The sequence below is a fragment of the Galleria mellonella genome, unplaced genomic scaffold (assembly GCF_026898425.1).
Source record: "Galleria mellonella isolate WM207_F2 unplaced genomic scaffold, CSIRO_AGI_GalMel_v1 utg28, whole genome shotgun sequence".
NCBI classification, from domain to species: domain Eukaryota; kingdom Metazoa; phylum Arthropoda; class Insecta; order Lepidoptera; family Pyralidae; genus Galleria; species Galleria mellonella.
Window position 1 is genome coordinate 3,242,490 of NW_026442064.1, and position 144,179 is coordinate 3,386,668.

At 34.0% G+C, this 144,179-nt stretch overlaps 9 protein-coding genes and 3 long non-coding RNA genes across 20 annotated transcripts in view; 5 read left to right on the top strand and 7 right to left on the bottom strand.

Moving 5' to 3' along the window:
- Nucleotides 1-4,302: 4,302 nt before the first annotated feature.
- On the bottom strand, nt 4,303-33,813 carry LOC113509235 (protein RCC2 homolog). Of its 2 annotated transcripts, none has more exons than XM_052895425.1 (12): nt 33,682-33,813; nt 27,044-27,225; nt 24,388-24,534; nt 23,095-23,170; nt 21,891-22,022; nt 17,486-17,585; nt 15,491-15,594; nt 14,182-14,348; nt 13,914-14,094; nt 13,439-13,516; nt 12,805-12,905; nt 4,303-12,061 (listed from the first exon to the last, which is right to left on the bottom strand). In XM_052895425.1, exons 2-12 carry the CDS (start codon nt 27,215-27,217, stop codon nt 11,891-11,893), a joined length of 1,431 nt encoding a protein of 476 aa, XP_052751385.1. In that variant the 5' UTR covers nt 27,218-27,225; nt 33,682-33,813; the 3' UTR covers nt 4,303-11,890. The 2 variants fall into 2 exon arrangements, with proteins under 2 accessions (XP_052751385.1, XP_052751386.1); XM_052895426.1 differs by lacking the exon at nt 33,682-33,813 and adding an exon at nt 33,425-33,591.
- Nucleotides 33,814-43,407: 9,594 nt separating this feature from the next.
- Nucleotides 43,408-54,770, bottom strand: LOC128200813 (uncharacterized). Its single transcript, XM_052895466.1, has 10 exons — nt 54,685-54,770; nt 53,455-53,684; nt 52,220-52,543; nt 50,985-51,308; nt 48,366-50,073; nt 47,787-48,111; nt 47,207-47,532; nt 46,628-46,952; nt 45,677-46,373; nt 43,408-44,805 (listed from the first exon to the last, which is right to left on the bottom strand). The coding sequence occupies exons 1-5, from the start codon at nt 54,768-54,770 to the stop codon at nt 49,955-49,957; spliced, it is 1,083 nt and encodes a 360-aa protein (XP_052751426.1). The 3' UTR covers nt 43,408-44,805; nt 45,677-46,373; nt 46,628-46,952; nt 47,207-47,532; nt 47,787-48,111; nt 48,366-49,954.
- LOC128200812 (asparagine-rich protein-like) lies at nt 45,379-49,344 on the bottom strand. Its single transcript, XM_052895465.1, has 12 exons — nt 49,340-49,344; nt 48,791-48,987; nt 48,564-48,691; nt 47,787-48,036; nt 47,405-47,532; nt 47,207-47,366; nt 46,826-46,952; nt 46,624-46,767; nt 46,102-46,298; nt 45,915-46,002; nt 45,677-45,843; nt 45,379-45,422 (listed from the first exon to the last, which is right to left on the bottom strand). The coding sequence occupies exons 1-12, from the start codon at nt 49,342-49,344 to the stop codon at nt 45,379-45,381; spliced, it is 1,635 nt and encodes a 544-aa protein (XP_052751425.1).
- LOC128200818 (uncharacterized) lies at nt 54,507-65,094 on the bottom strand. The gene is made up of 5 exons (XM_052895473.1): nt 65,062-65,094; nt 63,628-63,800; nt 57,158-57,481; nt 55,923-56,246; nt 54,507-55,011 (listed from the first exon to the last, which is right to left on the bottom strand). The coding sequence occupies exons 1-5, from the start codon at nt 65,067-65,069 to the stop codon at nt 54,866-54,868; spliced, it is 975 nt and encodes a 324-aa protein (XP_052751433.1). The 5' UTR covers nt 65,070-65,094; the 3' UTR covers nt 54,507-54,865.
- A 1,744-nt stretch (nt 65,095-66,838) lies between these two features.
- On the top strand, nt 66,839-70,833 carry LOC128200804 (uncharacterized). 5 transcript variants are annotated; one of them, XR_008252888.1, is made up of 5 exons: nt 67,286-67,435; nt 67,518-67,651; nt 67,883-67,979; nt 68,069-68,259; nt 68,374-70,833. It is a non-coding gene; the product is annotated as an uncharacterized LOC128200804 (long non-coding RNA). The 5 variants fall into 5 exon arrangements; XR_008252891.1 differs by lacking the exons at nt 67,286-67,435; nt 67,883-67,979 and adding an exon at nt 66,839-66,928; XR_008252889.1 differs by lacking the exons at nt 67,286-67,435; nt 67,883-67,979 and adding an exon at nt 67,150-67,279 and having other exon boundaries at nt 67,485-67,651.
- A 2,587-nt stretch (nt 70,834-73,420) lies between these two features.
- LOC113521662 (cysteine--tRNA ligase, cytoplasmic) lies at nt 73,421-87,751 on the bottom strand. 2 transcript variants are annotated; one of them, XM_026907285.3, is made up of 11 exons: nt 87,474-87,751; nt 85,963-86,229; nt 85,196-85,412; nt 84,716-84,926; nt 81,287-81,519; nt 78,163-78,396; nt 77,706-77,841; nt 77,124-77,335; nt 75,790-75,952; nt 74,792-74,914; nt 73,421-73,661 (listed from the first exon to the last, which is right to left on the bottom strand). In XM_026907285.3, exons 1-11 carry the CDS (start codon nt 87,653-87,655, stop codon nt 73,630-73,632), a joined length of 2,010 nt encoding a protein of 669 aa, XP_026763086.2. In that variant the 5' UTR covers nt 87,656-87,751; the 3' UTR covers nt 73,421-73,629. The 2 variants fall into 2 exon arrangements, with proteins under 2 accessions (XP_026763086.2, XP_026763077.2); XM_026907276.3 differs by having other exon boundaries at nt 74,718-74,914; nt 87,474-87,749.
- Nucleotides 87,752-90,939: 3,188 nt separating this feature from the next.
- Nucleotides 90,940-92,988, top strand: LOC113519397 (uncharacterized). Its single transcript, XM_026904489.3, has one exon. It carries the CDS (start codon nt 91,133-91,135, stop codon nt 92,366-92,368), a length of 1,236 nt encoding a protein of 411 aa, XP_026760290.2. The 5' UTR covers nt 90,940-91,132; the 3' UTR covers nt 92,369-92,988.
- A 13,739-nt stretch (nt 92,989-106,727) lies between these two features.
- Nucleotides 106,728-108,544, top strand: LOC128200817 (uncharacterized). Its single transcript, XR_008252894.1, has 2 exons — nt 106,728-107,476; nt 107,789-108,544. It is a non-coding gene; the product is annotated as an uncharacterized LOC128200817 (long non-coding RNA).
- On the bottom strand, nt 108,187-113,771 carry LOC113520892 (uncharacterized). The gene is made up of 2 exons (XR_003402358.3): nt 113,676-113,771; nt 108,187-108,888 (listed from the first exon to the last, which is right to left on the bottom strand). It is a non-coding gene; the product is annotated as an uncharacterized LOC113520892 (long non-coding RNA).
- Nucleotides 113,772-114,063: 292 nt separating this feature from the next.
- On the top strand, nt 114,064-119,418 carry LOC113519335 (uncharacterized protein CG1161-like). The gene is made up of 5 exons (XM_026904396.3): nt 114,064-114,223; nt 115,213-115,331; nt 115,752-115,866; nt 116,786-116,911; nt 117,807-119,418. The coding sequence occupies exons 1-5, from the start codon at nt 114,173-114,175 to the stop codon at nt 117,951-117,953; spliced, it is 558 nt and encodes a 185-aa protein (XP_026760197.1). The 5' UTR covers nt 114,064-114,172; the 3' UTR covers nt 117,954-119,418.
- Nucleotides 119,419-123,037: 3,619 nt separating this feature from the next.
- Nucleotides 123,038-130,601, bottom strand: LOC113521197 (uncharacterized protein CG1161-like). The gene is made up of 5 exons (XM_026906662.3): nt 130,297-130,601; nt 130,092-130,210; nt 127,696-127,810; nt 126,692-126,823; nt 123,038-126,088 (listed from the first exon to the last, which is right to left on the bottom strand). The coding sequence occupies exons 1-5, from the start codon at nt 130,339-130,341 to the stop codon at nt 126,047-126,049; spliced, it is 453 nt and encodes a 150-aa protein (XP_026762463.1). The 5' UTR covers nt 130,342-130,601; the 3' UTR covers nt 123,038-126,046.
- A 2,049-nt stretch (nt 130,602-132,650) lies between these two features.
- LOC113517012 (roquin-1) overlaps nt 132,651-144,179 on the top strand; it is a 32,420-nt gene continuing 20,891 nt past the window's right edge. For 2 of the 3 annotated variants that reach the window (XM_026901538.3, XM_026901530.3), the window contains exons 1-4: nt 132,651-132,749; nt 135,735-135,897; nt 141,304-141,496; nt 143,881-144,041. In XM_026901538.3, the coding sequence (XP_026757339.2) occupies nt 135,736-135,897; nt 141,304-141,496; nt 143,881-144,041 (516 nt within the window). In that variant the 5' untranslated portion in view covers nt 132,651-132,749; nt 135,735. Of the gene's footprint in view, nt 132,750-132,773; nt 132,886-135,734; nt 135,898-141,303; nt 141,497-143,880; nt 144,042-144,179 lie in introns of those variants that run through there. The other variant, XM_031911614.2, reaches the window with a different exon arrangement.

The window sequence follows — 144,179 nt, forward strand, 5'->3', positions numbered from 1 at the left end:
TCGACCTCCACGTGGTTGCCCCTGGAAACCATCGTGTTGAATCCAGATGTATTCATCACGATGGGCTAATTGACCTGCCTTTTCATTATCCCTCACTGGTGCCCCGCGAGCGTATACCGTTAGTGTAGGGTACCGTTACTGTACTATTCCATTATCATCCAATAAAAAAAAAATTAAAAAAAAATTCTTATATTTCTTAAAACCCCTTAATCAGGGTTTTTGAATGATTTATTCCTGGCGAGTACATTACAAATCTAAGTATTACAAAATACTATCATGTTAGTAATATCTATGTATTTTCATTTTACTAATTATTATGTATCTAGGGGGGTAAGGGATTGTTAGTAATGAGGTCTAATAGACCCGTTGCTAGCAATTTACCCTCTCAGGTCGACCTCCACGCGGTTCCCCCTGGAGACCATCATGTTTATTTCTTGTCGAATTCATCATGGTGGGCCAACTGACCTGCATTCATTCTCACCTATCATCTGTCACTGGTGCCTCGTCGGTGTATACCGATAGCGCGGGCGCGGTTACCATTCCATTTTCATCTATGAAAAAAAAAAATCTTATGTATCTTTTGCCTTGTTGCATATATCTTGCCGTGTGGTCCCGCCATACAATATGCCACCCCTTCCTATCCCGTGGGTATCCTATGACACAACTAAGGAAGGGCGAGGGATCGGCAGTAACGTCACTCTTAGAACATCCCCAAAGCATAACTGCGGTTACCATTCCACTTGCCAAGCGTGGCAACTACTGGCAAAACCCTCCAAGGGGGGGAGAGACTTATGTTCAGCAGTGGACAGTTAAAGGCTGATATGATATGATCTTTTATACAACTTAGAATAGTACAGAAGTTCGTGGCTTACCTCGTGGAGAGCGGTAACCGTCATTTATACAACATCGTAATGCTATTATCGAAAACAGTATAACTATTAAGGTATATTTTTATTTTTGCGTCTGTGGTCATTCAAAAAATATTTTAATTTTTTTTATACAACTTAGAATGGCAAACAAGCTGACGGCCCACTTGATGGAAAGTGGTAATCGTCGCCTATAGACATGAGCAGTATTTTTTTTATTATTATTATTGTTTTAATTTTTGTAATAAATTTATATACAATTATTATAGCTGCATATGCTGTTGTCTTTGTCAATTTTTTGAATCGATACATGCGATAAAATGTCGTTGACTCTTATTGGCAATCTCTAAGCATATGAAGTTGAAATTTGTAAATATTCACGTATGTTATTATTTTAATTTAAATACTTGAGCCTTCAGATTATTGATTAGTTTACAAGTAATAATTTTCTCTGTCGTTTCATAAACATTATATTTGTTATGATTCAAAATACTGTATTTAAATGAATGAAATGTTTCAAGCATTAAACACATACACGTATTTTACACGTAAAACATAAAATTGTATAAGTGTTTTTTTCCTATGGGTGAGATTATATTTAGGTAAAGACATTTAATTATATTACATTTAATTCTAACTAACTATATTCACTTAAAACTAATTCCACATTTATTAATACATAAAAATAATCAGAAATTATTTTGTACATACTCCCGCCAAAACAGCTTAGAGTATATATTATGTAAATTACTGTCCTATTATCTCTCTCGCTCTAACATACAGATTATTTTTTTTTTCTTTTAAATATAATTTTAAATAATACTTCATAGTCTAAGGTATTAATACTGAAGATTTCGACGCCGTCTGCGCTGCGAATTTGTATATCGTGAACTAATTATCGTACGATAGTAAATAAGATCTTATTTTATCGGTGAACGCAACAAGATTGATTCGTCATTCGGATTTTTTATCACAACCATTCTTCAGGTGAGAAGGGTTTGATCAAAAGTCCTGAGCCAAGAAAGGTGTCTGTTGCTTCGATGTTCTCCATCAATCTAGAATTCCTCGTCTGCTGCGGTTAGGTTCCATCTAATGATGCAATAACGTTTACTGTTAAGTTATACAGATAGTCTCCATACAAATGCTTCGAAAAAGCGGAACGACTTTTTCATATATTTTTTTTATGAGTACATTCAATGTTCCTATACTTTTTCATATAATTGTGTACGTGTCAGGGTTACCAGATTAAAAATTATTACTTAGATTAAAGTAAATAGATGAAAGTCGTAATTCAAAATATTAGGACTAAACAATCCTTTACAATATTTAGCTTTATTTACGTATTTAATTATATTATTTATTTATTTATTAAGAATAATGTGTAGATAAAGAATAAGAAAGACAAACTTCAAAATTCTTTCATTTTGCTTTAAAATTAGTAAAATTTTTAATTCAAGGTTGAAAATCCTTAAAGCCGTTTTGATAATTCTTATCCAAATAGATAGTTTTATAAACAAAAATGACAGCCATTTTGATTAATTATGACTGCTGATTTATATTTGGGGTGTACACGGTGTGTACTCAGATATTGGTTTTGAAAGCAATCGGTGACATAACATATAAAATGGTGGTCATTTTTATTAATTACTAGTTCTATTTTTTGTCGTATAACTTTTGCTCCTTTTTAGTGCGAAAAACTAATTTTATTTATTAAATAATTAAATATAGATATATTATGAGTGTAAGTATATAGATTGATAATAAAAAACGAGTAGGTTAATTTGACAAATATCTGGCAAAAAGTTGACCCGTTTTGAGTCTCGAGACTCAATTTATCTGTTTAACTCTTTATAGCACCAGAAACATAAAAATGACAATTAAACAATTCAATCTATCTATATAATATAAGCGTTTACTGTTGTCTATTCGTAAGGTATTGTAAAAATTATAAGTTATTATGCTGTATAATTTTCAGCAGGCGCTTTGATAGAAACACCACTCGGTGCCATCTACATAGCTCCAAAAAAGGGGTGAGGGGAGGATTGGCAGTAATGCAGTATAACGGCTCTATTGCTAAATGTACACCCTGTCAGGTCGACCTTTATATGATCCCCTCTGCAAACCATCGCGACGAATTCCAATTGACCTCACTTTATTATTACCGAGGGGAAAGGGATTGTTAGTAATTGTGTCTACCAGTCCCAATACTAGCCAATTTATCCTGAAAGGTCGACCTCCCTGCGGTTCCCCTCCAGAAACCATCGTGATTGATGAATTTGTCACAATGGGTCAAAGGACCTGCTTTCATCCACACCTATCATCTCTCATCGATACCGCACTAGCGTATACCATTCCATTCTCACCTATTAAGAAAAAGACTTTATTCGGGCATCCTTACCAATCAACTACTGTACTAGTCTCAAGCGCTTTCACAATGCGTTAACTGACAAAAGTAGCCGTGTCGTTCCGCATATAATAGGCCACCCCTTCCTTTCCCGTGGTTGTAATAAGAGGCGACTAAGGTAACTTAGTGGTCAATAAATGGACAGCAGGGTCCCTCTTGAAACAAATTCAAAGCCTAACTGCGGTTGCCGACTCACCTGCCAAGCGTGGCAACTACTGACAAAACACACCCAAGAGGCTTACAGCAGTGGACAATTAACAGCTGATATCATGATGATGACGATGATGATAAGGAAAAGGGATTGTAACTTTTAATCTTCTCCTCTCATCTCTCACTGCTGCCACACCAGCTAGCTACGTGCTACCTGCAGCGCAGGCCCCGCCTGAATCTCCGCGTGGTTCCTCTTGAAAACCATCCATCAACCAAGCTAGACTTTACTAATCCCCTGTACTCCCCCCCCCCATCCCTCACCATCGTGGTTAATTCTTGTAGAATTCGCCACAATTCGCATACTAACCCGTTCTCATCCTCATCTATCACCTCTCACTTGTGTTCCACCAGTGTTTATTAATAGCGCAGACGGGGTCACCATTCCATTCTCTCCCATTAAAGAAATCCATTCTTATCCACCATCACATATCATGCTCTAAAAGTTTGTACGATGGATACTAAATAACTGATTTGATAATACGGGGAAAGGGATTGCTAGTAATGGGGTGGAACCGCTCCATTATTGACTATATATCCCCTCAAGTCGATCTCCAACCGGTCCCTCCTCGAAACCATCGTACTTAATTCCTGGTGAATTTATCACGATAGGCCAGCTGACCTGCTTCATCCTCATCCATTCCATTTTCATCCATTAAAAAAGAACGGACAAATCTATACCAATTACTATAATGAGGAAACATTTCATTGTTACATATGAATCCAAATGCTTGTCTGTTTACTAGATCGAACCTGCAACTATAGGAAGATGCAGCAGTATGTTAAGCCGCTCCACCGCTAGGTGAAAGAAATTAATAAGACCAATAAGTGAAAATCAGTTTATTTATCAAATCACCAAAATAATATCGTTGGCAAGGAGTCGTTAACATCATATTTGTACCAGTTCAGTTCTTCATTGGGCTCAAATCCGAAGGGCCATTCCTCTAAACCTCTCTCTTGGCATCATATTATAATTAGATAGTTTTAGGACAAATTTAGTTTATATTGTTCCTTTGAATAAGAATTTCGATGTGATATCAAAGTGGAATGTTAACGCCAGGTTCAGAGCATGGTGCTTTAGAGTCGAGCCCACCGTCTCGAGCGGTGAGAGTTTCCCCTCTGAGACTTACAACTAGTTACGTGTATTTTACAGTGTTCATTGATAATTTTGAGGTTACATCAATTCACAAGGCTATTGTCTGTTCCTTTATTAGAAAAAATCAGTCTCAGCTACGATTCAATGTGGGAATGTAAACGAATTACACAAAATGCTCCTTATCTAAGCCAGAGACTGTACATTTTACTGACGTAGAACGCTGGAGCCTATACGTGACAATGAAGCATTCACGCCTAAATTTCACAACAGATGGCTCTAATGTAAACCAAGTGAAAAATCTAATTTGAGCTGCGAATAATATTTCACATCAATGCGGTCGACTCTTATGCGTCGTTTCTCTAAACCCATTTCTTAACCTAATATTTTGATCTGATAGTTTCCCGAAGTCATTGGTTCATGGATCATCATGAATTAGACTTATAATAATTTTGGCTTAAGTCTATTACAAGTTTAGCTCATATTGGACCTCAGAACCGGACTTTGATTGATATATTAATTTTAAAGATGGATTTCGAGAGACACCGCTTCTGAACCAGTCTTATCGTCAATGCTTAGTAGTCACAGCGGATAATGGTAGATGGAAACAGAAACAAGTTACATGCAAACATTACGATAGTAAAATATTCAGTCTCTGTCTAAACTAAACGTATTCTAAGTAAGTAAGTACATGATATTCCTTAGACATAACATGAAACTCTTATAATCACAAATTAATTAATATTAGTCTATGTAGAAATGTTAATCTAAATTCGTATACTAGACATCGAACGGAGGTGGGTCGCGGAGCGCGTGGCCATTTCTCCACCGCCAGCGCCCTTTATACATCGACTTTTAAATACAACACACATATAGTAGTTACATTAAATACTTGCATCATAGAATTCCGCAGGCTGATCACCTATCAATTAGTAATCCACAATCACGCCAACGATGGTCAATTGTCAAAGATTGGACGTCTTCCAATAGACAGATGCACTATTACTGGCGAGCGATCAATAGGCGAAACAAACATTCAAAATAAAATAGGCCCCATATAGACGATCAATTACAACAAAAGTACACAGTGACGGGAATTAATATAAAGGAAAAAGAATATAAAATGAACATATAACCGTTACACAAATTAATAAACCAATACATAATAGTAAAATTTATATTGTTAGCAATTATTGAGCAATTTCCAGCTAACACTAAGTGATCGCTGGATAGGTAATCAGCCTGCCGATGTGAGAACAGAGTTGCTCGTGAAGGTACACCTGGGATAGTACCGGGGCAATCCCGGATAGTAATGGCAGGTATTAGGGCGCGTCTACATGTGAACATTTCGTCGTGTCGTAACATTGTAATGTATGTGTTACAAAATTATTATTACTACCGTTCATGCTTTCGCTTTTCCAAATTTACTGTCAATTAAAAAAAAAATAACCACTTTTAATATTTCTGACTGATATTGAAAAGTCCTCTGCTAGCGAATTTAATGACGTCAATCATGAAACAAGTTCCATATAAACCTGCTACTGAAAACAGTGATGGATCAACAGGAATATTATTGCATGAACAAAACGTTTTGCTTCGCTATCAGAGCACGATTTAAATAAACAATCGAAAATATTGGAAATGATTATACTATCGTCGGTCATTCAATCGGTGGGCTAAAATGCTAAAACTCTTAGAAGCGTCCATGACAGAGGGTGGTGACGTCGCAGTTATCTGTTAATTTTCAAAAACAATTGAACATTCTTCAGTGTATCTGATTGATGGTTTAAAAACGCTCCGCTAGTGAAATTAAAAATAAACAAAAAAACAATCAAGGACTTTGATTATAATTAAATTATTTTTGAAAATTGACAGCCGATTGCGACGTGTGGACACACTGTCACTCACTAGAGTGTGGGGACACTAGTGAGTGACAGTGTGAACTCTCCTAATCTAAACCGCTCCATTCATAACATGTGATGTAAACAAATCAATTATTCTAATTTATCTAATTCTAATTATGTGATCATTCCGCCATTACATTCTTATTCATTCATTACAAAAATACCGTATAAATCCATCCATGCGTCCACAGTTGTAGCGAATATGCATTCAAAGGCAGAATGATACAATTTTTGTGACATTGCACCGGGCTCAGAATTAAAGTTATTCATTCATTCTCTCACACATTTATGCATTCATTCATTCATAAAAACACAGTTCAGAGAACGAGCTCTCCGCCGCCACTTATTATTTTATTATCCTATTCTCTAAACTAATGTTGTAAAAACTAAAGATTCGATGTTGAGTATGTTTGTTTGTTTGTTTGTTTATAACGGATAAACTCAAACCGATTTTAAAACTTCTTTCTCGTGTGAAAAGCTACATTATCAGTGGCTTGGGGTAAAATTTATTTTAAATAAAGTCATTTACAAATAAATTTAGAAATATGTTGCTGTCTAAAATACAGACAGAACCGAAAGGTGATGGCATTCGTATTGCGGTCTTAATCCTCAACCAATTAAATTTTGTATGTTTATTTGTAATAAATGAAACTATGGGATGAATTCGCCATGATACTCGTTCTATTCTTAAGAACTCTGTATTCTATCTATAATTTAAGATTTACTGAACAACAAAATGTTACAAACAAACAAACTACTTAACAGATGTTTAAAATATTTAACCTACGAGTACATAAAGTACATTGCGATCAATTCCGAGGTGACGTCTTTATAGAACTATCTCTTAACCAAATATTTTAACTCAATTTTGACTTAAATATACTAGAAATTCAGTTTATATTAATCCATAGAACAAAGATATTGAAGTTTTCATTTTATCGCCTCAGAATCGACCTCAACAACAGCGACACAGGCTACGTTTAATAAAAAACGTGCGAGTTCGCTGCTTAATAATAAACTAATGATACTAAAATAAAATTCATTTTTGTGACGTAGTGGATGCATCTCACATTTAAAGCCGAAATATCTCGATAGATGGCTCTATATGGTAAACAGCGGCTCTGTTAGACAAGTGACGAGCGAATATGCCGGTGTACTCCTGTGTAAGGCAGCAATACAAAATGTATCCACTGTGTAAGGCAGCAGTATCCACTGCAGAGGGGGGATATAAAGGGGACTATCACGTATGGGCGAACAGGTCCGGATCCCTCCCGAGTGGCGCTAGAGTAGCAACGGGGTGTGAAATTAATTTAGCAGTTTTTGATGACGTGAAATTAGTACAGTTGAATACTTTCATATGTATTAGTTTAGCAGTGATATTTGACATAACATGAATTATACTTCATGCCCCTGTTTATTTATTTCAGGTTTGTTTTTTGGAAAATTGCACCATTAGAAAGCGGAAGTTCTGCTTTCCTGTCTTTAAAATGTACCCATCTGCTACTGCAGCGCCACCTGAACGTCTGCTGCTATAAAGTGTTTAGACGGACCCTTGTTCGTGCACAGCGACGGTCCTCCCCCGCCACTGCCCTCCACAGTGTCTACAGACCGATTCGTCGGCCACTTCTCTAAGAGCGCCGAGCAGCGTCCTGAGATGAGAACGCTCAAACATAGTGACGTCACACGCACATTACAACCTATGACACGACGAAATGATCGTACTAGCCGCGGGCGATATACAGCGTGTTCATTAACGTAAACCATTCTTTAAAACCGGTGTTAGTATTAATTAAAATTAAATTTAAATAAAAATTCTCGAAAAAAAAGCTTGTATCTGTACCAACAGAATTACATAATAATAGGTATATGCATACCTTGTACTATGTATTGCCATTGGTACATATATACAGATTGTTTTTTTATCAAAAATATTTTTTTTTAGTTTTTGGTAATATATGATTTGTTTGTAGGAGAAAAAGATATTCTTTGGAAACTCTGTAATTGAATACTAATACTGCTTTTAAGAAACAGATTACATTAATATACTGTGTAACAATATGTATATATTGGCTCCATGACGGATATCAGGTACGATATTTTAATATATGTATATATTGAACATCAGTATCCAATATATAATATCGAAATAAAGAGCCAAATCGAAATGTTCAAAGTTATCCGGCTGGTACGAAATGAGTGATGGCCCTTTTCCCGCCATCAATGTCCAGAGAAACCCCATATACCTATAGATATATCAGCCACGCCTAGTTCATATCTGGACGCGCCCTCATATCACTCAAACTGTACTATTGCGGTGTAATGCTTATTAAGTAGTATTCAAAAGAAGAGCAGATCGGATAGAAGCAGCACTCTCGAATATTCATTGAAACAGTTGTAAATATGAACAGAGTCGCTTGCGCGGCTGTAGGCTCTGGCGAAATATCGACTGAAGCAAGTTGAGCAACTCATGACGAATTCAAGCGGAGAGGAATGGTCAAGACGTAGATAATTTGGTCGATTCTGACGTGCCATTGCTCATTATAGTTTTAATTTGGTACTTTAGCAAAACAGTTGCTGATCACCGAGAGGTAAATATAAACAAGTTACAAAATTCTATTATTAATTTACTTCTAGAGATTGGAGCGGATGGCGCTTCAAAATAGACCCCATTGTCTGATCACACAGGTCGGGTCACTGTACACACAGGAGAGATGCATTCTAGGAGATATACATTTTTAAACATTTATTCTCTTTTGCATATTATCAGTTACTAATCAAGAAAAAACTCTTTGACACGAGTACACTATTAAAAATAATATAAAGTATGACAGATTCTCAATAACAGAACTGCACTGATCATAATGCGGATGCTAAAACCCATCAGAGAGTTGCAGCCAATGAAATTGTTCTAAGGTTGCGGTTACACTTGAAACTATCGAACTGTAATTATATAGACACCATAAAAATATACAAGATTTGTTCATAGTCCCACTTCTACCGTCGCCTCCGCATGGGTCGTGTCATTTGAAATATTATAGCGTAAACATAATATTAAACATTACAAATTTGCTAATCTAACATTACAATTAGGGCGCTTACACACTGCGACGAGACAGACATAACACGAGATTAGAGGAATACAAAATAAAGAAAAGAATAGATTGTTAATTAATGCGGATAATGTACTAAAATCTAAATCATTAGGCAGTCCTCAGACGCCAGTCACCACACCACACGCCTCATATTTCAGGACATTAGTTGGACAAACATGAAATATTTACACGTGGGGCGCAGCGTGACTCGAGTGCATATACAGATGATCATATTGCGACGTTCCACAATGATAGTGACGGATTTACTTCGACACAGATAATTTATTTGTTTATTTGTTAAACACAAAGAATTTTAAAGTTAGGACATAATGGTACGCAACCCCGGCCTTCCTAGCTACTTCAGTTAAAGAATTTAAATTTGAGAGTCGTAGACTCCTTTAGATACGACTGAATCTTGGTTTGACCCGTGTTTTTGTTCAAGCCACCCAAGATCAGAGAGAAGTTCTGGGATAGTGTAAGGAGATTTATAGTGTAGTGTAAGGGTGAAGGGCACAAGAGGCTTTTCCTACCATAATAGGTAGGAACGTCGGAACCGATCACTTTTTAGTAGTTTCGAGAAATGGCTTATTCAATAAATGGCGACATCGTCCACGTGGCCATATTTCAAAAATAGAGTAAATGTAGAGAATTTTATAGAAGAATAAATTGGAAATTAGTATAGTGAACGCTCTATATAAGCAACATTCTTTATATTTTATTTATTCTACTCAGCTTAATTAGTAAAAGAAATAAGTAAAAATATTTTCCAGATGGTAAGTATTTTTATACTCCTTTTTTTCCTATAAGTAACTTTTTCCAATAAGAAATGTTTTCATTGAAATTGATTCAAATGAGTTGCTTATATAGAGCGTTCACTGTATTAGGAAAGATTTAATGAGAGATTTCGAAAACTACAGAAGAAAGATTACTGTGAGATACTACAATTTTGAAACCTTTCAAAAACATCAAATGTACGGATCAAATCTTTTCCTTGAGGTGCATGGAAGCAAAAAAACTTTAGTTCAACATCAGAAGGTTTTCTGCGCCTTTACTGACCTTGAAAAAGCTGATAGAGTAGAGAAATCACATTTTTCATAAGCTGTCTATTGAGAGAACGCATCCACATACCCATTACGATATGAGCAGTTGACTATAGATGATAGAAATTTCATGTTTGATCGATGTTCTAGACTATGAGACGAGTGGTGTGGTGACTGGCGCCTGGTGTCTGCCTAAATATTTAGCTTCCAATACACTATCCGCATCATTATTGTGCCCCTTTACAATGAAACCGTTTAACTAAATTTTTTTTACACTTATTTTATAAAAAATAAGCAAAGTCAAAGCAAATAAAAATAGAGTGTCTTTTAATATCGCCAATAGTGCGTAAGCGCTCTTGTCAATCGACTGAGAAATCGAATACCTATCTATTATAATAAAAAATATATAACTAAAAAAAAAGCATAACTTGCAAATGCATGTTATGGTGGTATATTACACTATGAAATACAAAGAACCACATGTTGTTTACAACAATAAAAACATAGTGGAGTCGCTCGATTATTACTAAATTATTATATACTATGTTAGTAAAAAAAAAATCTCAAGATGAAGTGTCAAATGGCAAGAAACAAATTGACCTAACTATTGACCCCAATTATATTTTTCTATTTATGCTCAAATTAATGAATTAAGTATATGAGAGATGGTTTTGTTTGATATTTAGAGTGGCAGACTATCGGCCCACCTGATGTAAGTGGTAACTGTGGTCTATAGGCACGAACAGTACCATAGACATTACAGAATAAACTGTTATGACAATGGTGCCCCTCCTGCGTCGCCATTACTGATATATACGATGTTATGTATCTATACTCTGTAATTTCACTGCTATATTAAACCCTTTTAAGATAGTGGTGTGCCCATGCAGGCGGCTTTTATACAAAGTCTCTCTCGGGGGGTAAAATTCACTCGACGAGAATATAAAGTTGTCTGTTCTGGTGACACGTTGCCAGACAGACACTCCATCCTGACACATTTATAATATACCTATCTAAATGATATTTTAATTATATTATGAACTTATTAAATGGACAAACCCACTTACACACGACCTTATATATTTGATAGTGTAATATACACAAACACTGGTAAGTATACGAAATGTTTAACACACTGTAGAAGAAACAGTCTTACAATGAGCGTTCAGCCTTACCTTCTCCCGTTCAGGCCAGTTCGGGCCGACGGCCGCGGCGGCCGACCTCAGGCTGGCTCGGCCCAGTGCCACCGCAACGACCGTCCGGCGGCGCACAACCGCTGCCTGTTTACGGCTCAAACGCTGGCATAGCGGCCAGTTTCTGCTTCACCTCCTCGGTGGAGTCGTCGCACAGTAGTAACGTGTGGGAGAAGCCCATAGTGACTTGAGTAATGTTCATGCCCTCCATTTTAGTTACTTCCTTGGGCCGCGCAGTCGACTTGGCGATCTCACCGGTACCCTAATAAAAACAAAACCGCAGTTATAAACTTTTGATGTAATTTATTAACCGTTTCATAATTTTAATTAACCCATATGATCCCGGAGATGTTTAAACTTATTGTGTTGATAAAGATCATATCAGCCGTTACCTGTCCACTGCTGAACATACCCCCCCCCCCCCCGCGCCTTGCCCTCGGGAGGTGTAACGGATAAAATAATGTATGCACACTATTTATCACAAAATCAGGAAATTATTATACAGATAGTAAACAAGAATGAAGCGAATCTGAAAAAATATACTCCTGTGATAGTGAAAAACGTAGCATACTAGGTGAAAGAAAAATTACTAGATATATTTAGAAATCCAAATATATTTAGAAGAACCAGAGGGAGACGTTGTACAAAAGTCGTTTGCTTGTGTACCTCTGTCCCATTCGTGTTTCAACCGTGTTGCGTTGTGTTTGCATGGCTGTGTTTCGGTTTGAAGGGTGGGATATGGCGTGAATTTACAGGGTACAGAGGAATAACATCTGAGTTCTCAGGAATAGCAACGCATGGGGGGTATCATGGGCGAAACAGTATACTCTATTATGTCCATGGTACTGCTCATGTCTATAGGCGACGGTTACCACTTTCCATCAGGTGGGTCGTCAGCTTGTTTGCCATTCTAAGTTGTATAAAAAAAAAAGGATCATGCAACAACTATCCCAACAAAATACACTGGGAGGATATGGTAAGTCCAAAGAATGTGCCTGTACTGACCAGTTCTCCGTAGGTGGGCGAGACGCCCCACGCTATCACGGAGTCGTCCGCCGTCAGCACTATTGAAGTGTTACTCGTGCCCACACTGCGAATGTTCCAGCCTGAAAAAGACAAATGACAAATTTATTTCCCCAGCACCACCTTCAACTAGTCTAAACTGATTCTAGTTTGACACAACAGTAATTTTTTTGTGACTTCCTTGTTCACAAATAACTCGTTTCACATAGCCAGTTAAGTTAGATTTTTTCTTTTTAATTTGAACAAGTACACATTACAGAGAATTTTTTTATTAAAAATATTTCATTTCAATTAACTATATTACATTAACTTTTAACACTAACTTTTAACTTAACTAGTGAACCAAGTTTGGTAAAATTTCTATAGCATCAACCTGTAAGTAATTTGATATATTAATTTAAAATAATTAAATATAATTTAAGCAATGAACTGAAAGATAAAAAAATATTTTTAAAAAAGAATTTTTAAAAATACTTTTAATTTTAATATTCAGTTAAAAAAAGAATTTTTCTAATTGGCTTACAAATGACAGAGTTATGAGGTAACAAACATATAGAAATCCAATCCATGCGAGAACCTCCTTCTGCTGACAAAATATTTACCATGCAATACTCACCAGAAAGATCTTGCACTGGTTTGGGGTACATGTTCGCTTCACCGGTTCTCTTTGTCTGGCCAAACAGGAACAGGGCACCTGAGTGACAATAAAGGGACATAAATAGTACATACAGCAGTATTCAATTTATATATTACTGAATTGTGATTCTCATATTTTCATAATATTTCTATAATAATTTACATTCATAAATATGTCTTATTAATATATTATAGTTAACATTGTGTTTCTTAAAAACACATTGATTTCGATTTAGACAAAACCATTTTATTTTGATTTCAAAACTAAACTATTGAATCGATATTGATTAATTGATACACGCCATATCCCACCCTTCAAACCGAAACACAGCCATGCAAACACAACTGCTTCACGGTTGAAACACGAATGGGACAGCAACCCAAGCAATCGCCTTTAAACGTAAACGTGGCAGTAAACGTGGGCATGCGGGTGTGAGTGAGCGAGTGGCAGTCACCATTCTCGTTGACGGCGAGGCTGTAGGTGGAACCGCAGTGCACGGAACGCACGCCTCGTGACTGCGAGTCGAAGAACTTGATCAGCCGCGGCACACTCTCGTCCCGCTGTTCCGCGTGCCCGAGCCGACCGAAGCCGCCGAAGCCCCAGCTGTACGCGCGCTTCTTCGAGTCTATCGCCACCTGCGCCCACCGAAACCCACGTTAGACGGCCATTAGTGCCTTCCATTCAAGTAATAACATAGACGAAAACAACACCGGGTCACTGACCGTGTGGTTGTTGCCGCACGAGAAGTCCACGATGTCCACATCCTTGACGGGGCTCACGTGGCCGTCCTTGGACTTCTCGAAGAACAGCGCGACGTGTTTGGGTACCGTCTCGAAGTGGAACGACAGCTTCGTCGACGTCACGAAGTACCGGCCGTCCGTATTATGACCTGGCCGGGGACAGTTGCAAAGGTTATTTATTTGCGACTAGCGTACTACTAGTTCGATTTCTATTGCTTTGATAAAGACCACTCATATAATTTAGATACACCATGTACAGACCTCGTCTAGTTACAATCTTATTAGTCGAGTAAGATAATAGAAATACCAAGGCTCGTTCAAACAAAAATAGGACAAGATAATAGTATCGATACAAGATTTCACAATACTCACTGCGGACCTATAACCCTGAGGATCTAGGGCTATATGTCTAAGGCGCCCGCACGCAATGTGGCAATCACACTTATCTTATCACATTGTATTAACGAACTTAAATAATTTAATTAGTAAAATAAATAAATATTAATAAAATTTAATTTATATTTTTTTTTTTATAAATAATAATATTTTAATCACAAAACTGTGTGCTGGTGAATTTTACACTTTTACATTTTATATTTAAAAATTTAATAACCACACATTCTAATACACAATTGATTGACGTGGACACCTGTCTGTAACGTTCGACTAGTATCGCTCTGTTCAATGAGTTGGCATGCCACGACACGTGAGCCAATGCGTTTACTCGCGTCAGCAAAAACGACTGCCGTAGTTAACTGCACATTTATAAAGTGTATTATTCCTAAAAATAGAGCAATATGTTTACGAATGAGTATTATCGAAGATCGCTGTATGATACCGGGATAGAATGGGCCACCCCTCCCTATCCCGTGATTGTCGTGGAGCCTCTTACAACACCGTGGTTGTCTAAGAGGGGGGCCACTTATGACACCGTGGATGTCGTAAGAGGCGATTAAGAGAACTAAGAAGTCGAGGTATGGGCAGCAGCGTCGCTCTCGAAACATCACCAAAGTCTAACTGCGGTTGCCAATCCGCTTGCCAAGCGTTGCCGAGCTTGGTTATGGGCATCATCCAATCTATGTCAAAGTGTATGTAAAACCTAAAAGGCAGGACTGAAAGTCTTAGAATGTTACAAATCTTTACTAATATCATAAATGTGTAAGTGAGTTTGTCTGTTGCCTTTAAGGACCTTAAGGGTTGAACCAATCACAATGAAATTTGCTACATACATACTATATGGGATGGGGAAGGACATAGCATAGTTTAAAATTACAATAATTATGTACAATACCTAGCTGTCCATACTCGGGCAGTCCGAAAGAGTGCAGGGCACCGTTGCAGTCCAGGATCATGGAGAACTCCGCCCCACAGCCAACCTTCACTATCGGCGCGCCGCTGAAACAATTAATTATGAATTAATTTTATTACTTCGAATAGTTTTTGGCACGATTTAGCTGTCTGATCCCGTTATAGAATAGGCCACGCCTTCCTTTCTCGTAGATGTCGTAAGAGGCGACTAAAGGAGGGCAAGGGAAAGGCAGCAACATCTCCCTTAAAACAACTCCAAAAACCTAACTGCGGTTGCCAATCCACCTGCCAAGTGTGGCAACTACTGGCAAAAACTAGTATATTATATATTGTGATATATAGCAGTGGTTAATTAAAGGCTGATATGACAATGGTTTAAGCGAAATAATGCACCAATTTCAGTCTACAATCAAAATTTCTTTTTTTTATACAACTTAGAATGCCAAACAAGCTGACGGCCCACCTGATGTAAAGTGGTAACCGTCGCCTATAGACATGAGCAGTACCATGGACATAATATAGTATACTGTTTCGCCCATGATACCCCCATGCATTGCCATTCCTGAGGACTCAGGTGTTATTCCTCTGTGCCCAGTAAATTCATGCCATATCCCCACCCTTCAAACCGAAACACAACCATGCAAACACAACTGCTTCACGGTTGAAACACAATGTAACATGGTAGACCCACAGGCAATCTGTAGTGGAATTTGGACCTATAAATGAAAAGTGATATTACAGAGCACCCGACTAATACAAACGACTAGAAATGTACCATTTAGACAGAGTCTTTTCTTGATCAAATTTGGTCCAAGTGTCACAGTGCGCCAGCTGGATTCGGATACAAATCCCATTTGGATATAAATAAATGTAAAATATCATCATTTCCTTTTATCGTTTCAGCCATTATCCGTCCACTGGTGGACCACTGGTGGATAAGCCTCAACCATAGACTGCCATAAAGAACGGTCCTGAGCCACCCGCATCCACTGACTCCCTGCAATGTATTTCAGGTCGTCACTCTATCTAGTGGGGGTCGTCCTACACTGCGTTTACCCATACGCGGTCGCCACTCTTAACCTTTCTTCCCCATCTATGTAAAATGACAATTGCTCTAATATTCTGCCAGGAAATGACTACGCATGAAACATACCACAATTTACAGATTCAAACTATTCATTGTTGGGGGAAAGGGATTGTTAGTAATGGAGACTGAAAATCCCATTGCTAGCAATAAACCCAACCAGGTCGACCTCCTCGCGGTTCCTCCTGGAAACTATCATGGTTAATTCCTGATGAATTCCATGGTAGCCCATCATGACGAATTCGAACGAACTGGCCCGTTTTCATTCTCATCGATCAACCTTCACTGGTGCTCCGCCAGCGTATCCCGTTAGCACAGGCGGGGATAGCTACCATACCATTTTCACCCATCAAAAAAAAACTACCATTGTTTATTTGATTTGAATGCGCCGATAATATGAGCCCTGTTGCGACAGTACGAACCAAACAAAGAATCGTGATAAGAGACCCTTGAATACGTATACTAAGGACAAACTATTTGGGACACAAAAACAGGGCGTCAATTAAAAATAATCTATTGCAATTATCTATTAGTCGTTTCGAAACCGTCTCGATATTTCTTGTACCTGTTGAACTGTACCGTGTCTGGTTGAACTACACATAAACTATACTGGTGGAGACTTTATACAAATGCTGTCTGCATGGGTACTGCAGTCCCACCTGTGTCTCTGTCATCAGCTATACTGGCATGGCTGTTTCGGTTTGAAGGGTGGGATATGGCTGCGAAGCTACAGGGTACGGAGACATAACACCGCAGCCCTCAGGAATTGCGACGCGTGAGGAGCAACATGGGTGTCGTCGTGTATTTGTGAAGTCCGTGATGAACAGCACGTTCGTGTCGACAGTCACTACTGTCCATCGGGCGGGCCGTCAGCTAGTCTTACTGTATACTCACCTGTATTTAATACGCGTCGGTTTCAGTATCTGGGCCGTGGTGTTCCCGACGCCGCATTGTCCACTCTTGTTGTCGCCGCATGCGTACACAGCGCCGGTGTCTGTTGGAGACAATAAAGTCGGTTAAAACTTACTGCACAGTTATTACTTATTAGAATGTACAGAAACAAACAAGCAGGGGACCAACAGCTTTCCAGGAACCGAAACCAAATGAATGCACCCTGCATTGTTAATATTTTTTTTTTAATACTAATGGTATGGTAACCCCGTCTGCGCTATTGGTATACACTGACGGGGCAGCAGTGATAGATGACTTATGAGGATGAAAGCAGGTCAGTTAACCCGTCCTGACAAATTCAACTAGAATTAGCCACGATGATTTCCAGGGGGAACCACGTGGAGGTCGACCTGACAGGGATCATTGCTAGTAATTGGACTGTTAAACCCCATTACTAACAATCCCTTTCGCCCTTGAAAAACTATTCAGATGGATACAATAGTAATATTGTTAATGATTCCACACTGACACTGCATTGTTTCTACATGGCACGCGTGCGACGCCGGGGCGGATCGCTAGTATTATTAAAGACCTATTTTTATTTAATAATAACTATCGTTATAAATCGAAGTAAAACCTCCTTCCCGCGTCTAGGTCACATGCGCAGGCGCATCGACAACAGGTGTCGACTTACATTCTTGATAATAAGTCCTAATGGCGGCGGCACACGTTACATTCGACACCTCTAGCTATGAAAGTGTAAAATAAGATGGCCAATCTGTGCATGAATCACCAATAAATTTAATTCTAGCATTCCATAAATAAACATCAGATATTATCAAAGTTATAGCTATGAATAACAGAAATACATTCAATAATCTTTACACACTAAAAGACATAACAGAGGGAGACTGTACAAAAGTCGATTGCTTGGGTACCTCTGTCCCATTTGTGTTTCTACCGTGAAACAGTTGTGTTTGCATGGCTGTGTTTCGGTTTGAAGGGTGGGATATGGCAGTGAATTTACTTGAACTACTAAGGTTCTTAACCTTTTTCTTTTTAAAGTCTATTAAAAAATAATAAATAAGAAAATTAATTAATTTCTAAATCAGTAAAACATTATAAAGCCAAGCATCCCTATCGTAACGAACTCGAGCTGACAGTCTGAGGAGGAGTTAGTTAATTTATATGATAAATAAATAAATAAAAATATATAAATAAACAAAAATATATAAATAAAAATATATAAATAAACAAAAATATATAAATAAATAAAAATATATAAATTAATAAAAATATATAAATAAATACAAACATATAAACAAATAAAAATATTTTGTTCCATTACAAAAAAGAAATAAAAACCGACTTCAATCGTGGCAAAACGGATTAATTTGTTTAACAAAAAAAAAAAACAAATTACCGGACCGAGTTTGATAAAATTTCCACATTATTACATTACAACATTGATACAAGAGCAAAAAAGAAAAAAAAAACAAAATCAAATAACTTACATACATACCATATACACGTATTCCTTAAGACAACGGGACACAGGTACTAACGCGTGTACAGCAGCGACAGAAAAGACTGTCCATGGGAAAATTAACGAATACATGCAACTGTCTCGTTTCCCGTTATGCACTCGCAACAGAATTTGATACCGACACGTATAAAGAAAAAATAGGGGACCTAGGTTAGTGGCGTAATGTAATGATTAATAAATCCACTTTACCATCGCTCACCAGTGTTACGGATATACGGACATGACTACAGAATAACAATATTATTTATTTATTTATTCATTAGTAGATACATGTGCACATAAATGGCGGACTTAATGCTAAAAGCATTCCCTCCCAGTCAACCATAGGGAAGTGTCGGAATACTCGAGTGCGGTACTAGTAATTATTGATATACATACATACTAAAATTACATATATAAACGAATAAATATATATGAATAACAAATATACTTACACATATATGATATATACTATATTATACACGAAATTGAGAATAATATAAAGTACTTACTGCTCGGATAAAGTAAAAAAGTGAGCTTGAACGTTAATATTTTTTTTATGAATAATAATGGAATATATATCTATACCTCCGCTTGCGCTAACGATATACGATGGCGGGGCACCAGTGACATGTGATAAGTTTTTTTTTTTTGTGTGTGATAGGTTGTGTTTCAACCGTGAAGCAGTTGTGTTTGCATGGCTGTGTTTCGGTTTGAAGGGTGGGATATGGCGTGAATTTACTGGGTACGGAGGAATAACACCCGAGTCCCCAGGAATGGCAATGCATGGGGGTATCATGGACGAAACAGTATACTCTGTTATGTCCATGGTACTGTTCATGTCTATAGGCGACGGTTACCACTTTACATCAGGGGGGCCGTCAGCTTGTTTGCCATTCTAAGTTTTATAAAAAAAAAATGAAATTGGTGTTTTTTTTTGTGGAGTAAAATGTTAAAATTTATGTTCGTTTCAATACTACCGATTAGCCCCGGCCTTGCATAGATAGATAAATAGAAAGATAAGTTAGTATTTTATAATAATTAGCTTTATTAAACAAATTTATGACACTTCGTGTTACATAATTGGTATATTCGTAACTTAATTATAAATCATCCGTTTATCTGTCCACTGCTGAACGTAAGCCTTCCCCCTTAGACTACCATAAGGAACGCTCCTGAGTCATCTACATACATTGTGTCCTCGCTCCATCTAGTGCGGGGGTCGTCCTACACTGCATTTGCCTATACGCGGCTGCCACTCAAGAAACTTTCTTACACGTCGGTTGTCGTTTCTTTGAGCTACGTAACCAGTCCATTGACACTTCAGCTTACTTTTTTTTTTTTTTTTATTTTTTACTTATTTTGATATGGTTTTTTTTTTTGTAGATATCCTAATTTCGGATTCTATCACGCAAAGAAACTTCGAACATAGCCCTTTTCATAGCTCGCTGAGTAACTTGAAGCATTTGCATACATCCAAGGACCATGTTTCGGTTAAGTAGGTCGTCACTGGCAACACGCACTGGATTTTGGATTTGAAATGCATCTCACGTAGGTGGCACCTGCAGTATCAAATACCTGAAATTTAATAAAATAATAAGATTTTTGAAAAAACATCTGTCATTGAACCATTAACGTCCATATATTCCAAACGTCTTTAATTAATGTTTAATCGTTTAAATGGCATACCTTAAAATTGGCTTCATCCAAACCGACCAAACGATATTCCCCCAATCTTCCTCGGTGTAATTTTGATGTTCTCAACACCACTGTAAACGTAAATTCTTGTTCTTCTCTGATAACCATGGCTTCCTAATTGCCTTGCTTGCCTTGTGCCCAGCATCCTGGAGCCTTCTTCTAGCAGTTGTAGAAGAAATATTTTTCTCAATCTCTCCTTTTGTTCAACAGCCAATTCAGAAGATGTTTTCTTAAGATTTTTTAATTTCTTTTCTTCTACTTCATTTTAAGTTTCCGTATCTTGTGATCACTTTGTACCAATTTAAGGTAACCTTACAGTACTATGAGGACATTTTATAATCTCAACAATTTCTCTTTTATTTTTACCTTCTTTAGACAACAACTGGATTTTTAATCGTTCCTCGTTACTTAATTCACAGCGTTTAGGCATTTTTCTAGGTATTTTTCTTTTTTTTTTTTTTCTTATGAACTGACTCACGTAAATCAACAACCAATTTAGGTACAATAATTTGTTGACAGTTCTCCACACTATGATGAATTGTAGTAACCAAAAAATGTCCCTAAAATGCAACTTACGTGTAAATGTCACCTCTATTGTGTTTATAGTTTTATGACATGGTGCTTTGTTTTGATTGACTCGTTTTAACCTTTAGACGTGTACTATACGACAATAGATCCAGTACAGGTCAGTAGATAAGAAATTTGTAAGGATTTTTAGGGTGGAAAATACTATTAGCCAAGGCTATCTAAGAATTCATATGCGACTTTTATAAGGGGCCAACATTCCCCACAAGAGGATAAAGTTATTGTTAGTAATGGGGTCTAACTGCTGCATTACTGCTAGATACACCCTCCCTTTCAGATCGACCTTCACACGGTTCTACCTTGAAACCATCCTCACTTATCACCGCTCATTGGTGGTCATAAGGGGGGAAGAAGAGATTGTTAGTTATTGAGATAAGCATTCCCCTTGCTAGCAATATACCCAACTAGGTTGACCTCCTCGTGGTTCCCCCTGGAAACTATCATGGTTTATTCCTGATTCATCATGATGGGTTAACTGGCCTGTTTTCATTCTCATCTATCACCCCTCACTGGTGCTCCGCCAGCGTATCCAATTAGCGCAGGCGGGGTTACCATTCCATTTTCACCCATCAAATAAAAATATAGAGTTATACTACCTACCTGTGACGAACAGCGAGTGATTCCGCCCAACGGCGGCGTGTATTATATTCAGCCCCTTGAGAGTGGGCACCGCCTCCGGTATGTCACGAGTGGTCGTGTCGCCGAAGCCGAGCTGACCGCACGCGTTCCGACCTTAGACATCATAAAAAAAATATTATATCCAAAAAAAAGGATGCACAGTCGAGCAGTAATAAATGAAATAAAATGTTTTTAAAGGATTTCCATTGGATTTTTTTTAAACATTTACATTGGAAAACAAGCTGACAGCCCACCATATGGAAGGTTTTTTTTTTATACAACTTAGAATGGCAAACCATCTGACGGCCCACCTGATGGAAAGTGGTAACCGTCGCCTATAGACATGAACAGTACCATGGACATAACAGAGTATACTGTTTCGCCCATGATAACCCCCATGCGTTGCCATTCCTGAGGACTCAGGAGTTATTCCTCTGTGCCCTGTAAATTCACGCCATATCCCACCCTTCAAACCGAAACACAGCCATGCAAACACAACTGCTTTACGGTAACAGTCAGCTACACACATGAACACTTCGATGGGCATCATAGAATACACGAATGGTAAAAAATAATACATGGAGCGAAGATTGTTAATAATTGGGGCTTGCGGCTTCACTACTATCAATAAAGCAAAGCAGATGACTATTCCATCTTCACCGATTAAAAAATACCCCAATGGGGGGTGGGACCGTTAGATATTGTTAGGAATGGGAACTAACAAGCTCATTGCTAACAATATACCCTATCAAGCCGACTCCACGCAGTTCCCCCTGGAAGTAATCATGACTTATCGTTGCTATTTGGTCTCGGCATAGAATAAGCCACACCTTCCTTTTCCATGGATATTGTTCGAGGCGACTAAGGGGAGGACGAAGGATAGATATATATATATATATATATATATATATATATATATATATATATATATATATATATATATATATATATATATATATATATATATATATATATATATATATATATATATATATGTATATATAAATTTGTAGGTTTTGGCCGTGCGATCCCGGTATATAATAGGCCCTTCCCATAGGCAGCAGCGTATCTCTTAATATATCTCTAAAGCCTAACTGCGGTGCCCCCCCCCCCCCTTAAGGGGAAGACTTACGTTCAGCAGTGGACAGTTAAAGACCTATACGATGATGATGTAATATAAACTTACCGAAAGTGTAAGCATCGCCTTCCTCGGACACGAGAATGGAATGGCCAGCGCTGCAGCCGCTGACTATTAAGCGGTACTAAAACAATATAATACCTACAAACAGGTTGGAAAAATGGCGGCTACATAATTGTAATCTATTTACGAAAATATTTACATCTAAATAAAATCATTCAAACATTTCCTTATTTCATTACTGGCTGATCCGCGCAACTTCTACAACGGAATCTCTCAAAAGGATTAATTCTCTCCATTTTTATTGATGCTCCACTCCTATTGGTCGCAGCAAACTTGGTACAATTATTCTTCATACTCCTAGGCAGGTTATAGTATACTTTTCATCACGCTGCGGTCAATAGGAGCAGAGCAGTGAAGGGAAATGTTAAAAATGTCCACCCGTGCGACGCCGGGACGGGCCGCTAGTTTATAATAATAGTATACTTTCATTTGTCCTGATTTTGGGTATAAAATATTGGATCTTAAAATTAAAAGTACCTTACAAAATCTACTTAGATCCAGTGTGCAAATATTTCTATTAAAAGTTACAATAATTTAATTTCTTTTTAGTAGCACTTGAAAGGCAATTATTTAAAAACTAGCGACCCGCCCCGGCTTCGCACGGTTGCGCATTACATCACATCACATTAGAAACCTCTAAAATTACCAATGTTTCTCTTATATATATAATACATATATACAAACCTTTCTCTTGAATCATTCTATCTATTAAAAAAACTGCATCAAAACCCGTTGCGTAGTTTTAAAGTCTAAGCATACATAAGGACAGACAGCGTGAAGCAACTTTGTTATATGCTATGTAGTGATAACCATTACAGCAGGGGGAAAGGGATTGTTAGTAATGGAGACTATGAATCCCAGTGCTAGCAATATACCCAACCAGGTCGACCTCCTCGCGGTTCCCCCTGGAAACTATCATGGTTAATTCCTGATGAATTCATCATGATGGGCTAACTGGCCTGTTTTCATTTTCATCTATCACCCTTCACTGGTGCTCCGCTAGCGTATCCCGTTAGCGCAGGCGGGGTTATCATTTCATTTTCATCCATAAAAAAAAACCATTACAGCATTACATAATAATAAAATAACATTAATTAAATCAACTTACATCAAAAGCCTCTAATTAAAAAAAGATAAAAAAAATCAACTTAGATCAAGCGTGCAAATATTGACAACAAAAGTTACAATAATTTAAATTTATTTTAATTTACATTATTGCAACTTTTATTTTTTATTTTTTTTTTGTTTGTAAAATTATAAATTATCATATGAACGTACCTTGCGATCGGTAAATTTGTGAAAGGTATATAGATTGGGGTGGGTCCGCTTGCTAGGATTGTTGTCCCGCTTGGCCACCAGGTCCCAGGAGACCAGCCCCGCTATCAGCAGCACGCCGGGCGTCTTGTAGAAAGTCTTCAGCAACTCCTGGTGCAGGTAATACAAGCGTATTTAATATTTGCGAAATTCTATTGAATATGTGGTCCATCTTACGCTCGTATGTTAGATTGTTGGAAGCAAATTATAGATTGTTGCTTTCGCTCTATTACATCGAAAAAAGTTTATGATATTGAGCAAATTGTTTTGCGTCGTTTCATTATCACAATGCACTGGAGCTAAACTATATACATATAAGGGGTAAGGGATTGTTAGTAATGCGGATGCTAGTAGTCCTATTGCTGGCAATATAGCTTGTTAGGTCGACCTCCTCAGGGTCCTCGCTTTTCACTCTCACTTATCACCCCGCACTGGTGTCCCGCCATCGTATACCTTTACTACTTTTTTAGTGAATGATACTGTAATACTGTAATGCTAACCCCGCCTGGGTTAGCATTACAGTATCATTCACTAAAAAAAAACACACACACACACACATATATATATATATATATATATATATATATATATATATATATATATATATATATATATATATATATATATATATATATATATATATATATATATATATATATATATATATATATATATATATCTATATAGAAGCATATGTATATACTAACATGTAATAGACTTGGTACGTGCCCTCTACAAGTATAATGTTGACTATTATACATATTGGAGAACAAATGTACGTATGACAGATATGAATTACAAATATTTGTATTAAATTAAGCAAGTGTCTTAAAGGAGGTAAAAAAACGAACTATGCAATTGACGCACGGCCTGATTAAAACAGCGAACTCACTGAAAAAGTGCAGCGCAAGACTTGCGCTCTTGCTCGAGCATTGCATTGTAATAAATTTGTTAAATAAACAAAACTACTTACCAGAGGGAGACTTTGTACAAAAGTCGTTTGCTCGGGTACCTCTGTCCCATTCGTGTTTCAACCGTAAAGCAGTTGTGTTTGCATGGCTGTGTTTCGATTTGAAAGGTGGGATATGGCATGAATTTACAGGATACAGAGGAATAACATCCGAGTCCTCAGGAATGGCAACGCATGGGGGGTATCATGGGCGTAACAATATACTCTGTTATGTCCATGGTACTGCACATGTCTATAGGCGACGGTTACCACTTTCCATCAGGTGGGCAGTCAGCTTGTTTGCCATTCTAAGTTGTATAAAAAAAAGTATTTATAATAAACTAATTTATTAGCTTGGTAAAAATCTGTATGATACAGTCACTTAATTAGATGATGTATTCCTTAACTCTATTTAACTTTTGTATTGTACAATCATACATCGTCATCATAGCAGCCTTTAACTATTCACTGCTGAACATAAGCCTTGCCCTTGAGGGGTTTTGCTACGCTTGATAGGCGGATTGGCAACCGCAGTCAGGCTTTAGTGATGTTTTAAGAGGGACGCTGCTGCCCATCCCTTACACTCCCTTAGTCGCCTCTTACGACACTCACCGGTATCGTACTTCAAACGTTTCACATCTACGTTTTACACACATCAAAACTGTCTAAGGATCAAGTACATTTTTAATATTTATTTTCTATAAAAAAAAAACAATTATTATTTACCAAATCTTATCTTCCAGACTGACTTTTTATTTTAATTCCTGTTCAAGTTAACAATTTATCCCTGTATTTTATACAAATTAGGAAAAAATATATTTTGTGCAAATTATGGGAAATTAAGTTACTGTCTTAACGTATAATCGTATAAAATTAATACTTAATTAACAAACTCGAGTACGTCTTGTATCCGGCCTCATATCGAAACGATATTCTCCAAAAAGGCAAACACAACGCCAGTCTTCTTCCTCCCAATTTCTTCTCTCTCTCTTCCTCCAAATTATAAATGGGGCCTACGATTAGAGTGCTACAGATCAAACTCTCAGCGGCTTCGGGAACGCTGATCTTCTTCGCGTAAACGTTTTTGGATGGTTTGGTCGCTTATCAGTAAGCCTGAAAGGCTTTGGAGCCTCGTAGCCAACATCATGGCGGTTATGGTTCGATTCCGTCGACCAGTATTTTGGATGTATCGATCCTGTCTGAGAGTGGAGATGCGAGATAATCCTCCATGTCGCTCGGACACGCTGCCGGATACGGTATCGTGTCCACAGGCAGCTTATGATATTCTGAGTAGTGCCAAGAGCGACAGCCATGGTACGTTGCCTGAAACCGGCTTGCAACATTCCGATTGCTCTCATCATATCTTCTCGTGTAAAATCAAGTCGTAGTTCCATATCGATGCAATTGTTTCTTAGTTTCGATGCAGAAATTGTACTGGTTTTGTAAAAAAGCTATTAAACTTTTATAGGAATCCTGATTGGCAGTTGATTTTATATTTTTAATCAAAATTTTGCAAAAAAAAAACCTTATTCCAATAGTAAAATTAACTAAAAAGAATAAATAACGGTTCAAAATTTTTTTAATTATTATACTCAATAGTGGCTATACTCAATACTAAAACGTACTTGATCCCTAGACACTTGTACTAACTACTGTAATATTATTGCATACCTCTGGTAACTTAATCGCAGGCTCATCGTCGATTGGAGAAGGAGACCGGGGCACGTCCTGGTCCGAAATCGATGACCCATTGCTGTCCTCGCCATCGGAAACATGTTTAGGCTTCCTGATCTTGGACGACCGTGCGGACTGGGGGGCGGCGCGTTTACGCCCATTGTTTGGCATGGTTCACACTAGAAGTGGAAAAAGATTATTTAGAAAATATTTACCAGAGGGAGACACTGTACAAAAGTCCTTTGCACCTCTGTCGTATTCGTGTTTCAACCGTGAAGCAGTTGTTTGCATGGCTGTGTATCGGTTTGAAGGGTGGGATATGGCAGTACATTTACAGGGTGCAGAGGAATAACACCAGAGTCCTCAGGAGAGATAATTCATGGGGGGTATCATGAGCCAAACAGTATACTCTGTTATGTCCATGGTACTGCTCATGTCTATAGGCGACGGTTACCACTTTCCATCAGATGGGCCGTCAGCTTGTTTGCTATTCTAAGTTGCATAAAAAAATTCAGAATTTTAGATCATCGTTCATTCTATTTCATAATAAAGATTTATAGGTACTAGGTTCGATTCTTAATTGGGCCAATTTAGAAATAAAATAATTTCTAAATTGCTTCAAGTTTTGATGTTCTGAGTTGTACCTCCAGGGGCATCTTTCGGTGTCAAGTTTCATCACTGAGTTAAGATACGCTCTGCAATATTAACACATGGTATACTAACTCAGTGATCAAACAATTGGTGTGCTTGTGTAGTAGATGGATATCATCATCAACATCATCATATCAGCCTTTAACTGTCTCCTACTGAGCATAAGACTCACCCTAGGGGGATTTCGCCAGTAAATGCCACGTTTGGCAGGCGGATTGGCAACTATAGTTTGGAGATGTTTTAAGAGAGACGCGGGAACGGGAGGTGGAGGAGGATATAAAGATTAATATTTGAAACATTCATATCTGGAATAAAATCAACAATGACAGGTATAGTTTTGGATTCAAAGGAAAACAGATAAAATTATTTTACTTTGCGATTATGTTTTTTTATTTTGCCGCGTGGTTCCGGCTCAATATGAGCCACCGTTTCCTTCCTCATGGGTGCATAAGAGGCATCTAATAGATCTTAATGACTGAGGGATGAGCAGCAGCGTCCCTCTTAAAATATCAACAAAGCCTAACAGTGGTCGTCAACCTGCCTGCCAAGCGTGGGAACTATTACAAAACACCGACAAAACTACCGTTGTGGGAGAGGCCTATGTTCAGCAGTGGACAGTTAATGGCTCATATAATAATAATAATAAATGTTCCCATAATTAAAAGTGCAACATGCAAATAATTACGATATTTACGCTAGTTTCTACACTGCAGGCGAAATACGAAATCATCTTATACACTAAAATGACAAATATCCATGAAAATTTGCACTCAATATAATGCAAAATAATTTATATGAATAAAAATCAATGGCCAAAAGTACCTATTTAGTACATGATAAAATTTTTTTTAATGGGTGAAAATGAGATAGTGACCCCGCCTGCAGTATCCAATATACACTAGCGCGGCACCAGTAAGTGATGATAGGTGAGGATGAAACAGGTCAGTTGGCCCATCGTAACAAATTTAACAATAATTTCATAAAACTTATTAATGTATAAGCATCACCATCATTTCAGCCATTATCCGTCCACTGCTGGACATCAATTTACAAGCATATTAATTATTGGTTGTTACAATTTTTAATAAATTCTGTTTCACAAATATTTTTATTATATATATATATGTATATATATATAGTATCTAATAGGATATATACCAATAAGAAATATAAGTTTGACCTGGTTACACAAAATGGCGGATTGTTAGCATCAGTAACGTGTAACGTCAAACGAAATTATACCTAAAAAATATTTACAGCATTTTTTTAATTTACTTTTTTTGTTAAATTAAGGACTGATATCTACTCGTAGCATTGCATTTAAATAGCTCGGAGCAAGAGGGTTAAAATCGTTTCGAGTCCATTTTTTAATTGCCCCCTTCAACTATCAAATTGCCCCCCTGTGGTGCGTGGGCCCCACGTTGGGAAACACCGGAATAGATGGAATTGCATAATCCATATAGTGTCTTGCTCGTTATAACATTGCCAATGCGTTAGAGGGATAGACATATAAAAACGCATCTGCCTTTAGAATAATCCGTAGAAATCAAATTCATCACCATATATCCAACTTAGTTTTATGTTTATATGGACCTAAAGTAAAATGACAAGGGGGTAAATGCCATTGAAATTAAATTAAATTAAATTTATTTTCCAAACACGTAAGAAGTTGCACTTGACATTTTACTAGATTAAGTATTTATCTACAAAATAACTGCTTAAAGTAGATATATAGATAATTTATTTGCATCACTTACAGCACACAAATAACATTAGATAATGGCACGTATTTAAAAAGAAAAAAAAAACAAAGCATATGAAAAAAAAAAACAAACAAAAAGAAAGTACATAAAAGAGGTTACACAATTTCTCGTGAGTGCGCCACAGTAACACAAAATGGTCACAACTTAGTTTATTTGCTTTGCCCTCAAAAGAGCGAAACACTGATATTCTGTACTCATTTTTTTATCCATAAAATTAATATAAAAATTATAATAAATAATATTGAACCTACAATCAAAAAAGAAGGTTCTCGATTGTAGGTATGTGCCTTACGTATACGTATACATGCAAAATCTTTGCTAACTCTTTTTAACAGAACAAATGTTTTTATACAAATTAAAATATCTACATATCATCATCCTCATATCGGCCTTTAACTGCCCTCTGCTTGACATAAGCCTCCCCTTAGGAGATTGTTGCCAGTAGTTGCCACGCTTGGCAGTGCGGATTGGCAATCGCAGTTAGGCTTCGGAGATGTTTTGAGACGGACGCTGCTGACCATCCCTTAGTCGCTTCTTACGACATCCACTGGAAAGGAAGGGCTGACCTATTCTACGCCGGGATCTACATGGCAAATACCTACATATATTGGGGTAAAACGGGTTTGCTTTTAATGGGAATAAGCAACCCCATTGCTAGCAATACCTAATCCGGCCAACCTCCTCGCGGTTGTCCCTGGAAATCATAATGATTGATTTATTGTTAAATTTGTTACAATGAGCCAACTGACCTGTTTCATCCTCACCTATCATCTCTCACTGGTGCCGCGCCAGCGTATACTGATAGCACAGGCGGGGTTACCAATTCCATTGACATCCATTAAAAAAAATCTACATATAAATGTAACATATGTAGGTACATATTACATATGTAGGTAGGAATTAAATGGAACGAAATTTTAAATTATAAGGAGAAATAATTTAACACACAGAAAATATCCAAACAAATACAAATAAACTTACTCCGAATAATTCACTCATAGTGGATAACCCAGTTCGTTGACTTCACATTATTGCGAAATATCGAATATTCTATGTTTCTATGCAGAAAACCTCTACGATAGCAAATTAATAAAGTTGTTTAACCTTTAGACTATACTGACAATAATTATTATATTAGCAGTTAACTTTCCACTGTTGAAATTAAGCCTTTCCCATAAGAGGATTTTTGCCAGTAGTTGCCACGCTTGGCGGGCGTGGTTGGCAACTGCAGTTAGGCTTTGACGATGTTTTGAGAAGGACGCTGCTGCACATCCCTCTACCATTTAATTACCTCAGTCGCCTCTTACGACACCAACGGAAAAGGAAAGGGTACGACAATGTATATTGACTTAATACAGATGTACGGGGGGAAGGGATTGTTAGTAATGGGAAGGATAGTCCCCATTGCTATCAATATACCCTATCAGGTCGACCTCCACGCGGATCCCCCTGGAAACTATCGTGACTAATTTATCGTTGAATTCATCACAATTAGATAACTGACTTGCCTTTTCATCCTCACCTGTATCATCCCTCACTGGTGCCTTGCCAGCGTATACCGATAGCGCAGGTGGGGTTACAATGCCATTTTCACTCGTTAAAAAAAATACAGATGGGCATGTTGGATTCAAATATGCAATCAAATATATAACAAACACTCACACTTCAGCTTGTATGCCATTCTATGTTGCATAAAAAAAAAAAAACATTTACAAAATATTATATACAATATACAGTATTGAATATATAAACCACAATTATTAATTAGTTATTCTCATGTTAATAAAGAAATTACATTAAAGTATTATGTATTTCAACCACATTGGGGATTGTTTACCTGAATTTGTCCTACATCTTATAGTGAGTTACTTAAGTGAGAAGGGATTGTTAATAATGCAGACTACCAGCTATATTGCCAGCAATATACTCTGTTAGATTGAACTCCACATGGTCCCACCTGTAAACCATCATGCTGAATTCCAGGTGTATTCATTACAATCAGCTAAGTAACCTGATTTTGATTCTCACCTATCATCCCTCGCTGGTGCCCCACCAGCACATACCATTGACACAGGCCACCAAACAGGTGGGGCAACTGTTCCATACAATTCATTAAAAAAATCTTACTTATATTTATTGATTATACAAATTATATAGAGTATATAATTTATGAAACATGACCAGTTTTAATTCTATAAAAAAAATGTTTTCACTAGGACATTTTTCATTATGATGTTGGCAATGGTATTTGTGAAGACTAAAACAGTTACTGCAATGGCCAAAACATATTTTTGCTGCCACTGCATGTTAATTAAGCTTAATAAAGAATTTAGTTAAATCACAGCTGGAATAGAAAGACATTTAAACACCTAAAAACTAAATTTCCGTGTATAAGTCAATCCAAATTGGAGAATGGAATATTTTTCAAATTTAGTACAAGGAGTAGTATTTGAAAATATATATAATAATTTTTTTAGAAATATAAGGGCTGAAAATTATAAAGAAATACAATTTCTTCACATTAACAACGCTGATGTGACATACCATTGAAAATACACTTCTCGCATTCACATTTAAATTTTTCCTAGAAAAATTGGAGCGATGTCTGATAAACATGATAAGGTATTTAATATAAGGGCAACTAGTCCCCAGTAATGGTAACTGATTTCCATTCCTCAATCAATTGTAAAACAGTAGATAAAATAAAACAATCTACCAAATAGTTATTAATTTTTCATACTGGGGGAAGGGATTCTTAGTAATGAGGGACTACTAGTCCCATTGCTAGCAATTTACCCTGTCATGTCTACCTTCCTACCTGGTCCCCCTAGGAGACCATCGTGCTGAATACCAGGTATATCCATCACGATGGGCTAACTGACCTGCCTTTTCATTCTCACCTATCATCCATCACTGGTGCTCCGCCAGCGTATACTACTGATTATCATTCACTAAAAAAAATTTTTCATACTATACTAGCAGCCTGCTCAGGATTCACATGTGCATATTTTTTCAATTTTCCTTTTAATTTTTCTGAACATAAGTCTCCTCCTTGGAGGGTTTTGCTAGTAGTTGCCATGCTTGGCAAGTAGATTGGCATCTGCAGTTAACCTTTAGAGATGTTTTAAGAGGGATGCTACTGCCCATCCCTCAACCATTAAATCCCCTTTATCACCTCTTACAACACTCACAAGAATTACAGAGCTACTTATTCTTTTTTTTAGTATGTTTGTTCCGTTGTGGAACAGGCTAAGGTTGGAGACCATGCTGCCTAGTCTTCAATATGATAAATTGAACAACTTATTCTATCCTGGAACCACAGGTCAATGTAAAATATAGAAGTCATATTTGTGTATTTTTTTTATTTTCTTATATATATAAAATAAATAGGTATATAATATGCCAATATCAGTATTTTATTAAAAAAAAAGATAACTGATAAAGTACATAAAAAATTATAGAATAAATTTATAAACAACTGCACCTAAGGATATCCATTAACTATTAGAGAGTATACTAGTGTATACTGTTTTTTTTTTTACATTTTTATATTTATAGAACTTATCTTAGAAGTATCCATGGTTTAAAATAATAAATATACTATAAACAACTCTACAATATAGTATATCTATTAAATTTCATTCAAATCTAAAGAATTATAATACTAAACATGTTTACATTTATCACAGATTTTTTTTTACAAATCATTTGCTTCACAAATATATTATTTAAATCTATCAATAACTTATCCATTAAATATTATGTGATTATCTACATTTCTGGCTTATATTTTGATTCAAAACGCGAAAACAACATCTATAAATGAAAATAGTGTAAATTAAATGATGATGTCTAGTTATGTATTCTTAATATGGGGTCGATGATGGAATACGGACAGAATGCTTTGAGGTACGCGCGCCGTTAGCAATATAAAAGCCTACTTTTATACAAAACCGTTACTTACCGCATTAAAAGTTTGATGTAAACAATAGTTTTCTGATCTGTTCACTAATTATAGGCGCGATTTATAAATATCCACATATAGAAAAAATAGATAAAATCAATTACTTAATACATTTTTTTTTTCACCGATCACAACACAATTTCAATAATAGCACCGACACGACACGTGTAAGTATAAACAAGATATCAATGAAACAATAAATAAAATACATTTAAAATGAAATTATGAAACGTATTATGTTTATTTATACAACTTACCGATTAAACAAGAAAGCAAAGGTGGAAAATAATATTCAAAAAAGCACAAAGCTTGCTTAATGGGTTTCGTTTGTGACCAAATTGAAATGAAGTTATGAAATTGACGAATGACAATGCGAAGAGACAGGGATGCCACAAAAAAAATAAATGTTGCAATTATATTTACATAAAATAATAAAATAACCATAGTAAATATGTATCACAGTATAATAGACATGTATCTATTTTATTTATTCCTGTGCGACTGTCATTCATTATACCTTCGTAGACGGTCAACGACGTAATGTATTTTATCAAACAGCTATATATTAATTTGAAATTCATTCTAATTATATTTATCATTGAGTTTAAAATAAAAAGGGGATAAAAAGGAAGAAACGGTCATCTTGAATTATTTCTTTTTAGGAATCCTTACATTATCTTACTAATATAATAAAATTGATACTATTGAAATAGATTGATAATATTGATGATATTTGTACATAAGTATGTACATTTTTAGAGATTCTGTCTGTCTGCATGTTTGTTCCGGGATCACAAAAAACTACTGCGCTATCTTGGATGCAGCTTAATATATATATTTTAATTAATCATACTTTAATTTGACATATGTTGGAGTTTTAATACTGGCTGTTGACACGGAGGTTTTTTTTAGAACAATGTATAAATAATACATTGTTAAGTTTGTTCTATGTCAGATTTTTATAAGACATGTCTTGTATTTTTTTCACTAAACTTATTATTATATCACAAATACATATATATTTTATTACTGCATACTGCTATTTACCACAACATATTATTTTATCGTTATCCCTCATAGAGGGGTTTTAGCAATGATAGCCACGCTTGACAGATTGGCCACCGCAGTTGGGCTTTTGGTGATGTTTCAAGGGACGCTTCTACCCATCTCTCAAACATTAAGTGCCCTTAATAGCCTCCTTCGGCACCCACGGAAAAAGAATGAATGGTCCATTTTATGCCGCGATCATACGACAGATACGACATATACAAGTGCTCTATTTAATTGGTTTTTATAGTTCTAAAATCCACGCGTACCAATCAACTGACAACAAATTAGATATGTCGCATGTATTGTACATTACTGATAATTGTCCCCATTGTGTTTCAATTATCAGATTGTATGTGACGTAGTCATTCCTACTGGAAGGGGATGGGTCGACCTACACTACGTTTGTTTTTACAAGTTCACCACTTATAAACTACTTTCCATTAAATATACTTTCCACTTTTTCGATATAGAAATCGTTTTTAACTATTTTGGTGGTGTTGAATTTAAAATTAATAAAGATAGCTGGCGGATGTTAAACTTTTTTACAGAGGATATAATCATGTGTTAGGTATAATCTACACATTACTCAAATTTGCCTTGTCGTGTAAGTTGTAAAATTGTATATATAGTCATTACTTCTAGTGGTTCGAGGTTCTTACTTAGTAGGAGTTCGCCCTACTTTACATTTGTCTATGACAAGGTCGGTATTTATTATTCTTTTCTCGCTTCTTCAATACTATGACAGATTGGTTTTTTGTATTACAAAGGTTATTAAAAATTATTTATGTATAACAAAGTAATTTATTAAATGAGTATAAATTTGTGATAACCCTATTTGAATGAGCAAATTTTGTCGGCATCAGTGCACTCATAAGGGAAAATACCTGAGAGCTACCTCTATCCACCCTATGGTTTCACAATGATTAACATCACATTAAAAATAGTCTACGAAATACTTCTTATTATTACACTTGTGGCAATCTTAATTTATGAGTTTTTACCTAATGACACTTCCTAAAGAATTACTTTGTGAAATGTTCTATTTATATGTATGTATAAAAATAATAATGTTATAATTCGACAATCTTATCTACAGCAGGAGGGAAGGGGATTGTTGGTAGTGCGTACTACCAGTGCCATTGCTGCTAATATATCCTATCAGGTCGACTTCCAGTTGGTCCACCCTAGAAGCCGTTGTGTGGATTCCAGGTGTATTCGTTACAGTAGACTAACTGACCCCCCTTTTCGAGGAGAAGGGATTGTTAATAACGCGGACTACCATTTTCGTTGCTAGCAATATACCCAGTCAGGTCGACCTTCACATAGTTCTCCCTGGAAACCATTCTGTTAATTTCCGTACTAGTGTTCACTCCATTGTATCCAATAAAAACAATTCGCCTTATCATTCTCACCTATCAACTCTCACTAGTGCCCCGTCAGCGTATACCGTTAGCGCAAGTGAGGTTACCATTTCATTATCATCTATTAAAAAATCTTACCTACAACTTCTCCATTAACTTTTATCTGTTTCAATTTTACCTTTTCCGTTTCTATTTGACCTATATTACGTATCTATTCGCCCCATGCTCCATATTACGTTTAGTCTATTTAGTTTCTTACGTTTGTATATATCTACCTCTAATCAATCTAAAAATTGTCACAATAACAAATTTGCTGTTTCTCACCTTTTGGTTACTAATTACCCAATGAATTCTATATTCTCTCTCTTTTTTACAATGACTTTCATGACAAATTTCTATAAAAAGTGCCATCTAGCGGTAATAACTGTACCGTAGTAGTCGATGATGAAAAAGAAATAGTTCTTAATTCGGATATAGTTCTTCTATTGTTTTGCAGTTGTCTAAAATTTGTATCGAATATACGTTGATACGGAAATAATTCTTTATTGTATTATTTCGTAAAATCACAGGTTATGGGCTAGTTTTTGCGTTTCTGCGCGTAAAATAAATAAAATATAGTAAGAAATAAAAAAATATATTAAAAGTAAAAAGTAAAAAGAAAAATTTCAATCTGAAAATGGCCGTCGCAACAGCAGAAGAAATCCACCGAGTCACTATTTTAGATGATGTAACATCATTTCAGTTGTGGAAATTCGAATTTAGGATTCTGCTGGAAGCGAAAGGATTGATACAATATATAGACAACGTAAATATAAAACTAGAAAGCGAACAATCGAATAAAGATGCACTAAGCACATCATCCTTCAAACAGTATCGAAAAAATATAAAACACAACTATTTGATTGTACGACTGCTTATGAAATGTATAAAGTACTAAGCGATTTATTCGAAGGATCGGAAGAACGAAAAAAGATGAGTTTGTTACAAGATTTCTACAATTATAAATTTGAAAATGATATGACAATGGATGAAAATTTCTCAAGGCTTGAAAATTTGGTACATAGATTAAAACAACTAAAAATGCCCTTTGATGACGCGTTAGTAGAATCCAAAATATTAAACATTTTTTCGAATATTGACTCATACCAACCGTTTGTAACTGCGTGGGAAAGTACTCCTAAAGAAGAAAGAACGTTAAAGAATTTAAGATTGAGATTAGTAAAAGAAGAAGAAAGGAAGAAGGAGAGTGTGCAATCCCAAGTGGCCCTAGCTGCAGGAAATAAAGGTAGAATGCCGAAAAAAGAAGGTAATAATAGTCAGACAATAACCTCACATTCTTCTAATAGGTGTTTTAAATGTAATAAGTTCGGTCATATAGCAAAATTTTGTAGAAATTCTTTATACTGTAAAATTTGTAAGAAAACTAACCACAAAGAGAAAGATTGTTTTTTAGAAAAAATAAGTACGATAATAAAGTTGCTTTTTTAGCCTCTAGCCGTAATACAATTAAAATGTCAGAAAGTTTTGTTCTCGACTCTGGTTGTACTGTACATATGGTCAATGACAAAACTTTACTTTCTAATATCAAACCTAAGACTATTGATGTTGGTATAGCTAAGAAAGATGTTAGTATGAAGTCACAATATGTAGGTGATTTTATTGGAACTAAATGTGATATAACAAACGTATTATGTGTGCCGGATCTCTCGCGTAATTTATTATCTGTTCCAGAGATTGTTAGGAATGGTGGTTCCGTTCTATTTAATAAACATGGTGTAGAGATTCGCAGCAATGGTAAAGTAATAACTGGTAAGAAAGATGACTCAGGTTTATTTGTAGTTAAATTAGAAAAAGAAGTAAAAATAGAAGAACAAGTATATTTATCTAAGGAAAATGATAATTCTGCAGAAAATTGGCATAGAAAATTAGGACATCCAGGTGAGAATATTTTAAAAATTTTACCTAATGTAGTAGCGGATGGTGTAAAAATAGAAAATGAGGAAGGTATGAAGGCAAGTTGTGAAGTATGTATAAAAGCTAAACAAACTAGACTGCCTTTCAATACCGTAAGAGCTAGAGCCAGCAGAAAACTAGAAATATTACATACAGATGTTTGTGGTCCTTTTGAGATGGAAACATGGAATGGTAATAGATATTTCTTAACTGTTTTGGATGACTATAGTCATTACACTAAGGTTTTTCTACTAAAATTTAAAAGCGAGGTTCCTACTTGTTTAAAAAATTTTATTGCAGAAGCAGAACGTGAAACCAACTTGAAAGTTGTTACAGTTCGTTGTGACAATGGTGGTGAGTACACTTCAAATGATTTTAGAATGTATTGTAAGGAAAAAGGAATAAAACTAGATTACTTAATACCATATTGTCCTCAATTAAATGGTAAAGCCGAACGTTTAAATAGAACCTTAAATGAAAAAAATCCGTTCATTGCTGTTTATGGCTGAAATGGAAAAAGAAATGTGGGGTGAAGCTCTTTATTGTAGCGTATACTTACTCAATAGACTACCAAGTGAGTCTATAAATAATAAAACTCCTTTCGAACTATGGAATGGAAAGCTACCAAATCTTTCGAATATTCGTGAATTTGGGTGTGATGCCTTCGCTAAAAAAATTGCCATCAACTAAAAAATTAGAAACCAGAGCAATAAAATATAGGATGATCGGATATACAAATAACGGATACAGACTTTGGGACGACGTTAATAGAAAAGTTATAGTTGCGAGAGATATCACATTCGTAAGAAGAAATAGTAAAAATATAAACACCGAAATAATTCCAAAACCAGAAACTATTAATGTAAAAGTCTATTCAAATAACCAAGATAATCAAATTAAAGAAGTAATACCACAAGAAGAAAAAAAGGCAGAGAAAAGAATTTTAGAAGAAACGGGACAAAAAGAGGCTGAAGAAACAATAATAACATCAAAAAGAACTAAAAAATTACCAGAAAAATACAAGGATTATGTTTTGCTTACTTACGAAGAAGCGTTGAAAAGTTCTGAAAAAGAACAATGGGAAAAGGCTATAGAAAGTGAACTGAATTCTTTAGAAGAAAATAATGTCTGGAAAATAGTAGATAAAACTGAGACCAAAGGACATAAAATACTTTCTAATAAATGGGTGTTGAGAATTAAAGAAAACGGAAAACATAAAGCCAGACTAGTAGTTAGAGGAAATAAACAACAAGAGGTAGATTATGATGATATATTTAGTCCAGTTGCATCTCAAAATGCTATTAAAACTTTGTTTGCTATAGCTGCAGCCAAGAACTACAATTTAATGACGTTCGATGTAAAAACAGCGTTTCTTAATGGAAATTTAAGGGAAGATGAGCAAATTTTCATGAAAATTCCTAAGGGAGTACAATATGATTAAAAAAAAAATAAAGTTTGTAAGTTATTGAAGTCATTATACGGACTTAGACAGTCTCCTAAAAGATGGTATGAAAAGTTCAATAAAAAAAATAAAAGAATTAGGATTTAATCAATTAAAAAATGAGCCATGTATATATAAAAACCAAGATGCGTCAATTTTATTAGCTATTTATGTTGATGATGGAGTAATAATTGGTAAAACAGAAGAATTAACGCAGTTGCTACGTAAATTGAATGAGAAATTTGAGATTACGTCTTATACTGAACCCTCTTTGTATCTAGGTATGGAGTTAAAAGTAAATGAAGTAGGTTGGCATTTGACTCAAACTGAATATACAAAAACACTTTTAAAAAAGTTTAATATGAATAAATGTAAACCAGTTCCCACACCCGTAGGAGAGGGTGAAATAGTTAGATGGAGAAATAGAGTACTATGGAGAAGAAAAATCAAATTATCCTTATAGAGAAGCCGTAGGAAGTCTCTTGTATTTATCGACCAGAACTCGGCCAGATATAGCATTTGCTATCAGTAAAGCTAGTAGGTGTATGGAGAATCCTGAAAAGAAGGATATAATTGCCATAAAAAGAATTTTTAGATATCTTTCTGGTACTTTAGAAGAAGGTTTGTGCTACAAATTCGGTTCAGTTTTAAAACTTACCGCTTTCTGTGATTCAGATTATGCGAGCGATCTTAAAACAAGGCGTAGTACAACGGGCTATGTTTTAATGATGTCAGGTGGTCCTATTTCATGGTGCTCTAGAAGACAGCCAATTGTATCGTTGTCTTCTACAGAAGCAGAATTTATATCTGCAGCTGAATGTTGTAAGGAGGCTATGTTTATAAAATCTCTTCTTAAAGATCTGAATATTGATATAAAACTTTCATTTCATATTGACAATCAGAGCGCTATTGCATTAATTAAAAATGGTGTGTTTAATAAGAGGTCCAAGCACATAGACGTTCGTTATCATTATATACACGAGTTGTATCAAAATAATGAATTTAGCATTGCCTATTGTCCAACAGAAATACAAATTGCAGATATATTTACAAAAGCATTGAATAAAATAAAATTTAACAAACATAAAAGTTTATTGATCGCAAGTATTTGCTAAGTTTGTTATTTAATATTGTTTTTGTTATTATAGTAATGTAACTTCTTAAATATAATAATACTTGTATTAAGTTGTGCTAATTCGTAAAAAGTTAAACTGTCATGTGAAAAGTGTGAGATTTATTGTAATAGTAAAATGTATGTTTATCTGTTATAATTTTCACGTAAACGTAAAAATTAGGAGAGGGTGAAAAAGAAATAGTTCTTAATTCGGATATAGTTCTTCTATTGTTTTGCAGTTGTCTAAAATTTGTATCGAATATACGTTGATACGGAAATAATTCTTTATTGTATTATTTCGTAAAATCACAGATGGTGCTATGATCAGACAAAAATATTCAATAAAAAAGTTTATCTATATGTACATATATAGATGTGCACATTATACTTATCGTGTCATCTACGTATTTTATTGTATGAAACCAATAAAAATATAAATGTATTTTTATTGGTTTCATACAATATATTTACAACAAAAATTTGTATTTTTTATGCTTGTTTTAGACATTTGTCTAAATTTAATAAAAAATACTGATTTAACTGTTACCCAATTTGTGCTATAACATTTTGTAAAAATAATTTGGCAACCCTATTTAATGATTGGCAACCTCAGGTCTAAAAACAAAGTTTAGATTTGCCGCTTTTTTTTAAATTATTTTTTTACCTAGTTATCTATGATACCTACTAATATTTTGAATCTTTCAAATGATTTTAATTAAATTTTGTAAATATGTATAGTTTGTTCCAATAAAATGGAGGACCTGCTAGGAGCAAAACATTTACCAGATCTGTTAAAGTAAATAAGTAGATTTTTTGTTTTCTAATGTATAAAAAATACTTAACAAATTTGAAATATTCTTTCACGTATAGAATCCTACATTATCAGTAAGCACAGGTGCTATATTTTTAGACATATTCTACCTACCTATCCGTGCGAAGTCAGGAACTAGTTACTATTTATGCCCGTGTTAGGATATTGTCAAGCTAACTGGGGTGGAAATCAGGATAGTGTCAAGTTCAGGACATGTAATCAGTGTTTGTTTGTGGTGTAAGTATCATCAAGTTTGTGTAACACTGATCAAGGTGAGACAGTGTTTCGTTATCAAGAGAAATATACGAGGGATTATGGCTCAAACTCTTATGTAAGATGAAATTTGAGTGTACAAAGATTTTAGTGTATGAAGATCACCAGCAAGCAGGGTCGATTGTGGGATCATTACCGCCTAAATTTATATATATATTTTTTATTGCACTTGTAAATTACAATGTTAATGCATTTATAAATATTGTGAGCAAGGGTGGACTTATCTCCGACAGAGATCTCTTCCAGTCAACCCAATGCAGTTAGAAAACATGTTGCTAGCGGGCAGCTGAAGTGCTACAACTATTAATATTTAGTATACATAAACAAATATACAGTTAAATAAAATATTAAGATACATAATAAAATATTACATAAATACATATACTATAAATAAATATAATATCTACTTACTTATACAGTGGATGTTAAAATAAATGAATATACTACCTAGAATAGAAATTTAGTTCAATGATTTCAAAGTTTGACAGTTCAATTATAAAAATAAATAAATTATGACTCAAAGGAAAGAAAATGTAACTTCAACCTTTTCTTGAAAGAGGTAATTGAAGGGCTCTCTTGTATGTGGGAAGGGAGTTTGTTCCATAATTGGGCAGCTCGATACGAGAAAGAGTTGCCCATAAAATGTGTTCTACACAAAGGTAGGTCGAGAATCCTGGACTGAACTTGACAGGAGCGTTTAGGACGGATTAGTGGTGGTAATAATTTAAATCGAGAGCGGAGGTACGAAGGAGAATTGGGGTTATTAAGTATGTTATAAAGGAAAGAAAGGATGTGCATATCACGTCGAAGTCGGATAGGAAGCCACTTTAACTGGTTGCGAAAGGCAGAAACGTGATCATATTTATGAAGACCAAAGATGAACCTAATGGCCAGATTTTGTAATCGTTCCAGCTTGTTTAGAAGCTCCTCAGTCACATCCAAAAGACAGACGTCGGCATAGTCAAGTATTGGGAGTAGTAGAGATTGTGCGAGCATGATTTTAGTATTTACTGGGAGAAAGTATTGAAGTCGCTTGAGAGAGTGAAATTAAAATGCATGCGTCTACTGAGCTCATTTATATGACATGTCCAAGATAGAGTGCCGTCCATTATGAGACCAAGGTTCTTAACCTTCTCGCTATATGCCACTGGAACTCCATCGTAGTAAAGTGGCGGTATCCCGGTCCAATTCAACCTGCATCGCATCCTGCTGCTGCCAATAATGATAGCTTGTGATTTAGCAGGATTTACGAGAAGACCAAATGTGTTAGCCCACGATTGTATTGCAGATAAATCTGTATTTAAGACAGCAATGGCATCAGACACTTCGGACAGTGCAAAGTGTCTGTAAAGTTGTAGATCATCCGCATACAGATGGTAGGGAGAATTAATGATCCGAGAAATATTGTTTATAAAAATTGAAAAGAGTAAAGGAGACAGCACGCCACCTTGAGGTACACCGGCAGTGAGTGGAGACCAATCCGATGAAGCATCATTGGCTCTGACACACTGCTGACGACCGAAAAGATAGGAAGAAAACCATTCAATAGCAGGAGAGGATACGTTTACTACACGGAGCATGGCAAGCAAAATGTCAAAATCTACTGAGTTAAAAGCGTTAGTAAAGTCAAGAAGAACAATAGCTGTGAGATTAGTGTCATCCATGGCACGCCGAATGTCCTCAGTAATATTAAGTAGTGCTCCAGTAGTGCTATGGGATGGACGGAAATTTATCTCTACAACTAATATTTTGTTTTCATGAAGTATACCATTTCTTATAGGCTTAAGTAACAATTGTTATACATTTAGTATAATAATTGTGATTTAAATCTATTAGAAATTTCATTTATATTAGTTTTTACAATGAATTATTAAAATAGATATTTTATTTTTTAGATATTGGTGCCACTGATTTGCCTTCAATGATTCATAGAGTCATAAAATATATGGTTATAATAGTTAAAAAAAAAAACACATTGGATTAAAAAAAATATTTTATTCAAAGTATTCTTATAGGTAAATAAAGCTAGTTACATTATAACAAGAGATCATGTTGTTTTAATGGTAAAATTTTACAACATTTAATGTAATAATTAATATCAAAGTAAATCAATTCCATAGAACTATGTAGATGTGTAGGATTACAAATTATCACATTGTAATTTGTAATCCTACACATCTGGCATATTGGCAGCAAATTAAAGTAAATATTATAACTGCAAACATAAAAATATTAACCTAAATAAATAAAATGAAAATACTAGTCTAAATAAAAAGAAAATATCCAAATACTAATCCAGATAAAAAAAATAAATGAAAACTAAATTAATGCTGCCACAATAGAAGTCAAAACATAACTATTCTCTCACAATAAATTACAACTTGTCTAGTGCTGATACAATATTACTGACAACAATTAAAAAGTTATACTCAATCGATCATAGCCAACACTAGAAAATTAATTGCAACTATCCTTGTTGCAGACTAGTTTAAATTCAATATTAATGGAATTATTGGGATCGATATCTATAAACTTACCTCTAAAATTTAAATAATAAAATAATTTATTGGTACCTTTAACTATAGGTATGGAACTTAACTAAAAAATAACAAATAACAGAAATATTTTAACAATATAGCTTTTTTTTAAGGTAAATGGCAACAACGTATTGTCAATACTCACTATGTGGTTCTCTGCGTTTGGCCACCGTTGCATCATCCTTGCTCGTGTTGTTACTGGTGTTTTTCGCAACGTTCAATGACATGTCGTCCGCGTCGGGATCTTGGGTTTGCGAATTAGCATTCCTTATCCTGACCGATCTCCTGGGTGCCACGTTGTCGTCCTTGGAACTGACATTCTTCAGGCGTTTAGTGTTCTCACGTTTTTGAATTTTCTTCTTTGGTGTTTTTTTTTCCTGACGAAGGATCGGAATCTTTTGGAAAGAAGTCGTCAATGTTTATGCGTTCTAAAACGACAACTGGCTGCAGATTCTTGTCAACGTGCAGATCTGAAATTAAATTTTGTTGTTACAAAAAGCAATATTTAATAGTGACCGCAGTTAGGCTTTAGAGATGTTTTGTTGCATCATCCTTGCTCGTGTTGTTACTGGTGTTTTTCGCAACGTTCAATGACATGTCGTCCTCGTCGGGATCTTGGGTTTGCGAATTAGCATTCCTTATCCTGACCGATCTCCTGGGTGCTACGTTGTCGTCCTTGGAACTGACATTCTTCAGGCGTTTAGTGTTCTCACGTTTTTGAATTTTCTTCTTTGGTGTTTTGTTTTTCCTGACGGAGGATCGGAATCTTTTGGAAAGAAGTCGTCAATGTTTATGCGTTCTAAAACGACAACTGGCTGCAGATTCTTGTCAACGTGCAGATCTGAAATTAAATTTTGTTGTTACAAAAAGCAATATTTAATAGTGACCGCAGTTAGGCTTTAGAGATGTTTTGTTGCATCATCCTTGCTCGTGTTGTTACTGGTGTTTTTCGCAACGTTCAATGACATGTCGTCCTCGTCGGGATCTTGGGTTTGCGAATTAGCATTCCTTATCCTGACCGATCTCCTGGGTGCTACGTTGTCGTCCTTGGAACTGACATTCTTCATGCGTTTAGTGTTCTCACGTTTTTGAATTTTCTTCTTTGGTGTTTTGTTTTTCCTGACGGAAGATCGGAATCTTTTGGAAAGAAGTCGTCAATGTTTATGCGTTCTAAAACGACAACTAAGGGCCTACCATGAAGTATTTTCCGAAGTTTCGGGGACGAACGAAACAGAAATTTGATGTTAAAATTGCATAATACATGCTGTTTAAAATTATTAAAAAGGTTAAAATATCGTTCCTTTGGACTATTAGAATAGAATTTGTGATGAACGAAATGTTAAGCTCCATTTACTGGGTCGATTTTGATACGAACAAAAACACGAAATTGAGCCCGAAATTTCGGAATTTCATTTCATGGTAGACCATCAGGCTGCAGATTCTTGTCAACGTGCAGATCTGAAATTAAATTTTGTTGTTACAAAAAGCAATATTTAATAGTGACAAAGTTTGTATAGTATTAAGACGACAGACAGTTTTGCCAGTAGTTGCCACCCATGGCAGGCGGATTGGCAACCGCAATTAGGCTTTAGAGATGTTTCAAGAGGGACGCTGCTGTCTATGGGAAGGCATGGCCTATTCTATGCCGGGATCGCACGGCCAAAACCTACAAAACCTAATATTTGTATTACCATTTATTAACTAATACTCACTATGTGGTTCTCTGCGTTTGGCCACCGTTGCATCATCCTTGCTCGTGTTGTTACTGGTGTTTTTCGCAACGTTCAATGACATGTCGTCCTCGTCGGGATCTTGGGTTTGCGAATTAGCATTCCTTATCCTGACCGATCTCCTGGGTGCCACGTTGTCGTCCTTGGAACTGACATTCTTCAGGCGTTTAGTGTTCTCACGTTTTTGAATTTTCTTCTTTGGTTTTTTTTTTTTCCTGACGGAGGATCGGAATCTTTTGGAAAGAAGTCGTCAATGTTTATGCGTTCTAAAACGGCAACTGGCTGCAGATTCTTGTCAACGTGCAGATCTGAAATTAAATTTTGTTGTTACAAAAAGCAATATTTAATAGTGACCGCAGTTAGGCTTTAGAGATGTTTTGTTGCATCATCCTTGCTCGTGTTGTTACTGGTGTTTTTCGCAACGTTCAATGACATGTCGTCCTCGTCGGGATCTTGGGTTTGCGAATTAGCATTCCTTATCCTGACCGATCTCCTGGGTGCTACGTTGTCGTCCTTGGAACTGACATTCTTCAGGCGTTTAGTGTTCTCACGTTTTTGAATTTTCTTCTTTGGTGTTTTGTTTTTCCTGACGGAGGATCGGAATCTTTTGGAAAGAAGTCGTCAATGTTTATGCGTTCTAAAACGACAACTGGCTGCAGATTCTTGTCAACGTGCAGATCTGAAATTAAATTTTGTTGTTACAAAAAGCAATATTTAATAGTGACAAAGTTTGTATAGTATTAAGACGACAGACAGTTTTGCCAGTAGTTGCCACCCATGGCAGGCGGATTGGCAACCGCAGTTAGGCTTTAGAGATGTTTCAAGAGGGACGCTGCTGTCTATGGGAAGGCATGGCCTATTCTATGCCGGGATCGCACGGCCAAAACCTACAAAACCTAATATTTGTATTACCATTTATTAACTAATACTCACTATGTGGTTCTCTGCGTTTGGCCACCGTTGCATCATCCTTGCTCGTGTTGTTACTGGTGTTTTTCGCAACGTTCAATGACATGTCGTCCTCGTCGGGATCTTGGGTTTGCGAATTAGCATTCCTTATCCTGACCGATCTCCTGGGTGCCACGTTGTCGTCCTTGGAACTGACATTCTTCAGGCGTTTAGTGTTCTCACGTTTTTGAATTTTCTTCTTTGGTGTTTTTTTTTCCTGACGGAGGATCGGAATCTTTTGGAAAGAAGTTGTCAATGTTTATGCGTTCTAAAACGATAACTGGCTGCAGATTATTGTCAACGTGCAGATCTGAAATTAAATTTTGTTGTTACAAAAAGCAATATTTAATAGTGACAAAGTTTGTATAGTATTAAGACGACAGACAGTTTTGCCAGTAGTTGCCACCCATGGCAGGCGGATTGGCAACCGCAGTTAGGCTTTAGAGATGTTTCAAGAGGGACGCTGCTGTCTATGGGAAGGCATGGCCTATTCTATGCCGGGATCGCACGGCCAAAACCTACAAAACCTAATATTTGTATTACCATTTATTAACTAATACTCACTATGTGGTTCTCTGCGTTTGGCCACCGTTGCATCATCCTTGCTCGTGTTGTTACTGGTGTTTTTCGCAACGTTCAATGACATGTCGTCCTCGTCGGGATCTTGGGTTTGCGAATTAGCATTCCTTAACTTGACCGATCTCCTGGGTGCCACGTTGTCGTCCTTGAAACAGACATTCTTCAGGCGTTTAGTGTTCTCACGTTTTTGAATTTTCTTCTTTGGTGTTTTGTTTTTCCTGACAGAGGATCGGAATCTTTTGGAAAAAAGTCGTCAATGTTTATGCGTTCTAAAACGACAACTGGCTGCAGATTCTTGTCAACGTGCAGATCTGAAATTAAATTTTGTTGTTACAAAAAGCAATATTTAATAGTGACAAAGTTTGTATAGTATTAAGACGACAGACAGTTTTGCCAGTAGTTGCCACCCATGGCAGGCGGATTGGCAACCGCAGTTAGGCTTTAGAGATGTTTCAAGAGGGACGCTGCTGTCTATGGGAAGGCATGGCCTATTCTATGCCGGGATCGCACGGCCAAAACCTACAAAACCTAATATTTGTATTACCATTTATTAACTAATACTCACTATGTGGTTCTCTGCGTTTGGCCACCGTTGCATCATCCTTGCTCGTGTTGTTACTGGTGTTTTTCGCAACGTTCAATGACATGTCGTCCTCGTCGGGATCTTGGGTTTGCGAATTAGCATTCCTTATCCTGACCGATCTCCTGGGTGCCACGTTGTCGTCCTTGGAACTGACATTCTTCAGGCGTTTAGTGTTCTCACGTTTTTGAATTTTCTTCTTTGGTGTTTTTTTTTCCTGACGGAGGATCGGAATCTTTTGGAAAGAAGTTGTCAATGTTTATGCGTTCTAAAACGATAACTGGCTGCAGATTATTGTCAACGTGCAGATCTGAAATTAAATTTTGTTGTTACAAAAAGCAATATTTAATAGTGACAAAGTTTGTATAGTATTAAGACGACAGACAGTTTTGCCAGTAGTTGCCACCCATGGCAGGCGGATTGGCAACCGCAGTTAGGCTTTAGAGATGTTTCAAGAGGGACGCTGCTGTCTATGGGAAGGCATGGCCTATTCTATGCCGGGATCGCACGGCCAAAACCTACAAAACCTAATATTTGTATTACCATTTATTAACTAATACTCACTATGTGGTTCTCTGCGTTTGGCCACCGTTGCATCATCCTTGCTCGTGTTGTTACTGGTGTTTTTCGCAACGTTCAATGACATGTCGTCCTCATCGGGATCTTGGGTTTGCGAATTAGCATTCCTTATCCTGACCGATCTCCTGGGTGCCACGTTGTCGTCCTTGGAACTGACATTCTTCAGGCGTTTAGTGTTCTCACGTTTTTGAATTTTCTTCTTTGGTGTTTTTTTTTTCCTGACGGAGGATCGGAATCTTTTGGAAAGAAGTCGTCAATGTTTATGCGTTCTAAAACGACAACTGGCTGCAGATTCTTGTCAACGTGCAGATCTGAAATTAAATTTTGTTGTTACAAAAAGCAATATTTAATAGTGACCGCAGTTAGGCTTTAGAGATGTTTTGTTGCATCATCCTTGCTCGTGTTGTTACTGGTGTTTTTCGCAACGTTCAATGACATGTCGTCCTCGTCGGGATCTTGGGTTTGCGAATTAGCATTCCTTATCCTGACCGATCTCCTGGGTGCCACGTTGTCGTCCTTGAAACAGACATTCTTCAGGCGTTTAGTGTTCTCACGTTTTTGAATTTTCTTCTTTGGTGTTTTGTTTTTCCTGACGGAGGATCGGAATCTTTTGGAAAAAAGTCATCAATGTTTATGCGTTCTAAAACGACAACTGGCTGCAGATTCTTGTCAACGTGCAGATCTGAAATTAAATTTTGTTGTTACAAAAAGCAATATTTAATAGTGACAAAGTTTGTATAGTATTAAGACGACAGACAGTTTTGCTAGTAGTTGCCACCCATGGCAGGCGGATTGGCAACCGCAGTTAGGCTTTAGAGATGTTTTAAGAGGGACGCTGCTGTCTATGGGAAGGCATGGCCTATTCTATGCCGGGATCGCACGGCCAAAACCTACAAAACCTAATATTTGTATTACCATTTATTAATATGAATAAAACAATGAAAGTAGGTCGTCGGTGCGCCATTGTCATTATCACTGTTCAATTAACGGGAATATTATTGTTAGTAGGATATTTGTCCTTATGATATTCTACTATGTTGAACATCATTGATATATTTAGTAGTAGTCTGCCAAAGATATTAGAAGCGGCTCAGAAATATCTAGAATCAGGTTATTAAACCTGTAAAAAACTGTAAAAAAAACCTGTAAAAAAATATATTAACATTTATTATAACTTTGTATGTTAGCACACTAGACTTATAACATTGATTTGGCTTTTGCTGTTATAATGTTGTAATTATTTTTAATGAATAAATAAATAAATGTTATTAATATTGTAAACGTGAGGTTAGAATGTTTGTTACTCAAACACGCTTAAACGGCTGAAAAGATTTCAATGAAATTTAGTATACGGATACTTCACAAACAATCAGTGGCATGAAGCTTAAGCAGCATGGAATAAATACCCAAATCACTATGCAAATGTTTAAAATAATTTTCAACTAGATAGATGATTTAACAAAAATAATTTATTGGTACCGTTAACTATATGGAACTTAACTAAAAAATAACAAATAACAGAAATATTTTGAAACTGACATTCTTCAGGCGTTTAGTGTTCTCACGTTTTTGAATTATCTTCTTTGGTGTTTTGTTTTTCCTGACGGAGGATCGGAATCTTTTGGAAAGAAGTCGTCAATGTTTATGCGTTCTAAAACGACAACTGGCTGCAGATTCATGTCAACGTGCAGATCTGAAATTAAATTTTGTTGTTACAAAAAGCAATATTTAATAGTGACAAAGTTTGTATAGTATTAAGACGACAGACAGTTTTGCCAGTAGTTGCCGCCCATGGCAGGCGGATTGGCAACCGCAGTTAGGCTTTAGAGATGTTTTAAGAGGGACGCTGCTGTCTATGGGAAGGCATGGCCTATTCTATGCCGGGATCGCACGGCCAAAACCTACAAATTTGTATATATATAATAAATATATTTATCACAATTATTACATGAACTATTTCTACCTAATATTTGTATTACCATTTATTAATATAAATAAAACAATGAAAGTAGGTCGTCGGTGCGCCATTGTCATTATCACTGTTGAATTAACGGGAATATTATTGTTAGTAGGATATTTGTCCTTCTGATATTCTACTATGTCGAACATCATTGATATATTTAGTAGTAGTCTGCCAAAGATATTAGAAGCGGCTCAGAAATATGTAAAATTAGGTTAAATACATTTGTTATAACTTTGTATGTTAGCACACTAGACTTATAACATTGATTTGGCTTTTGCTGTTATAATGTTGTAATTATTTTTAATGAATAAATAAATAAATGTTATTAATATTGTAAACGTGAGGTTAGAATGTTTATTACTCAAACACGCTTAAACGGCTGAAAAGATTTCAATGAAATTTAGTATACGGATACTTCACAAACAATCAATGACATGAAGCTTAAGCAGCATGGAATAAATATCCAAATCACTATGCAAATGTTTAAAATAATTTTCAACTAGGTAGATGATTTAACAAAAATAATTTATTGGTACCTTTAACTATATGGGACTTGACTAAAAAATAACAAATAACAGAAATATTTTAACAATATAACTTTTTTTTAAGCTAAACGGCAACAATGTATCGTCACTACTCACTATGTGGTTCTCTGCTCTTGGCCACCGTTGCATCATCCTTGCTGGTGTTGTTACTGGCGTTTTTCGCAACGTTCAATGGCATGTCGTCCTTGTCGGGATCTTGGGTTTGCGAATTAGCATTTCTTAACCTGACCGATCTCCTGGGTGCCACGATGTCGTCCTTGAAACTGACATTCTTCAGGCGTTTAGTGTTCTCGCCTTTTTGAATTTTCTTCTTTGGTGTTTTTTTTCCTGACGGAGGATCGGAATCTTTTGGAAAGAAGTCGTCAATATTTATGCGTTCTAAAACGACAACTGGCTGCAGATTCATGTCAACGTGCAGATCTGAAATTAAATTTTGTTGTTACAAAAAGCAATATTTAATAGTGACAAAGTTTGTATAGTATTAAGACGACAGACAGTTTTGCCAGTAGTTGCCGCCCATGGCAGGCGAATTGGCAACCGCAGTTAGGCTTTAGAGATGTTTTAAGAGGGACGCTGCTGTCTATGGGAAGGCATGGCCTATTCTATGCCGGGATCGCACGGCCAAAACCTACAAATTTGTATATATATAATAAATATATTTATCACAATTATTAAATGAACAATTTCTACCTAATATTTGTATTACCATTTATTAATATAAATAAAACAATGAAAGTAGGTCGTCGGTGCGCCATTGTCATTATCACTGTTGAATTAACGGGAATATTATTGTTAGTAGGATATTTGTCCTTCTGATATTCTACTATGTCGAACATCATTGATATATTTAGTAGTAGTCTGCCAAAGATATTAGAAGCGGCTCAGAAATATGTAGAATCAGGTTAAATACATTTGTTATAACTTTGTATGTTAGCACACTAGACTTATAACATTGATTTGGCTTTTGCTGTTATAATATTGTAATTATTTTTAATGAATAAATAAATAAATGTTATTAATATTGTAAACGTGAGGTTAGAATGTTTATTACTCAAACACGCTTAAACGGCTGAAAAGATTTAAATGAAATTTAGTATACGGATACTTCACAAACAATCAATGGCATGAAGCTTAAGCAGCATGGAATAAATATCCAAATCACTATGCAAATGTTTAAAATAATTTTCAACTAGGTAGATGATTTAACAAAAATAATTTATTGGTACCTTTAACTATATGGAACTTGACTAAAAAATAACAAATAACAGAAATATTTTAACAATATAACTTTTTTTTAAGCTAAACGGCAACAATGTATCGTCACTACTCACTATGTGGTTCTCTGCTCTTGGCCACCGTTGCATCATCCTTGCTGGTGTTGTTACTGGCGTTTTTCGCAACGTTCAATGGCATGTCGTCCTTGTCGGGATCTTGGGTTTGCGAATTAGCATTTCTTAACCTGACCGATCTCCTGGGTGCCACGATGTCGTCCTTGAAACTGACATTCTTCAGGCGTTTAGTGTTCTCGCCTTTTTGAATTTTCTTCTTTGGTGTTTTTTTTCCTGACGGAGGATCGGAATCTTTTGCAAAGAAGTCGTCAATATTTATGCGTTCTAAAACGACAACTGGCTGCAGATTCATGTCAACGTGCAGATCTGAAATTAAATTTTGTTGTTACAAAAAGCAATATTTAATAGTGACAAAGTTTGTATAGTATTAAGACGACAGACAGTTTTGCCAGTAGTTGCCGCCCATGGCAGGCGGATTGGCAACCGCAGTTAGGCTTTAGAGATGTTTTAAGAGGGACGCTGCTGTCTATGGGAAGGCATGGCCTATTCTATGCCGGGATCGCACGGCCAAAACCTACAAATTTGTATATATATAATAAATATATTTATCACAATTATTAAATGAACTATTTGTACCTAATATTTGTATTACTATTTATTAATATAAATAAAACAATGAAAGTAGGTCGTCGGTGCGCCATTGTCATTATCACTGTTGAATTAACAGGAATATTATTGTTAGTAGGATATTTGTCTTTATGATATTCTACTATGTTGAACATCATTGATATATTTAGTAGTAGTCTGCCAAAGATATTAGAAGCGGCTCAGAAATATGTAGAATCAGGTTAAATACATTTGTTATAACTTTGTATGTTAGCACACTAGACTTATAACATTGATTTGGCTTTTGCTGTTATAATGTTGTAATTATTTTTAATGAATAAATAAATAAATGTTATTAATATTGTAAACGTGAGGTTAGAATGTTTATTACTCAAACACGCTTAAACGGCTGAAAAGATTTCAATGAAATTTAGTATACGGATACTTCACAAACAATCAATGACATGAAGCTTAAGCAGCATGGAATAAATATCCAAATCACTATGCAAATGTTTAAAATAATTTTCAACTAGGTAGATGATTTAACAAAAATAATTTATTGGTACCTTTAACTATATGGGACTTGACTAAAAAATAACAAATAACAGAAATATTTTAACAATATAACTTTTTTTTAAGCTAAACGGCAACAATGTATCGTCACTACTCACTATGTGGTTCTCTGCTCTTGGCCACCGTTGCATCATCCTTGCTGGTGTTGTTACTGGCGTTTTTCGCAACGTTCAATGGCATGTCGTCCTTGTCGGGATCTTGGGTTTGCGAATTAGCATTTCTTAACCTGACCGATCTCCTGGGTGCCACGATGTCGTCCTTGAAACTGACATTCTTCAGGCGTTTAGTGTTCTCGCCTTTTTGAATTTTCTTCTTTGGTGTTTTTTTCCTGACGGAGGATCGGAATCTTTTGCAAAGAAGTCGTCAATATTTATGCGTTCTAAAACGACAACTGGCTGCAGATTCATGTCAACGTGTAGATCTGAAATTAAATTTTGTTGTTACAAAAAGCAATATTTAATAGTGACAAAGTTTGTATAGTATTAAGACGACAGACAGTTTTGCCAGTAGTTGCCGCCCATGGCAGGCGGATTGGCAACCGCAGTTAGGCTTTAGAGATGTTTTAAGAGGGACGCTGCTGTCTATGGGAAGGCATGGCCTATTCTATGCCGAGATCGCACGGCCAAAACCTACAAATTTGTATATATATAATAAATATATTTATCACAATTATTAAATGAACTATTTGTACCTAATATTTGTATTACTATTTATTAATATAAATAAAACAATGAAAGTAGGTCGTCGGTGCGCCATTGTCATTATCACTGTTGAATTAACAGGAATATTATTGTTAGTAGGATATTTGTCTTTATGATATTCTACTATGTTGAACATCATTGATATATTTAGTAGTAGTCTGCCAAAGATATTAGAAGCGGCTCAGAAATATGTAGAATCAGGTTAAATACATTTGTTATAACTTTGTATGTTAGCACACTAGACTTATAACATTGATTTGGCTTTTGCTGTTATAATGTTGTAATTATTTTTAATGAATAAATAAATAAATGTTATTAATATTGTAAACGTGAGGTTAGAATGTTTATTACTCAAACACGCTTAAACGGCTGAAAAGATTTCAATGAAATTTAGTATACGGATACTTCACAAACAATCAATGACATGAAGCTTAAGCAGCATGGAATAAATATCCAAATCACTATGCAAATGTTTAAAATAATTTTCAACTAGGTAGATGATTTAACAAAAATAATTTATTGGTACCTTTAACTATATGGGACTTGACTAAAAAATAACAAATAACAGAAATATTTTAACAATATAACTTTTTTTTAAGCTAAACGGCAACAATGTATCGTCACTACTCACTATGTGGTTCTCTGCTCTTGGCCACCGTTGCATCATCCTTGCTGGTGTTGTTACTGGCGTTTTTCGCAACGTTCAATGGCATGTCGTCCTTGTCGGGATCTTGGGTTTGCGAATTAGCATTTCTTAACCTGACCGATCTCCTGGGTGCCACGATGTCGTCCTTGAAACTGACATTCTTCAGGCGTTTAGTGTTCTCGCCTTTTTGAATTTTCTTCTTTGGTGTTTTTTTCCTGACGGAGGATCGGAATCTTTTGGAAAGAAGTCGTCAATATTTATGCGTTCTAAAACGACAACTGGCTGCAGATTCATGTCAACGTGCAGATCTGAAATTAAATTTTGTTGTTACAAAAAGCAATATTTAATAATGACAAAGTTTGTATAGTATTAAGACGACAGACAGTTTTGCCAGTAGTTGCCGCCCATGGCAGGCGGATTAGCAACCGCAGTTAAGCTTTAGAGATGTTTTAAGAGGGACGCTGCCGTCTATGGGAAGACATGGCCTATTCTATGCCGGGATCGCACGGCCAAAACCTACAAATTTGTATATATATAATAAATATATTTATCACAATTATTAAATGAACTATTTCTACCTAATATATGTATTAACATTTATTAATATAAATAAAACAATGAAAGTAGGTCGTCGGTGCGCCATTGTCATTATCACTGTTGAATTAACAGGAATATTATTGTTAGTAGGATATTTGTCTTTATGATATTCTACTATGTTGAACATCATTGATATATTTAGTAGTAGTCTGCCAAAGATATTAGAAGCGGCTCAGAAATATGTAGAATCAGGTTAAATACATTTGTTATAACTTTGTATGTTAGCACACTAGACTTATAACATTGATTTGGCTTTTGCTGTTATAATGTTGTAATTATTTTTAATGAATAAATAAATAAATGTTATTAATATTGTAAACGTGAGGTTAGAATGTTTATTACTCAAACACGCTTAAACGGCTGAAAAGATTTCAATGAAATTTAGTATACGGATACTTCACAAACAATCAATGACATGAAGCTTAAGCAGCATGGAATAAATATCCAAATCACTATGCAAATGTTTAAAATAATTTTCAACTAGGTAGATGATTTAACAAAAATAATTTATTGGTACCTTTAACTATATGGGACTTGACTAAAAAATAACAAATAACAGAAATATTTTAACAATATAACTTTTTTTTAAGCTAAACGGCAACAATGTATCGTCACTACTCACTATGTGGTTCTCTGCTCTTGGCCACCGTTGCATCATCCTTGCTGGTGTTGTTACTGGCGTTTTTCGCAACGTTCAATGGCATGTCGTCCTTGTCGGGATCTTGGGTTTGCGAATTAGCATTTCTTAACCTGACCGATCTCCTGGGTGCCACGATGTCGTCCTTGAAACTGACATTCTTCAGGCGTTTAGTGTTCTCGCCTTTTTGAATTTTCTTCTTTGGTGTTTTTTTTCCTGACGGAGGATCGGAATCTTTTGCAAAGAAGTCGTCAATATTTATGCGTTCTAAAACGACAACTGGCTGCAGATTCATGTCAACGTGCAGATCTGAAATTAAATTTTGTTGTTACAAAAAGCAATATTTAATAGTGACAAAGTTTGTATAGTATTAAGACGACAGACAGTTTTGCCAGTAGTTGCCGCCCATGGCAGGCGGATTGGCAACCGCAGTTAGGCTTTAGAGATGTTTTAAGAGGGACGCTGCTGTCTATGGGAAGGCATGGCCTATTCTATGCCGAGATCGCACGGCCAAAACCTACAAATTTGTATATATATAATAAATATATTTATCACAATTATTAAATGAACTATTTGTACCTAATATTTGTATTACTATTTATTAATATAAATAAAACAATGAAAGTAGGTCGTCGGTGCGCCATTGTCATTATCACTGTTGAATTAACAGGAATATTATTGTTAGTAGGATATTTGTCTTTATGATATTCTACTATGTTGAACATCATTGATATATTTAGTAGTAGTCTGCCAAAGATATTAGAAGCGGCTCAGAAATATGTAGAATCAGGTTAAATACATTTGTTATAACTTTGTATGTTAGCACACTAGACTTATAACATTGATTTGGCTTTTGCTGTTATAATGTTGTAATTATTTTTAATGAATAAATAAATAAATGTTATTAATATTGTAAACGTGAGGTTAGAATGTTTATTACTCAAACACGCTTAAACGGCTGAAAAGATTTCAATGAAATTTAGTATACGGATACTTCACAAACAATCAATGACATGAAGCTTAAGCAGCATGGAATAAATATCCAAATCACTATGCAAATGTTTAAAATAATTTTCAACTAGGTAGATGATTTAACAAAAATAATTTATTGGTACCTTTAACTATATGGGACTTGACTAAAAAATAACAAATAACAGAAATATTTTAACAATATAACTTTTTTTTAAGCTAAACGGCAACAATGTATCGTCACTACTCACTATGTGGTTCTCTGCTCTTGGCCACCGTTGCATCATCCTTGCTGGTGTTGTTACTGGCGTTTTTCGCAACGTTCAATGGCATGTCGTCCTTGTCGGGATCTTGGGTTTGCGAATTAGCATTTCTTAACCTGACCGATCTCCTGGGTGCCACGATGTCGTCCTTGAAACTGACATTCTTCAGGCGTTTAGTGTTCTCGCCTTTTTGAATTTTCTTCTTTGGTGTTTTTTTTCCTGACGGAGGATCGGAATCTTTTGCAAAGAAGTCGTCAATATTTATGCGTTCTAAAACGACAACTGGCTGCAGATTCATGTCAACGTGTAGATCTGAAATTAAATTTTGTTGTTACAAAAAGCAATATTTAATAATGACAAAGTTTGTATAGTATTAAGACGACAGACAGTTTTGCCAGTAGTTGCCGCCCATGGCAGGCGGATTAGCAACCGCAGTTAAGCTTTAGAGATGTTTTAAGAGGGACGCTGCCGTCTATGGGAAGACATGGCCTATTCTATGCCGGGATCGCACGGCCAAAACCTACAAATTTGTATATATATAATAAATATATTTATCACAATTATTAAATGAACTATTTCTACCTAATATATGTATTAACATTTATTAATATAAATAAAACAATGAAAGTAGGTCGTCGGTGCGCCATTGTCATTATCACTGTTGAATTAACAGGAATATTATTGTTAGTAGGATATTTGTCTTTATGATATTCTACTATGTTGAACATCATTGATATATTTAGTAGTAGTCTGCCAAAGATATTAGAAGCGGCTCAGAAATATGTAGAATCAGGTTAAATACATTTGTTATAACTTTGTATGTTAGCACACTAGACTTATAACATTGATTTGGCTTTTGCTGTTATAATGTTGTAATTATTTTTAATGAATAAGTAAATAAATGTTATTAATATTGTAAACGTGAAGTTAGAATGTTTGTTACTCAAACACGCTTAAACGGCTGTAAAGATTTAAATGAAATTTAGTATAAGGATATTTCACAAACAATCAGTGGCATGAAGCTTAAGCAGCATGGAATAAATACCCAAATTATTGACATTTTATTTATACTTGACATAATGAAGCATGAGCACTTGCGCCAAGCAATAAAAAACACGTATTTAAATCCACTTATACTTTTATTATATTTATCTATTACAATTTCCTCAGCCATATATATTACTTATTTTACACACACACCAGAGAGAATCATACCGCGCCCTCTCGCTCACTCTACCGTAACTTATCTTTCGTTGTCTATGCCTAATGTTGCAATTATTAAAAATAATAATTGTGGAGGCTGGAGATACAAAACAATTAAACTCAACACTCTTCCTCAGCTTCCACCACTATTATTCCCAACTTGCATATCAACTCAATTAAAGGACATTTGCCAACAGGTTTAGTAAATATATCTGCCAATTGATATTGAGATCTTATATATTCTACTTTGACTACACCTTGCTCTACTTTAGATTTAATAAAATTATACTTAATTTCCAAATGTTTTAACTTTCGCTGATCATAAGTCTGAACTGATTTTATAGTACTCTGGTTGTCTTCATATATTTTAAAGTTATCAATTACAATATTTAAATCCTTTAACAATTTTATAATCCAACAGGATTCTACACAAGCTTTACAAATAGAAATCAATTCAGCTTCAGTAGTGCTTAGGGCAACAACGGATTGTTTTTTTAGACTTCCAAATTACAGTATTTCCATATATCTTAAATATATAACCAGTAGTAGATTTTCGATCGACATCTCTACCCCAATCTGCATCAGCAAAACCAAACAAAGGAATATCACAATTATTTTTAAAAATTAAATTATAGTTAATAGTTTGCTTTACATATCTTAGAATTCTTTTTAATGCCTTCTATAACATTTCATTTGTTTTTGACTGAAATCTACTTAAATAATACACAGAATAAGCTAAATCAGGTCTAGAATTAACAGTTACATACATAAGTGAACCAATTAAAGATCTACATTGTTTTTTATATGACATATGAATATTATTATCATCTAACTTAAATTTAGGGTCCATAGGGGTATCTGAACCTTTACACTCATTCACACCATATTTTTTAAGAATAGTTTATAAGTATTTTAACTAGTTAATAAAAACAGAATCATTTTGTCTTTTAATGGAAATCCCTAAATATGTCAAATCCTCACTACCTAAATCCTTCATCCTAAATTGTGTCATTAAAAATTTCTTTATTTATCTCTATCATGTCCTTTTCAACAATCAACAATTCATCAACATACAGTAGTATATATAGGTCCTTTTTGATATATAAACAGTAGTCATTCTCACTTCTCACAAACCCATAGTCAGTCATTGCTTCAGTAAATCTGTCATACCAATTTTTTGGTGATTTTTTTCCAATTTTAATATATATTTATCTCTTTCTTGTGTTTCACATCCTTTTGGTAATTTTAAATACACCAGTTCTTCAATTTTTCCATAAAGAAAAGCTCCTTTGACATCCATTTGATTTATTTTATAATTCCTTTTTAATGCTATTGACAAGAATATCCTTAATGTTTGCATCTTTACCACCGGGGAGTACACATCTTCTATTTGGTCTTTTTGTTGATATCCTAAAACAACAAGTCTTGCTTTACATAACTCTTTATTTCCTATTTCCTTCTTCGAGAATACCCATTTTGTGTCCAATATTTTCATTCCATCTTTCCTTGGTATTTTATTCCATGTATGACTTTATTCTAAAACATTTAGCTCTTCCTTAATTGCATTTTTCCATAATTCCCTATCTTTTCTGTTATTTATTTCCTCAAAACTTTTAGGTGCATCTTTTGTCAATCTGCTATATAGTGCAAATAGAACATCATCCTCATTTTCTAAATCCATCTCATAATCCTTTTGCCATTAAGGTTTCTGTATTTTCCTTTTTACTCTTTCTATTCCTTGACTTTCCCTTTCTTGTCTTTCTTTAGCATTTCCTTGTTTGTGATTGTTATAATTTCTTCTATTCCTCATTGTTAATTCTTCATTTCTATTTTCCTCTTCTGTCTGATCATTTATTTCTTCCTTCTGTATTTCCACATCATCAAAAAACTGTTCTTGTCTTTGTGTATTTTCTTTTGTATGTGTTTCCTTTTTTCCAGGTTGGGACTTCATATTTTCATCATCACTTGACAACGGTAAGTATACTTCCTTTTTGTTCTAGCTCTCTCATCAAAGATAACATTTCTTGCACACACCACCTTGTTATTTTCTTCATCATACAGTTTATAACCCGATGTAACATAACTTAACATGATCATTTTCTTTCCAGGATTATCCAACTTTTGTCGCAGTTCTCTGGGTATATAATTATAAGCTATGCTGCCAAATACTCTCATTTTAGTGACATCTGGTTTCCAGCCTTCCCATAATTCGCTTGGAGTTTTATTTTTATTAATGGTTGGACTTCTATTTGTTACATAAGCTGCATACAGCACGGCATCACCCAAAACTCTTTTCCTAATTTTGAATCTGATAATATAATAGTTCTAACCTTATCCAGTCAAGTCCTGTTCATACATTCAGCGACACCATTCATTTCAGGATTATAGGGGACTGTGTATTCCATTTTAATTCCTTTCACTGTACAAAATTTTCTAAATTGTTCTGACATATATTCACCACCATTGTCAGATCGTAATTTTAATATTTTCCTATTTAAATGATTTGTAGCATAGTAATAATATTCTTTGAATTTTTCAAAAACTTCAGATTTATGAGTAATTAAATAAACCATAATGAGTGAAATCATGTATAAATATTACAAAATATCTATGGTTGTTACGAGAAGGAGTGTTAAAAGGTCCACATACATCAATATGAATTAATTCTAATGGCCTACTTGCTCTATGACCAACCTTATTGAAAGGCTGTCTAGTTATTTTACCAATTAAACAATGTTCACATAATGTATTTTGAATTTTATCACATTTTAAATCATTCAAATCATATACTAAATTTTTTTTAACCAAAATATTTAAATTCCTGTTAAACACCTAAATGACCGAAACACCTGTGCCATAAAGTTACTAATTCACTATTATTGTTAGATGAAGAATTATTACAACTTGACTGATCAATATGCATCTGGACTGTAAACAATGATACATCTTTATTTCTAATCAATAATAAATTGTTATTTTTGAATACTCTGACTTTGCCATTAGAGAAAGATATCATTAAGCCACAACTTTCCATTTTTGAAACAGATAAAAAATTAATTCACAAATCAGGAATTTTGTAAAGTAAACTTATTAAATCTGTTACGACAAGTTACCTTTATGTTCCCAATACCAACTGTTTGCAACATAATCCCATTCTTGGCTGCTGCAATATTTTTAGGTTCATTTAACTCAATGTAATCTGAAAAATAATTCCTATTATTGATCAAATGGTCTGTACAGCCAGAATCTATACAAAACACTATTCTGTTTTTATTTGTCTCACAGTTTAAACTTATTATCACAACTTTCCCTACAAAATGTGTTAGACTCTTCCTGATGAATATAATGTCCTTGACTTTGATAGCCATGATGCTATTTAGTTGTCCCTCGACCACGTATATGTCCTCGTCCTTGGAAACATCCACCTCCATAATTAGATACTCCTCGTCCTCCTCTATAAGCCTTCATGTTGATGTCTGACCTTTGAACTTGATTATTCTGATACATTTTACAGTTATATTGTTTGTGACCAGGTCGTCCACACTTGAAACAATTGAACGCTGAAGGAAACTGTTCATTGTCCACCTGTTTTTTACCTTTTTTCTTCCTCGCCTAGTAGCCTTTCCTTGACGAAATTTATTTTTAACTCGGGCATGGTCTCTAATGTTGTTATTACCACATCAAATGATTTGGACATGGATAGTAATATGTAGTTAATTTTTTCTTCTTCTGTTAAATCTGATCCTGCATTTCGCAATTGAGTAAATATTTCTTCTAGTTGAGTGAGATGAGTTTGCAATTTCTCCTTTTCATTATATTTTATATCTGACAACTGTCTACGCAAAAACATGCGGCTTCGAGTATTTTGTTTCATAAAATTATCCTCTAAATTCTATATCATGCAATACGCTGTATCGATGTCTTTTATATATTCGATGTGACTATCTGCGACCGAACTTATAATTATACTTCTCGCTCGTGTTTCTTTTTTCTTGTTACCCGGTACACTGGAAAACGCCGGCTCTAATATGGCGTCGACGCAATCATGTTCATCTAGTATGGCTTTCAATCGATAAAACCATGTATTATAATTCTCTCCTTCGAACTCTTTGATATTATAATTATACTCCTTACTTGAAGCCATTTTTCTTTATAATTAATTCTGCATGTACATAACTAAATTCGTGGAACACGTGGAGTCGATACCTATCATGTTTGGCGCTGCGCAGTGGAAGCGTGCTATTGACAATTTTATTTATACTTGATATAATGAAGCATGAGCACTTGCGCCAAGCAATAAAAAACACGTATTTAAATCCACTTATACTTTTATTATATTTATCTATTACAATCTCCTCAGCCATATATATTACTTATTTTAAACACACACCAGAGATTTTTTTTTTTTATTTATTCCTAACCATGGATACAAGTCCTTCAGTCGCAGACATAAATGACACACCAGAGAGAATCATACCGTGCCTTCTCGCTCACTCTACCGTAACTTATCTTTCGTTGTCTATGCCTAATGTTGCAATTATTAAAAATAATAATTGTGGAGGCTGGAGATACAAAACAATTAAACTCAACAGAAATCACTATGCAAATGTTTAAAATAATTTTCAACTAGGTAGATGATTTAAAACAATGAAAGTAGGTCGTCGGTGTGCTATTGTCATATTCACTGTTGAATTAACGGGAATATTATTGTTAGTAGGATATTTGTCCTTCTGATATTCTACTATGTTGAACATCATTGATATATTTAGTAGTAGTCTGCCAAAGATATTAGAAGCGGCTCAGAAATATCTAGAATCAGGTTAAATACATTTGTTATAACTTTGTATGTAGACACACACACACTAGACTTATAACATTGATTTGGCTTTTGCTGTTATGATGTTGTAATTATTTTTAATGAATAAGTAAATAAATGTTATTAATATTGTAAACGTGAGGTTAGAATGTTTGTTACTCAAACACGCTTAAACGGCTGAAAAGATTTAAATGAAATTTAGTATAAGGATACTTCACAAACAATCAGTGGCATGAAGCTTAAGCAGCATGGAATAAATACCCAATTCAGTATGCAAATGTTTAAAATAATTTTCAACTAAGTAGATGATTTAACAAAAATAATTTATTGGTACCTTTAACTATATGGAACTTGACTAAAAAATAACAAATAACAGAAATATTTTAACAATATAGCTTTTTTTTAAACTAAACGGCAACAATGTATCGTCAATACTCACTATGGGTTTTTTTGCGCTTGGCCACCGTTGCGTCATCTTTGCTCGTGTTGTTACTGGTATTTTTCGCAACGTTCAATGGCATGACGTCCTCCTCGGGATCTTTGGTTTGCAAATTAGCATTCCTTATCCTGACCGATCTCCTGGGTGCTACGTTGTCGTCCACCGCTTTCGTTCTGCTTTTTATTATTATTATTAATAGCTGCATAGTATTTGACATTGTTAACTTAAATAATATAATGATGCTATTAACCTGGATAATATAATGACATTGTTAGTCTAAATAAAATGATGAAGGGGTAAGAGATTGTCAGCAATGCAGACTACGAGTCATATTGTTGTCAGGTAGATCTCCACATTGGGCCCCTGGAAATCATGCTGAATTCCAGATGTATTCATTATGATGGACCAACGAACATGCCTCTTTAGACTCACCTATCATTCCTCACTGGGAGCACCCATGTATACTGATATCACAGGCGGGAAAAAATGGAAATGTAAAATCTTAATAAAATAGGTTTTTTTTTTTTGTTTTTGCTGGGTGAAAATGGTATGGTAACCCCGCCTGCACTAACGGGATACACTGGCGAAGCATCAGTTAAGGGGGATAGATGAGAATGAAAACAGGCCAGTTAGCCCATCATAATGAATTCATCAGGAATTAACCATGATAGTTTCCAGGGAGAGCCGCGAGGAGGTCGACCTGGTTGGGTATATTGTTAGCAATGGGATTCTCAGTCTCCATTACTAACAGTCCCTTTCCCCCCACCAAAGTAGTGGTCTGCAAGGCTGTGGTGACCTGATCCCTGTATTGCGCTGCCTATACATTGCGTATTTCACTGTTTCATATGAATAAAACTAAAAAATATTTTCTAGAATTTGGAAAGTTTTCTACAAAATGGCACCATGGCTAGTTTGCCAAGTGATAAGGAGTAAAAAAACTAAGGCACATTTTGGCAAAAGCGGGTAGTTCAACAAAATAAATTTAACTTTTATAACAAAAATATGTTAAAAATCTTCTATCCGATATGTAATTACATCATTTTTCAACTCTGTAATGTAGTTCTAAAAAGGAATTAAAGATAAAAAGAGAAATTAATGAAATTAATATGAATTACAGAGAAAAAAATTTTTCTTATTTTCAAAGGAGGTAGGTAGTTTTTTTTTTTTTACAACAAAATGGTGTATTGTTCAACTATACGCATATTTTACGAATTATGGAATAAATTAACCTATTTTAACAGCTAATTATTCGCGGTCAAGAAAAAAAGAAAGTAAAATCAGAGTCATATTCATTATCATTAGAGTAAACTATAATTTTTAACCTAAATAACGACATTCTAATCAAAACATAGTCGGCGTTTCCCGGTAGTAGGTATAACAAAAAAAAGAGGCAAAATAAACATTTGTTAGTGTTAGTTAAAACTGTAACTTTACCTTTTCATTTTGTAAGAGAAAGAGTGAGAACCGGAGGAGACCACGAAACAAAGTAGAGAAAGATTGAAACTTTGCTGCAATTATATATATACTGACGAAACGAACAATAGTGATGGGAGTCAAGTTGCTTTTCACTCGAGTGACTCGAGTGAAAATACTTCTTGATGCTTATCATGCCGCACGTACTCTAATTGTAGATATTCTACATTTAGTTGAATATACGGCTGCTACAACAGATTTATGGACTTCTGACAGTAATAAAGCGTACCTAACTATTACAATACATTTCATTTATAATTCAAAACTTTTTTCGCAAACTATTACTACTAGAGAGGTTACGGAGGAACATTCTTCTATTATTTTAGCAAGTGTGCTGAAGTCGATATTTGATGAGTGGCAAATTACAGAAAAAATTGTGACAATAGTATTCGATAATGCTCCGAATATAAAGAAAGTTATTTCTGAATATTTAAGTAAGAGGAACCGCTACTGTGTAGCTCATACTTTGAACTTGGCGATCATTGACTGTAAGAAAGGTAACCCTTAATTTATGGAAATTATAAATTAATGTCAATCTATAGTCACATATTTCAAACAAAGCAACAAAGCGTCTTACAAACTTATGGAAATGCAACGTACAATGGATATGGAATGTATCAAATTAAAGCAAGATGTCCCAACACGGTGGAATTTTACATATTTAATGCTAGATAGAATGCTCAAAATTAAAACTGCTTTATCAACAATCATGTCCGATATGCCTGGTTCACCAAATAATTTACAAAACTTTGAATGGGAAGTGGTTCAAGAATGCGTAGACTTTTTAAGACCTCTTGAAAAACTGACTGCAGCCTTATCCGGAGAGAAATATCCAACATTGTCTTCAGTGATTCCTTTGATTAGAAATGTTCAAGAACTAAAAAATCTTTATTAGATACTGTTGATAAACGGTTAAGTATTTTAGAATCAAACAAAACTACAGCTAAATTAACCTACTTAGATCCGAGATTTAAGAAAATTGGTTTTACCGTAGAATCTAATGTTGATAGGGCTATGCAATCCGTTATTGGTGAAATTAAATCTACCTCTATATCCACAAGTACATATCAGGACAGAATCGGAGTCTTCATCGTCAAACTGCAACCAGAAAATAAGGACATGAATGATTTATGGGAGCATTTTAATTCAAAACTTTCGGAACCTACTTCAAATCAAACATCATTAGCCTCGGCTATTATCATGATGAAACAATACAATGACAAAGAATACTTAGATAGAAAAGATGATTGCTATTGCTTATTGGGAGAAAAGGAAACTGATTATGCCATTACTGTTTAAATTAGCTATGAAATATTTAAGCATCCCAGCGACGTCTGTTCCTTCAGAACGAGTTTTTTTTAAAGGTGCATTGATATGTAATCAATGAAGAAACCGTTTGGTAGGGGAAAAATTGATCAAATCATTTTTTTAAGTAGTTATTACACCAATTTCAGTTAAATTTGTTATCTCACTAAAAATACATTATTTCTGTTCTTTTGTTGAATTTATTTAAGTTTCATTTAAGTTAATTTAAAGCATGTATATTATTACATAAATTGTGTAAGAACATAATAAAACTGTTCATATTTGGATCTCATGAAAGTTCCTTGTTAGAATAAATTAAATTGGATATATATATATATATATATATATATATATATATATATATATATATATATATATATTTATTTTTTTTTTTAAATCAATAGGCTACCCTTAAAAAGTTTTGTGGGTTTTCATAACTATTTGTCATCATAGATTAGAGATTTAACAAGTAATTACACTAACCACTACGCAAAATAGTGATGAGCTGAGCCGGCATTTTTTGGTATTCGAAAATTTTAGTACTAACTTATTAACTCGAGTTCAGGGGGCTTACTAAGAGCTTTTTAAGCAATCCTTAAATTCAACTGTCCTGCTAAAACGTACTATGACCGCGTTATAGCAGGCCTGCTACAGGACTAATGTAATGTAATGTAATGTAAGAAAGACTCCGTTTTCCGCACTTAGCCTCTCATTTGGGCCGTTGTGCGTGTGATGCTACAGGACTATTTAGACTGGTATTTCTAAACCGTTCACCTTTTTTTTTATATGAACAATTCTTACCATGACGCCAACTTTGACAGCAACGAAACGTTTCTTACGCATCTCTAATGTCAAATAAAGCAATGTTGAAAAAGTAAGTTGTTGAGTAACTTTTTATAAATTGTTTTCATATTTGTAGTGGTTTTGTAAGGATTTAAATTATTACTTGCTCTGTGTGAGACGTTCAGAGTTCAAGTGACCCTTTATTTTACGATTAAGCCAGAATTTATAAATTTCAAGTGGTTTTAAGGTTTATATTTTTACACAAAAAACTCTTATTTTATCTATTTCTATTTTAGTTGCATCATAATCCAGGTTAAAAAATTTTTTAGATGTGCGACGAGTACGAATTGTTTGAATACTTAGAGAGTGAATGCCGAATGGAGAGAAGAAATAAGCGTCGTCGGTTAAGGCAAATTAATGACCCTTTCAAATTGGAGGATAGAGAGTTTATAAATGAATATAGGTAGATACTTTACTATTATTTATATTTATATATTTATATCATATTCTACTTATAATAGTGGTTTTAGTTAATGGATAGTCTTATATGGATAAAAACCCTTTGTTGTTTTTTTCTAAAAAAATTCATTATTAAACTTATTATAAACACAATCATAAGAAAAGATCACACAGTTACAAATCTTAGAGACAGGTTTTATTTAATACCTATTTATTTACAACTTTCTTTTATTAGATTATCACTAGATTTGTTTAGAGATCTGTGTAAGGAGTTGGAGCCTATTTTAAAGACTCGACCTAAACAATCCAATGATTTAAGCATTGAAACAAAGGTAGTTGTGATTTATTATATATATTGTTTTCTACTGGTTCTCCTTTTCTCTAGTCTAGATAGTTAATAAATTAACTGTTTTGTTTTCAGATGTTAACAGCAGTGTATTTATATGCACATGGGTCTTATCAGAAACCCACTGGTAAAGCTCAAAGTATTGCGCAGCAGACTGTCTCTTCTGTATTATCAGAGGTTACAGCTGCTTTAAATAATTTAGAAATCAGAAATAAATACATTAAATTTCCCTAAAATACTGCATATCGTAATACAAATAAGTTAAGGTATTTTTTATATTTTTAAGCCACACAAGAACACTTTCTGTTACAAGTGATCATGAATATCTCAGACAACTTACACAGAATGCCCTTTATTTTCTTTCCTTATTTACCTTTCAGATTTTATGAAAAACTTGGTATTCCTGGTGTGGTTAGATGCATTGATTGTTCCCATATTGCAATAGTAAGACCCAATGAACATGAAGAAAGGTATTATTGCAGAAAAAATTATCATTCCCTAAATGTTCAATTGGTAATGTGAAATTTAATTACGATTTACATATTTTAAAATATTAAGTAGACTCCATTGCAGCCAAATTACCTGTGTTACCTAACACAACTTAGTGGGGGGGAAAGGGATTGTTAGTAATGGAGACTGAATGTCGACCTCCTCGCGTTTCTCCCTGGAAACTATCATGGTTAATTCCTGATGAATTCATCATGATGGGCTAACTGACCTGTTTTCATTCTCATCTATCACCCTTCACTGGTGCTCCTCCAGCGTATCCCACTAGCGCAGGCGAGGTTACCATTCCATTTTCACCCATCAAAAAAAACACAACTTAGTAAACCCTGATAAAGATGTTTAAATTTTTATTACTCAGTAAATTAAATTTACTACTCTGATAGACCATATATAAGATCAACATAGGATATTTTTTATTTAATACATGGTGGTAAACCATATTATATGGTGGTAGGATTTGCCACTATGAATTAAACAAAAGATTCATAAATTATATGCATAATGAAGCTAGTTAGAAATAACTGCAGCTTCTTTTTTTTATTTTAATTAAAAAATAAAACATATTATAACATAGTATGAGCTATATTGAAATAAAAGATACAGAATGTACATTGTATTGTATTGTATGGTAAAATCTTTATTGTGCATAATTTAAATTAGGCACATTAAAAGATTTAATATACAATGGTGGACTTAGCTCATTACATTTTAATTATAATCTTACTAACATAATAAAATTGTAACTTGACAATGTCTATACATGAAGATTTAAGAAAAATTTATATGAGAAGTTTTAATAAGAACATTAGATGCCAAAACAATAATTTTGAAAAATGTTGTCTATAAATTTGTTCTGGTATCATGCAAAAACTACTGCATCAAATTGGATATTGTTTTCATAATGGTATTACTTATTCTATATTGTTATACAACTGTTATAAACAGCAAATTATATATTTTAGTTATTTTATATTTATTATATCAAATGATTTATAATTACAATATAAATATATAAAATAGTTTGTACAACAAAGCACTTATTTTGGCTATATTTGTTTTATTTTTTATTGGAAAATGGTGATATACATAAGAAATATAATAGTTTCATATCTACAATAATTAAACAGTAAATCATACTACTATATTGTTGTAACATGTACAGTAAAAGAGGTATTGATCTCTCATTTTTATACTTTATTTTCATTCTCCTCTATCATCCTTCACTGGTGTTTCGGCAGCGTATCCCGTTAGCGCAAGCGGGGTTACCATACCATTTTCACCCATAAAAAAAAATTCACTATCGTATGGGAGAAACGTATGCCCAGGCTGCAAAAATCTCAACGTAATAGTTTCCAACATACTGTGATTTAGTAATGTGTGAAGTAACATGACAACCATTTTTATACTTCAATTTGACCTCCACATGGGTCCAGACCACCACAGAAACAGATGTTTAACTGTCGGCTTAAGTTCTTCTAAAATAAACTTTCTTAAACAAGATCCTACTTCCTGTGTACCCCGAACAGCTTCATGTTCTAACCAAATATCCGCAATCCGTACTGCCATAGTGAGTTCCTAAATTATATAAAATTCAATTGTCTCTTGTAGTAAGCTATACCACTTGGAATACAGGATAAGCTGTGTGTAAATCAAACGTCAGTGCTTCTATTTCAAGATTAGATTTAGCTGACATTAAATCAGTGTTCATTTGATTACGAAGAGATGCTGCATGATCTAAATGTGTTTTATGAGTAGCTTCTAATGCCTCCAGCTGTCTTCCAGATGCTCCTTGTTTATTCGCGCTGTATTGATCACAACGAAGACAAGTATCCTTGTGCGGTTTCTTAAACCGCAAATTAAAATCATTATAGAATATTTGCTTAAATGTACTCTTACTGACTGGGTTAATGTAGATTTCGGAATATTTATCATATAATATACTAAGATTTAGGTGAGGAGCTAAATATTTTGTGAAAATTTATTTATAAACTAAATCACCTCCTGGCCTTTTTTTTCGTAGAGAGTTTGTTTTGACCACCAGCAGATCCTCTTGAATGTTTAGTAATGCACTTATTTTTTTTCGATAGGGCAACATTGATTCGACTTTGGCTGATTTGGTAAGTATTCATGAAAGTTTTTTTTGCAGACAGCGACATTACCAATTTTGTATATACGAGTAAAAACACGTTTTGAATTCTGTGTCGAAAAACTCTTTTTCTTTTCTTTTACTTTATTTTGAATTCTATTTACTTCTTTAAAGACTTTATTATGAATGCAGATCCTCCAAAAATAACCGTTAATTGGCAACTCTCACACCTAGAAACCATAAATGGATATATATATATATATATATATATATATAATTAAATAGCGTAGCGTTGGTGAAGTGTAAAAGCCATATATAGGCCATAATTACAAACAGTCATAGTTCATTAACACAGTACACAGAGGCTCAGTCCAAGTGATCGAATGAACTAGTTTCCCATTTGGAATAGTCGGAGAATATAAGTGAGTTGCACCTGCAAACACGACGAATAGTACACTGATATTACAGAGGTGGCAGATTTTTTTAATAGATGATAATGAAATGGTTACTCCGCCTGCGTTAACGGTATACGCTGGCGGGGTGCCAGTGAGGGATGATAGGTGTGAATAAAAAGAATTTACAGGGGAGACCGTAGGGAGGTGGACAATATGCAAGTAAGACATGTAAGCGAGCTTCTTAAGACTTGAATAAAAACTAAATTATTCCATTCCATATATGATTATATATGGACATTCATATGATTGCGTATGAAAATTGTATTACATAAGCGAATGACTCGATAACTACGATACACAAAATATATACAGCATATGTAGGTTTGCTATTTGATAGTTATTTATCGCTTTAAGGTAATAATATGACGGAGAGAAATAAAACACACCTGGATCGGATCAATTTGCAGACAAAAGCGGATACCCGCCAAATATAATTATTATAAAAATGTAGGTGTACTCACATGCATCACAATAGGATATATACCAGAGGGAGACTACATCTGTTTTTCATACGCTTTTTGTTTTTACCTAATGGTTAGCTGGTATAGAATGCCATAAGGCATTAAGCTTGCCACTTGTACAGTTTTATTGTACAATAAAGAATAAGTATAAATATAGACTTTGTACAAAAGTCATCTGCTTGGGTAACTCTGTCCCATTCGTATTTCTATTGTGAAGCAGTTGTGTTTGCATGGCTATATTTTGATTTGAAGAATGAGATATGGCAGTGAATTTAGAGGGTACAGAGGCATAACATTTCGGTCCTCAAGTATAGCAACGTATGGAGGTATCGTGTGTGACACACTATACTCTGTTATATCCATGGTACTGCTGTCATCACCCAATGGAAATATTGATAATATAGTTAAGAATGCTAATAAAATGCTTAGATTTCTTAAATGAACATGTATAGTACATTACTGCAGCGGCCTGCAACTGAGGCATTGATAGACGAACGTGCAAATGTAGGCCGAGGCGTAGCCGAGGCACACATACGTGAGTCCATCAATGCCTAGTTGTGGTCAAGGCTTGTATAGTACTTTTCTCAAACAATGCACGGAAATCAAAAACTTCAGAAAATTCAGTACATAGTAATATAAGTTGTTTTAATTGTAATGAAATAGGCCACCGCAATTTTAAATGCGATAAACCTCTAATTAGATGTACCTTTTGTAAAAAAATCAGGTCATTTAGCATTACATTGTTTTAAAATTAAAGCCCATAGAAATCAAACACATGTTAGGGAAAGCAATGAAAAATAAATACAGTGGAAACTCAATTATCCGAATCAAATAAAACCAGGGGTAATCCGGATAATGGATTTCATAGTGAAATCAAACAATAGATAATGAAATTCTAAGGGTTTTACATTTAAACAATACGATATAAAAAAAAATTACATGCTATAATAATAATGGATTACATAACACCTATTTACCCAATTAATACCTTTTCTAAATCGGTAATTAAAGCCGTAAAGAATAAATTCGGATAATTGATATTCGTAAAATCGAGATTCTACTTTAGCAGAATTTAGAATTGATGAAGCTAACAACAAATACATGCATTTTTTTTTTTTGGTGGGTGAAAATGGTATGGTAAGTCCGCCTGCGCTATCGGGATACGCTGGCGGAGCACCAGTGAAGGGTGATAGATGAGAATGAAAACAGGCCAGTTAGCCCATCATGATGAATTTATCAGGAATTAACCATGATAGTTTCCAGGGGGAACCGCGAGGAGGTCGTGGTTGGATATATTGCTAGCAATAGGATTCTCAGTCTCCATTACTAACAATCCCTTTCCCCCCACCTCTTATTGGGGGTGTGTATGACAAGAAATTTGACAGTATTAGCACATAATTCGTGAGTTTCAATCGTCTCCAGCCTCATAACAAAATAACATTTGCCGGATCAGCTAGCATTCAAATAATAATCTCATATACATATAAATTAATTACTTATTTATATATAATTATATTTTTTTCACAATTTTCATTATTACCAATAGTTATAATTAGATGAATTAACTTTATATAAAATCAACATTCTATTTGTAGCACTAAAAATTTAGCTGAACTAATATTATACTATGTAATGAGGGTTGAGCGCTGTTGTCTGAGATACAGGTTTTATAAACTAGTTCAGACACAGATGTTTAGGCTGATCCAAATGTACAAATGAATTCGTACCTACTTTTACAGTAATTTCCAGTGCTGAGTTTGTTACAATCATCGTTATGCAATATAGTTATTATTATTATTTATATAAAAAATATAAAAACTTTTTTATAGACTATTGTATATTCGAAACATTCGGCCACTGAATTCAACTCAATCTGGGACGTTTTTATATCAGACTAAAAAATAAATAAAATAACATATTTTTTATGTAGTAAACATTTATTTTTAACTATACAATGAATATATATATAGACATAAATAGTAAAAGACCGTTCTATCGTTATGAATTGGAGAAAACGATATTTAAAGTAAATATCAGGGAGCATTAATCGATGTCAAATATTCTTTATACTTTTTCTCTTGCGCCAACTGTATCTTCTGCAGTTTCTTCACCAAACTCTTACTCAATTCATTCCCTTCTTGATCGTGTGTTGGCAAACCCTACAATAATGGACTCACTAAATAAATATTTAATAATAAAAATATACAATGGAATACTAACATAATGAAAATGAATGTGTTTTTTTTATGGGTGAAAATGGTATGGTAGCCTGCGCTAACGGGATACGCTGCCAGAGCACCAGTGAAGGGTAATCGATGAGAATGAAAACAGGCCAGTTAGCCCATCATGATGAATTCATCAGGAATTAACCATGATAGTTTTCAGGGAGAACCGCGAGGAGGTCGACCTAGTTGGGTATATTGCTAGCAATGGGATTCTCAGTCTCCATTACTAACAATCCCTTTCCCCCCAAATGAATGTGTTAAGCATTATATCGTCGTGTGGTACCCAGCAGTTCCATTCCTTTCCCGTGGATGTCGTAAGAGGCAAAAGAACTTAATTGTCTAGGGATAAATTTGGTTGTCTAGGGATATGTAAGTTTGGGATATGGCGTGAATTTACTGGGTACAGAGGAATAATACCTGAGTCCTCAGGAATGGCAACGCATGGGGGTATCATGGGCGAAACAGTATACTCTGTTATGTCCATGGTACTGCTCATGTCTATAGGCGACGGTTACCACTTTCCATCAGGTGGGCCGTCAGCTTGTTTGCCATTCTAAGTTGTATAAAAAAAAAAATAAATATCAGCATCCCTCTTGAAACATCACCAAAAGCCAAATTGCGGTTGCGAATCCGCAAAGGATCCCTTTATATTATGATAACACCTTATATACTTCTATTATTAAATATTTATTATATAATGGTAAACTGCCATTAAGAATGGCTTTATTCCTTATCTATGGCGCAAGTTACGTTCAACAGTAGACAAATAGTAGCCGGTATTTATTTATTTATTCATTAGTACATATATGTGTACATGGCGGACTTAATGCTAAAAGCATTCCCTCCCAGTCAACCATAGGGAAGTGTCAAAATACTCGAATGCGGTACTACTAAGAAAAATTACATATATAAACGAATATACATACATATATATATATATATATATATATATATATATATATATATAATATATAATTACTATATTGATACCTGTTCATCAAATTTAGAATACTTGTCCGTTTCAAGTTTGAACATGTCACTGGGTGGGATTTTCCTCTGCTCACCCTTGGCCTGCTGAGCTTCCAACATTTCTTGTTTCTTTTTTTGTTTTCCAGCTTCCACTATTCTTTTTTCTTCTCTTTCTTTCATTAATTCTTCTCTACTAACCAGTTTCACCACGGTGCGATCTTAAATAAATAATTTCCTATATATAATACAAAAAACAATTGCTGAATGTATGTAATGTACTTACACTACAGAACAGCTGCACCTATTTCATTTTTTTTTTTTGCATTTGTAATCATGAAAATAAGTTTTGTATGGTAGGAAGTATTTGAAAAATAATACGAAAAAGATATAAAATTAGTAAAAATTTGAGAATGTTGCAGTGATAATTTTAATAAAACTTGTTTAACTTTTTAATATGTTCTATTGAAATAGACTACAATAGAGTACTTTCCTTTTTTTACGAAATCAGACTAACTGCACAGTATTATGTATTGGAATGGGTTGTTATGGGATATAGAATTGTGTACTGTACTGTACTGTACTCTATATATGTTATAATTTGTGTACTGTAAGTAATGCAAATAAATTTGCTATCTATCTACTGTCTTAGTTACTCTACATGTCTACAAACAACCGTTATCATCGGAGAGTATATTTCTATCAGAATGGGCTGTCAACTTACTTGCCATTCCGACAGAATTGTCCATTAGGTAAAGTAGGCTATATTGGTTAGGTACCTTACGCCACAAAAAAAAATATTCAAAAACGATTCTGTAAGTGAAAAATACATTTGATGCCTTGAATTAAAAAAAAAAGGTATATTTCCTAACGATTTCCAATATATGTAAAGAAAAATAAAATTATTGGCTTTTTTTTGTGAACGAGACGTGCATTGCCTTAGTTTTTTTTATACGATTTAGAATAGCAAACAAGCTGACGGCCTACCTGATGGAAAGTGGTAACCGTCGCTTATAGACATGAGCAGTACCCCAACATGGTTAATCAGCCCCTGCATTCGTGTCATAGTAAACTACTGCATACTGCATATACGTACCAGTTTTATCCTCAAGACGGACCCCCAGTGCAGGTAAGTGGTAGTCTCTCAGCTCGTCACACAACTGCAACACGCGGTCGGCGCCCAGGACCCGAGCCTCCTCACGGATCTGCCGCCTGAACACGCTCAGCGCTTCCAAGTACGGCATCACTCTCTCCTCCACCTGACGCGAGGGGGAAGGAATTGTTAGTATCGAGGTCTTATAGCCCTGTTGCTAGCTATATACTATCAGATCAACTCTCCTCTGCTCCCTGGAGACCATCGCGGTTAATTCTTGTGTAATTCTCCACGATGGGTTAACTGACCTTTTTTTTAACGTCTAGAATATGCTTTATGCAGACCCATATACCTTGTGGGAGAAGAATGGGTACTGTGGGAATCCCCCCGTTAGGCGGGGGTGTACCCACCAAAAACCAGACGATATATCCTCGAGGTGCCATATGTCGGAGACATGGGTTCGCTTTCGCACTCACCACATCTCCGACGGCAAAATGGGTAAACTGACCTGCCCTAGCATTTTCATCTGTCATCCCTTACTGGTGCCCCGCTAGCATACACCGTTAGCGCAGACGGGGATGCAATTACGTTTTCATAAAAAAAAGACGCAACTACGCAAGAAGTGGTCTTTTAACAAATGTAATTATGTTATATTTATCAGAAAGAAACTTGGCCCTTCTCACACACACACACATCTTATTGGCTGTGTTTCAGTTTGAAGGGTTTTCTTTTTTTAATTTTATGTGTTTTTTTTTATGGCAAACAAGCCTCCTGATGGAAAGTGGTAACCGTCGCCTATAGACATAAGCAGTACCATGGACATAACAGTGTTTCGCCCATGATACCCCCCATGCGTTGCCATTCCTGAGGACTCAGGTGTTATTCCTCTGTACCCAGTAAATTCACGTCATATCCCACCCTTCAAACCGAAACACAGCCATGCAAACAACTGTTTCACAGTTGAAACACAAATGGGACAGAGGTACCCAAGCAATCGACTTTTGTACAAAGTCTCCCATTGATATTAAATTACATTGACTGTCAACCCTTTTGATGAAAGTCACAAAACACGTGGACAATACTCACAGTAAGGAGGAAAGGGATTGTTAGTAATGGGGACTGAGAATCCCATTGCTGGCAATATATCCAACCAGGTCGACCTCCTCGCGTTTCCCCCTGGAAACTATCATGGTTAATTCCTGATGAATTCATCATGATGGGCTAACTGGCCTGTTTTCGTTCTCGTCTATCACCCTTCACTGGTGTTCCGCCAGCTTATCCCGTTGGCGCAGGTTGGGTTACCATACCATTTTCACCCATCAAAAAAAAATACTCACAGAAACATCAACATCGGCAATTGGGAACCCGATGTCATCACAGCGTCCGGTGATAACGCCAAATATGCGTAACATGTGGGTGACGTAACGCCCGGCGGAGGCTAGCAGAGGTGATGGTACTGGCTCGCACTGTGCCCGCGATGATAAGTACATATGTGACGCTCCCATCAATTCTCGTAATGCGTCTATAGCGCTGCGCGTGTCTATATTATCTGGAAGTATCCCCATGGGAGGGAAGAGATAGTATTATTATTATAATTTAATAGAAAGAGACTTTGTACAAGATTCATTTGCTTGAATACCTCTGTCCCATTCGAGTTTCTACCGTAACGCAGTTGTGTTTGCATGGCTGTGTTTCGGTTTGAAGGGTGGGATATGGCAGTGAATTTACAGGGTACAGAGGAGTAATACCTGAGTCCTCAGGAATGGCAACGCATGGGGGGTAATATGGGCGAAACAGTATACTTTGTTATGTCCATGACACTGTTCATACCTATAGGCGATGGTTACCATTTTCCATCAGGTGGGATGATAAACCTAAAAAATTAATGGCTGATATTGAGATTAAAATAATATACAAACCACAGAGGGCCGCGTGAACTTGCTCTTTGGCCTTAGTAAGTTTAGCAGACAGCTGCTGTTCCTCTGGTCCCCAGCAGCCGCCATGGCCTTCTGCGTATCCACTGCGCAATGCATCTTTCACAGTCAGGAAGAACTCCTAAAATCAAATCATAATTTTCTTTACACCCCGTTTAAGAGTTCTGCACATGGGGTTGACAAACGCAGTTAGGCTTTAGTAATATTTAAAGTGGGACGATGCTGCCTATCCCTCGACCACTGAATTCCCTTAATCGCCTCTTATGACACCCACGAGAAAGAAAGGGGTGGTCCATTCTACGCCTGGACCACACAGCATAATCCCTTAGTCCTCAAGGTGACAATTTAAGAATGGTGTCGTGGACATCACAGTATACTCTGTGATCTCCATAGTGCTGTTCATGTCATGCCACCTTAATTGCCATTTATAAAAAAAACTTACATTAAACTGTTTCTCTGTCTGTATAGCCATTTCCATAGTATTATTCGAATAATCGAGTGTATCTTTCCAGCCGTGCAGCAAGAACGCGAAGCGCAATTGCCGAGCGGTGTGCCTTTTCAGCGCTTCCTGGATAGTCACAAAGTTCTTCAGCGATTTAGACATCTTGCAGCCGGCGATAGTTAGATGGCCTGTGTGCAAGAAGTACTTCACCCAACCGGGCTGGTCGAAATGAGCCTGTGTACAATATATATATGAATATTAGCTGCAACCCGCTCGCTGTTTTACGCACACGAATGCAAATAAATTATATGTGTAATTTGTAATACCATTATTTGTCTCTTTCAAATATGAGTAAAACAAAAGAATAAAAATACTGCTTATTCGAATAAACTTAATTTGAAGCATTTTTGTATTTTGAAAACCAGTTATTATTAAACATCTTTGCAAGCTTTGGCGTTATATACGTTCGCAACATATTGATCCCCTGAAATCTATTGGCATACATCTCACTAGTGGAATACATGGCGTCATTGATGGCAGCATACATGGCGGCTGCAACAGTGTTTGTACAAGGTAGGTAAGACGCTATGTACAAAAGACAGACCTCAAAGAGGTGTGACCGTATCGTTGAGGAGTGAATTTTGTTAAAAAAAAAAAACCTTTGGACAATTTATTAATTAACTGTTAAGGACATTTCAAGTGCAGTGTTTTTTTCTTGATGGGTGAAAATGGTATGGTAACCCCGCCTGCGCTAACGGGATACGCTGGCGGAGCACCAGTGAAGGGTGATAAATGAGAAATGAAAACAGGCCAGTTAGCCCATCATGATGAATTCATCAGGAATTAACTATGATAGTTTCCAGGGGGAACCGCGAGGAGGTCGACCTGGTTGGATATACTGCTAGCAATAAGATTCTCAGTCTCCATTACTAACAATCCCTTTCCCCCCACAAGTGCAGTGTTGGAAAGCCGCCCTGGAAAGCGGATAGGTCAGATCAAAATTTAGAGAACAATCGGCGTGATTCGAAGCAGTTTACAGGCGGGAATGAGTCCACCGGATTTCCTAGAGTGACAGAAACATAGAAAACATCGAGCACAAAAATTTTTGGTGCCGTGCCCAGGATAACAAAATAGAGGTTTAGTAATCCTGATTTGAATGGAATGGCAACGCATCGGGGGTATCATGGGCGAAACAGTATACTCTGTTATGTCCATGGTACTGCTCATGTCTATAGGCGACGGTTACCACTTTCCATCAGGTGGCCGTCAGCTTGTTTGCCATTCTAAGTTGTATAAAAAAAAAGCATGGCAACTACTGGCAAAATCGCATGGTAAACAATAAGAAACAGCCCCATTCCATGGCAGTCTATGAGAGAGGCTTATGTTCAGCAGTGAACAAACAACGGCTGATATGATGAAGCAGATTATTCAGATAACTACCTATATTCGTATAATTAGTTATAGTTCTATACAAGTTCCGTAGACCGCGGAACAGTACAGGCCTTGCCAGGCCTTTAATGCAACTTTGTTACATTGTTTATTTAAATAAATGTATCCGGTCGAACATTACAAGCTTACTTGCCAAGTTCGGGGGCCGACCACATACTCTTTTTTTTGTTGCAGTATCCGGCCGTAGTGCTCCTCAAATATTGCGTCTAAATTGCGTCCACCATGTACCCTCTTGTATAGGCATTCCGTCACCCGTATCCAATAGCGAGGACGGGATGCCTTAAATATTGCACCGCAAACCATAAAAAAAAAGCTTACTTGCCAAGGCACCTAATTATTTGAGTCAACATAACGTTTTTATTTTCTATTGTACGTATCTATTTAAAATATCCCAATTGATTTAGTGTATTGAGGAGTGTTATATTCTAGCATTCATAAATTTTGATTCAAGAAAGATTTCAGAGAGCTCTTTCTTCCCGAATACGAATGAATTGGATACAACCCGGCGGGAGTCTAGTGGAAGAACACTTATAATAAATGTCCTTCGAGGACTTTCGTTCGAAACCCAGGCGTAAAAAGCATATTCTATGAAGGAGCTCGTTCATTTACTCATTTAAAAGAATACTTAATGATATGAGTCGTAAAAATCAGGATTGCATAGACAAAGGGCATAGAAAGATTATAGACTTTCTCAATCACAAACTAAGCAATCAAATTCTTGTGATTGACTAAATGATGCAGTTGTGGAGCGGACACATTCTTTATCAAAGGAATGTGATATATATGCCTTCTGCAATAATTCATATTCAGGACTCGACGGAAGTCAGTGTTGTTGTGCGGGCTATTAGACACTTGTGCTCAAACTTCACTGGTCACAATTAAATTGACGGATAGGTTGATCCTACAAATTCTTCTTAATAGTGATGCTGTTTCAGAAATAGATGGGATCGAAACATACAACGATGACGGTAAAGTCGAAATAGCAGTGTAAATGGTAAAAAATGCGGATGGGCCTGTATTGAAGACTACAGCGGTTGTGTTCAATAAAGTGATAGGTTTTCATTTAACGTTTTCATTATTATGTGGCAATCCGAGCTCGTTTACCCATTTCCTAAGCTAAAAACAACTTTGGGTGGAGAGATGTTCGCGCTAAATTGACTCTCTAAAATCTGTTGACGGCCATCTCACTAGTGGCATATATGACATCATTGTTATGACGGCTACAACAATGTTTGCACATGGTAGGCAAGACGTTATATACAAAAGGACAGACCTCGACGAGGTGAGGGCGTGTCAGTTGGGAGTGAATTTAGTTAAAGAACCTTTGGACAATTTATTAGTTAACTCTTAAAACCATATCAAGTGCAGTGTGAGAGAGACTTCCTTGTGAGAAGTCAGATCAGACTTTAAAGGACGACTGACGTGCGCTGAAGCAGTTTATAGGATGGAACGAGACCAGAAGATTTCCCAGGTAGGTGATAGACCTTAAGAAATACTTCTGTGTAATAGTTGGAAAAGCACAGTACGTTTAAGTTAAAAAAGAAATGCAAAGTAATAATTGCGCGTCGAAACTAAAATCTTCATTAAATTGAAAAGTTTTAACTTCGAATACAATTAATAAAAAATAAAATACTTGACATCCATTAAAAAACCTAAATTAGTTTTCGACACTCGCCTCACTCTGAGCCAACTCATTGTCATGATGTGGAAACTTGAGATCCACTCCTCCAGTGTGTATATCTAACTGAGCACCACACACATCAGACGCCATGGCCGAGCACTCGATATGCCAGCCCGGTCGTCCAGAGCCCCACGGCGACGGCCACGAAGGTTCGCCGGCTTTGCTTCGTTTCCACAGTGCGAAGTCGTTCGGCGATCGCTTCTCTGTAGTATCGTCGCTGAGGTCACCTGAAATATATTATAAGTTCTTTAAGTTTTAGCCGCACCTTCGTTAATTACTAGCAGATTTCTCTTGTCTAATATCAATCCATTCTATTGCAATAGTTTTCTACTGCACTCATGAAATAACAATTAGGAATTAGGTTAGAATTGGGATCGATTTACAATAGTTTGTAATGACAAGTTGCATATGCATCTATTGGAGGGAAGGGTTGGTTAATAATGCGGACTACCAGTCCCATCGTTAGTATACCCTGTCAGGTCGACCTTCAGGTGGTCCCTCTGGAAACCATCACGCTGGTGTTGATGAAAAGGTTTCTTAGTAATGGAAATGGGATACTGGCAATATGGGGTATATTTTTTTTAATGTGTGATAATGGAATGGTACTCCACCCGCGCTATCGGTATACACCGGCGGCATACCAGTGAAGGATGATAAGTAAGGATGAAGCAGGTCAGTTAGCCCATCGTGACGAATTCAACAAGAATTGTTCACGATGGTTTCCAGGGGGAACTACGTAGAGGTCGACCTAATAGGGCAAGTTGCTAGCAATGGGGCTGTCAAACTCCATTGCTAACAATCCCTTTCTTCCCGTGCAAGTAGGGTTACTATTTCATTTCCTATTAAAAAAAAATCTTAAGAATGAAGGATATAGGTTTATTTTATCCTGATCAAACTCTGTAAGGTTACTCCTGAAATAAGTTCGGATAAATTGATATTAAAATTGAGATGCTTCCTACTCTCGAATTTTAATTTTAGCGACATAATGGTGCCATATTGTTTTAAATATGCATTTTTTTAATGTATGCTAATGGAATGATACCCTGCCCGCGTTACCGGTATACATACACTGACGGAGTACCAATGAGATGCGATTGCGGTGGATGAAAAGGTAGGTCAGTTAGCTCATCGTGAGAAATTCAACGAGAAATTAGTCATGATAGTTTCCAGGGGGAACCGCGTAAAATTCTACCAGACGGGGTATATTGATAGCAATGATTGCTAACCTCCCAATTTTAGTAATGACTAACAATCCCTTTCCTCCGGGAAAGAAAGGGGCTAGCCCATTCTATGCCGGGACCATACGGCAATATTTAATAATGTTAAAAAAATTATTAATAATGAATGCAATAAATAAAAACCGCCAAGAAATGTATTCCCAAAGAGGGTTGACGTCAGGCAGGCGGCCGGTCGTAAAACTATAATCCGAATCCTTTAGTAATATGGATGAATGAATGAATGATGAATGGTTTATTTTCTCTTCACAAAAGGTAGAATAAAGTGACAACTCGAGGTACAATTTGATATGAAGACCAATTTTGTGAGACTGGTGCTTGTGGTAGGTTTAGAAGAACCTGTGTTACAAGTCACCAGTGCCCCATCTCCATGGACTACACAAATACAATAAAACCATATTACGCCGACCTCAAATAATAATTGGGATAAGGGTAGGAAGATTATGATGATTGCAATAAATACAAACACGAAATATTACTTAATCGGTGACATAAATTCATCAATTGAACTTCGCACCTCCACAATAAAGTCCTAAGTTTGCGTTTAACCCTTCTTTGCATTATTTCTTTTATTGGTGAAATAAATCAAGGTGATATAATTCATGTTTAAAATTAAAGGAAAAATGTTTAAAAAAAATAAATTTGACAGCTATGTTTTTTTTTTTAATAGACATTAAAAAGGTATCCACGCACGATCAACTTAAAGTGAAATTGTTCTTTTATATAATTTTTCGGCATTCAATGTTATGATGGAAATTTCCACCATTATGCAAAGAACAAATTCATTTGTTGATACACTTTTTAGTTCTATAGATAGGTAATTTGTTAAATAACTGAACTGTGAGATAACAAAATACAAAATTTAAACATAAGAAGACAGGTTCTCTGTATTTATAAAGAACCTGTGTTCTTATATTTAAATGTTGTATTTTATATCATCATCATGATATCAGCCTTTAACTGTCCACTGCTGAACATAATCCTCCCCTTTAGGGAGTTTTGCCAGTAGTTGCCACGCTTGGCAGACGGATTGGCAACCGCAGTCTGGCTTTGTAGACGTTTTAAGAGGAACGCTGCTGCCTTCCCTTGTCATCCTTTAGTCGGCTCTTACGACATCTACGGGAAAGGAGGAGGTAGCCCATATCATAACGGGACCACACGGCAATTAAAAATCAATTACTCTGAATCAAAACGAATAAACCTTAGTGTGTTAAAAATGTTCTTTAAACACCTACGGTGAAACTACATATGTACGTATATATGTATATATACACGAGTAATTTACAATGGATAACAAAATTTATTTTGTGCATAACATTAGCAATGGTATTTGGGGATTACCCCTAATCTTATGTACCTAGTTCCAGCTTGTCTACATTGGTTAATCCAAAAACAAATATGTACAAACTTCACTATTTATAGCGCATAAACACATGCTCACTGTGATAAACATTGCTGATTCATAACTAAAGTCGTATTCTACGAATTTCTGTTCCTTTACGATCCAAACGCAAAGCCCATCAACATTGCATCATCTTCAAGTGAATATATATATTTAAAAAAAAAAACTAAAAAATAAAAAAAAACATTTCATTTCATCTATACAAAATGAACTGTCAAATTTTAAAATCTTTACAAAAGGCCTTCTGTTCATTAAAAAAAAATAGATTCCTTTTCGCAAATAAACGCCGCTTTCAATCGTAACAAAACAAGTTATGTTAATTTAAAAACCAAACTATTAAATCAATTTTGATGAAATTTCTTCGGGAGCAATCTGAAAGATCTATCTATAGAGAATATCCTTTCGAATAAAAAAAGGTCCAAATCGGTTTACAAGTAACTGAGTTATAAAGTTGTAAACATAAAAGAATAGAATAGAGTACCTTTCCCATCTCAACCAGCTTCAAAAATGGAGATTACAATTTCGTTTGTATTTTTTTTTATGTTTGTTACCTCATAACTCCGGCAGTTGTAAACCGATTAAACCAGTTTGGAAAATAGTTTTTCTTTTTATCTGAAAGGATGCACTCACAGATGTTGCATAATTTTTTTTATCATAATCAATAATCAAAAACTACTGAATAGTTTATTTAATTCTCAATAACTGGTTATATCATAGTTAAAGTCGGTTTTTTGTGGGATGTGGTACTTTTAATTATTTAAAATACCTATATAAATTCATACATACCTTCCCCTTCCTGCAACGACTTCGTGTCACCGTACGCCTCTGGTACCAATCTAGCATATCGATGTTTATCCCTTTCGTCGAATCCGCTCACATTGAAGTAAACTGAGCCATTCGATTCATATGCTAAGTTGTTGTCTAGTATTCTCTCGATGAACCGTATTATTTGTGGGACATATTCACTCACTCTCGTTAATACATCTGGCGGTTGTACCTGATAAAATTATATATATATATATAAGGATTATGTCCAGCAGTGGACAGTTAACAGCTGAAATAATAAAAAAAAGAAAAAAAACAAAAAAATTCAACCGAATTGAGAACCTTCCTCTTTTTGGAGTCAGCCGAAAAATTGTAGGTAAATGTTAAAAAAAAAAACATAATTGTTGGTAGTTTTACAAAAAGACTTGCAATCTTTCGCAATCCATTACATACCTAAGTGTTTTACGTTTCGAGATTAATTCACAATATAGTTATACTTACATTGAGAGCTTTCATGTCTTTGTGGAATTCGTTCTCCCAGTGCCGTGGTAAAGATTCAAATATTGCATTGTCGGTGACTGTCGAACCGTACCTATTATCCAGCCAAGCTGACAGAGGATCTGCTGCAGACTCGATCAGTTTAGACTTTGCTGTATTAATTTTCTCTGTATCATTCATTTCTACTGCCGATTTCAGGTTCTTAACTGCAGCTGCAACACTAAAAAAAAACAAAAAATACATGAAATTACAATTATACTGATTTAATACAAACATTTACATTTTTGGCTGGCTATCCAAAAATGTATAATGTTATCTCAAGTTACCATTCATTCATCATAATAACTTTGACTTCATTTAATGGTAGAGGGGTAGGTCGCACCGTCCCTCTTGGAACATCACCGAAACCTAATTGCGATTGCCAACCCGCCTGCCAAGCGTGGCAACTACTGGCAAAACCCCACTTATAAGGGAGGCCTATATACATAGGCCCTCCCCATAAAGGAAATAGCAGCTACTAAATAGCAGTAGACAATTAACGATTGATATAAAAAATAAAAAAAAAATTACCTGAGCTAACTCGATGTTTCAATCAGCCGTTTCGACATTCAATTCCCGTCTCATATAAACCATAAACAATGCAATATAAAAATCTAAAAGTTAGTATCCATTACGTATTTACAAAGTAAACTGAAAATCAGACAAATGTCCACAGCGACTTTGTTTTATATCATTTAGTTGAGATTTAAAAAAACAATTATAATACATACTTCTCAAATATTTTCTGCATGGTATTCCTTTTTTCAGGATCGGTAGTTTGCCGGACCAATCCATCATAGTAATTCAAGGCAGCTGTTGCATCATCCAATGTACTATTTATATCTCGATTATTTTTCATATATTTCTCATACAGATAGTTCTGTCGTGCCCTTTTAATGATTTTATCATCAATATCTGTTATATTCATGACATATAGTATGTCATAACAAAAGTAATCTGACAATATACGCCTCAGAATATCTAATGATATGTAGGATCTAAAATCAATATTAAAGTGCATTACAAAATACTCTCACTATATATATATATATATATATATATATATATATATATATATATATATATATATATATATATATATATATATATATATATATATATATATATATATATATATATATATTATATATAATTTGGCAATGGATGATAATGGAATGATAACTCCGTATGCGGTAATGATATATACCAGTAGTGGGTCACCAGTGAGAGAGGATAGGTGAGGATACAAAGATGTCAATTGGTCTTTTTTTTATGCCACTGAGGTGGCAAACAAGCATACGGCCCACCTGCTGGTAAGTGATTACCGTAGCCTATGAACACCTGCAATACCAGAGGTATTACGCGTGCGTTGCCGATCCTGAAGAAACCTCTTTACCCCCCTTTTGAAGAACCCCATGCTGTAAGTCTCTTGGGAAATCTACCGTGATACTACCGTGATAAATCCATCAAGAACAAACCCAATGGTTTCAGGGGAAAGTACTATAAAGGCGGATTTGACAGGGCATATTGCTAGCAATAATCTAGTCCCCATTATTAACGTTCCCTTCTCTTTCTTTCATGAAACAACTAACTTCATGTACACTTAGGTATCGCCCCTCAAGAGTACCCTATAAGCGTATTTTTTTAATGGGCGATAATAAAATGGTAACCCCATCCGCGCTATCGGTATACACTGGCGGAACACTAGTGAAGGATGATGGGTGAGGATGAAGCAGGTCAGTTAGCCCATCGTGACGAATTCAACAAGAATCGTCCACGACGGTTTCCAGAGGGAACCACGCGGAGAACCTGATAGGGCATATTGCTAGCAATGAGGATGTCAAACTCCATTGCTAACAATTCCTCCCGCCCCCCTATAAGTGTATAGCAATAGCACCGGCGCGGCTACCATTCCAATTTGAACACATACAAAAAAATTGCTAATTACCAATTTTAGGGGAAAAGAGATTGTTAGTAATTGAGTCTAACTGCCCCGTTTTTAACAATACACCCTATCAGGTCGAACTCCACGCGGCTCCCGCTGGAAACTATCGTGGTTAAATCTAGTGGATTTTATCACGATGGGCTAACTGACCTGCTTTGTTCATCACCTATCATCATCCCTCACTGGAGCCCCAGCAGCGTATAACAAATGCGCAGGCGGAATTACCATTTCTTTACCACCCAATAAAGAAAAGACCAATGTTACATTGAAATTAATTATAATTATTAAATCACCTACCTGGCGTGGCCCATGTGCGCAGCATCGTATACTGTTGGCCCACAACTGTACCACTTAATATGATTTCCATTATTGCAAATGAACTCTTCCTTCTGGCGTGTTAAGCTATTATACAGTTTTAGAACAGGCCGGTTCACACTGCTAGCCGGCGGCGACCAACTAGGCTGGGTTCTTTTAGACATTATACAAGGTGTTTTCCTTCTGAGTTCTACCCTTGAACTGATATTAAAATAACACCGTACAACAGTTTTATTCGCTTCGATAGTACTATACACAAAGTCAAGGACTAATAATACTCGAACCGAGAACGATATGTTGCAAACAATCCAAATGACTCACAAAAACAGCGTGAAAACCCATAATAAATAAACGCATGATAACGATTTCGTTTGATTATTTGGTGTGGTAAAGATCAAAAAATTAAATCCAGGTAAATCCCTACCATAGACAAAAGCGTTCACCAGAGAGCATTTGTATATTCATAATTATATTCCAAAAGAGGCCTGGCTGAGGGTGAATAATATATACCAATATCTAATTTTTTTTTTATTTTTTATACGCCTATAGACATGAGCAGTACCATGGACATAACAGAGTATACTGTTCCGCCCATGATACCCCTCATGCGTTGCCATTCCTAAAAACTCAGATGTTACAGCCATGCAAACACAACTGCTTCACGGTTGAAACACGAATGGGACAGAGGTACCCAAGCAATCGACTTTTGTACAAAGTTTCCCTCTGGTGAGCATATATTGCAGTTATAATATCTATACATACCAAACAACCATTTACGGTTACTAGAGTTAACTCGGCTAAATGTAACTCGAATAACTTCAGTTATTTGAATACCTCCTTGTCGTCCAGTGCAGTGCTGCCAGATTAAGTATTTTTTTTTTTTGCCTTTTAGGCTATCTCGAGAGGTGTTAGAGCCAATTGCCACTTAGACTGTTTCGAAAAAAGGTTCGGCAGTTTTAACATATAAAGAACATTTATAAGCTAATTATAACAATTTTTGCATTTTCTATGTATTGTTTATAAAACCTTAATAAAAAGATAGTAAGTTGTAAGATGTATTTATCGAAGTATCTGCACGTTTAATGGCATAATAAAACGTGTAGGGAGTATATTTCATGTGCTTTAAATTTATTAACAATATTAGCAAATTAATGTAATTTGGCATTTTTCAATGGATGATAATTAAATAGTAACCATAGGCATATTTAGAGATATAAGAGGGGGGGGGGGTAGGCGCGAAGCTACATAAACACACATGTGAGAGCACATATGCACTTTTTTTAAGGGGCTGTGCAGTGCTCCTTTTACTACTATTCAAACTAATTTTTATGGTTCCGTACTAAAATGATACAAAGAAAACCTTATACTGCATATGAATAATACATCAGTAATTAAAAAAAAAAAAACATATAAAACACAATATATTTATATATATATTCATGAAGTGAAAACTCTAAAATAATTACAGTTTACAAAGGTGTATGTGATTAACATAGCAAAATAAAAAAAAATATTTCTAGTGCTGTTTTAGAGAAATTATCAAATAACCTCCAAAAATATTTATTTCTCGTATTTTATTTTATATTTGATACCTCATAACTCTTGTCAGTCATAAACTAATGTGAAGAATTATTTTTTCATAAGAAATGGTACACTTATAGAACAGTTCCATAGAAATTTTATCAAAATCGGTGCAGTAGTTCAGTTTCTGAATCAAAGTTTTGCCACAATTGAAGTTACTTTTCTATAGAATTATAATAATATATAATATATCTATAATTATAATATATTATTACGACACGAGATGGAGATGGTACATTTGGGCGATTTTATACTTAGGCTACTAGGGCTAAATTTTTTGGCTATTTCAAGTCCAGTTTATCTGGCAACACCGCCTCTAAGATTGTCCTAAAAATGATGAGTGGATATCATTTTTCTTAGATAAATATGCTCCGATTTCACCTCCTGAAAAAGAAATTAATAAAGAAACATTGAACAGTTTATTTGAAAAAATTGGAAATCCAAATTGTCAATTCCTCTCTCAACCCTTTTCATTCAGTGAATTCGAAACATCACTACATTCCCGAAAATACACTACTCCTGGATTAGATGACATGCCTTATAAAGTTATACGATATTTACATAGTAATGCTAAAAAATTGCTTCTAGATATTTATAATCTACTATGGAATCATCAGTGCATACCACCATCTTGGAAAACACAATGTGTAATTCCCATACTAAAACCGGACAAGCCACCTCATGATCACAATTCCTACAGGCCTATCTTTTTGTCATCTTGCATTGGTAAACTTTTTGAACATATGCTTAAAACAAGATTAAATGTTTATGTAGAAAAAAATAATATATTACCTCCTCAACAATTTAGCTTCCGTAAAGGCCATAGTGCCACTCAAAGCTTCACCTCCCTTATTGCTGACATCAAAAAATCTTTTCACAGTCATTCCTTTACAGTTTGCGCATTTCTAGATGTACAAGGTGCCTTTGACAATGACCCTTCTAGTTTGGTTTATATTCTTAGCGACATTGGTATCCCAGGTAAACTCTGTAAATGGATATTTAATTTTCTATATGAACGAATTATGTATGTTAAATACAATAACTTAATACATGGTCCAAGATATGTTTACAAGGGTACTATGTAAGATGCTACTATTTCTCCTTTATTATACGACTTATATACGCGTCACATCAATAACTATTTATCACAAAATAACAATAGTATAAGATTTCTACAGTTTGCTGATGATCTCCTTGTATATACTGTAAATAGTAATGTAAATATTGCTATAAATAACATAAATACTGCATTAAAATAAATATGTACCTACTACCATAATAAATTAAATTCAATAATCAGCCCTAGTAAAAGTGGTGCATTAATATTCTGCAAAAGACAATACCATTCCTTACAGCCTATTTTGTATAATAATAGTACCATGGATACAGGAGAAAAAGTTTCTTGGTGTATGTTTAGATTCAAAGCTGACCATTAATAATCATATTAATAATATTGTGAGGGCTGCTTCCAAAGGTTTTAATATATTAAAGGCATTAGCTGGACTACACTGGGGTTCTGATCCACGCACACAATCTATGTGTATACAAAAGTATAGTCAGAAGTCATTTTGACTACAGCTCATTGGCGTATATGAATGCAAACCCATCTCTGTTACAAAAATTCAATATTATACAAAATAAAGCACTGAAAATAATTACAGGAGCAATGTGTTCAACAGTATATATATGTGTGTGTTATGTGTACGATAGATATATATAATTATAGATATGGTGATATTTGCGACGTATGGTAAAGACTTCAATTTAAAGTGAATTCTTTATAATGTCGAGCTTTAAAGGATTTGTATCCAGAGCCGTAAAACATATTATTAAAAAAAAAGTTCTCATGTGCTGTAGTATATAAAATGCATGTTATTATGCACTTCATATACTGTTGGACTGTAATCGAGTGTAGTCACGTTTTACCTCCATTCGTAGTGAATTAAAAAAACATTAAAATTATTGAATTAAATAGTGCATATTCTACTACAAAATTACAAGACATTTCATTCTTAAAAGAAAAACGAAATAAATAAATACTGGCGACTAGTAAATACTACATGACTACAAGCGAAACTTTTGACGGCAATTATTTTTATAGTGGTGTTTATACGTACCTACTGTTATTAGAAATGGAAACATTGACGGAGATGATTAATAAATTTTCTATCACTAGTTATGACAAAGACACATCGCATTGGGTGGATGTTACTTACATTAATCATCCCCATAGCTTTTATGTTCGCCCTACACTTTACAGAAAATACATGCAGGAATTACAAGCTTCCACTGGGAGTCTAATAGATCCTTTAGATATGCACGTGGGTAAAATTGTTATTTATAAATCGGAAATACTAAAAATATACGCGAGAGGACAAGTAATCCGAATGAATGCTGAAATAAATGGAATTACCTGTGACATCCAAGCCTTGGACCATGGTTGTTTGGACAAAGCTGTGCCATTAAAGCAGATGTACAAACCTGTGATTGATTCGTATAATCTACCACCCTTAGCTATTCACTGCCAACTATCAGAGTGCTATCCTATTGGTAGAAAATGGGATGATAAGTCAATTGATGCTATGAAGTGTTATGTAGGCACTGAACAAGCCAAAGTAATTATTAAGGATAAAAAACTAGACATTTTAATCGTGGAGTTGATAAATTCATGCCCTGATGATATTGCCACCTTACTTGTGAAGACTGATTATGCAAGTCTTGGATTTGACTTTGTTAATAATAGACTTTCATCCTCATCTGAAAATAAGAACATGCATTATATTTATAAAAAGTTTAAAGTTGGTGACAAACTATGGGTTAGAGTACAAAGTGGGAAGGCCCTGGATAGCTTTTTTGTTTGCGCAGTAGAAGATTACAAACCATATTTACAAGAGAAAAAAAACTTTACATTATCTTACAAAGCGTTGAATGAAAAAATTCGTCCAGAAGATATTGAAGCGGGACTACCTGTTGCTGTATTAACTGAGGATCAACGCTATTATGAGCGTGCAGTTATAAAACAATTTACTAGCTCCCAAGATAAATATGTGGTGCAATATGTTGATAGCGGGAACATTGTTACCGCACATTTCAACTGTATGAAGCCTCTGCTACCGTATCACTACACCCGACCCGCTTTGGCCATTTATTGTTCCATAGATAAGGAATCAGTGCAGGACACTGGTTTACAAAAGCTTCTTCATCCTGGATATGATTTTATTATTGAAATAAAAAAGGTTGGAGATAAGCACAATTCTCCCAATATTGTTCAAATTATGCCAATATTGTCTACTTAAAAAATTACTTAAGTGTATATGATGCAACAGTTGTATGTAGGCTATACAGACAAAATATATTAATATACTGTTTGACTATAAAGAAAATGTTACTAGATTTAAAATAAGTGTACTCTTGAGTTGAAATTCTATGCGACTGAAATAATGTTGTCTTTATTTTTAGTCTTTGTTAATGTTATCTTATTTTTTATTTTGGTTTTAATGTAAGTCTAGCTATAAGTGAATATCTTTTGTGCTCAAATTAGTTGTGCGTTTATTATAAAAATTTAAATTTTGATAAATGTGAAGTAAATTCACTATGAATTTATCTATATGTTGTGTGTATGGTTGGTATGGTAAAGATTTAAATTTTTATAACAATAGTAGCATAGTTCTTTTGGCATGTATGATATATGTGACTAGGAATTTATTGATCAGATGAACCACATGTTTGACATAATTATTTTTTTATTTTTATATTACATAGTATGTTAATTCACATAGTAATTCTCATACTCATACTTATGTATGTTGTTTGAATATGTTATTTTGTTTTGTATTTCTAAAAATATATTAGATATAAGAGTCTATATGATTTAAACAACAACATCATTTGATTAATAATAAGTATGTACTTTGAATATGTTATTTTGTTTTGTATTTCTAAAAATATATTAGATATAAGTTTCTATATGATTTAAACAACGACGTCAATTGATTACTTCATTACTTTGTATTTTTCATATATTACTTTATAAATTAAAAAAAATATATATAAAACAAAACGATGTATTTTTTATTATCATATCAAACGCAAACTGTCCACCGCTGGACATAGCTTTCCCCCATATTCCCCATGCCACAAAGAATGATCTAGAGCCACCTGCATCCACTGATCCAATGCATTTGAGGTCGTCGCTCCGTTTTGTGAGGGGACATTCTTTATTCTTTACTGTACATAAAAAGTGATTTTATCAAAAATACAACCATAATAGGAGACAAAGGCGAGATTATTTCTAAAATAAATTTCTTCCAACAAACCCAATATGGGATAAACTAACAGTGTATTACTATAAACATACTTGTGTACCAATCTACTTAAATGTTATAGTTAAAAATAAACAACAATGTCTTTACAATTAAAAACACCGACAGGTATAAATAAATGAATAAAAATATATAGGTATCAGTCCTATATTCCGTTTGCCCGTACAGTGTCGCCATTCAAGAACCTTCCCCCGTCATCTGATGGGTAAGAAACGTCAGTTTTTTAAGCTATTTGACCAGCCCATTAGCACTTCATCTTGCTTATCCTGCGGATCTTACAGGCGGTCATTTTGGTTCTACGGATATCCTTATCTTAGATTCTTATTATAACCTCAGCGAGCTGGGGGGAAAGGGATTGTTAGTGATGGAGACTGAGAATCTCATTGCTAGTAATATACCCAACCAGGTCGACCTCCTCGCGGTTCCCCCTGGAAACTATCATGGTTAATTCCTGATGAATTCATCATGATGGGCTAACTGGCCTGTTTTCATTCTCATCTATCACCCTTCGCTGGTGCTCCACCAGCGTATCCCGTTAGCGCAGGCGGGGTTACCATACCATTTTCACCCATCAAAAAAAAACCTCAGCTTGACTTGCGATAGATAAGTGTTCAATACATGTTTAGATGTCCTACTACAAAAAGAAATATGGCTATGATCTATGCCACTATTAATTCGGCCACATTCATACCATATCTTTGTTTACTAGCTTTAACTAGCGATTTCGTCTAAATACCCAGGGTAAAAAGTAACATGTGCCCTTCTCTGTCCTATATCGTATAACAACTTTTATTGTAATTGGTTAAGCCGTTAAGGAGTCAAATCGTAAGTAACAACTTGAAACTTCTATATAGGAACAACCTTGTAGAACAATGTTTCAGTTCAGTAAATCACTACTGGAAATTTTATTTAGATTAGAATAGAAATAATCTCTATTCAAATAGAATTCTTTACAAGCTCTTTTAAAACTTCAGTTTTTTTATAACCCTACTTCTGGGTTCGGGAATGCTGAGAAGAACTCGCAAGAAATTTAATAGTTACTCTTTTAAAATTATTATGTACACGTTAATTTTACATTTATACGAATACTGTAACTATAATAAGCATTGAATTCTAATTATATATAAATGATTCAATGTAAAATAAACAAGCAAACATGAACAGACAATCCCCACAAGCAGCACCCTTTCACGAGTGTGAAGGATGGAACAGCCATCATTGCTCTCAATCATATTTTAGGTAACTCAACGACACGGTTCATCGGGGGGAAAGGGATTGTTAGATTGTTGATGGAGACTGAGAATCCCATTGCTAGCAGTATATCCAACCAGGTCGACCTCCTCGCGGTTCCCCCTGGAAACTATCATGGTTAATTCCTGATGAATTCATCATGATGGGCTAACTGGCCTGTTCTCATTCTCATCTATCACCCTTCACTGGTGCTCCGCCAGCGTATCCTGTTAGCGCAGGCGGAGTTACCATACCATTTTCACACATCAAAAAAAAAAAAGACACGGTCCATCATGCTGCCAGGGGGGAAGGGATTGTTAGTAATTAGATATGCTAATTAAAAATTAAAACGGGTAGTAAACGTTAATTTTTATTAATATGTACCCGTTTTTTTTTAATGTTTACTTTTATGCCTGCAACTAGTTTTTTTTTAGAGACTAATCTTCCTATTGATACAACAAACAATTCTTTCCTCCGTTAGCGCGGATAGGTAGCCATACCATTATTATCTATTACCCCCTTATTTATAACAATTACAACGTACAAACCTATTTTAGCTGATATAATTCGTCACTGTCTTTCAGTCTTTCAAATAGATAATTTAGCGCAACAGAGACAAAACACTTCAATAGAATATATTTGTTTATTAGAGGTATGACATTTTTATGAATAAAAAAGTTATTTTATACGTAATTATAAAGTTTGGTACGTATTATATATTCACGTCCCAAACAATATTAAAAAAAAAAAGTTATATTTAGTTACCCCGTGTGTGTCCCGGCATAGAATAGAATCCTTCCTTTTTCGTGGGTATCAAAAAAGGCGACTAAGGGAACTTACAGTCAAGGCATACAACAGCGTCCCTCTTAAAACATCTCTAAAAACCTAATTGCAGTTGCCAATCCGCCTGCCAAAAGTGGCAACTACTGGCAAAACAAAAAAAATCTATATATGAGATAATTAAAAAAAGGTAGATGGTAATGTTAAACTATTTTGTTTTTTTTTATACAACAGAATGCCAAACAAGCTGACGGCCCACCTGATGTAAAGTGGTAACCGTTGCCTATGGACATGAGCAGTACCATGGACATAACAGAGTATACTGTTTCGCCCACGATACCCCCATAACATGCGTTGCCATTCCTGAGGACTCAGGTGTTATTCCTCTGTACCCTGTAAATTCACGCCATATCCCACCCTTCAAACCGAAACACAGCTATGCAAACACAACTGCTTCACGGTTAAAACATGAATGGGACAAAGGTACCCAAGCAATCGCTTTTTGTACAATTACAATTTAAATTCAAATAAACATATCGCTCAATACAAATTGCCTACTTTTATCACTAAGGAATGGAATAAATAAACTTGGCAGAAATCGACACCTCAACGTACAGCTACATTGTATCTGCCATTGTTTAAATGAATATCAACTTTATCGACGTTGAATGTCAAATTAATATGATTAAAATCGAATAAACTAATTATATGACCATTTGTTAACTACATCGCTAGGTAGCTGATTCCTCGAATCGGTCATACCAATGCACTACTTGCTTATTATGCTGACTCGTATATTTAGGCGTATGAATAGGTTTTATTTATGTGGTAGGTATAATTTTAAAATTAAATTCTTTATCCTTTGACCTTATTGATCTAGCTTCTTACAAAATTCGCATCATTCGCACAAAAGTATGCGATATAATATATAATATGTGTACAAATATATATATATATATGTACACATATTATATATATTTATTATATTTTTTTTCGTAATATATGTATATATATATATATATATATATATATATATATATATATATATATATATATATATATATATATAATATATAAAATGATGTATAGATAGCTATCAAGAATTGTAATTTAATATGTATTTGTTATTTTGAATAATTTATTAACATAAATGAAGTATAATTGCCTACAACACTTCATTCCTATTTCAATCATAATTACAAATATAAAAATAATGTATATGGCAAAACAACGTTTGCAGGGTCAGCTAGTATATATATATATATATATATATATATATATATATATATATATATATATATATATATATATAGGCGATTTTTATAGGTTATGGCTGTACATCAGGTAAGCCGTCAGCTTATTTACCAAATTTGCCTTTTACATTTTCATGTAGGTACTATATATATTGATTGTACGAGGTTTGTCCGGAAAGTACGTATAAAAGTTTTTTAAAAATTTTATTTTACAATTATTCAGGTAAATCAATTTTATCCCCTTCAAAGTACTCCCCCTGTGACATAATGCACTTGTGCCAACGCCGTTTCCACTGTGAGAAGGCTCCTTGAAAGTCCTCTGGTTGTAGGTTTCTCAGCTGCCCCGTCGTAGCTTTTTTTATCTCATTTATGTCCCCCAAATGCCGCCCCCGAAGTACCAATTTGGTTTTTGGGAACAAGAAGAAGTCACACGGGGCCAAATCCGGCGAATAGGGGGGTGTTCGGTCACCGTAATGGAATTTTTACTCAAAAACTCACGGACAACAAGAGAGGTGTGGGCAGGGGCATTGTCGTGGTGAAGAATCCAACGCCCCTCTCGCGCCAATTCTGGACGAACTCGTGCCACACGAGCTTTGAGGCGTCTGAGCACATCGACGTAGAATTTTCCATCAACTGTCTGGCCTGGAGGGACGAATTCTTGATGGACAATCCCCCGAACATCGAACTCTTTCTCGGCCCTCTCTGAATCTTTTTAGCCACTTGTGGACGGTTGGTTCCTTCACAGCATCATCCCCATAAACTGTTCTGAGATCGGCAAAAATTTCACGGCCATTCTTGCCGAGTTTCGAGAGAAACTTGATTACGACGCGCTGCTCTTCAACGGAAGCGGGCTCCATGCCGACTGGGTTTCGTTAAGAGGTAACTTCACAGATGGCGTGACAAGCCAGTTCGCACCGCACGGCGGTCAGACCAGAACTGAAGCATTGTTAGGGACATAAGGAAGGGGTCCTGCGCTTACCTGGCCTCCCCACTCCTCTTTTTCGCATTCCAGAACACTTTTATACGAACTTTCCGGACAGACCTCGTATTTCACTCGCTAAAGATATATATACAAGTTAACATTCATAGTCAGCTCTTATTGTGCATTTATGCCATATATAATATAATAGCGGGCAGCGCGATAGATTTATCACATCAATGCTGATAATTCAAAGTATTTAGTGACTACCCGCAATAATTTTATTATTTCATATTTGTTAGTTGAGTTTAACGCTGACTGTTTTGATCAACAGTTAAAACGTGTAATTTTTATTGCTTTTTTTTACATTTTTACTAAAATATCTACAGTTTTCATTATGTCATGTAAATGTGTCAATAGTGCAGACAATGTTTGCTACATATGTGGTATGGTGACCCATATTAACCAAAAATGCTCAATAGCTCAGCATTAGATCTTTACATTACATAACAAAATATTGGAATCCTAAACAAAGCCCGAATCCTGGAGAAAAGAACGTAAATTTCCAAAAAATTCTTCAACCGCCTTTACATATTAAATTGATACTAATGAAAAACTTTGTGAAGACTCTCAACAAGGATCGACCAGCATTCAAATACCTGCGAAGTAAATTTCCCCGTATAAGCGTCGCTAAAATAAAAGAAGGAATCTTTATCGGACCTGATATAAGAGAGAGGGGGGGAAAGGGATTGTTAGTAATGGGGACTAAAAATCCCATTGCTAGCAATATACCTAACCAGGTTGACCTCCACGCGGTTCCCCCTGGAAACTATCATGATTAATTCCTGATGAATTCATCGTGATAGGGCTAACTGGCCTGTTTTCATTCTCATCGATCAACCTTCACTGGTGCTCCGCCAGCGTGTCCTGTTATCGCAGGCGGAGTTACCAATCCATTTTTTTTTCATCCAACAAAAAAATATATATATAAGAGAAATTCTGAAGGACCAAAACTTTGATCCAGTTTTACTGGGCTTTAAAAAAGAAGCAAGGGAATGTTATAGAGCAGTCGTTCATGGTTTTTTGGGCAATAAGAAAAATGAAAATTATGTTGAACTAGTGAACAAATCTCCTTTAAAAGTGTCAACAGTTGGGTTGTAATATGTCCTTAAACATACATTTTCTTCATTCTCATCTTGATTTTTTCCCTTTTAACTGCGATGATGTAAGTGACGAACGATTCCACCAACATATCTCGACGATGGAAAAAAGATACCAGGGCCGATGGAAAGCGTCAATGTTAGCAGACTACTGCTGCAATTTGAGAAGAGATACCCCTAACAGCGATTACAAAAAGCAAACGAACAAAATGAAAAAAAGTTTAAATATTTTGTTAATATTTCCATATTTCCAATTTTATATAAAAAAGTAAAAGATAATAATAAATAAATATTGTTTATTTTTTCAATAAATTGTTTTGTACTTTAACATGTTACTAAAAGTAAAATTTTGTATTTTAGGTATATTTCCAAAATAAGAGCTAATTAAAAAAAATGTGTATTCAGTAACAACAAATCAGTACAAAAATATAGTATTCAATTGAAAGGCACACAAAAAGATAAATTTTGTAGACCAATGTTATCAAATAAACGGTAACCCATCACATATTTTGAAGGGTGGGATATGGTGTGAATTTACAGGGTACAGAGGAATAACACCTGAGTCCTCAGACATATATACCAAACATATATACCAAAGCCTGATTAAAGTGTGATGGAAAGTTTATCATATTTTTAAGTGGTTCACACATTCACGTTGTTAAGTAAATTACGATTTTTTACATCAAAATATCAGTGGTTTTAATAAACAGCTGAGTTTTGTTTTGTGACGCGCTGATGCAACGTTACGCTGTAACCAACGGACAGCATACCTGAAATGCCTCTGGTGTTATGGGTGATCATGGACCATGATCACATACAACACCAGCGGCATTGTAGGTGTGCTGCCAGCCTTTTAAAAAGGAATATACTCTTTTCTTGAAGGTTATGTTGTCGTATCGATTTGGAAATACTGCTGCTGGAAGTTGATTCCAAAGAGTGGTTGTGCGTGGAAGAAAGTGCCTTGAAAAACGCACAGTGGAAGACCGCCACTCGTCCAGATGATTGGGATGAAACTTTAGTTTGTGGCGGGTTGTACGGTGGTGAAAATCAGCAGCAGGTATCAATCCGAACAATTCCTCAGAACACTCCCCATGATAAATTTGGTAGAAGATGCACAGAAATGCAACTTCTCTGCGCAGTTTCAATTTCAGTCCAGTACAAGCCTTGCCCATCACCAAATACCATTATCTTCTTGTAGCTTTTTGTCTACCGCTTCTTGTGGTTGGCCGTAAAAAATGTCAGACTCATCTCTGGATGCGGTACTGATAGATATATAAGCTTGTATGATCGAGGAATCTGTTATATCAATTTTTAAATTGATTATACAAACTTACTTTGAAATTGTATTGGAGTTTTCAATGTTTGATTCAAGACGGCATTTTAATAAAAATCCCACACCATTGAGACCTGATCGTTGTCTTCCTGTACTTTGTAGTCTAATTTGCTTATCTCCAAAAGTCCAAAAAACATCACAGCCTATTTTTGAAATAACGTCTTTGAACTCTAGAAGTCATATATCAGACAGTAGGGATCGTGATTTATATTTACATAGATTATATAGATAGAGGGTTTACATACAAATGGTACCAAAAAAGCGAGTTACCTTTTTTATACATGTTGTGTGATATGGTTTTATTTTTCAATAGGTGACAATGGAATAGTAACCTCGCCTGCGCTATCGGTATACCCTGGCGGGGCATCAGTAAGAAATAATAGGTGCGGTTAAAAGTCAGTTAACCCATCGTGACGGGTTTCACAAGAATTAACCAGAAGAGCCGTGTGGAGATCAACCTGATAGGATATATTGCTAACAATGGAGATGTTAGACTCCATCACCAACAATGGCTTCTGCCCTTGTGTGACAGGGATACCAGATTAAAAGTTGTTGATTTGTATTTTATCTTCAATTTAAACTATTTTCTCAAACATGCTTGGAAATGTGAGCATTATTTTGACAATCTTCTTAGAGATAAATTAAAATTGCCGTACTGTCCAGATACATGTAGGCAGCGGCCGGCAAAAGTTGTATGAAAATCCATATCTGTCGTGTTTTGCGGCCAGATAAATTACTATGTAAACTCATATCTGTTCTGTAATTTAAAAATGGAATGACCTTTTACTTCGAAACGTTGCTACCAAGGAGGTAACTAATAAAACGTTTTATTTAAATTTCGAACTGGCTTGCAAATAGAAAGCTGTTTATTGAAAAAAAACAAAGAAACATTATTGCGCGTGAAAAATTATTATTGTTCGTTATTCGTCATTAAACTTAAAAATAAAATTATGTTTTTAATTTCTGCGCATTGTTTGAGAAAAATACTATACAAGGCTTGGCCACAACTAGGCATTGATGGACTCACGTATTTGCACATTCGTCCATCAACGCCTCAGTTTCTGACCGCTGCAGTAATATACTATAATGCCATTTTGCTAATCCTTATCTGAAGGAGGAAAGTGATTGTTAGTAATGGGGTCTAATTGACCCATTGCTAGCAATACACCCTATCAGGTCGACCTCCAGTCTCTCTTTCGGGATATTTAATTCAATTGTAGGGAGTTTTTTTCGGATATTTGCAACAAAAAAATGGTGCGATCTCTTTTAAAAAAAATTGAATTTATAATTGCATTTATGCTTAAAATTGAAGATACCGATTATATGTGCTTTATTAATTCTATTATAGGGATAAGTGTTTTTTTATATATTTATATATAATTTATTAAATCTCAATTTATTCTAACAAAGTCTCGTACTCATTTGGCCCCTAAATCTGACACCGGGTTGACTGTCACGTCACATTCGTATGTAGAACTTTTTTTTTGACAGACTTCAAACGAATAAGCGCGAATTGAAAAGTTTTCAAAGACTTTTTGGCGGGAAGTTGAACTGAGCGGGCGATTTAAATTTTCTCTTTTTTTATTTTCAATTTTATTTTTAAATATTTTGTATATTTGTGTATTAAGTACTTTTTGTAGACAGTTTGTAATATATAGTAAAGAAAATGAGTGTAAGTAGCGACGGGGGAGACCCCGTCGACATTGGAAGGAAAAGAAAAGGTCAGGCAAAAAAACGTAAATTAGCATTTAATGATTCAGGACTTTCTGATAATTATAAAATGTACACCAAACCAAATTACAAGAGACAGTTCCCAGAAAATCACAGTGTTGATTGTGTAGTATATGTAGAATCAACGGAAGACGAAAAATTAGGGAATAAAAATCCTATGACTTTGACTAAACTATTCACAGAAAATGTAAAGGGTATCGTAGGAGTTCATCGAGTGAACGCCTATAAAATTGGCATCACGTTCAGGAAACCGGCACCAGCAAATAATTTTCTTAAAATGGACCATTTTTTGAATAAAAATAAATTTCGAGCTTTTGTACCCGCATATTTATCAGAAAAAACCGGCGTTATTCGATATGTACCGACAGATATGTCCAATGAAGATATATATAAAAATATTAGCTGTGACGCAGAAGTAATTTCTATTAAACGTTTTATGAGAAAAGTAGATGGGATCCTTACACCTTTAGGTACAGTTGCTGTCACATTTGCAGCAACAACATTGCCACAATATGTCTACATTCAGTTGTTCAGATATCCTGTGCATACTTACATTCCACCATTAGTTCAATGTTTCAAATGTCTAAAATTTAACCATTCAGCCAAAGTTTGCCGAGCCGTACAGATGTGCTCATCGTGTGCTGGTCAGCACTCGTATAAAGAATGTGATGTTGACACGATAATGTGTATTAATTGTGGTGGCAATCATCTAGCTATTTCTAGGAATTGTCCCATTAAAAGGAAGAAAATGGAAGAGAAGAGGAACAAGTATCTCAATCTTAGTTATGCCACTGTTGTGAGTATACCTTCAAATGTTTCAGAGTCAAAAAATTTTCCAAATCTGGAAAAATCCAGTAATGTATATAGCTCTCAGTTAAATTCAAATGTAAATAAATCCGAATTAAATAAAGATGAAATTGTAAATAATGATATTATAATTAATGCTCTCGTTAAATCTCTTGTTGCTCTTGGGAACAACAATGAGAAAATGTCAATAACTCATAAGAAAATTAAAGAAATATTATTGTCTAATTTAACTTAGTTTTATGGATACATATATAAACATAGCACAATTTAACATACAAAGCTTACAGAGTAAAAAAGTTCTGTTACAAAAATATCTTACTGAACAAAATATTGATATATGCTTACTTAATGAGACATGGTTTAAAAGTAATAGTAAAATTCCTAGGTTTGCATCATATAATTTTATTTTCAAAAATTCTACAAATCCACACAACGGAATTGGTATATTAATTAAGAAAAATTTTAAATATAATATTATTAATACTACTTTCTTTGAAGCTGTTCAAACTTTATGCATCTCAATAGAAACATCTATCGGTAAATTACATATTCTGTGTGTATATTGTCCCCCTAGTGGAAAGTTTCACACCAATAAAATTAAAAAAGTACTTCTGGATACTCCTAAACCATGTCTCATTATGGGTGATTTCAACGCACATCATATTTTGTTTGGTTGTAACACAAACAATAGTAGAGGTAATATTATGTTCAGTCTTATAGATGAATTCAATTTATATGTGTTGAACGATGGTAGTCCGACTACTGTTCCAGTCTCAAACAGGCAAGCATCAGCAATAGATTTAGCTTTAGTTAGTCCTTCAATGTCTCCTCTTTGTGAGTGGAAAGTCCATGATGACCCGATGGGCAGTTATCATTATCCGACTCAGGTACGTGTAAATGTGAAGCCATCAATATATGAAGTTAGACCTGTGGAAGACAAATATTTATATAATAAAGCAGATTGGTCTAAATATTACAGTTTATCTGAAATTAGTTTTTCTCACTTAGACATTTATAACAGTACTGAACCTTTACAGTTATATAATGATTTTGTATATATTTTATATAATATAAGAGATAAGACAGTTCCTAAACAAAAGTTAAAACAATCTTTCCAATTTTTGAGAAAACCAGCTCCTTGGTGGAATGACATTTGTGATGATGCTGTTCAAAAGTCTAAAGAAGCCCTGAGACAGTACAGAAATTCTCCATCAATTTCTAATTTCATAAATTACAAAAAAGTTGATGCTAAAAAGAAAAGAATTCTAAGGGAACAACGCACAGAGTCATGGCATCAGTTGTGCACCAGTTTCAATAGAACAACACCTATTTCTAGAATATGGAGTTACATCAAAAGGTTTAAAAGATTAGATAATACTTCAAATAGAAACCCAAATGATGAATGGATACCAGAGTTTTTAGACTCATTGGCAGCATCATCACATTTACAAAATGATATAACAGATATTTTGAATCTGTCTGAAGAAAATGCTAGTAACTCATTTATTAATAAACCCTTTACATTACATGAGTTCCACATTTCACTAAAAAGTCGGAAAGATACAGCTCCAGGGTTGGATGGTATAACATATTTTTTAATTAAACAATTACATCCTAATGCAAAGAAAATATTATTAGATATATATAATAAACTTTGGGAATATTCAATTATACCAGAATCTTGGAAAACCCAGTGTGTTATCCCTATTCTAAAACCCAATAAACCTGTAAATTGTGCATCATCATATAGACCTATCTCCTTATCTTCATGTTTAGGTAAACTCTTTGAAAACATGTTAAAATTTCGTTTGGACTACTATGCTGAATCACAAGATAAGTTGCCAAATATACAGTTTGGATTCAGAAAGGGCAGAAGTTGTTCTGAAAGCTTTGTATCATTAATATCTGTGTTAAAAAAAGCAAAATTAAGTCACTCTAATGTAGTATGTGTATTCTTAGATGTTAAAGGTGCTTTTGACAATGTGAATATAGAATGTTTAATTCATGTGTTGCATAACTTGGGTTTGCCAAGTAAAACATTAAAGTGGCTTTTTAGTTTTTTAAATAATAGAACTGTTTTTGTTAAATATAATAACATTTTACATGGACCAAAAAATGTTAACAAAGGGACTATGCAAGGGGCCACATTGTCTCCTTTATTGTATAGTTTGTACACATCGGAGATCCTCAACTATGTGGATAATTCAAAAGTTAATATTCTTCAGTTTGCTGATGACCTGCTTTTATATAGTGAAGATCAAAATTTAAATATGGCCATTAACAACATTAATTCTGCATTATTTCAGCTTCATAATTACTATAGCAATTTTTTAAAATTAGAAATCAGTTCAGAGAAAAGCTCAGTTTTGGTATTTAGTAGAGAGAGAGATCCATCTTTATTATCCAGAGTGAAAGTTTTATATAACAATAAAGTAATCCCAATTGTTAATCATCATAAATTTTTAGGTGTAGTATTAGATGACAAATTAAAATTTGATAAACACATTAACTATATCTCCCAAAATGCAATGAAAAGTGTAAATGTTTTGAGATGTCTGGCTGGAACTTTTTGGGGTTCTGACCCTAAAACTCTAAATTTGCTATATAAAAGTATTGTTAGGAGTCATTTTGATTATAGTAGTTTGGCTTATATGAATGCTAGCACCACATTGTTGAGGAGACTCGATGTGATACAGAATATGAGTTTAAGAATAATTTGTGGAGCCATGCGCTCCACTCCTATTAATTCTATGGAGATTGAAAATTGCATACCTCCATTATCCCTCCGACGTTTACATTTGGCTCAACGTTTCTGTTTGAAGGAATTGTCTTTCAATAAAAATATGGTCCTTAATAATATTATATATCCAGTAGAATTTTCTTCTGTTGTATCCTCCAATATCTCAGCTTCCAGCATTGTTTCTAACCCCTTGCCTGAAATTCCAATCATAATGTTAAATGTTAAAAATACAGCAAATCATATTTATGTAAATGCTAAATGGCCAATGTACAAATGTCCTTACAATTCATTGCTTAACTATCTAGATATTAAATGTTATATAGACTTAGTACATAACAAATTTGATTTTCTTGAATTTTTGAATAAGAAATCACATTTCTATGTAATCTATACTGATGGTTCTAAAAGTGCAAACAGTGTTAGGGCAGCATATTATGATCCATAAAACAAACTCACAAAATGTATTAAATTGGAAGAAAATTGTAGTATCTTTACAGCTGAAAGTTATGCTATTCTAAGTGCTTTAATATTTGTAAATAACTTTGTAAATAATGTAAATATATTAATAGTTTCTGATTCCAAGAGTGTATTGGAATCTTTATGTAATTGTAATTACTCATATAAGCAAAATTATTTACTTTATGAAATTAAAGATCTGTTGCGAACATTGAGTCAGAGTAAAAACATAGAATTTGTGTGGGTACCCTCGCACAGTGGCATACTAGGGAATGAAATTGTGGATCGAGCAGCTAGTCGAGAACACGATGAGGATCACTCGGAAATGTTGAAAGTTCCGTTCACAGATTATTACCGACTACTTAAAAGTAATTTAGCAAAAATATGGAAAGACCATTGGGATATAACAACTGAAACTAAAGGTAAATGGTATGCGGAGTTACAGAGAGACTTACCAATTAAACCTTGGTATAGCAAATTTAAATACTGCGGCAGGAAGTTTATTACGATCATCAATCGTCTTCGTTTCGGGCATTGCTTAGTTCCAGTTCACCTCAACAGACTCAATATTATTAGTGACAATAAGTGTAAATACTGTTTTCAAGACAATGCAGACATAAAACACATTATATTTGACTGTCAAAATTTCAACATTCAACGGCTGATACTTGTTAGTGATATTAGTGACATTGCGAAGGAACATTCACAATGCGTTCCCCGCCGCGTTCAAGATTTATTATCCAACGAAGCTTATTTTACGTCTGTTTTTAACTTCATTACTAATACTGTAGATAAAGTTTAAGAATTTTTTATGTTATCAATATTGTTAATTGCGTTTATATAGTAATTTGTTCTACATTCCTTTTTTTGTAAATATCATTTATGTCTGCGACTGAAGGACTTGTATCCATGGTCATGAATAAATTAAAAAAAAAAAAGAAAAGTTTTCAAAAAGATCTTTAATTAGTTGTATATCGTACCGTACCATACAGCCGTTAAATAACCAAAGCTAAACATAGACCTCCCTATATTGTAATGTTATGCTAGTAATTGCCACGCTTAGCAGGAGACTTAGCAACCGCAATTAAGCGTAGATGTTTTAAACGAAACTCTGTTTTTTTTTTAATAGGTGAATATTTTTTAATAGGTAATCGGCGAACACTGCTGTTAATAGATTATTTCTTATTATTTTAGTCAGTTAATAAATTGTACATAGTATCTTACATATCTAATTACCATACTTGAAGGGGATGGCAGCGTCCAGCTTTCGGGCGGAGAGTTACAAAGAGACAAGAAACCTCTTCGAAGGATTATTACAAATCATTAATAAAACCGGGCTATTACAGGATCTTTCCAGAAAATTCAATTAGAGTGGTGAATACACAGCATTTATTACAAGTTCCACTGGAGAAAAATTGGAAATCTAAAACCTCTAGTATTGGCCAATTTATTCAAAAATGAAGTCAAGGGTGTGACTAATATCATTATCAAACATATCATTGCAACCAAAGTCGGTGTGACATTTTTACAAACTAAATCAATCGGCACTGATATAATGCATACATCCCTGCAACAGCTATAGAAGCCATTGACATGCTATGATTTGTACCCACTGGTATAAGTAAAGGAAATATATTAAAAAAAAAATCTATATATGAGATAATTAAAAAAAGGTAGACGGTAATGTTAAACTATTTTGTTTTCTTTTTTATACAACAGAATGGCATGGAAAGTGGTAACCGTCGCCTATAGACATGAACAGTACCATGGACATAACAGAGTATACTGTTTCGCCCATGATACCCCCATGCGTTGCCATTCCTGAGGACTCGGGTGTTATTCTTCTGTACCCAGTAAATCACACCATATCCCATCCTTCTGTTTGTTCTGTTAGATTAATGTTTTTGCCTTGAAATCTACCAGACTATGTCTGTCTAGATATATTTAGATATAAAGTACATAAATATGTGACCCCTTTTTTACAGTGCTACAAATATTTTCAATTCAATCATGAAACTAAATCTTGTATATCTACACAGAAATGCTCAATATGTGTAGAGAATCACTTGTATTCAGATGGTAAAGCAAAAACTGTCAATGTATTAACTGTGGAGGTCAGCGTCTCGGTATCTCAAGAGATTGCCCCATGAAAAAATTGAAAATGGATGAAGAAAACAAAGCAAAATATACACAAACCTTAAAAATAAAACTTGTAAACTGTAGATTCAAATAACATCATGAAAAATAATAAAGAACTCATTGATAGAATCATAAATGCGATTAAATTGTAAATGGACTAATTGAAGTTGTGGTTTCCTTAGAAAATGATAGTAGGGCTCTGACTTCTAAAGTTATTAAAGACACTTTAATAAAAAGTCATAAAAATGAATAAGTCATTTATTAGAATTTCTCAGTACATTATACAAATTATTTCTTTATTTATTCTTTATTGTACACAAAATATAATAAATCTTTACTAATTATATTCATCCATTAAAATGTTATTGATGTTTGCTTGCGAATGAAACAATGTTGAGAGAGAGAGAGTTCCAAGTTTAACGTGCCTGGTTATAATTTTATAGGTTAAACTGGTACAGTAGATGGTCTGTAAGGTGTAGGTATATTAATTAAGAACTATTTTAATTGTTCTACTATTTCTACACCCACCTATGATTTTATGTAATCTCTAGCTATTGTACTTAAAACACAATTAGGCAATTGATTTATATTATGCACATATTGCCCTCCTACAAAAAGTGGATCAACCTACTTCAATAATGTTAACAAGTGATTTAAATGCTTGTTATGTAGCATTTGACTGCAACAGTACTGACAGTAGAGGCACTGAAATTTATAATTTATTTGAATTTGAGTATGAATTCAGGTTCTCCAACCACCAAGTAATGCTTCCCACCATCCTTCGGCATTAGACATTACTGTGATAAGTCCATCAGCAGCACCCATATGTGAGTGGAAAATCCATGACGATCCATTACTGACATCCACATTTCTCATAGAAAAATATGAAGTAGGTCATCTGACTATATTTATTCTAAAGCTGACTGGTCCAAGCTTTATTTTCAACCTGAAAAGGCATTTACTCATATTAGATTATATCATAATAATTCATTATGTAGTTATGAATTATTCATGGAGATACTAGAAAAAATATTTTTTTTTTATTTATTTATATCTACACTTATCACTATTTGACAGGTATTTTAACCTAATACAATACTGTAAACTATTGTTATATATATATATATATATATATATATATATATATATATATATATATATATATATATATATATATATATATATATATATATATATATATATATATATATATATATAAATACACATCCATATATTAACTATTGTAGCTAATTTTATAAATAGCCTATTTTTGTAAATTTTATACTTGTATACCTACAATAAAACTATTGTATACCTAAAATTTTTAGTTTATTAAAACATCTCAGTGCATAACTAAAAAACCAGTACCTTGGTGGGATGATGCGTTTAAAGAAATACTTAAAAATAGCAAAAAAGCATTAAATTATTGCAGGAAAAATTCCACATTTAATAATTACATTAATTACAAACAATTTGATGATTCCAAGTAGAAAATTTTAAGAATAAAAAAAGATAATTAGTTGGAGAAAATTATGTGAGTTATTTAACAGATGTACGCCTGTTAGTATTATTTGGAACTACATAATATAAAAAAAGTTTAAATACATACCTGCTCTTCATTGTCCTAAAAAATTATGAACGCATTCCATCTTTCCTTGACAAATATGCTCCCTCCATTGTCCCCTCCTGAAAAAGCAGTAAATGATGCGTCATTAATTAATAAAATATATATTTAAAAAAATTAGGAACACATTGTCAAAATTTATTTCAAGCATTCTCATTAAATGAGTTTGAAATAGAACTAAAATCTGGAAAAGACACCACACCTGAATTTGATGAGATGCCATGCAAGGTAAAGGTAAATCGAAATTTACATATAAATGCAAAAAATGTATTTTATATTTATAATTTGTTACAAGATTATTCCATTATTGAACCCAGATAAGCCATCCCCTGACTACAATTTCTATAGACCTATCTCTCTATCATTATGTATTGGCAAATTTCTTGAACATATGTTAATGTAATGTAAATTGGACTCTCTTTTCCGCGCTTAGCCTCTCATTTTGGCCGTTGTGCATAAGTCGTGGCTAGTACAGCCAGCCCTGTATCGCCCAGAACCACAAAAGCTTGCTAGAATCTTCCCAGGCTTCACAGAGCGTCCTCACTGTTCTGAGAACCTCTAATCTAATCACATTCCAGCTGTTTCTTCTGTGTCAAAACAGCCCCAATAAAGAGGGCTGTCTGTGGCTCCTATTGTGTATAATGTTTGTTTAATGGGCAATGGCCCATTTTTGTCCCTATCAGTTTTAAGGTTTTTTTTTCTATTTAGACATAATTAAAGGTTTTCATAGTCTTGATTAAATGTTGGCATGGCCAATTTTAATAATCTGCAATCAGTAGCCTGTATTCATATTTGAAACTGTGAAATTGGAAGAAAAAGAAGTAGATAAAGACCTGCCTTTCGTTCCAGAACCTCTTCTAGCTAGTTCGCCTGCAGCATCGTTACAATAAGATCGATTGTGCCCCTTTATCCACTGAACAATCTGGATAATCTGATTATTGATAAAACTGATATTTCTGGAAGTTATCCAGTGTCCAGTGGCATTCAATTATTAATTTGTTACTTGTCTTGTTGTTTCATAGTGCTTTTAGTACCACTGCACTATCAGATAAGAATCTGATGAAACTGAAACAATACATTTAGTTAGTTCTCACTTATATTGTTCATATTAATAGCCCTCATATTTCAACATATGCTAAAAACTAGGTTAGATTATTATGTACAAAACAATAATTGCTTACCTCCTCAACAATTTGGTTTCCATGAAAACTGCAGTACTGTTGATAGTTTTACTTCCCTCATTTTTGACATTGAAAACTCCTTTCAGAGCTATTCTTTTACAGTCTGTACATTCTTAGATATACAGGGTGCCTTTGATAATGTTAACACTTCAATTTTGGTTCCCTCATCTTGGCCATATCAGCATACCAGGGGAAGTCTGTAAATGGTTATTTAATTATTTATGAACAAACTGAGTATGTCAAGTACAATAACATTTCGCATGGACCAAGGTATGTTTATAAAGGGACTATGTAAGGAGCTATCATTTCTCCTCTATTATATAATTTGTACACATGTAAAATTAAAAAATATTTAGCTCATAGCAATGATATAACATTTTTGCAATTTGTAGATGACTGACTTGTAAATAGTGTAAATAATAATATAAACATTGCAATAAATAATTTAAATGTGGTACTAGATGAAATTTATAATTACTATAATATTAGTAATAAATCCCAGTAAAATTGGAGTATTAATTTTCTCCAAAAAACAATACAATTCTTTTTTCATCTTCAACCCATTCTGTATAATAATAAGCTTTTACCACAGTGACATGAACAAAAATTTTTTTTGTACAACTTTGAATGGCAAACAAGCTGACGGTTCACCTGATGAAAAGTGGTAACCGTCGCCTATAGACATGAGCAGTACCATGGACATCACAGAGTATACTGTTACGCCCATGATACCTTGCATGCATTGTCATTCCTGAGGACTCAGGTGTTATTCCTCTATACCCAGTAAATTCTAAATATGTTTGGATCAAAATCTAACCTCCAATAAACACATCAAGAACATCATAAAATCTGCATTAAAAAGCTTCCTAATATATTCAAAGCATTGGTTAGAGTACATTGGAGCTTTGATCCACATACACTATCTACTATCTATGTTCTGTAAGAACATAATCAGAAGTTTATTTTTCTACTAGGTTTACTTGCCATCAGTCAAAGACTATGAGCAGATGTGTTGTTTGTGGATAGTAACAAAACAGTGAGAACATACAACTACTCATACAGAATATATACTTACAGATACAGAATATAAAATATAAGTAACATATATTGTTTTATTTTTATTAAAATTCATAGACTTACAAAATGTTTAATAAAAGCATTGAGAAAGGTATGTCTCAAATATAGTTTAAATCATACACTGTTCAACATTAAACAGAAAATTTATGACTTCTGGTAAATATGTAACATTAATATGGGTACCTGAACACAGAGAAATATCTGGCAATAAAATAGTTGATCAAGCCTAGTGGCTTCAAGCTCATCAAGCTAAGTGCCCATGATGAAGATGACTTTGCCGTATTGAAAGTCCCATAGTCCCAACCTCTATGCTTCTCTCTAACAAGCCCTGAAATTGATGTAAAATAGTCATTATGTAGTTGTTTGGAGTAAATAAGTAGAACATTTATCTATTTACATATAATATATATAAAAGGTAGTTTTACAATGAAAATATATAGAAAATAATATAGAAAAACAGAAAATAGGAGTGTGAGAGACAAGTGATTAAGATAGAAAGGGTGACAGCAAAAGTGAATCTAAGAAGAAAACCTCACTGATAACAGCGATGTTTTCTTGTATGTCTGTGTGGCCAGTCAGAAAGAAAGAGGTGAAATCTATGTACAATTAACATACTTGATGGAAAAAGAAGTGATGATGTTGACAAGTGGCTTTGAGAGGAATATATACAATATTTATTTATAGACGCCACAATTACATAAATGTTAGGAAAGAAAGAGGAAAATGATCCAAAGAAGCCTGCCTACCCAACCTTGGTACCGCAACAATAAAGATGCTGCTAATAGAGAATTCATTACTACAATTAATCACATGAGATTTGATCATAACAAAATTCTTACCCACCTGTAGACTGAAAATGGTCCAGAACTCAAAATGCTCGCAATAAGATAAAAACGAAGATCTAGAGCATGTAATATTTAAATGCAGGAAATATAGTTTGGACAGATCGACGAGATTCAGAAATTGGTAAACGCTGTACCGCATTCACTGGATTTTTTTTTTTTTTTTATTAAAATCTATATTTTTTATGGATTGTTCAATTTTATTTTAAAAACTGTTGAGATCATTTAAATGTGACAAATTGATCATAAGTATACTAAACATTACAAATGTCAAATCTGTCATAATATGTCAACCTACGTAAATGCCAAGATTCACAGACAAAAATGAAGCAGACTAGACATGAGAAACTAAACTTTGTCAAATTTAAGATGATAATTTTGATAGACTACAAGAGGGATAATGATAACGTATAATCGTTAATGGATTTGTTCGATTACTATTATCATCTAAATTGTAGTGCAGTTAAAAATGTATTAATCATATTACAAAGAAATTCATATATATCGAATTAATATCATTTTATTATAAAAGCTCTCCCACAAGAACAATATTGACTTATGCGTAGTTTTATTTAGTCAGATTATTCAGTAGAGTAAGCGCGAGTTAAAATCGTTTTTTGTATAAAAACCCTAAGGGTAAAATCAATTTTAGTATATTTTTATGATGTAGTAAGTATAGTTAATAGAACATGGTTCAACAATAAAAAGCTATCATTTTTTACATTAATGTGTTGTATATTCCATACATTTCAAGAACAATGTTTAACAGTATGTCAGCGTGGTGATCGGTCTGTATAGCACATCACTAAGTGAGCGATACCCGTTAATGAAATATGTCGTTATCGGCATAATACGCCTGTGTAATACGCCTTTAATATTTTTCCAGAATTTCCTATATAAAAGAGCAGTATTGTGTGATATCTTTGCAGTTGAATTTAATAATCATAAATAACACTTTCTAATAATCAAATATTTATTTTAGTCATAAAATTAAGTATTAGGGAATAACTTATAATTTCGGTAATCTGTCACTCACACCAGGCTACAACGTTCGAGTTATAGTGTCTGTGACTGTCATCTATACGCGTAAAATGACGTCTGAAACATCACTGACTGTGTTATATTAAAAAAAATGTCAGAGAGATATTGGCGCCGATTCTGAAAAGATAATGTCTACACTTAAACTTAATATTTTAATTTAATAATTTCGAGAAATAATTATTTTATGGATTATTTTGAATTAAATTTATATTGAATTAATATATTAGAAATTTAATTTATATTGATTATTACACTAAAGATTATGTTGTAATATTAAATTTTAATTTTAGAGAGATTTAGTGTAATGTATCTCGGAATCGACCTCTTAGTCTCTATAATCTGTGGTCTGATTTTTGTGTCTTCTGTGGACTCTGACTATTGTCATTGTTATTATATTTTTTTAGAAAATTGGGAATTATTAGTGTTTTACAATATTGATATTGTAGATTTCCCCATACATACACAATGTATTTGAAATATATTTTAATATTTTTGTCAGGGGTAATAATTGTAACAGTAAGTATAATATTGAACATAATTTCGTCAAAGTTCAATTTGTAAAATACATCATTTTTTCACAAGATTGATGATGTAGGCTCTTACTAATATACATTTCCTCCCACTTTTTAGGTTTAATCTATATTATCCAAATTCATAATAAAATTTAACACGTAGGTTTAATATAATCGTAGGTCACTAATTTGTCTCACAGTCCCACTGTAACTAATTTCTAGAACAATAGGTAAATCAAACAATTCTTCAAACGTTTTATTTAGGGGACAGAACACAATAGATTGTCTCAAATACGTTGTATTGTGTGAAAATATTTTTTCTGTCTTCATACTGTATGCTATTTTAATAAACAATGGGTTACAAGACACTCATAAGTTACCATTAAAAGCTAGCTAGGGAACCAATTAGAGCATACTCTTAGAGGTACTATGAGCCAAGTGCTTAGAAAAATTTAGATGATTTTTCGATGTCGCAATAACTCCACTTTTATGTGCTAGTCGGATATACTATTGGTAAACAATGCTGAAATGAGCAAAACAAATAATAACTGATTTTGAGATTTAGTATCTAGTTATATTTATCAACATTTTTTTATTACATCAATGTTGTTGCAAACTAGTAATGTTAACTGAATATGTCAATAATTTTCATATTAAATTTGTGATTCTTTTATAAGATTTTAGATATAATTCATTATTTGCACTTTAACTTGTAAATTAAATAAAATTTATTTATTGTGAAAAAAAAATTTTCATTCAACAACCATTCAAATTCAAATCATCTTTATTGAAATAGACTTGTTTACAAGCACTTCATGTATTTTTTTTAAATCTACTGCAGGGTTCGGAATGTTGTTATCTGTTGAGAAGAGCATGTGAGAAACTCAACAGTTACTCTTTTAAATTTCTGTTAACAAATAACATCATACAATCAATTGAATAATTATATTTTTATTGAGATGCTCTTTTAATTATATTATTTCTTTTATAAAGGGCCAGTCCTATGAAGACAAAAGATGCAAGTGTGTGTGCCCAAGTCCCGCTGCGGTCCTCAACAACACAGCGGGCTCCGACCGAAGACTGTACATTGCCAATGTACCACCAAATAAATGGTAATATTATAACTAGAACTTATATTATAGGTGTTTTTTAAAAACTGGTGCCACTAATTGTCTCACTATCGATACTGTAATTCATACATTAAATCAAAATATTCCTGTATATACAACTGCATTTATTTTACTTACATCCTCTTATATTCCCAAATCATACTACCAGGGGGGGAGGAAATTGTTAATAATGCAAGTCAACCTCTACGTGATCCCCCTAGAAACCATCATGCTAAATTCCAGATACATTCATCATAATGGGCTAACTGACCTGCTTTTTAAATCTCACCTATCATCCCTTACTGGTGCCCTGTCAGTGTATATCATTAGCACAGGCGGGGTTATAATTTCATTATCATCCATTAAAAAAAAATTGCTCTACCAAAAAATTCCTATAAATTTTTTGGTGTGAATGTGTTGTAGCAACTGCGATGGTGTGATTTTGCCGCGCGTTGGAGCCGACATCAAGGGACGAGAGCAGGAGTTCTGTCCAAGATGCGAGTGTAAATATGAAAACAGAAATACTACTATCATCAAGGTAACATAACACATTAGGAGTCTTTGCTCAACACTTGTTTGCATGGGTGCTTCTGTTTCTATTTGAAATTTTACTTGTCCTTGAAAATTATCAAGCATAGCAGCAAGATGAACTATGACAAGAAGTGACTAAGATTTACTTAGTTTTCAAGAAAGGCAACATATGAGTGGACGTCAGTATGTGTTGCTTGGTGTTGTTTGGAGTTGGCTGTAGTTACTACTGCATCATAAGGACCGTCACTTTATTTATTGTTTCAAGTCATATAAAAAATTTGTAAAGGAAAATTCTACTCTGTAGCAGTCATTAAGCCTAATCGTTATGGATTATCCATAGTGGAATTCTTACACATTTTGAGGAATCAAACACCAAGAGCCATTGATCTGCATTGATTTTATTTTTTATACAACTTAGAATGGCAAACAAGCTGACGGCCCACCTGATGGAAAGTGAAATTGATCCTTAGAAGCAACAAATTATTTGTGTCATGGGAAATAGGAGAATATTATTTATTTATTTAATAAGCCTTTAATTACTTATCAATAATTAAAGGCTAGTAAATTGTACTGTTTGTAATTATACTATCATACAATTTCACATAAGTACTACATTCACAAATGTCAACAAATTGATAAATTCCTTAACATTATTTGGTTCACGCACAATATATTATTATATGTATGAGATTCAACTATTATTGCTATGATAATATAATCTAATAGTAGAATATAAAATACCTTGCAATAAAATGTATTAGCTATCCGCTGCGGAAAATACACGGCCAGGAATCTAAGACAGAATGCCAGCCTCTAGAATGTAAAGCATCTATGTTTTACATCTATTTAAGGCCTTGTGATCTTGATTTCAAACTTTTAGTTTCAAGATTTTAAGAATGATTAAAACTTATAATTTTCTCTTTCAGGTTGTGGTGATAATAGTGATATGGGTGATAATGCTGTTGGTGGTGTACATGGGCTTCCTGATCTGTTTGGATCCACTCATCAACAAGAGAGCTAAAGCGTCTTACCAGGAACATACTAATGAAGATGTAAGTAATTTCTAGCCTATCCTCTAGACCTTACAAACGAAATTGTCGATAGAATTGTTTCGGGTAGCATTTTTTTTTATGGATAATAATGGAATGGTAATTCCACCCGCGCTATTAGTATACACCGGCGGGGCACCAGTGAAAGATGATAGATGAGGATGAAGTAAGTCAGTTAGCCCATTGTGACAAATTCAACAAAAATTGTTCACAATGGTTTCCAGGGGGATCCATATGGAGGTCGACCACATACAAAATTGGCAACATTAGGTGTTCATCTCTTAATTAACTTTTTAATCGTTTGATTTTATAGTAAGTACATGACACTAGTTGATTCAAATCAGCAACTTTATATTGTATTTGTTTTTTTATTTTTTTAATATAAATACTTTTCACTGTCAAAAAGCAGATAGTTTAATTAGGAACTTTAGAAATAGCCTGTATTTATATATAAATATTTACAAAAAAACGTATTAAATTTACTTTCTTTAAAATTTTATAATTGTTTGAAATAGTTTGATACCTGGCGGCCTACCATGAAATGAAATTCCGAAATTTCGGACTCAATTTCGTGTTTTCGTTCATACCTAAATCGAACCAGTAAATGGAGCTTAACATTTCGTTCGTCATAAATTCTGCCATAAAAGTCCAAAGGAATAATATTTTCATATTTTTGATGTTTTTAAACGGTAAGTATTAAGTAATTTTAACATCAAATATATGTTTCGTTCGGCATCGAAATTTCGGAAAACGTTTCATGGTAGGCCCTCTGGTAGTGAAGATCTCCTCCAAATTATCCTAATAGAGAAAATGGGGACAAAAAGAACTTTAATTAACAAGGAAGTCATGCCAATGCTATGCCAAGCACTCGAATGTACTTTATGGTATTTGAATGCAGGATGAAAGTACAGTGGGAGGACCATCGCAGCCTATGGGAGCCCGCGGCAACGTGCTGAACCGTGTCACTCATCAACAAGACAAGTGGAAGCGTCAAGTGCGAGAGCAACGCCGCAATATATACGACAGGCATACTATGCTCAACTAGCTGGCTTTGGTACCATTCGAATAACTGATATACCAATTTCAGACTTATTTTTTATTCCCTTTTCCTTTTAAAAAAAAGCAAATATCGTAGATTTTAAAAATTGACAATTATTAAGGCAAAGGATATTCTGTAAATTATGAAATCTTTATTTATTATAAACCAAGGCCGCTTCCTTTATTTCTCTATTGTAATTAATCAAAACAATGCACGGTTCATTGTTTTACAGCAGAAATAGTTAGTACTCAGGCAATTAAAAGTACCACAAATAGCTTAGAACATAAAGCAACATTCTCTATTTTTTAAATTTTTATTTGATATTACAGCGAGATGATTACTCTAAGAATCAGCTAGATCCAAATTTATTATAGATATTATCATCATTTCAGTTAATCAGTTGATGTGATCAACCGTGAATTATCTGCTGCTTAACATAGGCCTCCCCCATAAAGTGGGTTTTGCCAATAGTTGCCACGCTAGGCAGGTGGATTGGTAGTTAGGCTTTTGGTGATATTCTAAGAAGGACAATTTGCCCATCCTTGGACTAATAAGTATTATTATAGATATGTGGCGAAATGATTTTAAATTCTAGATGGCCAGTGTCTCACTAAATTTTTTTTTTAATTTTGAATTTAGAGAATGGATCTATAGAATCGAACCTCATACTATATCCATATTGTTAAAACATCTGCTAATTAGAGGCACCCCAAGCCATGAGTATTTAATAACATTGTTTATAATTATATATTTTTAGATTAGAAATGAACTAGTAATCTAGTATGTAAATATTAATGGCAACATTTGTAGAGCTGCTACCTAATTTGTATTTTAATAAATAAATAAAATTAAAATAATGTATAAAATGTCTAAAACTTGATTAATTCTTATATTTATTTAATCTGTATTTATGTTCTATGTAATATAGCTTTGTCACATTTATGGCATGTTCAATTTTATAATTAATTTTGAAAATTTGTAAAGATTAACTTTACTGTTTACCTGATAGCAGAAGAAAGTAGCATTATGTTTTAGCAATGTATTTATTATATGTGTTAAAATGTAAGTAAATTTTTTTTGTATATAAAGGTTTTTTATTATATTTACTCAACAAATCCAATTCAGAACTAAAAGAGATGATATACGAAGATCAAAATTCAATTTACGTTCGAAACACAAAGAAGCACAAACAAAACAAATTAATACATTTTTTTTTTGTATTTAATATAAAAATCTCAAAAATAGGAAGTCACAGAAAATAGTTTCATAATGTACATTGACACAAGCCTAAAAAGTTAGGCTGGCGTGGTTTTTGCTGAATTGTTTTTAAATTTCAAAAATATGAAGATTTTTTTAATTTTTTTTTGCATTATATAATATGGAATATCTGAATAAATACTTAATCACAGAATAATGTGTTTAAAATATGTGTTGTAAATTATTTTATTTAATAAATAATTTATTTATAATATGTACATATTTTTATGAGTTTTACAGATTTACCAATGCACTCATCAGAAACCAGAAATAAAACATTATAATAAGACAATAATGGAAATAATAATGTTAATAATGAAAATTCTAATTATACTTTAAAAAAAATATACATTAAAAATTATAATAATTATGTAGATTTTGAATCCTTTTACTAGAACATAACACCGTTATTTTTTATCACTGGGATAGGCAGAAACCATAGAACTCACCACTTGCTTCTATACGAACATTGCTTCTCCCTTTATCGATATAAACATTGCATATTTTGAGACGTTATATTCTGTGACATGAACGTTTTCAGCCTCATGTGTTATTTTAAGACTTGTATGTTTTGAGCGTAAGAGTAAACCTTCATCTAAATGCTGCAAAGTAATTCCTAGCCATCAGTTGGGAATTATTTAGCAACAGTATAGGGATTTTTTTTCCGGTTTTTGTGTTTCCAAATAATTTCAACATGGGCTCTTTCAAGGCTACATTGAATATGCATTATTTGAATTTGTGCATAACACTTCAGATCACATCGTCGCTAAGTTTTTTTTATGCAACTTAAAATGGCATACAAACTGATAGCCCACCTGACGGAAAGTGGTGACCGTCGCCTATAGACGTGAACAGTACCATGGACATAACAGAGTATACTGTTTCGCTCATGATACCCCCCATGTGTTACCATTCCTGAGGACTCAGGTGTTATTTCTCTGTACCCTGTAAATTCGCTGCCATATCTCATCTTGCAAAATGAAATATAGCCATGCAAACACAACTGCTTCAAGGTAGAAACACGAATGGGACAGAGATGTTCAAGAAAATGACTATAGTACAGCCTCCCTCTAGTTAAAGTAGAGATTGCAATCTGATAACATTCTCCATCCGGCTAGCCGGTCGGATTGAAATTCATGATAATTTCCCCTTTTTGCTCAATTTATTAGATAATCGAACAAGTGTATTATATAGGTAATTTATAAAAATATAAATAAACTAGCGATCTACACGGGCTTCGCTCGAGTAGATAGAATTTTTGGAAATAATTACAGCCTTTGTTACTCGTACAAGGGTTTGGTTTATTAAAATAATACGCGCATTGTTATTTCTAAGGGTCTATTGGAGTGATGAAAATATGCCAGTTAACAAAATTATTAATCAACTAAAAGCTTTTTTTTTTACAGGAACCCCTTACACAGCAATTACGGAAGGCAGACAATATCATTGTTGCCAAATTATTTTTCCACAGTTATCCAAAATCACTTTAGTTGCCATATGTAATTTAAAGTTATAACATCTATTTAAAGGATTAACTTCAACAACTCGCTGATGATTTTATTTCTAATTTTATCCATTACAAATAAATTATAAAATCTTTCCTCTTTATAACATTAGTATGGGTTATACGTAATCAATATACATTCAACTTCTCTCATTAAATATTCAATAGTTCTGATAGGTTCTGACACTGTAATGCTTTTTTTTGCAATTGCTATTTACTGCTATTTCGTAGAAATTGTATCGTGAAACGGAACATAAATTCAAAGTTTATATTAAATTATTGCACCACCTAAGTTATCAGTCAGAAGTTGAACGTGCATTTCTATCGTTTACTCTGACCGGCTGTAATGGAATAGACGATAGAAATGCACTTGTCTAGAAGGGTTTTTTTTTTTGTGAGATGATAATGAAATGGCTACACCCGTATACCACCGGTATAGCGTATACAGGGGCATCAGTGAGGGATGATAGGTGAGAATGAAAGTAGGTCAGTTAGTCCATCGTGACAAATTCCACAAGAATTAACCACGATGGTTTCCAGGCGAAAGCATTATAGGGTATATTGCTAGTAATGGAGCTGGTAAATTAACAATCACTTTCCCCCTATATAGAAGGGTAGGTGTGCATATGTCTTAAACATGTAATATTTAAATGTAAATGTAAATTTTCTGTTTGTGACTGCTAAAGATCATTATATTATTTACAATTACAATATTTTTGGTTATACTTTGACTAACAATATTAAATAAAATAAAACACACATTTGATATTTGTTTTTATTTTTTTACCACAGAGAGACTTTGTAACTATAGAAACATTTCAGCAACTTAAACTAAAATATATAATTATAACTGAAATAAAAATTAATAATGAACTTAAGTTTATATAAAATTAAATAATAAAAACTAATCCAGATAGAGCAATCAAATATTTTTATTAAGTCCGGCGGCTACTAAAGGGATTTCTATATTTTTCATTCCTTTAGAAAAAATTTTTAATAATTTATTTTGCCCTATGTATAATCATAAAAACTACTAATACTTTATACATTTTTTTTCTATATATATAAACATTTATAGCATATAATAGCGCTTAATCTTAGTACAAAAGATATACTTTTACAACAAAAACAAAACACAAGGATCTACTGAACTTCCGTAAACTTAAATAATAAAAAAGTAAAACAATAACAAAAGGGCATTCTAATATTGTTTCAATGTAGCATATAGTGCTTAAACTTACTACAAAACCTGTACCTTTACAACAAAAAAACAAAACCTAAGAGTCTATTGAACTTCCATAAATTAAAATAATAAAAAAGTAAAAAAAATAAAAAAGGGCATTCTAATATTGTTTTAATGTAGCATACAGTGCTTAAACTTACTACAAAACCTGTACCTTTACAACAAAAAACAAAACCTAAGGGTCTATTGAACTTCCATAAATTATAATAATAAAAAAGTAAAAAAATAAAAAAGGGCATTCTAATATTGTTTCAATGTAGCATATAGTGCTTAAACTTACTACAAAACCTGTACCTTTACAACAAAAACAAAACCTAAGAGTCTATTGAACTTCCATAAATTAAAATAATAAAAAAGTAAAACAAAAACAAAAGGGCATTCTAATATTGCTTCAATGTAGCATATAGTGCTTAAACTTACTACAAAACCTGTACCTTTACAACAAAAAACAAAACCTAAGGGTCTATTGAACTTCCATAAATTAAAATAATAAAAAAGTAAAATAATAAAAAAGGGCATTCTAATATTGTTTCAATGTAGCATATAGTGCTTAAACTTACTACAAAACCTGTACCTTTACAACAAAAACAAAACCTAAGAGTCTATTGAACTTCCATAAATTAAAATAATAAAAAAGTAAAAAAATAAAAAAGGGCATTCTAATATTGTTTCAATGTAGCATATAGTGCTTAAACTTACTACAAAACCTGTACCTTTACAACAAAAAAACAAAACCTAAGAGTCTATTGAACTTCCATAAATTAAAATAATAAAAAAGTAAAAAAAATAAAAAAGGGCATTCTAATATTGTTTTAATGTAGCATACAGTGCTTAAACTTACTACAAAACCTGTACCTTTACAACAAAAAACAAAACCTAAGGGTCTATTGAACTTCCATAAATTATAATAATAAAAAAGTAAAAAAAAAAAAAGGGCATTCTAATATTGTTTCAATGTAGCATATAGTGCTTAAACTTACTACAAAACCTGTACCTTTACAACAAAAACAAAACCTAAGAGTCTATTGAACTTCCATAAATTAAAATAATAAAAAAGTAAAACAAAAACAAAAGGGCATTCTAATATTGCTTCAATGTAGCATATAGTGCTTAAACTTACTACAAAACCTGTACCTTTACAACAAAAAACAAAACCTAAGGGTCTATTGAACTTCCATAAATTAAAATAATAAAAAAGTAAAATAATAAAAAAGGGCATTCTAATATTGTTTCAATGTAGCATATAGTGCTTAAACTTACTACAAAACCTGTACCTTTACAACAAAAAACAAAACCTAAGGGTCTATTGAACTTCCATAAATTAAAATAATAAAAAAGTAAAAAAATAATAATGGGCATTCTAATATTGTTTCAATATAGCATATAGTGCTTAAACTTACTACAAAACCTGTACCTTTACAACAAAAACAATAATTAAGGATGTATTCCACTTCTATAAACTTAAATAATAAAAAAAAGTCGAAAATTAACAATAGAGTAATCCAATATTGTATAATGTAACATATGGTGCTTAATCTTACTACGAAAACTATACCTTTACAACAAAAAACAAAACCTCAACCTATTGATCTTCCAAAAACTAAAAATAATAAAAAAGTAAAACAAAAACAAAAGGGCATTCTAATATTGCTTCAATGTAGCATATAGAGCTCAATCTTACTACAAAACCTGTACTTTTACAAATAAAAAAAAAATTAAGAGTGTATTTTACTTCTATAAACTTAAATATTAAAAAATAGTCCAGATAGATCAATCTAACATTATTAGTCCAGCAGCTAGTATAGGGATTTCTATATCATGTACAAAAGATATAATTCTAAAATTAATTAGACAAAAGGAGCATCTTTGGATATAAAAAATAATCATTCTCACGACTACATTTCTTAGTACAGTAGTCAGAGATGTAGATATAACTTATGTATAAATTAGATACTTATATCTATCTATATATCTATGTTACTAGAAAAGTAAACTGGTACATTCTCACTATAGACCTTATACGATTAATAAATAATAAAATGTTTAAAAAGTATCGACAAGACGCCGTTAGGAATATGTGGAGAAACTATTGCGTGTAAAAGACAATCATCATCTTTATGAGTCTCCTACATCATTTTTCATAAAAACTAAAACATATTTACACCCATATATATAAAAACGAAAACATGTATATTTGTGTATTTAGTGTTATCTGTAAAGAACACATAAACAAAGCGCGTCTTCCCCTTAATAGAGACAATAAGAAAATAGTGTTGGCCACATTCTTAGTATTACTCTATATCAGTTTAACTTAACATAAAATCGCTTATCAGTCTATAGGAAAAGGGTACATTTTATGACCTCAGGGATATTTATTTATTCATAAAACCTTTAAACTTTTTAGAAACATATTCTAGCTATTGAAATGTCGTCTCTTTCTTTTGTGCCAAATTCTCAATATGACAAAAAGTGAAAAACATTCTAATACTAAATACGGATCAATAAGGTTTTAGTTTTTATGAATAAGGGGTTTATTTTTTATGAATACAGTGATTTCAACTTAAAAAAAGGAAGCTCTCAATTTCGTTATATTTTTCTTTGCGTCTGTTAGCCCGTAACTACGTCATTTATAAGCTGGTCCGGAAAATTACTCGAGTTTTTTTATCTGAAATAATATACTATCTACACGCATGTATAATGAGAACTTTATAAACTTACTGTGTTTGCCTTTTCCAATTGTTTTGACTGCGAGCTGCTGCTTGCAAAACCCGCGAAGACGTCGGTGTGGGCAGAGATAGTGGATAGTTGTTGATAGCGGAGACGTCTTCAAAGGCTTTGCGAACTGCAGCCCGCAGTGCGAGGTGAGAAACTGTGACGCAAAGCGTCGTACGCCCTCTGAAGATTTCCGGATGAAGTTGAAATATTTGTTGAAAATTACAACTAACTTTATAAAATCCCCATTGTGCATGTACGTAGACTTTTAATTTGGTCTTATAAAAAAATTGTTAAAATTGGATCAGTAGTTAAAAAAAATACCGACTAGTGTCTGCGATTGTGGCAAAATTTTTTGATTTTATCCAAAAACTAAACTACTAAGTCGATTTTGATGAAATTTCTAAGGTTTATAACTGACGGAGTCATGAGGTAACGAACAAAACATACAACCCAATTGAGAACCCCTTCTTTTGGAAGTTGATTAAATTGAATGTGATTTAATATTATGTCACATTCTTTCTGATTGGGAATTTAACGCAAAATATAATGACATAACAGCAATAGTTTAAATAAGTTTGACGTTTTTGGAAATAAGGAGGATAATGTTTAAAGTAATGTACTGCAAAAAAGTAAGGAATAATAAATTTTTACATCCATACATTATACGAACTAAAATTATGGATGAATTGGAAATGCACTCCATCTTAGAGTTGGTAAAACCTAACAATTCCGTCAACTTCATTCTTCAGCTATTAAGAGGATATTGTGCTGTTTACAGCATGGGTTTTTACCGTGTACAGCACCAGGTGGGGCGTTGCTATTCTTGTATAAAAAGAACCCTTTTCCTTTCGAGTCTCCATACTAACACAGCGAGTTCAACTGTTGAGTTAGTACGAGAGTCACTATTTTTGTATTGAAGTTTTAAATCACGAAATATCTGTCCCATATTCCATAACTTGAGTAGATGTTCAGTTTAACGATTTCCATTTCATCTTATATGTGTTAATGAGAAGTAATCAGTAAATAAGTTAATGTATTTAGCACAAATACTCACAGCTTAACGTGAACAAGGCTAATCACAACCATAGGTGTATCAGTATCAAAGTCTTGTTTCGCTTAACTAGAATTATTTTTGAGTATTCAGTACTTCAATATTAACTAATACATATATAAACACTTATAATATCTAAAACAATTTTATATATATTAGAAAAAGGCAACAATACAAAATATAACCTCTGAAGCACATCGGTGAAGAGTGCATCTCTAACTAATGCTAATAATTTTCAATCCCATATTGGTGCGCAGTACAACGTATCAACTCGTGAAGAGGAAATCTCTCCTTGACTATCTTGAATATATATATACAAAAATATTTCTTTAATCTTCTGCACCGTCACTATTAATTAGTAACTTGCATGTCTGTAAAAATAAAAGAGAAATATTTGTTACAACTATGAAGCTTTGTTAATTTATTTTATATGTCAATATATAATTTATTGATTTTATTAACATATGGTAAACAAGGGATGCAGTCCAATTGGCTATTCTAATAATATTTAGTATAGCAAACACCCATTACAGTCCGCCCGATGGAAAGTGGTAACAGTTGCCTGAAAATATGAATAGCATTACAGATAGTATACCGTGATGCCTGTGGGGTTATACTCCATAGTCATTGTCGATTCCGTTGGTAATGATAGCTAAAAAAATGTAAATTAACGAAGTTTTTTTTGTATGTTGTTATTAAAATATTTTTAAGTTATGTCACATCTAATCACTTTTTAGTTAACTTTTGCACTTATTTTCTTTTGCAAACACTGAAATTATTAATGTACTGTTTTTCAAACTGTTTTTTGTGTATATTATACTAATTGCAGTTTTAATTAATTAAAACACTACTGCACTTTGAATATGTTATTTTATATTCGTTCTATTTTACATTGCCAATCTATACACTTTATAATCTCTAAGGTCTTGACACTGGTTCCCAATGTAAATTAAGTATAACAAAAAATATCTCACCTCATCTGAAAGAACTGAGTGTTCCTTATAGTACTTGGCTTTCCCTTTTTTTATAAATGGGTCCAGGCATTTCAAAAACACCATATAGACCGTCAGAAGCACTTGTATCCATACCACAATTATTACAACAACCTGTAAAATTTGTACTTAAATTATTATTTTATTTTCTTATAAATATTCTAAATAATAAAAGTATTCTCATTCATCAGACTAAAATTATATCTTGACAAAAATACACAAGTAAAGGCAAATAGACAAAAAAGGCGATGGGTTTTCTTTTAATGGGTTAAAAATTTAATGGTGAGCCCCTAGTCAGTTGGCCCATCATAACAAATCAATAAAACCACAAAGGAGGAACCATTTTCCCCTGGTGATGGGCTGTTTTTATAAATTATGATGGAATGGTAACCCTGACTGTGCTATCAGTATACAGTTAGTAGTTTATTACCTCTTGACATGTTCATGTCTCAATTAATCATGATTCAATTTGGAACACAACTATACTACTTGGATAGAGAGGAGCATAGGCTACATTATATTCCAGTCTATCAATCCTGATCACGTGGAGTCACATGTCAAAACTAATAGGTTCATAATTAGCGAAGATATTAAATAAGACACACATGCAATAAAATTTCTAACTTATTTTTGAAACTCCTTAAAGCTACCCACTTCTTGTATATATATAATTTGACGGGAAATTTTATAACTTTACTGTGTTTGTCGTTTTCAACAATTGTTTCGACTTCAACCACAGTCTTCTTCAAGTAAACACAGAAAGTTGATAAAATATCTCTTTATACATCGTCAGACATTGTTACGAAATGAACAAAAGTTTTAAATAGACCCTTTTTTATAAAAAAAAAAATTGTAGAACTTTCTACAGACCTATTTTAACTAAATCTAATGAGAATAGACACTTTCTTCCAAAAAGAATCTGGCACAAAAGAAAAAACTACTCACTAAATAGCTTTAGCGTTTCTTTTAAAAAACTTTGTACTTACCATAATGATTGTGGTATTCCTAGTTTCGTATTTGCACTCGCAACGGGGGCAGAACTCCTGTTCGTGGCCTTTCACGTCGTCTCCGACTCTCGGTAGGATGACTCCATCACAATTACTAAAATTATAACATAATTCAAAATATAATATTAATTAAAATCTACAAAATAAAAAAAGAGAAAATTAAAAATGCCAGCTCAGTTCAACTTCCCACCAAAAATTCATTGAATGTGTCTGACAGTCAGTGTTGCCAATATCCAATAGTTAAAAGTTATACGAGTCTAGGCATGACACATTTCTTTCATTATAATTTTTTGAATTTATTATTTCTATTCACAGTAATAAATGATAATATTTGATATTCGTTCGCAAAGACTCAACACTCGATATTATTTGATTCGGAATTTATAATTTAGGTTAAAAATCTATGTATTATATATATTTTAAAGACGAAAAAATATAAAAATAAATTTTACATCTTACCGCAAGAGTGTACTTAACCTCAAAATAAATATTTGGTCTTAAACCACAATAAGTAGGTATTTTGGAAGTCTATTCATATAATTGAGCAAAAACAATGTCTATTTACTTATATTTTGATGAAGCAGCAACAAAACACATTTATTGATTCGTATATGTCGAATAACAGCGACAATGGCCGCCAAAATACCATTTATAAAATTAGGCACTTTACTCAGGAAAAAGTATAATAATTTTGTCAAATATTGGCATCATTGGGATGCGGTACAGTGGTACCGGATCCATGAAGTAGTGATGGCAGAATTCAGACTTCCGGATTGCATTCCCTATTTACAATATTTTAGGATTACTTATGAATTCAATGTGAAATATTAATAAACCAATTAGTTATATAAACAAATTCAAATACTTTTATAACTGAGTATGCCAACATTACAATTTTCTGTGAATTTTCAAAAACAATTGATCATTTTATACCTTTCAATATTCATGCCTTTTTAGAAATAGAAATAGAAAATATTTATTCCCAGAAAAACACATACATAGTTACAACAGAAAACAAAGTGATATTATAGGTATATAAGAAGTATCTCATATTAGGCAAAAGGAACTCGATCAGCTGATATTGCGAGTATCCCAGCGCAATGTGTACAGTTGTAGAGTACTGGTTTTTTAGTCAGTCCCTCTCTTAACAAAATGTTCTAATTTTTAAATGACAAGACAATGCTACTTGCTGCACTAAAAAGTTATATTACAGCAAATACATGATTGAAAATTAGTCCTTCGCATTTGCAACAGCAGCATTTTGCAGGGTGCCAAATTGTTAATACTAGGCTTCAAGCAGTAATCTAATAGCCTGATGATTCCTCATTCAGAAGTGAAACACATGTGGCAAAATGTTCATGAACAAAAGTGCAATCAAAGATTGATGTATAATATCGAGGGTTGTGGAACTTTTGGTAGTAATAATGATCAATATAATGTAATGTAAATTGGATTCTATTCTCTGCGCTAAGGCTTATTTGGGCCATTCTGCATATGAGTCATGGCTAGTAAAGCCAGCCCAGTTCCGCCCAGAAGCACAAAAGCATTCTGGTATCTTCACAGACCTTACGGAGCGACTTCACTGTTCTGAGGATTTCTAAATGTTGAGGGACCACAACTTCACACATTCCAGGATTAGGTAAACAGCCATTTCTTCAGTGTCAAAACAGCTTGAACATAGAGGATGTCTGTGGCCTGTTTTTGTCCCTATCATTGTTTTAAAGTTTTCTCTATATAGATATAATATTTTGAGAGTAGTTGATTCAACATTAGCATGGCCAATTTTGATAGTAAGCGATCAGTAACCTATATTCATCTTTTATTTCATATGTCAGCTGATCTTTGACAAATCCATGTTTGAAAATGTGAAAACAGATAACAACAAGTGGATACAGACCTGCTAGTTACATTACAGAATCCCTTTCAGCTAGCTCGTCTGCAGCATTGTTACCATAAGATCCATTGTGCCCCCTTATCCACTGGAGGATAACTTGATTATTGGAAGATATTTTATTATGTGACATTCAATTACTAATTTGTTGTCTTATTGTTTCTTAATGCTTTTAGTACTGTCAGATAAGAATCTTATGCCACTGTCATTTATTCTAAGCTTATGTTCTGCTACAGCAGCCTCTGTTATTGCAACACATTCGCATTGGAATATTGAGCTGTGTTCGCCAAGCAGTATGTGTATGTTTATATTAAGGTCTAGGGAAGAGACTCATGGTGATCAAATTTCGAGTGTTAGCAGTCATACACATATTAATGGGAATTGAAGATAAAAAATGATATGGTAACCTCACCTGTGCTATCGATATATACTGGTGGGGTACAATGAGAGATAATAGAGGAGGATAAAAAAAAACAATGATTACCATTTACTTGGATGGACGTTGGCAATGAAGAGTTTTCTGCCTCTGTTCAAAGTCCTATTGAGTACGGCGGCCGGGCTGGGGCAGACACATCGACACCGTCTGTCCTCATATGATTGATTCTACCGAACAAATGTAGTAGTAACATTATATTACAAAATATAACAATTCATAAACATAATAACAATAAAAAAAAATCACTACATACCGAAACATAGGTAAAATGAAGTAACAAAATAAAAATTTTTAACATTTTGTTTACGCCACAATATTATCCGGAAAGGATTATTATAAATAAAATACCAATGATTAGTGATTTACTACAAATAAATGTCATGAAAGGTAATAACTACAGATAAAAAGTATATTCATTTTTACTTTAGTTTTGTTAAAAATCAGATGAAAGTGACGAGAAGTGGGCGATAAGGTTTTTTTGACAAAGACAGAAAAGTTTATTTTGTTATTTTTTTTTTAAATATGTTTTAGGGTTATATTTTTTGCCTTAATTTTATTCCAGTGTTGCCAAATAAAATTATCTTCTCTTCTCCAAAATTGGACTCTATATTGCCTACAGTAAACCAAAATTTTTTTATTGCAATAGAGCTTAAAATTGCTTAAATTTACCCTCCCCCACCTCACCTCAATACAACAATCACCGAAATAATACAAGTCTGTAAATAATTTAACATTGTGTTCCACAAAAAATCAACTTCAATAGTTTTAAAACTACTTATTTTGATTTCAAAACTAAACTACTAAATCCATTTTAATAAAATTGTAATCGAAGGAGCTAGCTCCGAAGAGCAAACTGAAAACAAATACTGTCTTGCTTTTTGTCTATTTTCCGTCCTGTAGTTTTATTTCATCGCACTCCTCTTTAGTTGCCGTTACATTTAAAGAATCAGTTTCGGTCTGTATTATCATTCTACGTCATCGTTGGCGTTATCGTCCCGGCCCTTCCCCACTTTCGAACGAAGTCCTTTATACATTGGTGCACTATGTCGCTGTCGTATGTTGTGTATAGTGCTAGTGGAAATAAGTCTACGTCGTTACTAGAGTTAAGAGTCAGCTCCGTAAAGCTGTTACGGAGCTGACTGACCCACCTCTTAACTCTCGGGGACAACGATCAACTTTCTGTTTCTAATTTTTTTATCACACTGATATTCATTCATACGATTCAAGTCGGGTTGTTAACCGTATACAGTCGAACCTGGATAAGTGGGTATTCAAGGGACAGCTATATCTTTTTATGGCGATTTCTCATTAATCCGTGTTTTTAGCTTACAAAGATATTGAAAAGGTCTGTCTCACTTATATATGTAAAGGTATACAATGCAGCCAGTATAGTGATAAATTCAAATTTATTGTAGGGTTTCAATTATTAGAATATTATGGTTTTAGACATACGTTTGTTTTATCCAATCTAACAGGCATTTATTGACGTCGGAAAACTCAGAAGGGCGGCACCTCTTGATATTTACGTGTTCTTTAAAGAAAATTTATTCAATCTCTAGATTTTATACATAAAATTATAAAATCTAGAGATTGAATAAATTTATTAAAAAGATTATAAATAAGTGGATTCGGCTAAGGCAAACTCACTTTGTATTTTATTTGCTGATTTCACAGACCTCACGTATTCACATTTTTAAGTTAATGATTTAAAGACAATTGATTTTTCGTTTCAATATTATGACTAAATACCCATACATCCTTCCTTCACAATGATTATTTATAAACTGCAGTAAGCTTGGCAAATAAGTTGGTATACACGCACATTTGGTTATTCGATATAACAATTAACGATATAACGATTCAATAGAATAAGGGTTCACGAAAATTAAGAATGAATCATAAAACGGTAAACGTTGAATGCACTTTACTGTCGCTTATAGAGGTACAAGCAGGTATTATACTTAGTTGTAGAGGTCCATAAGTGAAAAACAACTCTAACTTATACAAATTTTTGTTTCTTGCTTATCCAATTCTCACTTATCCAAGTTTGGTTGTATATATGTAGTATTGTACTAAATTTTCGCTCGCCGTCATGTATACTGTTGAATTAATATATAATCGATGAAAAACGTGAAAATACTGTATTTATGTTAAAAGAGACAAGAAGTACAAAAAATATACGTTTTATAAAAACGAATAGGTAACAAAAATACAATAATCTTTTTTAAATGTTTCCAAGAAACACTGTAATTTTTAAATTGACTATATTTTTATAGCTTATTATGAAAAATATAACAATTAGCTGAAATATATTAGCAACCTTAGCTTCAACTGGAACTTATTCATTATTATTGCGAAAAATTTAAGTCAGTTTCACGATCTTAACCATTATTTGGTAAAAAGTTGCAGTTATTTAGACTACTTTTTTTTTTTAATTTTCTCAGCTATTATATTTATGTATAAGCTAGATATGAATTGATTTCGATATGGTGTTATATACCTACAAACAGGTAAATTACCTATTTGTAATATTTAAATTATTTCGTTAATACCATAGACAATAATTTTATAGTCTGTACTGTTGTGAGAATTTTATACTAAAAATAAGAGATAGTCTATGATTTACGGCTGCTGACGGATCATGTTTTGAAGTGGGTAGAAATTGAATGTGTTATTTTTGTGATGAGTTTTCGTGTACTTTTTAAGGTAATTGAACATTTATATTATTAACTGTATCTTTTTATATTATCTAGATATTGCAAAGATTTAATTGGTAGTTATTTCTGTACCTCGCCCTTCCGACGACTGCCTAGGTGGCATTTTCAGGACGTCACAATTTTAGGTAAAATACCGTTTTTTATTATTCTTCGATAGATGAGCCTTTTAATCTATCTCGAAATGAAAAGCTAAGCCTTTTATTTTATAGCAAAAAATATAAAACGAACCGAACAGTCGACAAGTTGCGCACAAAATCTCTATATACGTACAGTGATACATCGAAAATGATCACTTCAACTTATAGTTGTCGCAGTAACGAACACTAATATAATCAAATAATTTATAATTATATATTTATTGTAGTAAAATAAAAAATAAAAATTATAAATACATATATAAATACGGTGAAGCCACACAGTCCCAATTGCACCTGTAAATTTTGGTTATTGAGCTAATTTGAAATAAAATTAATTCGGCTAACGCGATAATGTTAGGCTATATCTATATGTATTATGAAAAGCGACATTAGGAGTGCCATCTTCAAAGCTTAATTTTAATTATAACACAATTAGACATATCTGTCTTCTACCATCCATCACTTAGCATAATTGTTTTTATCTAGGTACCATTTTAAACAATAGATGGTCATTTTTAGCAATTATTTGATAACAGTATTCCAAGATTAGCATAGCTGATAAATTTTTAATTATTAATGAATAACATGTTAATTTAACAAGTAGATAAAAATCTTTATATCTAATCAAATGATTTTGTACATAATTTTGTATTTGTATTCATTATATATTTGTTTAACTTATTATGTTTACACAAATGGATTAGACATATTTAATATCTAGTTTATATATGCATTATTTGTCCAATATTGAAATAATTAAAAGTAGAACTCAAATTTATTGATTATGCAGTTAGTAAATAATAGCTTCTAGACATATTCTTTGCAGTATCTCATTGCTCCACCTATGTTAGTATATAACCTACAAATTTTATTCAAATCCATTCCTTAGTTTTTGTATGAAAAAGTAATAAACATTAATCCATCTGTCTTTATAAACTTTCATATTTATAATATTAATAGGTTTAAAATTACACTATTGTGTGTGTGCTAATTAGTAATCCAATAATTTTTATTGTCAGCTGTTAATTTATATTTAAATGCCACCTACCACCAACATCTTCCGATATATGCAATTTAGTTTAGTTATCAATGATATATATATATATGTATATATATGTGTATATATGTATATATATATGTGTGTGTGTGTATATATATATATATATATATATATATATATATATATATATATATATATATATATATATATAATAGATTTATCACTGTTTATAATAATCTAGTCTATTTTAATATGTAGCATATTTGTTACAGGGTAGACAGAGGTAATCTTAAAATTTTATTATTAGAATTTTGAACAGCAGTAGGTTGTAGGCTATTAATAATATTTTTAATAATAATGATGTCTTTATGCTTTCTATTTTATATCCTTACATAGATAAAACAAAGTCGCTTTCTGTCGCCTGTACTCTTAGATCATTCAAATGCAACAGATTTTAATGCGGTTTGCGTCAATAGACAGAGTGATTCTAGAGAAAGGTTTACATATAATATTTGCAGGTTATAATAGAGAAAAGCTGTGAATGTCCATGTGTTGTCATAAAAAACATATTTTTGTGTGCTTACATTGTAAACACTGACTAAACGGTACAAGATAGATCAAAGTAATACACTACATAATTGCATATCTTAAAGAGATCTACAAAAAAGTCATAATGGTGTGAGTCTATGTCCTAAGGATAACCCACAATAACCATTTTTATCTTTTACATATGTAATATTACAAAATAATAATGGGTTATTTATGAAGCTATAAGAAACAATGTAGTATTATTCCTTATCTCCTTAAATACAGCAGATACATTGTGCATTTATTGTAAATCAAAATTGACCTTTACCATTAAAATGAATATCTTAGAAGATAACAGAGATTTAAAATGCGGGGGCAGAGTAGCTGTCCATTTATAGGTCAGTTCTAGATAGATTAATGGAAAAATCTGAAAATTTCGTCTCTTTTTTATGTCTAATGGCATTTTATGGCACTTTTTTGGCACTTTTTTGGAACCTATACTTTTTAGGGTAATTAGATGCTGCTGATTAAAATTTTTCCATCTCCTCCACCCCCTCCTTGCCCAGTTATTATCAGTAAACTTCAGTTTTTTAAATTTTCTACAGAAACTATCAGAGACAGTAGAAAACTATTAGAAAAAAATATAATATTCATTAAATTCTGTACAATATTTACATATGGATTATTTTACTAGGACTATAGACTATATACTGTCCAAAATATATTGGAATAGGATTATATGCATACTAGGAAGATTAATACAAAAAAATCATATTACTATTACAGAACATATAGCAATATTTCTTTGTAAATATTTTCCAATACTTTCATAGATTTCATAATAATAATATATATAGTATTAAGATTGTTTATAAAGTCTAAATAATAATGAATTTTGTGATGCCAATCTGATGCCAAATGTAATATTATCTCTTGTGTTGTCATTTCAGAGATTATCTTTCCATAATGTCCACTAAATTCATTGTCATAACTCATCCTGCCAGACATTTAATGTTATTAACAACTTATGGTGCCATATAATACCATGGTGCTAAAGGTAGACTTAATAGCAGTCTCTAGGAGATTGTCAAAGAAACTTTTATCTTTACCTTCATCATGCAGTTTTACTGACTGTGAATACATGTGGAGTTCTCCTTTTCACTTGTATGGTCACTAGGTCAGCTGAGTATTTTGTATGATTCATGCATTTGGTATAGTGACTTGGTTAGGACAGTGTCGAATTATATTTCTATGCTTTATTATTAAAAAAAAAAAAATTGTGAAATACAGAAATAAAAATTTGTTTCAGAATGCCAATCCAGGCGCCTCAATGGACGGACTACCTCAATTGTCCGGTGTGCTGTCGCGAGTTCGGTCCACCTCCCCGGAGCCCTATCAGCCTTGCTTGCGGCCACACTCTCTGTAGACACTGCCTCAAACATTTACATAGAAAACAATGTCCTTACGACCAGGTATGTAATTTTCGCTTCCTTTAAATATATTAATCTTGAGTAATACATGGGAGTAGTATAGATCACTGTATTCTCAGAAAGAGTATAGGTATCAGATGTTATCAATATATACAACAATTGTTATATATATAATATGTTAACAATATATACCTACCAGAGGGAGATTTTGTACAAAAGTCGATTGCTTGGGTACCTCTGTCCCATTCGTGTTTCAACCGTGAAACAGTTGTGTTTGCATGGCTGTGTTTGCATTTGAAGGGTGGGATATGGCGTGAATTTACTGGGTACAGAGGAATAACACCTGAGTTCTCAGGAATGGCAACGCATGGGGGGTATCATGGGCGAAACAGTATACTCTGTTATGTCCATGGTACTGCTCATGTCTATAGGCGACGGTTACCACTTTACATCAGGTGGGCCGTCAGCTTGTTTGCCATTCCAAGTTGTATAAAAAAAAAAAAAACCTATATATTGATAACATCTGCATGTAATGTAACAAATAATAATGTAATATACATATATTATAAGACCATATTCCTTCACCACATTGTTGCATTGGAAATGATCTAGTAAATGGGCACTGTTACATAAAAAATGTGGTATATCATGCCAACAATTGTTCCACTTCTATTACTCTGGTTATTATGAAACTATGATGGTGAATATTTGTTTATATTATTTATACTCATGACTGTGATAACGCAGTGCAGGATGGTGGGAAAGAGTTTTTATACTTTCCCAAAGGTTTGTACAGTAAAGTAAATTATCTATGGAATATTATAGATATTGGAATTAATTGGTAGTCTTTTATAAGAGATGGTATAGGCAATACCATATTCCGTTTTTAGGGTCCCATACGAAGCTGGTAGAAAAGAGCCCTTATGGTATGGTTACTTTGGCCATGCGTCCATTTATCTGTTTGTCTGTTTGTGCATCTGTCTGTTCTTCTGTAACAGCATTATATCTTAGCAACTACTAATGCTATCAATTTGAAATTTGGAATAGTTTTAAATATTATTGGCCCGCATATGTTGCAATCGAAATGATAGATTTATTTTCTTTTCTAGAGGGCTTAAAACGGATATACAAAATTTCAAAATTGACCTCTTAGTCTAAGTGGGGTATCATATGAAAGGGATTTATATGTACATTTTAAATCTTATTTTTATATATTTTTATGATGTGTAGTTTTTTTACTTATGATCGAAAATATAAAAAACAAATCCGAGCCCCTTCTTTCCACTTAGCTCCAAAATTTGTGAAGCAAAATATCTGACATTGTATAGTTTATAAAGGTATACGCTAATATTGGACGGATAATGGCTGAAATGACGATGACGATGATGTGAATATTACAGAAAAAAAACGATGTTTCTAACTAGCACTGTTTTAGAGAAATTATCAAAAAATCTCCAAAAAACAAAGTTATGCGTTCAGTTTTTAACCACAATTACAGGACAAAATAAGAAATCGCTAATTGTAGTATCACTAATAATAATTAACGCACGAGAAAAGCATTTAAGGTTTTTTTTTTATTATTTATTACATATTTTGTATTTATATATGGAACCTTCAGCGTGTGAGTTCAACTTGCACTTGACCAGTTTTATTACATAAATTCATTCGTGAAACGGCTATAATAAGACATTGTTTTCATTATGCATTTGTTTAAAGCGCGATCAAATATACTTTTAATTTTTTAAATTATGTCGAAATTTGTGCCGAATAAAGTGTTTCTGCAGGGAATTTTACTTAATTATTGTGTTATAAACAAAATTTTTGCTGATAGTCATCGTATTCTATCGGAAGTTTGCGGTGAGCATACTTTATTACGTACATAGTTAGCTGTGTAAACATGCTGGAAATGATTTGTGCAATTTCAAAGTGGTGGTTTTGACTTAGAAGACAAGGATAGCCGAAAAAGTATGAAGATTGGAGACATTGCTCGAAGAAGACTTTTGTGAAACGTTTCAAGAATTATTTCCATCATTGAATGTTGATTTATGAACACAAGGAAAACTCCTTAATACTTTGGGAATGATCCAAAAGGGCAGTCATTCTCACCACATGAATTAAAACCGACTGACCTTGACAGGCGTCTTTTGATCTGTGATCCCGTATAACAGGAGAAAAGGAATGGTTATTTGCATCGGATTGAATCGGCGATGAAAACTGGATCTAATATGTATTTACAGTTCTAAACATAGCCTGACAGAAGGTCATGGATTAAGTTCAGTTAATTATCAACCTCTTCCTTCTGGAATTATTAGTAATGTGGATTACCAGGCTCATTGCTTGCAGTATACCCTGTCAGGTCGACGTTCATCGTGGTCCCCCTTGGTAATCATCGTGATGAATTCCAGGTGTATTCATCACGATGGGCTAACTGATTTGCCTGGGGGGAAAGGGATTGTTAGCAATGGAGTTTGACAGCCCCATTGTTAGCAATATGCCCTATTAGGTCGACCTCCACGTGGTTCCCCCTGGAAATCATCGTGAACAATTCTTGTTGAATTCGTCACGATGGGCTAACTGACCTACTTCATCCTCACCTATCATCCTTCACTGGTGCCCCGCCGGTGTATACCGATAGCGTGGGTGGGGTTACCATTTCAATATCATACATTAAAAAAAAACTGATTTGCCTTTTCATTCTCACCTATCATCACTCATTGGTGCGCTAGTGTATACCGTTAGTGCAGGCGGGGTTCTTATCCATTAAACCTCAGTGGTGAATCAAAATATCAATAAGTGTAAGTTCCTGCTCTGTTTTTAGTGGAATCATACGGGTGTGTGACGCCTGACAAGCGTGACAACTGCAGCCAAATCTTCCCAACACTGGGAGGCCTAAGTTCAACAGTTAGTGGCTCATACGGCTCATGCTATGGGTGTGATTTACAATGAACAATTAAAACAGAATGAAACAATACCCGGGGAATGCTATCGACTATAATAGATGTGATTGAAGGAAAAACAATAATGCCTGTTTGCACGTCGCGAAGCCAGTGGAAACAGCCACTTAAATGGGAAATCCTATCCCACCCGCCGCATTCAGATGTTGTTCTTTTGGATTACAGTTTATTTCGCATTTTATTCATGTGTAGTAAAAACTGTTTTCTTAAAATAGAACAAAATTATTTCAGCGATAGTAAATTGTATCAATTAAAAATAAAACCGGTTAAGTGCGAATTCAGCTGACACCTCGAGCGTTCCGTATATAAATGTATATGACATAAAATGACCTTTAATGCATTTCAGATATCTTACAGTCATTATATTAGATATGACAACTCACAATTTTTTATTGTGAGTCGTAATTGTGGTTAAATACCGGACCGCCTAACTTTGTTTTTGTGGTTTTTTTTTGATAATTTATCAAAAACTGCTAGTTGGAAATATCGTTTTATTTGTGTTTTTTTTTTTTGTAATATTTGCATATACTTTTATAAAGTGAGATAATTTGAGATATTTCGCTTTGGAAATAAGGGGAAGGCGGCGAATATTTTTTCTCACATTTTCGATCATAAGTAAAAAAGTACACATTACAAACATAAATAAAAATCTGTTTTAAAATGTACTAATAAGTTCCTTTCATCTGATACCCAATTAGACTTTGAAATTTTGAGTATTCGTTGCGGTCCGTCTAGCAAAGAAAATAAAAATATTTTTTCAATTATTTTCATTGATTTACTCGTATAAGCAGGTCATATTATTCCAAATTTAAAATTGATAGCATTAGTATTGTTGAGATGTAATGCTGTGATAGACGGACGGATGGCCAAAGTCGCACTATTAGGGTTCCCTACGTTCCTCCTTTAGTACGGAACCCTGAAAATGAATCACTCTTATTTATTGAAAATAAATAAAAGTAAATGAAGTTTCCAATTAATTTTGGTTCTATTGTTTTACAGTAAGATTTGTTTTATTTGTTACAATGAAATATCCTTTTTTTTTCATTTAAATCTGTATTGTTTATTCTCTAATAATAAATAAACATTTTCTTGAATGTTGAATTATAGTGAATCCTTGCCAATAAATTAAGAATGCTATAATTGACCTAATACGTAGTTTTTAGGGTTCCTCTAAAAAAGGAACCCTTATAGGATCACTTCATTGTCCGTCTGTCCATCCGTCCGTTCGTCCGTTCGTTCGTTCGTTCGTTCGTTCGTTCGTTTTCCTTAGGAACGCGTAGAGGTTGAAATTAATATAAAGGAAAGAAACCCGAAAACCTTAAATCTGTAGTTATTTCACAAAAAAAAAATCTTGATGATTTTGTACGAAACGAGTTCGACTCGCACTTGATTGGTTTTTTTTATTCCAAGATTATAATTTGTATCCTAAAAAATCTATGTAATACTATTGTACTATGGGGTTAGATTTTTATTAAATAAACTTTCACATACGCTAGTATCCATTAGGTTAGACCTTTAGTATATCTAATTCAGGTATCGAATAAACAAATATTTATTTTCATGTAAATAAATGACAAAAATTCTTAACAATGTCTTATAGGTAGTGAATCTATAATTACAGCGACATTTAGTTTGATTGACACGACTTGTTATAATTGTGATAAAGGTTTTTAACTTTAAAACTTTTATTGTTTTGTAATAAAAATATTACATGCAATTCAATCAAATAAAAGAAGACTTGAACTTAATAAACTAGCTTCGAGATAAATATTAAACAGTTACTTTTGGTTTTAAGTATGTACATTTATGATATGTACTTACTTGATATTCTTATATCAAATAAGTGTTTTTTTTTTTTATTTGTATTTTATTTTTTTTTATCTCAAAGTCGTTTATCAAATGTGCGTTGATTTCTGGATTCTTTCTTCTGATTAAGAATGTTTTTTTCGGGCGTATTTCCGAAAATTATAGTTACCGGTGGCCAATATTTTGAGTAATTTATCTTTTTATTTGGATTGAAAAATACATATTCTTTTTTTTTATTACAAACTCGACGAATTAATTTCAACACCTGATATTATTATGGACATAATGATTGTCACGGAAATTAGGATTGTTATATATATATATATATATATATATATATATATATATATATATATATATATATATATGTATAATGAGAAATTTTAACTTACCGTGTTCGTGTTTGTCGTTTAAATTTGATTTACACGTATTCCCTATACTTCACTTTTGAAAACAAATATCTGTCAAATAACTTTGTGTTCACTAATGTTTTGGACAGACCTACTATATCCGTTATACACATAATGACTAGTCCTGTACGCGTCTCGTCTACCGTATAGGCGCCAAGATAACAAACAAACACATTTATATTAGTAAAGATAATTTAGAGTCAAACATGGACCCAAAGCATTGCCCAACGCGTGTTGATTGTAAACACTGCTATAGAATAAATGAAATATTCCAACAGACTGTGATCCAAATAGAATTGGAGGACTTGGTGGTGAACACGGCGCTGCTACAGCTGGCGGGCTACACGCCGCCCTCTCAGCCGTACCATCCGCCGTGCATACAGGCGTTGCCGGAAGTGGACCGGGAGGCGTACGATGTGATCGTACGCAGCATGGAGCACCTCGCCGTTTACCTCAAGTATTGCGGAAATGGTAAGCTGCTCTCTCTCTCTTTCTCCCTCTCTCTCTCTCCCTCTTTCTACCCCCTCTCTTTCTCGCCCCCCCCCTCTCTCTCTCTCTGTGTGTGTGTGTGTGTGTGTGTGTGTTTGTTTCTCTCTCCAGACCCTAATATCGTTGAGCATTTTTGGTTTTTTATTATTATTTTTAATTATTTAATTGTTTCCTGCAGGCTTGTACACGTTAATCATACATAATTCTTGGTCATTTTGAAAAATTACTAATATGAGAAGGCTATGTTAGCTTACTTGTATAGCTTTTACTTAATACTAAAATTGTTCGGGCAGTATACATAATGACTATCACCTATTAGCCAAAGTAATAAAAAGACATGTTTTATTAGTAAAATTTTATTTTATAAATTACAAATAAAAAAAAAAAGTAATTTTCTCATCTTATAAATGCTCTGACTTATTGTAAAATTAAAAACTAAGTAAACATAAACAATTTCAATAATCGGACTCATAGTTTGTACTTATTTGGAAGGGATTCTATATTTAGAATCCAGTAGTTCTTAGCAGTGACTAACAAGTAACTTAATAAAATCGAATAAAAATATCATATAATTATAAAACGGAATTGAACATAAGTATTTTTTTGTCCACTATTTTATGCGCGTGGATTTCAGCAGTAGGTAACACAATGAAAAGGATTTAAGTTAGACTTTCGGGTATACAATTGTGAAACTCACATCTAATTTGGTGCAGCAATTTTTGCGTGATGCTAGAATAAACATACAGACAAAATTGTTTTGACATCTATTGCTTTCTTTAAAATCACTCATATTGTTTTTTCTTAAACATATTCCCTATACAGAGATCAAGTACACGTATATATATATATATATATATATATATATATATATATATATATATATATATATATATATATATATATATATATATATATATATTGTATTATTAAGATACAAATCGCCGCTCTCATGATATGTTGAGTTATACAGTATTTATTTTCTTTAGAACTACAAAATTTATCAAATTTAGAGCCATTTTTACAACTATATTGATTACAACATCGCCGTCCACATTTAGACGACATACTAACGCGTCGCGTGTCAGTCGTTTGTGTCTCCCTGCATCCCATCTATTGTATCTGTATTATCAGATTGTCTAACGATCACGTTCATTCATAATGACGAGACGACGTGATAAAAAGTTTAAATAATAACAAATAATTAGATGTGTAGCGTAGCGTGTCATTATACATAATGCTCGGCCATTATAAATAGTGTCCCTATTGATCACTTGATCTGTAACATATAGAAAGAATACCGTGTCGTCGACAGCCACTAGTCGTTAAGTAATCTTAATTCGTCAGTAGAGAGTTGCGTAAATGATGCTTCGTCCCAATTTCCTTATCAACATTTTAAAACTAACTTGACACAGCTGTACCTTGGACATTACTGAGCACACATTAAGAGCGTTCATATTTTACCACGCCGAAATGTGGCAACGTCGCATTTATTTGTCAATATTTAAAAACAAATGTTTATTAATTAATTATTCTGTTCGATTCTATATACTTAATTTTTTTATTTATAAATCTGTTACTAAAATCTTGGCAATTTTTCAAATACATATTTGCCATCAAATCCTAATTTTTTTTCTATACAACTTAGAATGGCAAACAAGCTGACGGCCCACCTGATGAAAGTGGTAACCGTCGCCTATAAACATGAGCAGTACCATGGACATAACAGAGTATACTGTTTCGCCCATGATACCCCTCATGCGTTGCCATTTTTGAGGACTCAGGTGTTATTCCTCTGTACCCTGTAAATTCACGCCATATTCCCACCCTTCAGGCCGAAACACAGCCATACAAACACAGCTGCTTCAAATGATGTGCTTCAAATCTTCAACGACAGCTTAATAAGAATATTATTGCACAATTAACATTTTAGTTCGCTAGTAAAGCGTTCTTTTTTTAAATAATCAATCAAAAACATTGAATTTTAAAATTTGCCATACTTCGGTAAGCTGAAGTATTGACGCTTTTGAAATCGTAAAGTAAGATATTCCTTATTTGAAACTAACTTTCTTCTAGAAAAAAAAACAAATAAAATTATTCAAATATAGAGACCGTATGATAATAAAATGCACATTAATTTTTAAGTTAGATCTTTAGGGACACAATTATAAAAGCCGCATCCAGTTTCAGTGCAGTTGTTTTTGTATGATGCCGTTACAAACAGACAGACAAAAATCCTAAAGAATATTATTTTGGCTTCTATTGTGCTTATTAATTCTCATATAAATTTTTCTTAAATATATCAGACATCGTTAGTTATAATATTATTATATTAGTAACATTGTCGTCGTTTTTCATGTGCCGTTCAGTCAACAACGGTATGGGCAGCCGCCTCTCGCGCCCGATGCAGAGGAAGCTGGTGACATTGCTGCAGTGCGCGATGACAGACGAGGAGGGGCGAGAGAGAGCCGTTCGGGCGGCTCGCTCGCTCGGAGAGAGGACAGTCACAGAGCTCATACTCCAACATCAGGTGATGGTCACATATGTATTAAGGTGATGATGTGAACAAAGCTTCACAAAGTCACGTGTGAGAGATAATGATGCACAGGACTTTGGGTAAAAGGAGTGGGAGGAAGGGATGAGCACTCCTGGTTTTTCTTTCGAGCCA

Coding starts and splice junctions, on each gene's coding strand:
- LOC113509235 (XM_052895425.1), bottom strand. CDS start 27,217: ATGCCAAACAATGGGCGTAAACGCGCCGCCCCCCAGTCCGCACGGTCG. Junction 22,023..23,094: donor AGGCGATGCTTACACTTTCG/GTAAGTTTATAT, acceptor ATGATGTCTAAG/GTCGGAACGCGTGCGGTCAG. Junction 12,906..13,438: donor ACCAGTGCAAGATCTTTCTG/GTGAGTATTGCA, acceptor TGTCTTTTTCAG/GCTGGAACATTCGCAGTGTG.
- LOC128200812 (XM_052895465.1), bottom strand. Junction 48,692..48,790: donor GAACGTTGCGAAAAACACCA/GTAACAACACGA, acceptor ATTTAATTTCAG/ATCTGCACGTTGACAAGAAT. Junction 48,037..48,563: donor AAAGAAGAAAATTCAAAAAC/GTGAGAACACTA, acceptor TCTTTCCAAAAG/ATTCCGATCCTCCGTCAGGA.
- LOC128200813 (XM_052895466.1), bottom strand. CDS start 54,770: ATGCCATTGAACGTTGCGAAAAACGCCAGTAACAACACCAGCAAGGAT. Junction 53,685..54,684: donor AGCAGAGAACCACATAGTGA/GTAGTGACGATA, acceptor ATCCTCCGTCAG/GAAAAAAACACCAAAGAAGA. Junction 52,544..53,454: donor CAAGAGCAGAGAACCACATA/GTGAGTAGTGAC, acceptor ATTTAATTTCAG/ATCTGCACGTTGACATGAAT.
- LOC128200818 (XM_052895473.1), bottom strand. Junction 57,482..63,627: donor CAAGCGCAAAAAAACCCATA/GTGAGTATTGAC, acceptor ATTTAATTTCAG/ATCTACACGTTGACATGAAT. Junction 55,012..55,922: donor CAAGAGCAGAGAACCACATA/GTGAGTAGTGAC, acceptor ATTTAATTTCAG/ATCTGCACGTTGACATGAAT.
- LOC113521662 (XM_026907276.3), bottom strand. CDS start 87,655: ATGTCTAAAAGAACCCAGCCTAGTTGGTCGCCGCCGGCTAGCAGTGTG. Junction 84,927..85,195: donor AAGACATGAAAGCTCTCAAT/GTAAGTATAACT, acceptor TAATTTTATCAG/GTACAACCGCCAGATGTATT. Junction 73,662..74,717: donor ATTCTAAATTTGATGAACAG/GTATCAATATAG, acceptor CCATTATTGTAG/GGTTTGCCAACACACGATCA.
- LOC113519397 (XM_026904489.3), top strand. CDS start 91,133: ATGACTACAAGCGAAACTTTTGACGGCAATTATTTTTATAGTGGTGTT.
- LOC113519335 (XM_026904396.3), top strand. CDS start 114,173: ATGTATTTGAAATATATTTTAATATTTTTGTCAGGGGTAATAATTGTA. Junction 115,332..115,751: donor AATGTACCACCAAATAAATG/GTAATATTATAA, acceptor AATGTGTTGTAG/CAACTGCGATGGTGTGATTT. Junction 115,867..116,785: donor GAAATACTACTATCATCAAG/GTAACATAACAC, acceptor TTTCTCTTTCAG/GTTGTGGTGATAATAGTGAT.
- LOC113521197 (XM_026906662.3), bottom strand. CDS start 130,341: ATGTTAAAAATTTTTATTTTGTTACTTCATTTTACCTATGTTTCG. Junction 130,211..130,296: donor TTCATTTTACCTATGTTTCG/GTATGTAGTGAT, acceptor TTTGTTCGGTAG/AATCAATCATATGAGGACAG. Junction 127,811..130,091: donor AACGTCCATCCAAGTAAATG/GTAATCATTGTT, acceptor TTATAATTTTAG/TAATTGTGATGGAGTCATCC.